At 43.1% G+C, this 144,179-nt stretch overlaps 6 protein-coding genes across 19 annotated transcripts; 3 read left to right on the top strand and 3 right to left on the bottom strand.

Annotated features, from left to right (window-relative positions):
• The first annotated feature begins 32,623 nt into the window (after nt 1-32,623).
• Nucleotides 32,624-35,589, top strand: cyb5d2 (cytochrome b5 domain containing 2). 4 transcript variants are annotated; one of them, XM_031807913.1, is made up of 4 exons: nt 32,624-33,027; nt 33,293-33,347; nt 33,829-34,011; nt 34,591-35,589. In XM_031807913.1, the coding sequence occupies exons 1-4, from the start codon at nt 32,772-32,774 to the stop codon at nt 34,757-34,759; spliced, it is 663 nt and encodes a 220-aa protein (XP_031663773.1). In that variant the 5' UTR covers nt 32,624-32,771; the 3' UTR covers nt 34,760-35,589. The 4 variants fall into 4 exon arrangements, with proteins under 4 accessions (XP_031663773.1, XP_031663772.1, XP_020320212.1 ...); XM_031807912.1 differs by having other exon boundaries at nt 33,207-33,347; XM_020464623.2 differs by having other exon boundaries at nt 33,207-33,347; nt 33,825-34,011.
• Nucleotides 35,177-73,713, bottom strand: LOC109873358 (rabankyrin-5). 2 transcript variants are annotated; one of them, XM_031807904.1, is made up of 25 exons: nt 73,580-73,713; nt 71,590-71,806; nt 71,114-71,232; nt 70,766-70,901; nt 70,364-70,487; nt 63,827-63,976; nt 62,367-62,532; nt 58,919-59,123; nt 58,229-58,297; nt 57,413-57,618; nt 54,381-54,478; nt 53,710-53,911; nt 53,484-53,582; nt 49,269-49,422; nt 47,260-47,428; nt 46,935-47,053; nt 45,827-45,983; nt 45,376-45,576; nt 45,047-45,223; nt 40,375-40,522; nt 38,649-38,739; nt 38,412-38,536; nt 37,987-38,133; nt 37,651-37,741; nt 35,177-37,433 (listed from the first exon to the last, which is right to left on the bottom strand). In XM_031807904.1, the coding sequence occupies exons 1-25, from the start codon at nt 73,587-73,589 to the stop codon at nt 37,301-37,303; spliced, it is 3,513 nt and encodes a 1,170-aa protein (XP_031663764.1). In that variant the 5' UTR covers nt 73,590-73,713; the 3' UTR covers nt 35,177-37,300. The 2 variants fall into 2 exon arrangements, with proteins under 2 accessions (XP_031663764.1, XP_031663763.1); XM_031807903.1 differs by lacking the exon at nt 73,580-73,713 and adding an exon at nt 73,234-73,539.
• A 39-nt stretch (nt 73,714-73,752) lies between these two features.
• LOC109872591 (ubiquitin-conjugating enzyme E2 G1-like) lies at nt 73,753-84,635 on the bottom strand. Its single transcript, XM_031807914.1, has 6 exons — nt 84,423-84,635; nt 78,987-79,089; nt 78,534-78,631; nt 77,353-77,531; nt 77,004-77,126; nt 73,753-76,800 (listed from the first exon to the last, which is right to left on the bottom strand). The coding sequence occupies exons 1-5, from the start codon at nt 84,466-84,468 to the stop codon at nt 77,040-77,042; spliced, it is 513 nt and encodes a 170-aa protein (XP_031663774.1). The 5' UTR covers nt 84,469-84,635; the 3' UTR covers nt 73,753-76,800; nt 77,004-77,039.
• Nucleotides 82,995-130,628, top strand: spns3 (SPNS lysolipid transporter 3, sphingosine-1-phosphate (putative)). Of its 6 annotated transcripts, XM_031807906.1 has the most exons (25): nt 82,995-83,226; nt 88,911-88,997; nt 90,409-90,509; nt 91,405-91,543; nt 99,769-100,006; nt 101,142-101,207; nt 109,535-109,671; nt 110,350-110,501; nt 111,234-111,300; nt 111,871-112,013; nt 114,032-114,184; nt 114,329-114,518; nt 114,734-114,799; nt 114,928-115,026; nt 115,529-115,700; nt 116,755-124,235; nt 124,748-124,879; nt 124,988-125,092; nt 125,546-125,772; nt 126,091-126,259; nt 126,357-126,515; nt 126,628-128,789; nt 129,035-129,235; nt 129,327-129,412; nt 129,964-130,628. In XM_031807906.1, exons 5-16 carry the CDS (start codon nt 99,787-99,789, stop codon nt 116,817-116,819), a joined length of 1,530 nt encoding a protein of 509 aa, XP_031663766.1. In that variant the 5' UTR covers nt 82,995-83,226; nt 88,911-88,997; nt 90,409-90,509; nt 91,405-91,543; nt 99,769-99,786; the 3' UTR covers nt 116,820-124,235; nt 124,748-124,879; nt 124,988-125,092; nt 125,546-125,772; nt 126,091-126,259; nt 126,357-126,515; nt 126,628-128,789; nt 129,035-129,235; nt 129,327-129,412; nt 129,964-130,628. The 6 variants fall into 6 exon arrangements, with proteins under 6 accessions (XP_031663766.1, XP_031663765.1, XP_031663767.1 ...); XM_031807905.1 differs by having other exon boundaries at nt 116,755-124,879; XM_020463875.2 differs by having other exon boundaries at nt 82,997-83,226; nt 109,548-109,671; nt 116,755-124,879.
• LOC109872444 (heterogeneous nuclear ribonucleoprotein A/B-like) lies at nt 124,164-130,628 on the top strand. 4 transcript variants are annotated; one of them, XM_020463656.2, is made up of 10 exons: nt 124,164-124,879; nt 124,988-125,092; nt 125,546-125,772; nt 126,091-126,259; nt 126,357-126,515; nt 126,628-126,783; nt 128,681-128,789; nt 129,035-129,235; nt 129,327-129,412; nt 129,964-130,628. In XM_020463656.2, the coding sequence occupies exons 3-9, from the start codon at nt 125,555-125,557 to the stop codon at nt 129,395-129,397; spliced, it is 1,083 nt and encodes a 360-aa protein (XP_020319245.1). In that variant the 5' UTR covers nt 124,164-124,879; nt 124,988-125,092; nt 125,546-125,554; the 3' UTR covers nt 129,398-129,412; nt 129,964-130,628. The 4 variants fall into 4 exon arrangements, with proteins under 4 accessions (XP_020319245.1, XP_020319246.1, XP_031663770.1 ...); XM_020463657.2 differs by lacking the exon at nt 129,327-129,412 and having other exon boundaries at nt 124,764-124,879; nt 129,964-130,626; XM_031807910.1 differs by lacking the exon at nt 124,988-125,092 and having other exon boundaries at nt 124,768-124,879; nt 129,964-130,384.
• A 1,642-nt stretch (nt 130,629-132,270) lies between these two features.
• On the bottom strand, nt 132,271-134,706 carry LOC109873183 (thymosin beta-11-like). 2 transcript variants are annotated; one of them, XM_031807917.1, is made up of 3 exons: nt 134,574-134,706; nt 133,055-133,159; nt 132,271-132,451 (listed from the first exon to the last, which is right to left on the bottom strand). In XM_031807917.1, exons 2-3 carry the CDS (start codon nt 133,152-133,154, stop codon nt 132,414-132,416), a joined length of 138 nt encoding a protein of 45 aa, XP_031663777.1. In that variant the 5' UTR covers nt 133,155-133,159; nt 134,574-134,706; the 3' UTR covers nt 132,271-132,413. The 2 variants fall into 2 exon arrangements, with proteins under 2 accessions (XP_031663777.1, XP_031663776.1); XM_031807916.1 differs by having other exon boundaries at nt 133,055-133,179; nt 134,574-134,703.
• Between the last annotated feature and the right edge of the window lie 9,473 nt (nt 134,707-144,179).

The raw sequence follows: 144,179 nt of genomic DNA, 5'->3' as shown, positions 1-144,179 counted from the left end.
ATGCAGTAGCACCATGCAGCATCCAGATCACCAGTACTACGCAGTAGCACGATGCAGCATCCAGATCACCAGTACTACGCAGTAGCACCATGCAGCATCCAACCTGACTGACCCTGGTTTGAACTGCCTACATCACATCTTACCCCAAAATACTATTCATCCCAATGTATCAGTCAGTATTCAATGGTTAAGCACATATTATTATGTTTTATTAGTTGTTATTGTTGTTGCATTGGCGAGAAGGAACCTGCAAGTGAGCCTTTCATTGGACGATGTATACCATGTGTGTCCCGTACATACAACTAATACAACTTGAAGCTTGAGTGTTGTGTCGTGCTGGTTAGGGTAGGTAGGGGTCTCCAACCATGTTCCTGCAGAGCGTAGTGTTGGACTGGTTAGGGGTAGAGTGTAGTGTTGGGCTGGTTAGGGGTAGAGTGTAGTGTTGGGCTGGTTAGGGGTAGAGTGTAGTGTTGGGCTGGTTAGGGGTAGAGTGTAGTGTTGGGCTGGTTAGGGGTAGAGTGTAGTGTTGGGCTGGTTAGGGGTAGAGTGTAGTGTTGGGCTGGTTAGGGGTAGAGTGTAGTGTTGGGCTGGTTAGGGGTAGAGTGTAGTGTTGGGCTGGGCTGGTTAGGGGTAGAGTGTAGTGTTGGGCTGGTTAGGGGTAGAGTGTAGTGTTGGGCTGGGCTGGTTAGGGGTAGAGTGTAGTGTTGGGCTGGTTAGGGGTAGAGTGTAGTGTTGGGCTGGGCTGGTTAGGGGTAGAGTGTAGTGTTGGGCTGGTTAGGGGTAGAGTGTAGTGTTGGGCTGGTTAGGGGTAGAGTGTAGTGTTGGGCTGGGCTGGTTAGGGGTAGAGTGTAGTGTTGGGCTGGTTAGGGGTAGAGTGTAGTGTTGGGCTGGGCTGGTTAGGGGTAGAGTGTAGTGTTGGGCTGGTTAGGGGTAGAGTGTAGTGTTGGGCTGGTTAGGGGTAGAGTGTAGTGTTGGGCTGGGCTGGTTAGGGGTAGAGTGTAGTGTTGGGCTGGTTAGGGGTAGAGTGTAGTGTTGGGCTGGTTAGGGGTAGAGTGTAGTGCTGGGCTGGTTAGGGGTAGAGTGTAGTGTTGGGCTGGTTAGGGGTAGAGTGTAGTGTTGGGCTGGTTAGGGGTAGAGTGTAGTGTTGGGCTGGTTAGGGGTAGAGTGTAGTGTTGGGCTGGTTAGGGTATTTCTTATTGTTGTTGCATTGGCGAGAAGGAACCTGCAAGTGAGCATTTCATTGGACGATGTATACCATGTGTGTCCCGTACATACAACTAATACAACTTGAAGCTTGTTAAGCACATTTTGGGTAACTACCTTAATGCTTTACTAAAGCTTTTGTCTTATCTACTTTTTATCTTGAACGTTTCAGATGTAATATTTGTAATAGGCCTATATTCTAGCCTACTATTATATCTTGTTATATGACATATTAGGGCTCCCGAGTAGCGCAGCATTCTAACGCACAGCATCTCATCTACAGACACCCTGGATTGAATCCAGACTATATCTCAACCGGCTGTGATTGGGAGTCCCATAGGGCGGTGCTGTGATTGGGAGTCCCATAGGGCGGTGCTGTGATTGGGAGTCCCATAGGGCGGTGCTGTGATTGGGAGTCCCATAGGGCGGTGCTGTGATTGGGAGTCCCATAGGGCGGTGCTGTGATTGGGAGTCCCATAGGGCGGTGCTGTGATTGGGAGTCCCATAGGGCGGTGCTGTGATTGGGAGTCCCATAGGGCGGTGTTGTGATTGGGAGTCCCATAGGGCGGTGCTGTGATTGGGAGTCCCATAGGGCGGTGCTGTGATTGGGAGTCCCATAGGGCGGTGCTGTGATTGGGAGTCCCATAGGGCGGTGCTGTGATTGGGAGTCCCATAGGGCGGTGCTGTGATTGGGAGTCCCATAGGGCGGTGCTGTGATTGGGAGTCCCATAGGGCGGTGCTGTGATTGGGAGTCCCATAGGGCGGTGCTGTGATTGGGAGTCCCATAGGGCGGTGCTGTGATTGGGAGTCCCATAGGGCGGAGCTGTGATTGGGAGTCCCATAGGGCGGTGCTGTGATTGGGAGTCCCATAGGGCGGTGCTGTGATTGGGAGTCCCATAAGGTTTGGCTGGGAGGCCGTCATTGTAAATAAGAATTTGTTCTTCATAAGGATCCGACCCTTTTAATTTGATTTTTTTGCCTAAAATGACAAAAGGTGCTAGGTTACAAAGGTTACGGCTAGCTGGACCTCCCGGTTACGGCTAGCTCCGACAGAGCCTGGTCTCGAACACAGAGTCTCTGGTGGCACAGCCTTAGACCACTGATGTAATTGTAATGTATGATGTAATTATGGGGTATTGTGATGTCATTATGGGGTATTGTGATGTCATTATAGGGTATTGTGATGTCATTATGGGGTATTGTGATGTCATTATGGGGTATTGTGATGTCATTATGGGGTATTGTGATGTCAATATGGGGTATTGTGTGTAGATTGATGAGAAGGAAAAAAACGATTTAATCAATTTCAGGGAAACGCCTCCCCCGCTTTCATTGGGTCTAGCTTTGAACCATTTTGAGAAAACGCACAGAATAATTGGTGTTTTGAATTTAAAAAAAGTTATTGTCAATTATTATTTTATGCAAGCAGTCCCCAGAGGAAGAAGGCCATGTCCTGGCACAAACGAAGTTTGAGAAACAATGTTAAAGAGGACACACAGTACCATGATTGCAAGTGAAATATAGACAACCACTATTTTAAAGTTTTGTCATTTTGTCCCACAAAAAATGGAATGCATTTTAAGTTCCATTGACACAAAGGCTGCGATAATTTAATGACTGTGGAGCCTGACTTGTCTTTGAAAATATTTCAAAGTTTTGGTTTCACAATGAAGTCCCTAATGAGCAGGCACATCTAAAAGACAGAAGAAAGAAAGACAACACAGAGACAAACGAATCAAAAGTGTGTTTTTAATTCAAAACAATCCAAGCAGTGTCTGGTCTTCAGATAGCAATATATTACAATTCTTCTTTGTAATTGGCTTTCCTCTTTTACATATTTATATCACACAACTTTGTACATTCAAACTTAACCCAGCTAATCATCTCTAACCTGTCCTCAATAACAGTCCTAGATTTTACTAGGCAAGTCAGTTAAGAACAAATTATTTATTTTCAATGACAGCCTAGGAACAGTGGGTTAACTGCCTGTTCAGGGGCAGAATGACAGATTTGTACCTTGTCAGCTCGGGGGTTTGAACTTGCAACCTTCCGGTTACTAGTCCAACACTCTAACCACTAGGCTACCTGCCACCTCTACGCTCTAACCACTAGGCTACCCTGCCACCTCGACGCTCTAACCACTAGGCTACCCTGCCACCTCTACGCTCTAACCACTAGGCTACCCTGCCACCTCTACGCTCTAACCACTAGGCTACCCTGCCACCTCTACGCTCTAACCACTAGGCTACCCTGCCACCCCTATGCTCTAACCACTAGGCTACCCTGCCACCTCTACGCTCTAACCACTAGGCTACCCTGCCACCTCTACAATCTAACCACTAGGCTACCTACCTCCTCTACACTCTAACCATTAGGCTACCTACCTCCCTAAACAGACAATTACATTTGATAGTTTAACTTCCTTTCCCTTATTTCCACAGAGTACAGCTCTTGTTGGAAGAGATACAGTATCATATCAGACACATTTCATGTCTTGACAAAGAGGGAATTCTTTGGCATGCATAATTAGAGCAGTCAAAAATAAATGCTTTGTCATACCCGTGGTATACGGTCTGTTAAACCACGGCTGTTCAGCCAATCAGCATTCAGGGCTCAAACCACTCAAACCAGTCAGTTTATAATAAACTGATATATTGTGTGTGTGTGTGTGGTGTGTGGTGTGTGTGTGTGTGTGTGTGTGTGTGTGTGTGTGTGTGTGTGTGTGTGTGTGTGTGTGTGTGTGTGTGTGTGCGCGCGCGCGCGCGTGTGTGTGTGCTGCTGTACAATAACCTTCATATCACACTGTGTGTCCTTGCAATCTACAGTACAGTATATGACCAAAGTGTGAAGATATAATATAACCCCCATCCATAGATTAACACTGTCATGAAGACAAATTCTACAGTGCTGAGTGGTGGTCGAGCATTTCCCTCGTTTGACTGTGGACAGAAGTGAGTTCACCTGTTAACCATTAGTAACATGTCCATGTACTGTGTCAATTTACAACGTCGACCGGTGGGTCATTCCACGAAAAGAGTGTCTTTTGCCTCCCATTGATATTTGAAGTAGAAACGGTAATATTGGATTTTAAAAGCCTGTTATATTATAATTTCTTGTTAATATCGACCACATGGAGAATTCAATAAATCTGATTTATTGCTTCTACACCTGCATTGCTTGCTGTTTGGGGTTTTAGACTGGGTTTCTGTACAGCACTTTGAGATATCAGCTGATGTATTTATTTATATAAATACCTTTGATTTGATTTGATTTGATTAAAAAAAAATATATATATATTTTATGAATAAAGAGTTATTACAGTATGCTCCTCTGACTTCTAGGAAGATTTTAACCCACTTTACCCCCAACATTTCTCCAAATTGTATCCATCAATGTAAAGCCCTAGTTATTTTGTTACTTTGACAAAATAATTTCTGAATATCATTTATTTATTAAATGCGATTAATGATTCATTTATGTCCCTCCCTCATTTTAAGGTCAACCCCGTTACGTGAACTTAACTCTCATTTTAACATGGTGAACGTATTTATTTTCCTATATTTCTTCCTAAAGAAACATTAAACATCTAATAGGTAAAATCATAGTGTAAAAGCAGGTGAGTTGGTTCTACTCTTTTTGGCCATTTTCTGGTGTTTTGTGGTGGAAAACTGAGTGGGTCGAGCAGAACAAGTCAACTTTAAAAATGTTTTTGTGAAACTTGCATTCCTAATGCCCCTCCCTGTTGCACACAACAAGCTTCCATCCCCTCTGCCACAAGGGGATTTACGGCTGATTTAAGATCCGAGTAGAAGTGTCAACCCTGTTATGGTCAACCATGTCACTTTATTTGGCACTTTAACAGGCACTTACGATAGTAATTTTTTTTCATTTAACCTCTTTATACAGTTGAACATGTGCTCTTTATGACATCATTTTCAAATGAGTTTAAATCCCCCCCCCCCACAATATATTTTTTTACCAAGTTACAATCTGAATATACTGAAATCCAATACCTAGATTACAACTTCTCACATACTGTTGTCGAGTGAATATGAAACTAGGAGTTATGACAACATGAGAGAGTGATCCAGGGTAACGCTCTAAGTAAGGGCTCTACTGTAAAACAGACAGACTACACTGGGGCCAAAAACAGGGTTCCTCCATGTTCCCAAAAAGGAGGACGCTGCGGAGAAATGTTATTAGGTCTCTCTCTTAGGTCTCTCTCTCTCTCGCTCTCCAAATGAGAGGCTCCAAAGAAATGTTATTAGGTCTCTCTCTTAGGTCTCTCTCTCTCTCGCTCTCCAAATGAGAGGCTCCAAAGAAATGTTATTAGGTCTCTCTCTTAGGTCTCTCTCTCTCTCGCTCTCCAAATGAGAGGCTCCAAAGAAATGTTATTAGGTCTCTCTCTTAGGTCTCTCTCTCTCTCGCTCTCCAAATGAGAGGCTCCAAAGAAATGTTATTAGGTCTCTCTCTTAGGTCTCTCTCTCTCTCGCTCTCCAAATGAGAGGCTCCAAAGAAATGTTATTAGGTCTCTCTCTTAGGTCTCTCTCTCTCTCGCTCTCCAAATGAGAGGCTCCAAAGAAATGTTATTAGGTCTCTCTCTTAGGTCTCTCTCTCTCTCTCGCTCTCCAAATGAGAGGCTCCAAAGAAATGTTATTAGGTCTCTCTCTTAGGTCTCTCTCTCTCTCGCTCTCCAAATGAGAGGCTCCAAAGAAATGTTATTAGGTCTCTCTCTTAGGTCTCTCTCTCTCTCGCTCTCCAAATGAGAGGCTCCAAAGAAATGTTATTAGGTCTCTCTCTTAGGTCTCTCTCTCTCTCTCGCTCTCCAAATGAGAGGCTCCAAAGAAATGTTATTAGGTCTCTCTCTTAGGTCTATCTCTCTCTCTCACTCTCCAAATGAGAGGCTCCAAAGAAATGTTATTAGGTCTCTCTCTTAGGTCTATCTCTCTCTCTCACTCTCCAAATGAGAGGCTCCAAAGAAATGTTATTAGGTCTCTCTCTTAGGTCTCTCTCTCTCTCTCTCTTAGGTCTCTCTCTCTCAAAGAAATGTTCTGTCCTGTTCAGGGCTGTATTTTTAGCTCTGCTCTAGATTGTTCAGAGACAAACAGGGATTCGGGGAACTAGGCAAGGTGACCTGCTTTCACCATGATCGATCGATTGTCTAAAACCAAGATGGCTTTTGTTAAAAGTCTCCACAGGAAAGTGGCACAAATTTGGAACACTTGATTCTGCTTTAGTGCAGCGACTGCTACAGCATCTTCAAGTAAAACAGACAAAAGGACTACAGGGGGACAGAGAGAGCACAACAGGGGGATAGAGAGAGGAGAACAGGACAACAGGGGGACAGAGAGAGGACAACAGGGGGATAGAGAGAGGACAAGAGGGGGATAGAGAGAGGACAACAGGGGGATAGAGAGAGGACAACAGGGGAATAGACAGAGGACAACAGGGGGACAGAGAGAGGACAACAGGGGGACAGAGAGAGGACAACAGGGGGACAGAGAGAGGACAACAGGACAACAGGGGGACAGAGAGAGGACAACAGGGGGACAGAGAGAGGACAACAGGGGGACAGAGAGAGGACAACAGGGGGACAGAGAGAGGACAACAGGAGAATAGACAGAGGACAACAGGAGAATATAGAGAGGACAACAGGAGAATATAGAGAGGACAACAGGAGAATATAGAGAGGACAACAGGAGAATATAGAGAGGACAACAGGAGAATATAGAGAGGACAACAGGAGAATATAGAGAGGACAAGAGGACAACAGGAGAATATAGAGAGGACAACAGGAGAATATAGAGAGGACAACAGGAGAATATAGAGAGGACAACAGGAGAATATAGAGAGGACAACAGGAGAATATAGAGAGGACAACAGGAGAATATAGAGAGGACAACAGGAGAATATAGAGAGGACAACAGGAGAATATAGAGAGGACAACAGGAGAATAGACAGAGGATATTTATTTTTATTTTCTTTATTTCACCTTTATTTAACCAGGTAGACTAGTTGAGAACAAGTTCTCAGTTACAATTGCAACCTGGCCAAGATAAAGCAAAACAGGTCGACACATACAACAACACAGAGTTACACATGGAGTAAAACAAACATACAGTCAATAATACAATGGAAACAAGTCTATATACGATGTGAGCAAATGAGGTGAGATAAGGGAGGTAAAGGCAAAAAAGACCATGGTGGCGAAGTAAATAGAATATAGCAAGTAAAACACTGGAATGGTAGATTTGCAGTGGAAGAATGTGCAAAGTAGAAATAAAAATTAATGGGGTGCAAAGGAGCAAAATAAATAAACACAGTAGGGGGAGAGGTTGCTGCAGGGGGTGCTGAGCTGTCGGCTGGGGATGGGGTAGCCAGGTGGAAAGCATGGCCAGCCGTAGAAAAATGCTTCTTGAAATGATCGATTATCATAGATTTATCGGTGGTGACAGTGTTTCCTAGCCTCAGTGCAGTGGGCAGCTGGGAGGAGGTGCTCTTATTCTCCATGGACTTCACAGTGTCCCAAAACCTTTTGGAATTAGTGCAACAGGATGCAAATTTATGTTTGAAAAAGCTAGCCTTAGCTTTCCTAACTGCCTGAGTATATAGGTTCCTGACTTCCCTGAAAAGTTGCACATCGCGGGGGCTATTCGATGCTAATGCAGAACGCCACAGGATGTTTTTGTGCTGATCAAGGGCAGTCAAGTCTGGGATGAACCAAGGGCTATATCTGTTCTTAGTTCTACATTTTTTGAATGGGGCATGCTTATCTAAGATGACAAGAAAAACACTTTTAAAGAGCAACCAGACATCCTCTACTGACAGGATGAGGTCAATATCCTTCCAGTATACCCGGGCCAGGTCGATTAGAAAGGCCAGCTTGCTGAAGTGTTTTAGGGAGCGTTTGACAGTGATGAGGGGTGGTCGTTTGACAAACAAGTCAAACATCATTTATAATCAAACCTCAGGTACCCTAATACGTAAATAAATTATCACATTTAAGACAGAGAGTAGTATGTTCATTACCGGAGATAAATAACAAAGAACGCGCTTTCACCCACTCGCATGGAAACACTACAGCCAAAATGGGAGCCTCTTAGAAAAACTACAACTAGCCTAAAGCTCTTTCTAAAGACTCTTTCTAAAGACATCTAGTGGAAGCCTTAGGAACTGCAATCTGGGAGGACTTCGCCTCATAATAAACATGAAAGCCATTGAAAACAGTGGAAGGCTGAAATTATTCTTTTTTGGATGGTTTGCCTGCCATATCAGTTCTGTTATACTCAAAGACCTCATTTGAACTGTTTTAGAAACTTTAGAGTGTTTTCTATCCAATTCTACCAATATGCATATCATAGCTACTGGGCCTGAGTAACAGGCAGTTTACTTTGGGCACGCTTTTCATCCGAACGTGAAAATACTGCCCCCTACCTAAGAGAGGTTAACCTCTACATCACCAGAGGAACAGAGGAAGAGTAGGATAAAGGTACAGCTAAAGGCTATAAGAACTGGTCGTCTAGTGCGTTCAGAACAGAGAGTAAAAGTAGCAGATTTCTGGGCGCAGAAGAATAGAATAGATTCAAGGCATAATGTACAGACAAGGGTATGCTAGGGTGTGAGTACAGTGGAGGTAAACCTAGGCATTGAGTGACGATGAGAGAGGTTTTGTCTCTAGAGGCACCAGTTAAGCCAGGTGAGGTCACCGCATGTGTGGGGGGTGGAACAAAAGGGCTATCTAAGGCATATTGGGCAGTGCTGGAGGCTCTACAGTTAAATAAGACAATAATCACTAACCAAAACAGCAATAGACAAGGCATATTGTCATTAGGGAGAGGCATGTGTAGCTGACCGATCATAGGATCCACTAGATGAGTCAGGGATCCAATTCCGTAGTCGCTCGCTGCTACGCTAGGCGAGCTGGAGACATGGCTATTCAGACAGCTAGTGGGCCGGAGCTAGCAGATGGGCATCCGGCGGCGGCGCAATGGAAGAGCCTGTTGAAACCACCTCAGACGGTTACCTCGGCAGACCAGTCGTGATGGATCGGCGGGGCTCCGTGTCGGCAGTAAAGGGTCCAGGCCAATTGGCAAAAGAGGTATTGTAGCCCAATAATTGGCTGGTGGACCTCTTTGGCTAGCCAGGAGATGGGCCTAGCTCAAGCCTAGCTCCAGGCTAACTGGTGCTTGCTTCGGGACAGAGATGTTAGCTAGGAGTAGCCACTCAGATACCAGCTGGCTAGCTGCGATGATCCGGCGTAAAGGTTCAGAGCTTGTGGTAGGAATCAGGAGATGTGGTAGAGAAAAAGCAGTCCGATATGCTCTGGGTTGATATCGTGCTGTGCAGACTGGCAGGTATTAACCAAGCTGAGGCTGGCTGATGTCCGAGTTAACGGTGAGGACCGCTAGCAGTGGCTAACTGACTATTAGCTAATAGCTAGTTAGCTGGCTAGCTTCTGATGGGGGTTCCGGTTCTAAAGTATAAAAATAGCAGATCCGTACCACATTGGGTGAGGCGGGTTGCAGGAGAGTTTAGTCTGGCGATGTTCTGTTTTGTTTCTTGTTTCATCTCTGTTGTAAAGTGACTTTGGGTTGTTTAAAAGTGCTCTATAAGTCCCATGTATTATTATTTAAACAGTCACTTAGACCCATACTCTTGACCCTGCCGTTCCCTGTGTGAATATGCCATGGCTTTCAAATCATCAAGTTCTGCCGAAAGTTCCCATATTACCATCAAGTACTACAGTACGCATTCACTAGAGTTTCTGAAACTTTCCAGAGACACATTCTCCAAGTGAGATTTCCTGACCCGTACCACTTACCTCAGAGTACTGACAACAGCTTTTTCTGGTATGTAGAACTTAGCGGAGTAAAATCCTTTAAAATTACAAACAAATCAAATGGAGCTTCCAGCAACACAATCCCGTTCAGAGAAAAAAAAAACTCTGTTCTGCAGACCTGGTTTCAAATAGTACTTGTTTTATGACAGATTGAGCTTGCCTGGCCCAATGGAACCAATGGAACAGTCCCCAGAAGTGCAACTCCAAACCTGGCCCATCTGGCACTCCAGACAGACTTACAAACAATAGGCTGTGTTCGTATATTGCCTCCAGTTTGTCAGAGTGCCCTTGGGTCGTTGGTAAATTCAGAGCGTTGTCAGATTGTCTGTTGGTAAATTCAGAGCGTATCACTCTCGGGGCGTTCAGAACGTACACTGGACACTCAGGTCAAGAAGTAGGGTTGATCCAAACATTCTGACCTCGCAACGGCAGTCAAGCACCCAAGCTAACTGGCTAAAGTTGTGTAGCTCGCAAGCTACTTCCAGATACAAATGGGAGAACAAATGGGAGAACACACTCTGACCATTTGACTCGCCCCAGCAGAGCTGGTTAGGCTGTCGTATAATCCAGAGCATTAGTGACTGTAACTGTGCTGCTGGCAACTGTTTATTTACGTTTTTTGCCGACATTTACTGACACTGGTCATATTCAACGGGTGCGTTTTTAAATTCATCCGTTATTCTGCGCTCTGGCACACTCAGACGAGAGTTCTCTCTGGCACACTCAGACGAGAGTTCTCTCTGGCACACTCAGATGAGAGTGCTCTGAAATCGGATTAGATGACTAGAGTGAATTTACAAATGCACCCTTAATAAAACTCTTGTATTAGATTAAAAAAACTTTAAAAACAAATCCAATTTGAACCCAGGCAGGTCTGGTGTTACTGTTATTTAACCGTGGAGAAGCAGGAGAGTTCTAGAACACAGAGACTTAAGAGTCTAAATGAGCCGTGACTTCACTGACTGGCCAAATGAAGCTTTTATGGTGTAGCTAGCAGGAGAGGGAGACACAATCCAGACCCTCATACCTCCATTGCTCAGTCTCTCAGGCTGCATACCAAACAGCCCCCTATTCCCTATTTAGTGCACTACATTTGACCAGGGCCCTTAAGGGTCCTCTGTGGCTAAGTTGGGAACCCGGACTCAAATCTCCCATGATGTACGCTCGCCAGCTTTGTGGCGAGAGAAAGACTACATGAAACAGCTCTCGTTCACAGGAGAGAAACTTCATGAAACAGCTCTTTCATGGGAGAAAGACTACATGATCATGATACAGCTCTAGTTCACGGGAGAGAGAGACTATATGAAACAGCTCATTCATGGGAGAAAGACTACATGATCATGATACAGCTCTAGTTCACGGGAGAGAGAGACTATATGAAACAGCTCTGTCATGAGAGAGAGAGAGAAAGACTTCATGACACAACTCTGTCACGAGAGATAGAGAGGCTACATGAAACAGCTCTGTCAAGAGATAGAGACAACAGTGAGGCCTTGGCACTGAGAGAGAAAGAGAGAGAGAGAGAGAGAGAGAGAGAGAGAGAGAAAGAGAGAGAGAGCGAGAGAGAGAGAGAGACAGAGAGAGAGAGAGAGAGAGAAACAGAGAGAGAGAGAGAGAGTAAGAGAGAGTACATAAAACAGTGTTTGGGAATCAGCAGAAGTGACTGTAGAGGAACCAGCGAGGCCTTGGCAGCTCCTACAGTATGTGTACTGGTGCTGTGTGATGGAGTCCTGCCTTGGCAGCTCCTATAGTATGTCTACTGTTGCTGTGTGATGGAGTCCTGCCTTGGCAGCTCCTACAGTATGTGTACTGTTGCTGTGTGATGGAGTCCTGCCTTGGCAGCTCCTACAGTATGTGTACTGGTGCTGTGTGATGGAGTCCTGCATTGGCAGCTCCTACAGTATGTCTACTGGTGCTGTGTGATGGAGTCCTGCCTTGGCAGCTCCTACAGTATGTGTACTGTTGCTGTGTGATAGAGTCCTGCCTTGGCAGCTCCTACAGTATGTGTACTGTTGCTGTGTGATGGAGTCCTGCCTTGGCAGCTCCTACAGTATGTGTACTGTTGCTGTGTGATGGAGTCCTGCCTTGGCAGCTCCTATGTGTGCTGTGTGACGGAGTCCTGCCTTGGCAGCTCCTATGTGTGCTGTGTGATGGAGTCCTCTACCAGAAAGAGACAGGCTACAGCTAACAACTAGCCTGCCAGCTTGCTTCATCTGGCACAATAACAGACACTAGCGGGTGGTAAATCATTGGAAATGAATCATTTGACCCAATGCAATTCCCTCCTACAAATCAAAAATGTGTTTATTTGTTCAGCTTTTTGGTCTCTGGATATACCAATATTCTCTACTCCGGAGTATATATATATATATATATATATATTAAATCAGTGGGATCATAGCACTTGCAAGTTCTGATGTTGTGATAGGCCTACCCTGAACCCATTTTATCCATATATAGGCCTATTCAAAACAGTGTAGGTATAGCCGTGGGAAGGCCTGTGGAAGATGTTTAGTTGGGGGTGCTGGGGGGAGTTGACAGTCTTCTCTTTTCACCAGCAGTATGTTTTCCTCACGATTGTATTTTGAAATAGTGAGTTAAATAAAGGTTCAATTAAAAAAATTTAAACGTCCAGGCAACTCAACACTCAGCTATAATGGCACAAAAATAAAGACAAGTCCTCTATCTATCTCTGTGGTTGGGCCACACACTAAGTGCTGTTGTTGGCTGCTTTGTCTGAGGTGCTGGGAGAGGCAACCTGTGCCAGCCATGTTGTCGTTCTGGCAAGGGCAAGACAGCCTGACATCACAGTCCAGCAGAGCGTTCTTTCAGCTCTTTCAAAGCATACCGTAACATAACATTATGTTATTGTAGCCTAATAGGGCTTTGGTCAGAAGTGATACTCCACATAGGGAAAAATATGCCATTTTAGGATGGAGAGCAATATGTGAGACAAGACTCCTCTGGTGAGCCCCCCCTCCCCCCCCTCTGTTCATTCCCAGAACATTTCACTTCACTGCTCAGCATTTCAGAGATGGATGGTGAGTCAGCATTAGATGGGTTGAAAACAAACACGTAGGTGTTTGTAAGAGTGTCTGTAACAACAACAAACAAAAAACGAGTTATTTTCTGTGGGATGATGATACATGGATGGATGGATGGACAGACTCTTATTCACCTCAAAGAAATGTGTGTACGTGTGTGTGGGTGTGTGTCTGTGTCAAATCAAATTTAAGTTTTGGAGATGTTATCGACGATGCAGCGAAATGCTTGTGTTTCTAGCTCCAACAGGGCAGTAATGCTGGTGTTTCTAGCTCCAACAGGGCAATAATGATTGTGTTTCTAGCTCTATTCTAGCTCCAGCAGGGCAGTAATGCTTGTGTTTCTAGCTCCAACAGGGCAATAATGATTGTGTTTCTAGCTCTATTCTAGCTCCAGCAGGGCAGTAATGCTGGTGTTTCTAGCTCCAACGGGGCAGTAATGCTTGTGTTTCTAGCTCCAACAGGGCAGTAATGCTTGTGTTTCTAGCTCTATTCTAGCTCCAACAGGGCAGTAATGGTTGTGTTTCTAGCTCTATTCTAGCTCCAACAGGGCAATAATGATTGTGTTTCTAGCTCTATTCTAGCTCCAACAGGGCAGTAATGCTGGTGTTTCTAGCTCTATTCTAGCTCCAACAGGGCAGTAATGCTGGTGTTTCTAGCTCCAACGGGGCAGTAATGCTTGTGTTTCTAGCTCCAACGGGGCAGTAATGCTTGTGTTTCTAGCTCCAACAGAGCAGTAATGCTGGTGTTTCTAGCTCCAACAGGGCAGTAATGCTTGTGTTGCTAGCTCCAACAGGGCAGTAATGCTGGTGTTTCTAGCTCCAACGGGGCAGTAATGCTTGTGTTTCTGGCTCCAACGGGGCAGTAATGCTGGTGTTTCTAGCTCCAACAGGGCAGTAATGCTTGTGTGTCTAGCTCCAACAGTGCAGTAATGCTTGTGTTTCTAGCTCCAACAGGGCAGTAATGCTTGTGTTTCTAGCTCCAACCGGGCAGTAATGCTTGTGTTTCTAGCTCCAACAGGGCAGTAATGCTGGTGTTTCTAGCTCCAACAGAGCAGTAATGCTGGTGTTTCTAGCTCCAACAGGGCAGTGATGATTGTGTTTCTAGCTCCAACAGGGCAGTAATGCTGGTGTTTCTAGCTCCAACAGGGCAATAATGATTGTGTTTCTAGCTCTATTCTAGCTCCAGCAGGGCAGTAATGCTGGTGTTTCTAGCTCCAACGGGGCAGTAATGCTTGTGTTTCTAGCTCCAACAGGGCAGTAATGCTTGTGTTTCTAGCTCTATTCTAGCTCCAACAGGGCAGTAATGGTTGTGTTTCTAGCTCCAACAGGGCAGTAATGCTTGTGTTTCTAGCTCTATTCTAGCTCCAACAGGGCAGTAATGCTGGTGTTTCTAGCTCCAACGGGGCAGTAATGCTTGTGTTTCTAGCTCCAACAGGGCAGTAATGCTTGTGTTTCTAGCTCTATTCTAGCTCCAACAGGGCAGTAATGGTTGTGTTTCTAGCTCTATTCTAGCTCCAACAGGGCAATAATGATTGTGTTTCTAGCTCTATTCTAGCTCCAACAGGGCAGTAATGCTGGTGTTTCTAGCTCTATTCTAGCTCCAACAGGGCAGTAATGCTGGTGTTTCTAGCTCCAACGGGGCAGTAATGCTTGTGTTTCTAGCTTCAACGGGGCAGTAATGCTTGTGTTTCTAGCTCCAACAGAGCAGTAATGCTGGTGTTTCTAGCTCCAACAGGGCAGTAATGCTTGTGTTTCTAGCTCCAACAGGGCAGTAATGCTGGTGTTTCTAGCTCCAACAGGGCAGTAATGCTTGTGTTTCTGGCTCCAACGGGGCAGTAATGCTGGTGTTTCTAGCTCCAACAGGGCAGTAATGCTTGTGTTTCTAGCTCCAACAGTGCAGTAATGCTTGTGTTTCTAGCTCCAACAGGGCAGTAATGCTTGTGTTTCTAGCTCCAACCGGGCAGTAATGCTTGTGTTTCTAGCTCCAACGGGGCAGTAATGCTGGTGTTTCTAGCTCCAACAGAGCAGTAATGCTGGTGTTTCTAGCTCCAACAGGGCAGTGATGATTGTGTTTCTAGCTCCAACAGGGCAGTAATGCTTGTGTTTCTAGCTCCAACAGGGCAATAATGATTGTGTTTCTAGCTCTATTCTAGCTCCAGCAGGGCAGTAATGCTGGTGTTTCTAGCTCCAACGGGGCAGTAATGCTTGTGTTTCTAGCTCCAACAGGGCAGTAATGCTTGTGTTTCTAGCTCTATTCTAGCTCCAACAGGGCAGTAATGCTGGTGTTTCTAGCTCCAACCGGGCAGTAATGCTTGTGTTTCTAGCTCCAACGGGGCAGTAATGCTTGTGTTTCTAGCTCCAACAGAGCAGTAATGCTGGTGTTTCTAGCTCCAACAGGGCAGTAATGCTGGTGTTTCTAGCTCCAACAGGGCAGTAATGCTGGTGTTTCTAGTTCCAACAGGGCAGTAATGCTGGTGTTTCTAGCTCCAACAGGGCAGTAATGCTGGTGTTTCTAGCTCCAACAGGGCAGTAATGCTGGTGTTTCTAGCTCCAACAGAGCAGTAATGCTGGTGTTTCTAGCTCCAACAGGGCAGTAATGCTGGTGTTTCTAGCTCCAACAGAGCAGTAATACTTGTGTTTCTAGCTCCAACAGGACAGTAATGCTGGTGTTTCTAGCTCCAACAGAGCAGTAATGCTGGTGTTTCTAGCTCCAACAGGGCAGTAATGCTGGTGTTTCTAGCTCCAACAGAGCAGTAATACTTGTGTTTCTAGCTCCAACAGGGCAGTAATGCTGGTGTTTCTGGCTCCAACAGAGCAGTAATGCTGGTGTTTCTAGCTCCAACAGAGCAGTAATGCTGGTGTTTCTAGCTCCAACAGGGCAGTAATGCTGGTGTTTCTAGCTCCAACAGGGCAGTAATGCTGGTGTTTCTAGCTCCAACAGGGCAGTAATGCTGGTGTTTCTAGCTCCAACAGGGCAGTAATGCTGGTGTTTCTAGCTCCAACAGGGCAGTAATGCTGGTGTTTCTAGCTCCAACAGGGCAGTAATGCTGGTGTTTCTAGCTCCAACAGGGCAGTAATGCTGGTGTTTCTAGCTCCAACAGAGCAGTAATGCTGGTGTTTCTAGCTCCAACAGAGCAGTAATGCTGGTGTTTCTAGCTCCAACAGAGCAGTAATGCTTGTGTTTCTAGCTCCAACAGGGTCAGTAATGCTGGTGTTTCTAGCTCCAACAGGGCAGTAATGCTTGTGTTTCTAGCTCCAACAGGGCAGTAATGCTGGTGTTTCTAGCTCCAACAGAGCAGTAATGCTTGTGTTTCTAGCTCCAACAGGGCAGTAATGCTGGTGTTTCTAGCTCCAACAGAGCAGTAATGCTTGTGTTTCTAGCTCCAACAGAGCAGTAATACCTAGCAATACAAATGAACAATACACAAATAAACCAGAAAGTAAAAATAAATTAAGAATGATCAGAACAAGCAAGGAGCCCGGAATAGATACACACAGTACAAGTCAAAAGTTGACACATCTCCTCATCCCAGGGTTTTTTCTTTATTTTTACTCATTTCTACATTCTACATTGTAGAATAACATTGAAGACATCACAACTATGAAATAACACAAATGGAATCATGTAGTAACCAAAAGAGTGTTAAACAAATGAAAATATATTTTATATTTGAGATAGTAGCCACCCTTTGCCTTGATGACAGTTTTTCAAGAACTGCAAACACTTCTGGGTTTTTCACACTCAAATGTTTCCCGTGTGTATCAAGAATGGTCCACCACCCAAAGGACATCAAGCCAACTTGACACAACCATGGGAAGCACTGGAGTCAACATGGGTCAGCATCCCCTGTGGAACACTTTTGACACCTTGTAGAGTCCATGACCCGATGAATTGAGGCTGTTCTCAGGGCAAAGGGGGGTGCAACTCAATATTAGGAAGGTGTTCTTAATGTTTGGTATACTCAATATATATATACATATATATATATACAGTTGAAGTAGGAAAAGTTTACATACACCTTAGCCAAATACAACTAATTAACTCGGCAAATGAGAAATGCTCACCAACAGGGATGTAAACAAATTTGTGCACAGAAAAATACGATTTTTATGGAACATTTCTGGGATCTTTTATTTCAGCTGAAACACGCTTTGTTTATATGTTTGTTTTGTACATAGTCATTGAACACTGGTCATTAAAAAATGTTTACGCACTATTTTACCCACTTCGTATGTATACAGTGCATTCGGAATGTATTCAGACCCCTTTTGGGATGTTGTTTATATGTTTGTTTTGTGTACATAGTCATTGAACACTGGTCATTAAAAAATGTTTACGCACTATTTTACCCACTTCGTATGTATACAGTGCATTCGGAATGTATTCAGACCCCTTTTGGGATGTTGTTTATATGTTTGTTTTGTGTACATAGTCATTGAACACTGGTCATTAAAAAATGTTTACGCACTATTTTACCCACTTCGTATGTATACAGTGCATTCGGAATGTATTCAGACCCCTTTTGGGATGTTGTTTATATGTTTGTTTTGTGTACATAGTCATTGAACACTGGTCATTAAAAAATGTTTACGCACTATTTTACCCACTTCGTATGTATACAGTGCATTCGGAATGTATTCAGACCCCTTTTGGGATGTTGTTTATATGTTTGTTTTGTGTACATAGTCATTGAACACTGGTCATTAAAAAATGTTTACGCACTATTTTACCCACTTCGTATGTATACAGTGCATTCGGAATGTATTCAGACCCCTTTTGGGATGTTGTTTATATGTTTGTTTTGTGTACATAGTCATTGAACACTGGTCATTAAAAAATGTTTACGCACTATTTTACCCACTTCGTATGTATACAGTGCATTCGGAATGTATTCAGACCCCTTTTGGGATGTTTTTCAGTGGCAGGGACTGGGAGACTAGTCAGGATCAAGGGAAAGATGAACGGAGCAAAGTACAGAGAGATCCTTGATGGAAACCTGCTCCAGAGCACTCAGGACCTCAGACTGGGGGGCAAAGGTTCACCTTCCAACAGGACAATGACCCTAAGCACACAGCCAAGACAACGCAGGAGTGGCTTCGGGACAAGTCTCTGAATGTCCTTGAGTGGCCCAGCCAGAGCCAGGACTTGAACCCGATCAAACATCTCTGGAGAGACCTGACAATAGCTGTGCAGCAACTCTCCCCAATCCAACCTGACAGAGCTTGAGAGGATCTGCAGAGAAGGATGGGAGAAATTCCCCAAAAACAGGTGTGCCAAGTTTGTAGCGTCATATCCAAGAAGACTCAAGGCTGTAATCATTGTCAAAGGTGCTTCAACAAAGTACTTTGTAAAGAGTCTGAATGTAAATTCGATATTGAAGTGTTTTATTTTTTATAAATTTGCAAACATTTCTAAAAACCAGTTTTTGCTATGTCATTATGGGTTAGTGTGTGTAGATTGAGGGGGGCGGGGCTGAATCCATTTTAGGATAAGGCTGTAACGTAACAACATGTGGATAAAGTCAAGGAGTCTGAATACTTTCCAAATGCACTGTATATTGCAAAGTTGGCTAGGAGCTAGAAAGAGGGTGGCCGTGTCTGTTGGCACCATCTTCTCTTTGTGTGTGTGCTGATGGCATCTCAGGACACACAGTATGACTGCATGTGTGCAAGTGAAAAGTACTACTGCCCCCTGCTGTTAGAATAATACTACTGCCCCCCTACTGCTAAAATAACACTACTGCCCCCCTGCTGCTAGAATAACACTACTGCCCCCTACTGCTAGAATAACACTACTGCTAGAATAATACTACTGCCCCCCTGCTGCTAGAATAACACTACTGCCCCCTACTGCTAGAATAACACTACTGCTAGAATAATACTACTGCCCCTTGCTGCTAGAATAATACTGCTGCTAGAATAATACTACTGCCCCCTACTGCTAGAATAACACTACTGCTAGAATAATACTACTGCCCCCCTGCTGCTAGAATAACACTACTGCCCCCTACTGCTAGAATAATACTACTGCCCCCTACTGCTAGAATAATACTGCTGCTAGAATAATACTGCTGCTAGAATAATACTACTGCCCCCCTGCTGCTAGAATAATACTACTGCCCCCTACTGCTAGAATAATACTACTGCCCCCTGCTGCTAGAATAACACTACTGCCCCCTGCTGCTATAATAACACTACTGCCCCCCTACTGCTAGAATAATACTACTGCTAGAATAATACTACTGCCCCCTGCTGCTAGAATAATACTACTGCTAGAATAACACTACTGCCCCCCTACTGCTAGAATAATACTACTGCCCCCTGCTGCTAGAATAACACTACTGCCCCCCTGCTGCTAGAATAATACTACTGCCCCCTGCTGCTAGAATAACACTACTGCCCCCTGCTGCTAGAATAATACTACTGCCCCTGCTGCTATAATAATACTACTGCCCCCTACTGCTAGAATAATACTACTGCCCCCCTACTGCTAGAATAACACTACTGCCCCCCTGCTGCTAGAATAACACTACTGCCCCCTGCTGCTATAATAACACTACTGCCCCCCTGCTGCTAGAATAACACTACTGCCCCCCTGCTGCTAGAATAACACTACTGCCCCCTACTGCTAGAATAATACTACTGCCCCCCTACTGCTAGAATAACACTACTGCCCCCCTACTGCTAGAATAACACTACTGCCCCCTACTGCTAGAATAATACTACTGCCCCCCTACTGCTAGAATAACACTACTGCCCACTACTGCTATAATAACACTACTGCCCCCTGCTGCTAGAATAATACTACTGCCCACCTACTGCTAGAATAACACTACTGCCCCCCTACTGCTAGAATAACACTACTGCCCCCCTACTGCTAGAATAACACTACTGCCCCCCTACTGCTAGAATAACACTACTGTCCCCTGCTGCTAGAAAAACACTACTGCCCCCTGCTGCTAGAATAATAATACTGCCCCCTGCTGCTAGAATAATACTACTGTCCCCTGCTGCTAGAATAATAATACTGCCCCCTGCTGCTAGAATAATACTACTGCCCCCTGCTGCTATAATAATACTACTGCCCCCTACTGCTAGAATAATACTACTGCCCCCTGCTGCTAGAATAATAATACTGCCCCCCTACTGCTAGAATAATACTACTGCCCCCTGCTGCTAGAATAATAATACTGCCCCCCTACTGCTAGAATAATACTACTGCCCCCTGCTGCTAGAATAATACTACTGCCCCCCTGCGGCTAGGATAACACTACTGCCCCCTACTGCTAGAATAATACTACTGCCCCCCTGCTGCTAGAATAATACTACTGTCCCCTGCTGCTAGAATAACACTACTGCCCCCTGCTGCTAGAATAACACTACTGCCCCCTACTGCTAGAATAATACTACTGCCCCCCTGCTGCTAGAATAACACTACTGCCCCCTGCTGCTAGAATAATACTACTGCCCCCCTGCTGCTAGAATAATACTACTGTCCCCTGCTGCTAGAATAACACTACTGCCCCCCTGCTGCTAGAATAACACTACTGCCCCCCTGCTGCTAGAATAACACTACTGCCCCCCTGCTGCTAGAATAATACTACTGCCCCCCTGCTTCTAGAATAACACTACTGCCCCCTACTGCTAGAATAATACTACTGCCCCCCTGCTGCTAGAATAATACTACTGTCCCCTGCTGCTAGAATAACACTACTGCCCCCTACTGCTAGAATAATACTACTGCCCCCCTGCTGCTAGAATAATACTACTGTCCCCTGCTGCTAGAATAACACTACTGCCCCCCTGCGGCTAGGATAACACTACTGCCCCCTACTGCTAGAATAACACTACTGTCCCCTGCTGCTAGAATAACACTACTGCCCCCTACTGCTAGAATAATACTACTGTCCCCTGCTGCTAGAATAACACTACTGCCCCCCTGCTGCTAGAATAACACTACTGCCCCCTACTGCTAGAATAATACTACTGTCCCCTACTGCTAGAATAATACTACTGCCCCCTACTGCTAGAATAATACTACTGCCCCCTACTGCTAGAATAATACTACTGCCCCCTACTGCTAGAATAATACTACTGCCCCCTACTGCTAGAATAATACTACTGCCCCCTACTGCTAGAATAATACTACTGCCCCCTACTGCTAGAATAATACTACTGTCCCCTGCTGCTAGAATAACACTACTGCCCCCTGCTGCTAGAATAACACTACTGCCCCCTACTGCTAGAATAATACTACTGCCCCCCTGCTGCTAGAATAACACTACTGCCCCCCTGCTGCTAGAATAATACTACTGTCCCCTGCTGCTAGAATAATACTACTGCCCCCCTGCTGCTAGAATAATACTACTGCCCCCCTGCGGCTAGGATAACACTACTGCCCCCTACTGCTAGAATAATACTACTGTCCCCTGCTGCTAGAATAATACTACTGCCCCCCTGCTGCTAGAATAATACTACTGCCCCCCTGCGGCTAGGATAACACTACTGCCCCCTACTGCTAGAATAATACTACTGCCCCCTGCTGCTAGAATAACACTACTGCCCCCCTGCTGCTAGAATAACACTACTGCCCCCTGCTGCTAGAATAACACTACTGCCCCCTGCTGCTAGAATAACACTACTGCCCCCCTACTGCTAGAATAACACTACTGCCCCCTGCTGCTAGAATAACACTACTGCCCCCCTACTGCTAGAATAACACTACTGTCCCCTGCTGCTAGAATAACACTACTGCCCCCCTGCTGCTACAATAACACTACTGCCCCCTGCTGCTATAATAACACTACTGCCCCCCTGCTGCTATAATAACACTACTGCCCCCCTGCTGCTATAATAACACTACTGCCCCCTACTGCTAGAATAATACTACTGCCCCCTGCTGCTAGAATAACACTACTGCCCCCCTGCTGCTAGAATAACACTACTGCCCCCCTGCTGCTAGAATAATACTACTGCCCCCTGCTGCTAGAATAACACTACTGCCCCCTGCTGCTAGAATAACACTACTGCCCCCTGCTGCTAGAATAATACTACTGCCCCCTGCTGCTAGAATAATACTACTGCCCCCTGCTGCTAGAATAATACTACTGCCCCCTGCTGCTAGAATAACACTACTGCCCCCTGCTGCTAGAATAACACTGCTGCCCCCTGCTGCTAGAATAATACTACTGCCCCCCTACTGCTAGAATAACACTACTGCCCCCCTGCTGCTAGAATAACACTACTGCCCCCTGCTGCTAGAATAACACTGCTGCCCCCTACTGCTAGAATAATAATACTGCTAGAATAACACTGCTGCCCCCTGCTGCTAGAATAATAATACTGCTAGAATAACACTACTGCCCCCTGTTGCTAGACTAATACTACTGCCCCCTACTGCTAGAATAATACTACTGCCCCCTGCTGCTAGAATAACACTACTGCCCCCCTGGTGCTAGAATAATACTACTGCTCCCCTGCTGCTAGAATAACCCTACTGCCCCCCTACTGCTAGAATAATACTACTGCTCCCTGCTGCTAGAATAACACTACTGCCCCCCTACTGCTAGAATAACACTACTGCCCCCTACTGCTAGAATAATACTACTGCCCCCCTACTGCTAGAATAACACTACTGCCCACTACTGCTAGAATAACACTACTGCCCCCCTACTGCTAGAATAACACTACTGCCCCCCTACTGCTAGAATAACACTACTGTCCCCTGCTGCTAGAAAAACACTACTGCCCCTCTGCTGCTAGAATAATACTACTGTCCCCTGCTGCTAGAATAACACTACTGCCCCCCTGCTGCTATAATAACACTACTGCCCCCCTGCTGCTATAATAACACTACTGCCCCCCTGCGGCTAGGATAACACTACTGCCCCCTACTGCTAGAATAATACTACTGCCCCCTGCTGCTAGAATAACACTACTGCCCCCTGCTGCTAGAATAACACTACTGCCCCCTGCTGCTAGAATAACACTACTGCCCCCCTGCTGCTATAATAACACTACTGCCCCCTGCTGCTATAATAACACTACTGCCCCCCTGCTGCTATAATAACACTACTGCCCCCCTGCTGCTATAATAACACTACTGCCCCCTACTGCTAGAATAATACAACTGCCCCCTGCTGCTAGCATAACACTACTGCCCCCTGCTGCTAGAATAACACTACTGCCCCCCTGCTGCTATAATAACACTACTGCCCCCTGCTGCTAGAATAACACTACTGCCCCTTGCTGCTAGAATAACACTACTGCCCCCTGCTGCTAGAATAATACTACTGCCCTCTGCTGTTAAATTCAAACCAAGACTTGAATTGAGAGGATATGACACATGCCTACTGTTTTTTTTATTGAAGAACAGGCCCTTGTTACCTAGATTTTAAATTAAATAAAACCAATACAATTATATAGATGTATGTTTAAAAGCGCTTTGGTCCGCAAAGCTTTATTCTAGAAACAAACTGTAAATTACCCAGGAAAGATGTTGATAGATTCATGCAATGCCTTTTCTATAAAGCAGATGTTTCCATCCCTACTCTTGCCCACGATGGTTTGCGAACCCAAAGCCTTCTGTCCCGCAGCCCTGTGTGGTTTCAAAACTCCCGCGTTGCCATAGAAGCTAATGCTTAAAGAATGAAGAACCGTTTCTAAAACTGTATATCTAAGGTGCTGGTCTGTCCAGGAAGTGAGGGTAAATGGTAGACATGTTCTCTGCTATACACTTTCTATGTTTTAATTATTATTTGGGGTATAGGGGAGGGTTACCATTTATTTTTTTAAGCGTTCAGGGAGGGTTTTGGTCAAATATATTTTGCTGAAGGGAAGGCTATTCCATTTTCATTTCAGAGAGGTTCGATATTCTCTACCTAACCGTTCACTCTCGAAATGAATGTTTCTTTGCAGAACAAGGTCTTTACTGACATTCAAGACAGCCTGAATTGTTTCACTTTGCTTTTCTGGTTGGCTGGGAAATTTCACCGACTAATTATTACAGATCTACAGGAGTATAATTTTCACCGACTAATTATTACAGATCTACAGGAGTATAAGATTCACCGACTAATTATTACAGATCTACAGGAGTATAAGATTCACCGTGGCACTGAACACGGCGATACGTTTGCACATGAGAACTATTACGATATGTCAAATATGTAATCGAGTAAATAGTCACTTATTGCATTCTATCCATGGTGTCTTTCACGGGCTACAGATCAAATCAAATCAAATTTTATTTGTCACATACACATGGTTAGCAGATGTTAATGTGAGTGTAGCGAAATGCTTGTGCTTCTAGTTCCGACAATGCAGTAATAACCAACAAGTAATCTAACTAACAATTCCAAAACTACTGTCTTATACACAGTGTAAGGGGATAAAGAATATGTACATAAGGATATATGAATGAGTGATGGTACAGAGCAGCATAGGCAAGATACAGTAGATGGTATCGAGTACAGTATATACATATGAGATGAGTATGTAAACAAAGTGGCATAGTTAAAGTGGCTAGTGATACATGTATTACATAAGGATGCAGTCGATGATATAGAGTACAGTATATACGTATGCATATGAGATGAATAATGTAGGGTAAGTAACATTATATAAGGTAGCATTGTTTAAAGTGGCTAGTGATATATTTACATCATTTCCCATCAATTCCCATTATTAAAGTGGCTGGAGTTGAGTCAGTGTCAGTGTGTTGGCAGCAGCCACTCAATGTTAGTGGTGGCTGTTCAACAGTCTGATGGCCTTGAGATAGAAGCTGTTTTTCAGTCTCTCGGTCCCAGCTTTGATGCACCTGTACTGACCTCGCCTTCTGGATGATAGCGGGGTGAACAGGCAGTGGCTCGGGTGGTTGATGTCCTTGATGATCTTTATGGCCTTCCTGTAACATCGGGTGGTGTAGGTGTCCTGGAGGGCAGGTAGTTTGCCCCTGGTGATGCGTTGTGCAGACCTCACTACCCTCTGGAGAGCCTTACGGTTGAGGGCGGAGCAGTTGCCGTACCAGGCGGTGATACAGCCCGCCAGGATGCTCTCGATAGTGCATCTGTAGAAGTTTGTGAGTGCTTTTGGTGACAAGCCGAATTTCTTCAGCCTCCTGAGGTTGAAGAGGCGCTGCTGCGCCTTCTTCACGATGCTGTCTGTGTGAGTGGACCAATTCAGTTTGTCTGTGATGTGTATGCCGAGGAACTTAAGACTTGCTACCCTCTCCACTACTGTTCCATCGATGTGGATAGGGGGGTGTTCCCTCTGCTGTTTCCTGAAGTCCACAATCATCTCCTTAGTTTTGTTGACGTTGAGTGTGAGGTTATTTTCCTGACACCACACTCCGAGGGCCCTCACCTCCTCCCTGTAGGCCGTCTCGTCGTTGTTGGTAATCAAGCCTACCACTGTTGTGTCGTCCGCAAACTTGATGTTTGAGTTGGAGGCGTTTGAGTTGGAGGCGTGGGTGAACAGGGAGTACAGGAGAGGGCTCAGAACGCACCCTTGTGGGGCCCCAGTGTTGAGGATCAGCGGGGAGGAGATGTTGTTGCCTACCCTCACCACCTGGGGGCGGCCCGTCAGGAAGTCCAGTACCCAGTTGCACAGGGCGGGGTCGAGACCCAGGGTCTTGAGCTTGATGACGAGCTTGGAGGGTACTATGGTGTTGAATGCCGAGCTGTAGTCGATGAACAGCATTCTCACATAGGTATTCCTCTTGTCCAGATGGGTTAGGGCAGTGTGCAGTGTGGTTGAGATTGCATCGTCTGTGGACCTACAATGTTGATCTTCAGAACATTTATCCTATAGCCTCTCTGCCGTTTCCACTAGGCCTACACGTCACAATGTTGATCTTCAGAACATTTATCCTATAGCCTCTCTGCCGTTTCCACTAGGCCTACACGTCACAATGTTGATCTTCAGAACATTTATCCTATAGCCTCTCTGCCGTTTCCACTAGGCCTACACGTCACAATGTTGATCTTCAGAACATTTATCCTATAGCCTCTCTGCCGTTTCCACTAGGCCTACACGTCACAATGTTGATCTTCAGAACATTTATCCTATAGCCTCTCTGCCGTTTCCACTAGGCCTACACGTCACAATGTTGATCTTCAGAACATTTATCCTATAGCCTCTCTGCCGTTTCCACTAGGCCTACACGTCACAATGTTGATCTTCAGAACATTTATCCTATAGCCTCTCTGCCGTTTCCACTAGGCCTACACGTCACAATGTTGATCTTCAGAACATTTATCCTATAGCCTCTCTGCCGTTTCCACTAGGCCTACACGTCACAATGTTGATCTTCAGAACATTTATCCTATAGCCTCTCTGCCGTTTCCACTAGGCCTACACGTCACAATGTTTTTTTCTTCTTCGTTTACTTTTGTGGAATAAACCTGGGTCAATGGAAACCTGCATATTGAACTCCGTACAAAAACTCTTCACTTGGTGAGCGAAATAAACGATAAAAACGCCTCATGCCGGAGAAGACAGATTTTGGATCCAGTTATCCCTCTCTTCCTCGCCTCTTTCTCCTATGGATTTTGGAGGGTTTTTGGACAAATGCAGAATATAAAGTCTGTGGTAAACACAGGTTTAGGAGATCTTATAGCCTACATTTTGTTCTATGAGAAACTTCATCAACTTTTGTGAATTTTGAAGCATTTATGTAACCAAAACAAGCACATAAAGGCTTCATAATTTAATTATTTTTGGTGTTACAACCCTTACAACCCATTAATTTACCCATAGGCTTTGACCAATGATTGAGATTATATATATATATGTCTAAAACCACCACGCCTCCATCTTTGCACTCCAACACCGTTATTAAAAAAATTGGAAGCTACATAAATGCATTTATTAATGTCGACATTCATTTTGGCATGTTTATTATATTACGAAAACCTTAATGCAAACTTGTAAATTATATTATGTGAGATAAACAGTAGAAATAATCATATATAAAAACATTTCCCTTGAAATATACATTTGTTGAGATTACTAATGTTACTGTACCCACTACAAAAACAACAACAAAAACAGCAATACATGTAATGTTGTCCTTGAAACATTGAATTGAAATACTGTAGAATTCCATTCATTCCTATGGAGGACTGCTCCTACTGGGGAGTACCAATATGGCCGACCGATGGCTTCATAAGCCTCTCATTGGCCAATACATCATCAGCAATCCAGGGTTTAAAAACGTCATTGGCTTTGACCGATCAGCCATGGCTAACTCATTACATTCTATGCCCAATAATAAACGGCGAGAAGGATCAGAGGACCAAAATGCGGCATGGTATGTGTTCATAGTGAATTTTAATAAAGAGAACACTGAACACTGCAACACTATACAAAAGAGTAACAAAAACAATAAACCAATGATGACCGTGAAGCTACAAATGAAACCTGTGCTGACACAAGCCACTAACATAGACAATCACCCACAAACAAACAGTGCAACCCAGGCTACCTAAGTATGATTCTCAATCAGAGACAACTAATGACACCTGCCTCTGATTGAGAACCATACTAGGCCGAAACATAGAAATCCCAAATCATAGAAAATCAAACATAGACTGCCCACCCAACTCACGCCCTGACCATACTAAATAATGACAAAACAAAGGAAATAAAGGTCAGAACGTGACAAATGGGCACTCTTTGTCCATTTGACACCAATCCAAACCAAAAATGGTGGCTAGATGATAGTTCACTCAGACTGTTTACCATTTAAAAACATTTTTAGTTCCAGTCTTCTTAATGGGGCGGGTCTCCCATAGATACCAATGCAATAGGATCTGGGTCTGGTCTACTAAGCTCATTGACTATCACTGAACCAGAAAAAAAGAACGAATGGGGTGTCTCGCTACCTTTTCCATCTACAGTGCATTCGGAAAGTATTCAGACCCCTTAACTTTTTCCACATTTTGTTACGTTACAGACTTATTCTGTAATTATTGATTAAATAAATACAAATCCTCATCAGTCTACACACAATACCCCATAATGACGAAGAAAATGTATTACAATTTTAAAAATGAAATACCTTATTTACATAAGTATTCAGACCCTTTGCTATGAGACTTGAAATTGAGCTCAGGTGCATCCTGTTGGCATGATCATTTTCAATCGCAATGATAATAACAATCAATCAATAGCTTTGACCAATCCCCGAGGTTTGTAAGACCATGGGTTTAATAATAATTAGTCAAAGACTCAGCTTATGCAAAAGGCTAGTACAGTTTATTCAGAGAACGTTCTAAAGTCAAGAGAACAAAAACATCTATTTTATAGCTGCGCACATACTTCCACACAAACAGTAGGTATCCTATGCACATACTTCCACACAAACAGTAGGTATCCTATGCACATACTTCCACACAAACAGTAGGTATCCTATGCACATACTTCCACACAAACAGTAGGTATCCTATGCACATACTTCCACACAAACAGTAGGTATCCTATGCACATACTTCCACACAAACAGTAGTTATCCTATGCACATACTTCCACACAAACAGTAGGTATCCTATGCACATACTTCCACACAAACAGTAGGTATCCTATGCACATACTTCCACACAAACAGTAGGTATCCAATGCACATACTTCCACACAAACAGTAGGTATCCTATGCACATACTTCCACACAAACAGTAGTTATCCTATGCACATACTTCCACACAAACAGTAGGTATCCTATGCACATACTTCCACACAAACAGTAGGTATCCTATGCACATACTTCCACACAAACAGTAGGTATCCTATGCACATACTTCCACACAAACAGTAGGTATCCTATGCACATACTTCCACACAAACAGTAGGTATCCAATGCACATACTTCCACACAAACAGTAGGTATCCTATGCACATACTTCCACACAAACAGTAGTTATCCTATGCACATACTTCCACACAAACAGTAGGTATCCTATGCACATACTTCCACACAAACAGTAGGTATCCTATGCACATACTTCCACACAAACAGTAGGTATCCTATGCACATACTTCCACACAAACAGTAGGTATCCTATGCACATACTTCCACACAAACAGTAGGTATCCTATGCACATACTTCCACACAAACAGTAGTTATCCTATGCACATACTTCCACACAAACAGTAGGTATCCTATGCACATACTTCCACACAAACAGTAGGTATCCTATGCACATACTTCCACACAAACAGTAGGTATCCTATGCACATACTTCCACACAAACAGTAGGTATCCTATGCACATACTTCCACACAAACAGTAGTTATCCTATGCACATACTTCCACACAAACAGTAGGTATCCTATGCACATACTTCCACACAAACAGTAGGTATCCTATGCACATACTTCCACACAAACAGTAGGTATCCTATGCACATACTCCCACACAAACAGTAGGTATCCTATGCACATACTTCCACACAAACAGTAGGTATCCTATGCACATACTTCCACACAAACAGTAGGTATCCTATGCACATACTTCCACACAAACAGTAGGTATCCTATGCACATACTTCCACACAAACAGTAGGTATCCTATGCACATACTTCCACACAAACAGTAGGTATCCTATGCACATACTTCCACACAAACAGTAGGTATCCTATGCACATACTTCCACACAAACAGTAGGTATCCTATGCACATACTTCCACACAAACAGTAGTTATCCTATGCACATACTTCCACACAAACAGTAGGTATCCTATGCACATACTTCCACACAAACAGTAGGTATCCTATGCACATACTTCCACACAAACAGTAGGTATCCTATGCACATACTCCCACACAAACAGTAGGTATCCTATGCACATACTTCCACACAAACAGTAGGTATCCTATGCACATACTTCCACACAAACAGTAGGTATCCTATGCACATACTTCCACACAAACAGTAGGTATCCTATGCACATACTTCCACACAAACAGTAGGTATCCTATGCACATACTTCCACACTAACAGTAGGTATCCTATGCACATACTTCCACACAAACAGTAGGTATCCTATGCACATACTTCCACACAAACAGTAGGTATCCTATGCACATACTTCCACACAAACAGTAGGTATCCTATGCACATACTTCCACACAAACAGTAGGTATCCTATGCACATACTTCCACACAAACAGTAGGTATCCTATGCACTCGGTCCAGACACAGTTTTAATTGTTCTTCGTTATTTTACTAGGCACACACACACACACACACACACACACACACACACACACACACACACACACACACACACACACTCACGCACTCACGCACGCACGCACGCACGCACACACACACACACACACACACACACACACACACACACACACACACACTCGCACGCACGCACGCACACACACACACACACACACACACACACACACACACACACACACACACACACACACACACACACACACACACTCGCACGCACGCACGCACACACACACACACACACACACACACACACACACACACACACACACACACACACACACACACACACACTCGCACGCACACACACACACACACTCGCACGCACGCACGCACGCACACACACACACACACACACACACACACACACACTCACACACACACACACACACACGCCTCGCTCAGACATTCTGTGTTTTTCCTCTATAAATTGTTTAACCTTTAACCTTCCGACTAAAACACATCATCAGATTATAATTTTATGATTCTAATCAATTTCATACAGTTATAAGGTTTCAGAGTGGAATTATTTTATCATTATATTTGAACATATACATTATTTTTATCACCTGTTTCCATTGATTATATAAGGTCCCACAGTTGACAGTGCATGTCAGAGCAAAAAACCAAAGCCATGAGGTCGAAGGAAGCTCCGAGACAGGATTGTGTCGAGGCACAGATCTGGGGAAGGGTCAGAAAAAAACATCTGCAGCATTGAAGTTCCCCAAGAACACAGTGGCCTCCATCATTCTTAAATGGAAGAAGTTTGGAACCACCAAGACTCTTCCGAGAGCTGGCCGCCCGGTCAAATTGAGTAATCTGGGGAGAAGGGCATTGGTCAGGGAGGTGACCAAGAACCCGATGATGACTCTGACAGAGCTCCAGAGTTCCTCTGTAAAGATGAGAGAACCTTCCAGAAGAACAACCCTCTCTACAGCACTCCACCAATCAGGCCGTTATGGTAGAGTGGCCAGACGGAAGCCACTCCTCAGTAGAAGGCACATGACAGCCCCCTTGGAGTGTGCCAAAAAGCACCTCAAGACTCCCAGGCCATGAGAAACAAGTTTCTCTGGTCTGATGAAACCAAGATTGAACTCTTTGGCCTGAATGCCAAGCATCACATCTGGAAGAAACCTGGCACCATCCCTACTGTGAAGCATGGTTGTGGCAGCATCATGCAGTGGGGATGATTTTCAAAGGCAGGGACTGGGAGACTAGTCAGGATCGAGGGAAAGATGAACGGAGCAAAGTACAGAGAGATCCTTGATGGAAACCTGCTCCCGAGTGCTCAGGACCTCAGACTGGGGCGAAGGTTCACCTTCCAACAGGACAACGACCCTAAGCACTCAGCCAAGACAATGGTGGAGTGGCTTCTGGACAAGTCTCTGAATGTCCTTGAGTGGCCCAGCCAGAGCCAGTACTTGAACAAGAACGAACATCTCTGGAGAGACCTGAAAATAGCTGTGCAGTGACAATCCCCATCCAACCTGACAGAGCTTGAGAGGATCTGCAGAGAAGAATGGGAGAAACTTCCCAAATACAGGTGTGCCAAGCTTGTAGCGTCATACCCAAGAAGACTGAAGGCTGTAATTGCTACCAAAGGTGCTTCAACAAAGTACTGAGTAAAGGGTCTGAATACATATGTAAGTGTTATATTTCATTAGATTTATTTTTATACATTTGCAAAAAAATATCTAAAACCTGTTTTTTGTTTTGTCATTATGGGGTATTGAGGGTGAGAAAACAATTTAATCTATTTTAGAAAAAGGCTGTAACGTAAGAAAATGTAGAAAAAGTCAATTGGTCTGAATACTTTCCGAATGCACTGTATGTCCAAACCACTGAGCTACAAAAACACTAGACAGATGGTTTGTAAATCTGTGGTGTAACAGAAGAGTCACTGTCTGTCCTTTTGTGTTTTGATTCTGAACATGATTCTGTGCATGACCATCTGATCATTTATCACTCCAGTGTTAATCTGCAAAATTGTAATTATTCGCCTACATCCTCATGCCTTTTGCACACAATGTATATAGACTCTCTTTTTTTTCTACTGTGTTATTGACTTGTTAATTGTTTACTCCATGTGTAACTCTGTGTTGTTGTCTGCTCACACTGCTATGCTTTATCTTGGCCAGGTCGCAGTTGTAAATGAGAACTTGTTCTCAACTAGCCTACCTGGTTAAATAAAATTGGCAGGTTAATTTGATTTACACTCCAGTCCAGTTGGAGGCGGTAATTCACCTTTTGGTTGCCAACCGCCATTTAAAAAAAAAAACAGAAGAAGACATTCGTATATCTGCACGGATGTGAGCATGTGCCGTGGATGAAATGCATACCCGGAAAAACAAAACAACAGAATCGGAGAAACATTTTGTCAATGACTGAACATTGGTCAAAGAGTAACGGCAAATAACAAGGATAGCCTTAGACATAATGTTAGGGTTTATCATTTCGTTTATTTTTGTATTAGTGGCAATACTATTACTGCGTCAGGACTGGGCCAACATTACTGGCGATGCACCTCAATCGACAGTTCCACCTGCGCGTCTCATAATCAAAGATGAGTTATCACTGTACACCGGAGAGGAGAACAGCAAGGGCCTTTATCTGGCCATTTTAGGACAGGTGTTCGATGTAGAAAAGGGGATGAAGCATTATGGTCCTGGTGGTGGTTATCGTTTCTTTGCAGGTGATTTTTTTTAAATAGTTTTAAATCTACGTGCCAGGGTCCTTTAACAGCGGATCTCTTAATTGTGAACATGCCTGTAGATTATATAACATTCCATACACTTAAGAATAAGAGACGCAGATTTTGTCAGACGTGTGAATACATCTCTATGCTGCTTTCTATTCCCCCTTGTTTTTAAGGTAAAGACGCTTCTCTGTCCTTTGTCACTGGGGACTTCACAGATACTGGTCTGACCGATGACTTGTCTAGTCTGTCCCCTGCTCAGGTGGTGTCCCTGTACGACTGGCTGGCCTTCTATCACAAGGACTACGAGCCTGTCGGTGCGTATCATACAATGAGTTGTGTTCGAGCGGATCACCTCTACTTTAGTCTACATTCGGTTACTTTTGCTTTAGCGCTCAAATGAGCCCGATGACTGTATGCCAGGCCAGGGTATCTTTATGTGAGGATCCGTGGTCCATTTGATCAATGAACATTTGTCACACGGTTGATATTATTGCACCCAGTACCTGTTCAATACATTATACACGTGAAAATACATGAAACACTTTTTTTAAAATTTTTTTTTTTATAAATTCCCTTGCGGACTAAACCTTTGAAAATACATAATTTCTCAGAATGGGGAAACTATCCAAGCCCGTGATATGGTTTAGTCTACAAGGGATTTCATAAAGAAATGTGTCATGTATTTTCACTTAGACATTGTTAGCCTACAGGACAGGCGTATACAGAGAATCCATTGACAGTATAAGGAAGGTAAGACCATTCGTGTGAGATTAAAGTCCCCTATGCTACAGGCAGACTGGTGGGACGGTTCTACAGTGAGAGTGGAGAGCCCACCGAGGCCCTGCTACAGGTGGAGGCAGCCCTGGAGCAGGGGCGGAGACTCAAGGACCAAGCCCAGGCTGAGAAGCAACACCTCCCAGCCTGCAACTCTGAGTGGAACGCTGCCAGGAGAGGACGGGTCTGGTGCTCCACCAAGAGGTACTGACGACATGGTGCACAGAGAAACATTGGACTTGTTCGACATTGCAGCCGCTGGGGCAGGCGACTGCCGACTCTACGAATCACCTTGCATCTTTGCAAAATGAGTAACTGCTCATTTTTAGTATTTGTAGATCAGTCACAATGCACCACGGATATGATGTGTTTGAACACGGCCATTGTATTTACTAGCCTATGTGGTGGTGGAGCAACGTGTGCAGGTCCAAACGGTCCCATACTGAAAGATTTCATTACACCTGGGGGAGCCAACATATAAATATATAATATATGCATATAAATCTGTATTGTTTTCCTGCTATAAAACAAGACTGGGTAGAATATTCACAGCCATTATAAGCAGTGTTTCCCATGTTTAGTTCCCCCCCCTAGCACTACAGCTGATTCAAATAATCAAGCTTTGATCATTTTAATCAGCTGTGTAGTTAGGGCAAAAAACTAAACGTGCACTGAGTTTGGGGGAAGGCTGCATTACAGATATGGTCTCTGGAAGTATTATTAGGGAATGAACAGTTTTTTTTTAAGCATGAACCTCTGATTTGACTGTTATTTTCTCCTTAGTGGTGGAGTGCAGAGAGACTGGGCCGGCGTACCTAGGAAGCTGTTCTCTCCTGGCTCGGGCCGCTCTCGCTGTGTGTGTGTCCAGAATTCCTCCACGCTGGAAAACCCAAACATTCAGGAGTACGAGGACTGCCCCCCTCATGCGGACTCATGTCCTGTCAGAGAGTAGAGGGCTCTGGGAAGGCTGAGCCTCTTGCAAAAAGACTATAGAATGGCGTATATACTGTTATTTAAAACTCAGGGACTTCCCAAGGTGTCCTAATCAGAATTACTGGCTATTTGATTTATGCCCGTTTGAAAATAACCGAAGTTGATTTGTTTCTGTTTAGTTCTTTATGCATGTACATTTTTAAGTTCTGTGTAATTAATGTGCAGTATGCCAACTAATTGACACACTAATAACTAGGAATAGAAGGGAAATGTTTACTATATCTGTACATAGACAAATTAAATTGTTTCATAGGTGTTTTGGTAATTTGTCAGATGGGATGTGAAGACAATAAGGACATGTGTACCAGGAAGTTGTACTGAACATCATCTTAGAAATAAGTTGATGTTTTGTTTTTGTATGAAAAGTAGAGTGAAAAACAAGATTCTGTGTTTTTATTTTTGATTAACTTTATGAAAAGTCGTCCCTTTTCTCTCTAAAAAAAAAAAAAAGGACACGGGCTAGATATCTGCGCATAGAGAGAACACAACGTTCAGAAAAGATTAACAGAGGCAAACATTTCAGTTTTGTCACAAAAAAAAAAAAAAGCACAAACTGCATTAAGTACAAAACAGTTGTAGTGGTCAAAAATATGATACATTTCTGTACAATTTAACAATGCTTATAGTGGACCACTGACGGACCAATGGCCACCACCAACTCCTCTCACATTCTCTCCCCTTATGTCAGAAATGTCATGTGGTCTTTGATAAAGTGCGCCTGTTAGGTTTTGAAATCCAGACGCATTAAAACATACAGGCTGGTTTTCTGGACTAAAGGCCTGAACATGTTCATTGAAAGTGCTTTTTTTTTGTTGTTGTCCTGGACTCATCTTAATCTGGGTCTGGGAAACTAGCCTGACAGGTCAAGACAACACTCGAGGCAATACCAATTGGAGCATGTTACATATAAATCCCCCCCCCCCCCCCCCCAAACAACACCACCTTACTAAAGACCCAGATTTCATGGACTTGGAATGTACACTTTGGTGGTCTGGGAAACAGACACAATTCACAATGATTATAAGACAATACAAAAGTATAGGCTACAAATTAAATGACATGCATAAGCATAATAGGTATTTTATCATAAGTAGAAATTTCAAAGCAATAATTATTTTGCATTTTGGGACTAACAAATCCTCAATGGTAAAGATGTTCTCAGCCTTTCCAGTTCTGATAGAAAACACCTCACGTGATAGTTGAGTGCCTAGTCCCACTTACCGATGCTATAAACCTTTACCATGTGGTCAAGAAACACTTACGGAGGTTGTTTTATTCCATTACATTTCAAATCATGTGAATATAATCTCACAGACTTTTATTAGTATTTTTTTAAAGCAGAGGTCTCACTTTTAAGTATTGAGAGTTAATTAAGCAATATATTTAACCCAATTAGTGTTTCATGAACATTTTAATCATTAAATCCATCATTGAATCATCGATTCAAATCGATGTATTTTTTTGTATATGAAAAATAGTCAACTCCATTCCCTTAAAATCCAACCAACCCGTCTCTTGTTCATATAGAACCAGCCACACAGCCAACAGTTAAGAGAAAATACAACAAATTAACATTTCTTATAGCAGTCCTTTTTCTTCTGAATCCATGAAGGGAAGTGAACAAGTGCACATTTCGGGACAAAGGTCAGCTGATTGTAACGCAGGGCAGGTCTTAAGAGGGCCGCAAGCTCGGCTGCTGTTTCCTGTCTCACCAGCACAGTGCAGTGATGGATTCATTTGATGAGTAGGCCAGCTCGGTTGCTGCACACATGCTGTCTGCTCTCAACCGAGACCAGGGTTAGGGCTCTGACACCATCACATTCATCACTGATTCTCATGATTCAATCTGACACCATTACACGTTCATCACTGACTCAATCTGACACCATTACATGTTCTTCACTGATTCAATCGGACACCATTACACGTTCATCACTGACTCAATCTGACACCATTACATGTTCATCACTGACTCAATCTGACACCATTACATGTTCATCACTGATTCAATCTGACACCATTACATGTTCATCACTGATTCAATCTGACACCATTACACGTTCATCACTAACACAATATGACACCGTCACAAGTTCATCAATGATTCTCATGATTCCTTCAAACACCTGATGAATGATATCAGGAGTCAAATCATGACAATACGATTAACATCTACCTCTCCCCAACCAGTCCAGTCCAGGAGTCATTGAGTCAAGCCAAGCTACTTTCATTTTTATCCAATTTTCACTACGTGATTCATTTGATTTAAAAAAAATGTTTTTATATTCTACTTCTTAAGAATATTGGAACATTAGCTAACATGTTTTGATAGACTGGAATGAATAGTACAGAGGTTGTGGTCTGTCTGTAACTCTGTCCAATAACTAGCCCTGGCTGCCACTGCCGAGTCACTCGATTTCCTGTTGTTGCCCAGCCTATGGTGTCGGGGTGGTGGGAAGATGGAGGGAGAGAAGGATGGAGGAGCAGGCTGTCCACTGCATTAGGACACCCCACCCAGAGTCAGCACGTCGAAGCAGACATCACAGACCCTCACGGGCTTGTTCAGGTCAAACTTAATGATGGGGATCTCTTTTATAGAACACTTGTGGCAGAGCAAGCGGCCGCAGTGACGGCTGGGGTGAGACAAGGGGGGAGGACAAGAGGGGGGCCAGGGAGGAAAAAGAAGGAAAACGAGGGAGAAAGGCGAGAAAGACGAGCAGAGAGAACATTTGGTGAGTAAGGTCTGATATAATAACTTGCCAAAGACAACAGGACTTGGAACTAACAATTTCACTTCTCTCGGAAGGACAAAAGCAGTCTTTATTAAGACACTGTTTTTCCGGTACTTACCAGTGATGTTTCCTTGTGGTGACTCCAAACTTGGCAGCACATTCATAACAGTTTGATCCATCACACCACGGGGGCTCTTTGGTCAACATATCTAAAACAACAACACACAAAACACAGTGAGAATGGCCCCACCATCCTCTTAAAAATACCTATTCAAAATGTATTGACCCGAGCATCAATAAATAAAATCAGGATTATGCCAAGGATCCAATGTAAACTCTTCTCTATACCTACATGTGTCAAAGCAGGTGACCTAATGTGAACTATGTACTGTAGGTCCTCTACACTGAACTACGGTATGCAACACCAACAGCAGATCCATTCCAGGTGTCTAACCTAGGAGGCGGAAGAGCAGTTGCTTGGTGGCTACTTGGTAGTTGAAGATGTTGATTCCCTGGTTGTTGTTGAGGCCCATACGTGCACCAGACCTCACGATGGCACGACACAGGTTAGCGTTGCCCTTCATGTAGGCCAACAACAGAACTGAGGAACCAAAACAAATGTCATTCTCTAGAACATATATACCTCTTGGTTCCTTTAATTTAGTATTATTCGCTATTGTAAGAGAGAATGTGCTCCCAAATAATTTACCTGGTTAGATAAAGAGAATAAATAAATATCATTATAATGGCTTATAACGAGTCAAACATTTGAGACTAACTAAGCAAGTTGTTAGTTCAGGACAGAAACACTAAACCCAAAGGGGCCTTAATCCAATCAGTCAGATAGAGATTGAAGCAGAACCCTGCTCTCCTTCCTACCGGTGTTCCCTTCATTGTCCACTTTGTCCAGAGGGTACTCGGGCATACACTCCAAGAAAAGCTCAAAGATGGCCGCCGCATTCTCTTTCCCATATTGCCCCAGGACGTGCATCGGTGACTGGCCCCTACAAAACAGACAAGTGTTCAGTGAATAAAAACACAATAAACCTTTTGTGTAATGGCCATTAAGAGCAGCACCATGGCTGAAGTTATGAACCGGTGAGAACAGGAGCGTACCGGAGATTGAAGGCCTCTGCGTCGATGTTGGACTCTGTGAGAAGGGCTCGCACATTGTTAAGCCGACCCTGCATTACGGCCAGGTGCAGAGCTGAGGACGGACAGAACAAGAGAAAACAAAACCGTGAGGAAAAACAGGGAAAAGGAGTTTAAAAAGAGTCAGTAAGTAAGCTGGAACAGCCCACTTGGGGCAGAAGCCCATCACATCTCCCGCTTTTGTAGCGCGCGACAACTTGATGTCCACTAGAGTTAAAAAGGCCCTTATTTGTCAGGCAAGTATCATAAACAACAGATTAGGGGTGTTGACCTGATAAATCAGGAATGGGTTTTTTCCAGCATGGGTAATAGTGCAGCAGAGTTGAGGACAGTTAAGTAGTAAAGAATCATTGTAAGGAGGGTAGTTCTGTGGCTTGAAACAGCCCCTTCTAACATTACGGCTCAGGGCCATTACGGCTCAGGGCCATTACGGCTCAGGGCCATTACGGCTCAGGGCCATTGCGGCTCAGGGCCATTACGGCTCAGGGCCATTACGGCTCAGGGCCATTACGGCTCAGGGCCATTACGGCTCTGGTTTCCATATAGCGACGGAACTTATTTTAACAATGCATCTTTCCTACAACGCTCGAAAATGTAACATGCGTTTCCCAAAAAACACCACGCAGACAGAACGTTCGCTAAGAGCACCGTTAAAGGCATGTGTCTGATACTGATAGGATAAAAAGAAAGGAAGCACTGCTCTCGGATCAGCTTTCTCCCTTTCAAATCTTACCGTAATATTATAATTATTCCACAATACTGACGATGGATCAGCTCCTAGAGAGATATTATCACCTTATTCTAATGCCATATAATAATGGACTAACTCAAGGTTTGACACATCGTTGATCAACTAGCAGATGAAAACAGACTCCTGCCACAGACTCCCTCTTCCTCTCTATTCCCACTCTCTGAGCCCTGCGCCCCTCTTCTTATACATCATGAAATATATTGAGACAAAAATTATAGTATACAAATAGCTAAGTAAAACCCAATTGAATGAACATGAAATGTATTTCAATATATAGATCTATGTAGTCTACACTGTGTTTATCTTATAATACTCCTCTTGGTTTTCATTTGTCATCCGCTTGTTTGTAACAGTCTCAAAGACACTGGCAACTTTGTATTTGTAGTCATTCGTTCTGAAGTTATCAGAGGTCACAGAGAGACAGAAACATCTTGATGTTGTGTTTTAGCAGAGATCTCTCGCGTTTAGCAGAGATCTTGCGTTTAGCAGAGATCTTGCGTTTAGCAGAGATCTTGCAGAGATCTTGTGTTTAGCAGAGATCTTGCAGAGATCTTGTGTTTAGCAGAGATCTTGTGTTTAGCAGAGATCTTGTGTTTAGCAGAGATCTTGTGTTTAGCAGAGATCTTGCAGATATCTTGTGTTTAGCAGAGATCTTGTGTTTAGCAGAGATCTTGTGTTTAGCAGAGATCTTGTGTTTAGCAGAGATCTTGTGTGTATAAAAGTGACACTGAAGGGCAAAAAAATTAAATAATAATAAATAAATTCGCCTAACGCACTTCTCTGTTCTACGATTGGTCTGAGTCAGTCGTTAAATAAGCCGGTTCAACGTTAATAACGATGGTTTTGGGAAACGGCTCTGAGATAGAACCTTTTTGAAGGAATATTGTTACAACGATGAACTTAGTCATAAGAAGCTTTTGGGAAACCGGGGGCCTGTACCGTTGTTGCCATTCTCATCCACAGCGGTGAAGTCCACTCCGTTTTCCAGCAGCACAGAGCAGATAGTGGCCAGGTCCTGCTGGGCTGCCAGGTGTAGAGCGGTCTGTCTGTGTTTGGTCAGCTCATTCACTTTGGCACCGGCCAGCAGCTGCAGTGGACATACTAGAGTCAGACACCAGTCTCACACACACACACACACACTCACGTTGCGTTCCAGGTTGTCTCTTTTAGAGTTGCGTATCTCATGAGAGGATGTTAACTTGTTAAACGCTTCACCATCTGACCATCTGCACAACGCGGCTGCAATTAAGATGAAAGAGCCACACGTCTGTCTGGGACTAAGACATTGGAGTTAATGACAACGTAACGACTGTCAAAAACACACAACTTGAGACCACCACACGCCATACTAAGCCATGGAGCACGTTGATTGACCAGCGAGTGGTCAAGCCCTCGTTACACCTACAGCTTTTTTTCTTTTTTTTTATCAAAACAGCCCTTTCTATTTCTATTTCGCCCACGATTCCCGCTGTGAAAAAATATTTCTGTCACTCATGGGAGCTATAGCGCCACGTGAGAGCACCAGAAGTCTACCGTTATGTTTGTTCAAATAGAGCCCACAGACAGTCAGTCTATCCTGACAGAAGAACAGCTTCGTCCTTTAAAAGTTGCAGCGTACTGCGGAACAGCTTGCATGGTGCTGCAGAATTATATGCCAACCACTGGTACCATTAATGCTAGTTAGTGCTAGTTTGACCACCAGAGGGTATCTTTGAGAAGCATTTGATAGCCTTCAATAGTGGTTGTAGTAGAGAATTTAAAATCTTTTTTTGTAAGAGCATAGTGTATGGGACTGATTTTAAGAAATCTTGCTTAATTAATTTGATTAATATTATACTGTTTTTATTCCAAGAAAAATGTAAAACCCTCTGGGTTTCCGTGGCGCTGTACAACGTGACGGTAGGGAGTAGGCTACAGTACTTGGCTATTTAGCTAAAGAATCCCCGTGTTATGCGGGCATGTGGAAGACCGGGGTTCAATTCCCCGATGGGGAGGAAGGAGTAGGCTGTTCTTGTAAATAAGAATTTGTTCTTAACTGACTTGCCTAGTTAAATAAAGGTTACACTAATAGAATAACATTTCTACACCATAATTGTAGTCTAACCAATATCCAAAAGGAGATTCAGTGAAAATAAAAATCTAATTGATTTATCAAGACCAGTCCCTATGCTTGTCTCAAAGCAGCGTGAAACGTTGCTAAAATAGTTGAGGCTATTGCTTCAAATCCAATTGCTTCTAACTTCAATATGCTCTTTAAATAAATAAGACTTACACCACTTTTAACAGCACATTACTCAACACTAGTGAGACTCATGTCGCCTACGGTAGGCCTACAGTATATCGGAAAAATATGACATGACTCTCCATCAATAATTACATATAGAGGATTCTAAATTAAAACCAAATGCCGCCTCACGGGTCTCCCGGTGGCGGACGGCACGGGTATCTGTAGCAACGCATTTTGCATTGCGGTGACTTCGACAGCTGCACCACTGGGGAGGCCCCATCCACAAAGTATCAAAATACAGAGAGGTGTTGGTAAAGGTATGTTGTCCTGCTACCAGCCCATCATGGGCTATGATAATAATGTACATGTTGTCCAGGTCAGGATAACCAAAACATTTCTTTATTAAAAGACTATCAGAAAGAATATTGGTACTTATTTATTTCGATCCAAAGCCATGAATGAGTAACTCACTCAAGCCTTATGTAGGCGGTGGTCTATATAACTGTGCCATCAACTTAATATATAATTATTTATTTATTTATTATATATAACAATATTTTTTATATATAATGATATTTTGGAGGTAATTTCGTAAAAAAAATATATATATATATGAAAGTGAGCGATTGTCATCTGAATAAAGGCCAAAACATTTTTTTATGTTTTTATAGGGAGAGATACACTGGGCCAGTTGTGCGCCGCCCTGTGGGACTCCCAATCACAGCCGGATGTGATACACAATACTTTGTTTTATTATTTGTTTTTCTTCTTCTGGTGGATTAAACTGAAAAAGCAACCAATCACAGCCGGTTGTGATACAGCCAACTTAACAAAAAAATACATTTGACAATAGAATTTTCCCCTACTCTCCTTCTGCCCCTGAACAGGCAGTTAACCCACTGTTCCTAGGCCGTCATTGAAAATAAGAATTTGTTCTTAACTGACTTGCCTAGTTAAATAAAGGTAAAATAAATATATATATATATTTTTTTTTAAATAGGCAAGTCTATTGTCTAGCTACCTGCTAATAGCCATAATGGCGCTGTACAACGTGACCGTGTGTGTTTGAAAGAGTATTTTCCATTAAGCAACAATTTGTTACCTTCATTAGACAGCTTTGTTCCAATATTTCTGTAATTCAGTGGTATTTATTCCCATAGTAATTCGTTATGGATCAATAACTAAACAAACATCGGCATTTTGAAAGAGTATGTTTATCATTATTTTATTAAAGTAAGCATGAAGATGCCATTATTAGTTAAATTGTTTTAATTTGAATGTCCAGACTGGCACTAAGAACAGCGGGAACGTTTCCCTAGTCAGCTCCATTATTAGTGCCCCTTAAAGTGTTGCTCTGTGCTACCCAGTGTGGAGGGGTGGAGGGTCCACTCCCCTCCCCTCCTCCTCCCTTCCCCATGGGCTAGGTCAGTCTTCTGTGTTGCTCTGTGCTACCCAGTGTGGCAGGGTGGGGGTCCACTCCACTCCCTTCCCTTCCCTTCCCTTCCCTTCCCTTCCCTTCCCTTCCCTTCCCTTCCCCATGGGCTAGGTCAGTCTTCTGTGTTGCTCTGTGCTACCCACTGTGGCGGGGTGGTCCACCCCCTCCCCTCCTCCTCCCTTCCCCATGGGCTAGGTCAGTCTTCTGTGTTGCTCTGTGCTACCCAGTGTGGCGGGGTGGTCCACCCCCTCCCCTCCCCTCCTCCTCCCTTCCCCATGGGCTAGGTCAGTCTTCTGTGCGTTGCTCTGCAGCCAATCCCGTGCCCCCTGCACTCGTGCCTTGAACCTTTCAGTGGATACAGCTGGACAACTGCAAGGCAATCCCATTGTGCGCCACTCGGGAGCCATGACCAATATATATTGTCCTACTAATAAATCTGTGAGAATATCCAAGGGGCTTTTATACAATTCTAAATTAATAATAATCGCTTTGTTTAAAAAATAACCATATTTCAGAGATTATTTTGTTTTCAAATAACGTAAAATGAGTGAGAAAAAGGCCATTCTTGAACATGGGGTGAGACATTGTTACTAATTTGTAAATAAAGCCAGTTTGTTATTTAGAATTATTTATTTCTGTTTTTAGAGGGAGAGAAACCAAAAACCTACAGTCATCTCATGGGTCTGCCAGTGTGGCCGGCACGGGTATTGAACCAGCATCTGTAGCAACACAGCTTGTACTGCTGTGCAGTGTCTTAGACCGCTGCGCCACTCAGGCACTGTACAACGTGACCGGTCGGGAGTGGTCTACAGTACTACAGTAAGAGCAAAATAATCCTAACAAAATAAAATAATAAAAACCTTAAGTGTAACAACAGTTTTAGTAAGCAATACTGAAGTCGTGCACAATTATCAGTTTCTATTTAGGTTTATGTCGCCCAGACACAGTAAGATCCGAAAGCATAATCAGTGCTTTTAACTCCCCCTTGTGGTGGTCTGGATCAATGAAGTGGTGACGCAGGGTACCGTACTAAACCGTATGCGTACAGCAGCATAATCACACAACTTTTAGTGGAGTAACCACTGTACAACTAGAAGAGTGTTACTTAGTGATGGGTGAAAAGAAATGGATTGTTACATATTGCAATATTATAAATCGACACTTTTGAATACAGTAATCATTTTTTTGCTATGTAGCGTTAGCTATCGCCAGTCTGCTGTACCTGCACCAAAACTATTTTTCCACCTTATAGCTTGTTCTCCATCTTCTTTTTAAATAGTGAGCCAACATGTTTTCAGTACTTTTAGTTCCATGACTGATCAAAAGTCATTTTCCCATGCTCTCCCTCGCGTCCCTCTGAAGCAGACATATAGTGAGCTATTTGTTTGGAACATCGGATCGCAATACATATTCAAATGGTGAGAATCACAATACCGTATCGCGATACGTAGGGGCCGCTACGATAGTATCGCGATACGTATGGGGCCGCTACGATAGTATCGCGATACGTATGGGGCCGCTACGATAGTATCGCGATACGTAGGGGCCGGCACGATGGTATCGCGATACGTAGGGGCCGCTACGATGGTATCGCGATACGTAGGGGCCGCTACGATAGTATCGTGATACGTAGGAACCGGTACGGTAGTATCGCGATACGTATGGGGCCGCTACGATAGTATCGCGATACGTATGGGGCCGCTACGATAGTATCGCGATACGTATGGGGCCGATACGATAGTATCGCGATACGTATGGGGCCGATACGATAGTATCGCGATACGTATGGGGCCGATACGATAGTATCGCGATACGTATGGGGCCGATACGATAGTATCGCGATACGTATGGGGCCGATACGATAGTATCGCGATACTATCATATCGTGAGGTCCCAGGCACTGGTGAAAAACCCATTCAGCTCCAGACGAGGAAGCAGGGTGTCATTACCAGGTTACGGACGATCATTTCGGAGGCAGCGTGAACAGCTAGATGTAGAGGGGTCTGCTTGGCAGCGTCCTGCACACGGGAGTTCACGTTGGCCTGGACACTGATCAGGAACAGAACACTCTCGATGTCGGAGTTCTGCACCGCCACATGCAGGAAGTTACGCCCTTTGTTGTCCACCTGAGAGGGGAAAAAAGAGAGTGAAGGATTGGGGAGAAGATTTGGTTTATATAAACAGTGTCAGATGGAGTACACTGTAGTAAATGGGCCAAAAGAAGAAGCAGAGTGTGTGTGTGTGTGTGTGTGTGTGTGTGTGTGTGTGTCGCTCTCACCTGTTCGGCAGCCCCAGGCTCTCTCTTGAGGATGGCCTCTGCAGCCTTGTTGTTCTTGTGGGTCATGGCGCAGGCGAAGGGGGTCATGCCCTGGCGGTCACGTACGTTCAGACGGATGTCCGGGTGGGAGATGAGCAGCTGGATGATGACGCTGTGCTGGCTACTAATGGCAACGTGGATTGAAGCTCGGCCCTCTGCGTCCTGGGTTACACAGCTCATATTAGCCACAATGAACGGGCTCGGATAGGAGACACGAAATGCTCCTTACTCAACAATGAATCATTCTTTTAAATCGCAACTCTAAGTGGAGGAATCTATCACAGGGATGACCGTGTGAGATACCTGTGCTTAGAGGAGTGACAGTCAGTGAGACTGGATATGTTGAAAAGCTGTTGGCCCAGGAGGAGTAATGTCCAGGAGTAAAAGTCCTAAGTAAGCGAGCGAGACGTACCTGTGTGTTGACGTTGGCTCCAAACTCCAGAAGGCACTGTACCACCTCCTCCAGCCCCCAGCTGCCTGCCAGGTGGAGGGGTGACTGTCCGTCCCTGGCCTCCTCACCCCCCTCCCCGTTAGGGCCTGGCCGCCGTGGGCTGTTCACATCACAACCACTACAGAGACACACAGGGTTAGACTCACATATCAGCACTATGCCAAGAGGTTACAGCGGAGGAACTATGATATAACATATGACTTGACTAGAACCTAAATCATTACTGAAAACACTGTAGATCACTATTTTATATATACGAGTTTGACACCCCTGGTTTGCAGTCATCAGGCACGGGTCACACTGATTAACCATGAAACTACTTCCATTTATGTTTTAGTCATTTAGCAGACGCTCTTATCCAGAGTGCTTCCATTTACATACCTTCCCCGGTTTGTACAGTGGGAACCGAACTCACATCCCTGGCGTTGCAAGAGCCATGCTTTACTAACTGAGCCACACGGGACCACCTTCCTCTTGCAGACTCTTTCCGAAACAAGATGGATTCCTGAACTAGATTAAACCAAGATGGATTCCTGAACTAAATGAAACCAAAATAGATTCCTGAACTAACTGAAACCAAAATAGATTCCTGAACTAAATGAAACCAAAATAGATTCCTGAACTAAATGAAACCAAAATAGATTCCTGAACTAAATGAAACCAAAATAGATTCCTGAACTAAATGAAACCAAAATAGATTCCTGAAATAAATGAAACCAAAATAGATTCCTGAACTAAATGAAACCAAAATAGATTCCTGAACTAGATTAAACCAAGATGGATTCCTGAACTAGATTAAACTTTAATCTGGAGAATTATCACTCTTACCACAAATAAAGAAGTGGAAAAGTTTGCCAAACTCTATAGAGGACAGTGAAAGTAAAGAAACAGTTTGAATTAGCAGCAAAACCAGCCTGAGCTTGACTATCAACCAGACCCAAGCTCTGCTAAACAGTCAAACAAGAATTTGCAGTGAGTCCATGGTTAAGGCATGAGTGCGTTAGAAAGTGAGGCACATCGGCGACACTGGCGACATTGATAAAGGAGGGTTGAGTGTGATCAGACGGACCTGCGAATGAGGAAACAGGCGGTGACCTCGTTGTTCTCATCCACAGCTCTGTGGAGGAGAGTCTGCTGACAGCCTGAGGGACCAGAGCTCCAACTGGTGGCGTCACAACCGTGTCTGACCTACAGTAGCAGGGACAAGCAGACAACATATTCAACATCAGATCCCAGTCAAACCCGACCCGACTCCTGACTAACTGAGTCGAAGGCTCTCACATACAGCGATCGTAGTATTCCACGGTCACTTATTTACATTAGTCTGTGGGCTCCCATTACCACAACCTCCACCACCCTTCCTCTACCACCCCTTCTTCCCCCTCAGGTCTCACCAGCGTGGAGGCGATGTCCTCTAGGCCATTCTCCAGGGCCAGCCACAGAGGGGGGTGCCCCCTCTTGTCCACCACGGACATGTCCGCCCCCCGCGTGCAGATGGCGTCCACCACCAGGGGAAGCTGATTACTAATGGCCAGCTGCAGCGCCGTCTCTCCCTCCTGGGTCCTGCAGGGAGCGAGACATGGCGGTTTTATACACCTCCTGCTTACTTGTACTCACAGGGTTATTTATCCAATGTGTAACACTACAGGTCATATCGCATATGACTTGTGCTTCCGCAAGGTTTTTTCTGGACCAAAAATAGGCTTAAGTGGTGGACGTGACAATGATCCCGGTTGGCCCGTCAGTGTGTCTACATAAATACTTTTTTTATAAATTAGAAAAAGTTCTCATTTACAACTGCGATCTGGCCAAGATGAAGCAAAGCAGTGCGACACAAACAACAGAGTTACACATGGAGTAAACAAACATACAGTCAATGAGGTAAGATTAGGGAAGGAAGCAATAAATAGGCCAATGTGGCGAAATAATTACAATTTAGCAATTAAACACAGAAGACGAATGTGCAAGTAGAGATACTGGGGTGCAAAGGAGCAAAAATAAATAACAGTATGGGGATGAGGTAGCTGGATGGGTTATTTACAGATGGGCTATGTACAGGTGCAGTGATCTGTGAGCTGCTCTGACAGCTGGTGCTTAATGTTAGTGAGGGAGATATGAGTCTCCAGCTTCAGTGATTTTTGCAATTCGTTTCAGTCATTGGCAGCAGAGAACTGGAAGGAAAGGCGGCCAAAGATAGTGTTGGCTTTGGGGATGACCAGTGAAATATACCTGCTGGAGTGTGTGCTACAGGTGGGTGCTGCTATGGGGACCAGTGAGCTGAGATAAGGCGGAGCTTTACCTAGCAAAGACTTATAGATGATCTGGAGCCAGTGGGTTTAGCGATGAATATGAAGTGAGGGCCAGCCGACTAGAGCATACAGGTCACAATGGTGGGTAGTATATGGGGCTTTGGTGACAAAACGGATGGCACTGTGATAGACTGCATCCAATTTATTGAGTAGGGTATTGGAGGCTATTTTGTAAATGACATCGCCGAAGTCAAGGATCGGTAGGATGGTCAGTTTTACGAGGGTATGTTTGGCAGCATGAGTGAAGGATGCTTTGTTGCGAAATAGGAAGCCGATTCTAGATTTAATTTTGGATTGGAGATGCTTAATGTGAGTCTGGAAGGAGAGTTTACAGTCTAACCAGACACCTAGGTATTAGTAGTTGTACACATATTCATACTAAGTCAGAACCGTCCAGAGTAGTGATGCTGGACGGGCGGGCGGGTGCCGGGCAGCGATCAGTTGAAGAGCATGCATTTAGTTTTACTTGCATTTAAGAGCAGTTCGAGGCCACGGGAGGAGAGTTGTATGGCATTGAAGCTCGTCTGGAGGTTGGTTAACACAAATAAATAAATAAATAAATAAATAATCTACACATTTTTGCAATGCAGCTGAGAGTACATGTTGCAGTTTTAAAGGCATTTTGCCATGGCTAACGCTGTTTTTCTTTGCTCAAACATACTGCTAATTTAATTGTTTTTTTATATTTATATTTTATATTCTCCCGATGGTCTAGCTTTTATTTGGCTGATTGTTAGTTGTCAAAAGATTATATTTTTTATCTTTTCTACATACTTCATATCTCGTTTTAGTCTTTTAAGTTCACACTGAAAGCGTTTTTTTTTTTCAATCAGAAAAATGATGTCAGAAAAAGGTTGACTTAACAACCCGAAAAAAACACTTAGGTGGCCCAAAGGATTACAGTGGCAGAAAAATCCCTGCTACTCTACATCTTCGCATTAGTGTATACTTCAGAGACTCCACTGTTGTTTATGTCATTTGATATGTCACATGACTTAAAAACAGACACCAAATTAAATCCCCCTCTAGGGAAAATAAATAATTGAGAAATGCATCTGCTGGTTTATGAAGCTCCTGATCTGTGACTTATTTACCTGACGTTGATGTCAGCCTGGTGTTCCAGGAGGAACAGGGCACTCTTGCTGTCCTGTCTGTGGATGGCCATGTGGAGCAGGGTCTGACCGTTGGACATGGTGTTGTTGATGGATGCCCCAGAACCCAGGAGCTGGGCTGCTATGGTGTGCATACCTGAGGGACAGACGAGAGACACAAACAGGCAGACTTGTAAATGCTGTGGATTCAGTGAGACCAAACTACACTTTTAAAATCCTATTTAACATCCAGATGCTTGAACTTCTCTACTGTTGTCGTGTATCTGGATATATCCAAGAGGAGCAGGTTTGGGGGCAAAGCTTGGAAGGGGAGAATTCAGTACGGACTACTGTCTATGGACTGTTTTATGGACTGTTTTAGGTTGGACCAGAGCCATATATTTATATTCATACTATTCATACTAAATACATGGCTCTGAGTTGGACTATCATGACTAGAAAACCTTTGGCTGCACATAGCCAGGCAAACAGAGGAGGTAGCTCTCATCAACGGGGCTTCAAGTTCCACACCCCCAACAAACTAACCTGGTCCAAGCACACAAAGACAGTTGTGAAGAGGGCACAACACCTTTCCCCCCTCAGGAGACTGAAAAGATTTGGCATGGGTCCTCAGAATCTCAAAAGGTTCTACAGCTGCACCATCGAGAGCATCCTGACTGCTTACATCATAACCTGGTATAGTAACTGCTCGGCCTCCGACCAAGGCACTACAGAGGGTAATGCGTACGGCCCAGTACATCACTGGGGCCACGCTTCCTGCCATCCAGGACCTCTATACTAGGCGTTGTCAGAGGAAGGCCCTAAAAAAATGTCAAAGACTCCAGCCACCCTAATCATAGACTGTTCTCTCTGCTACCCCACGGCAAGCGGTACCGGAGCTCCAAGTCTAGGTCCAAGAGGCTTCTAAACAGCTTCCACACCCAAGCCATTAGACTCCTGAACATTTAATCAAATGACCACCCAGACTATTTGTATTGACAACCCCCCCCAACCCCCCCCAACCCCTTTTACACTGTTGCTACTCTTTTTATTATATACTATGCATACTCACTTTAATAACTCTACCTACTAGATGACCGATTATGATTTTTCAATACCGATAACGATGCCGTAAAAAAAAAAAAAAAAAAAAATTATATTATAGTGTAGTGTAATTCTACAGTTGAAGTCGGAAGTTTACATACACTTAGGTTGGAGTCATTAAAACTCGTTTTTCAACCACTCCACAAACGTCTAGTTAACAAACTATAGTTTTGGCAAGTCAGTTAGGACATCTACTTTGTGCATGACACCAAGTAATATTTCCAACAATTGTTTACAGACAAGATTATTTCACTTATAATTCCCTGTATCACAATTTCCAGTGGGTCAGAAGTTTACATACACTAAATTGACTGTGCCTTTAAACAGCTTGGAAAATTCCAGAAAATGATGTCATGGCTTTAGAAGCTTCTGATAGGCTAATTGACATCATTTGAGTCAATTGGAGGTGCACCTGTGGATGTATTTCAAGGCCTACCTTCAAACTCCGTGCTTGACATCATGGGAAAATCTAAAGAAATCAGCCAAGACCTCAGAAAGAGAAATTGTAGACCTCCACAAGTCTGGTTCATCTTTGGGAGCAATTTCCAAACGCCTGAATGTACCACGTTCATCTGTACAAACAATAGTACGCAAGTATAAACACAATGGGACCACGCAGACGTCATACCGCTCAGGAAGGAGAAGCAATCTGTCTCCTAGAGATTAAATTACTTTGGTGTGGAAAGTGCAAATCAATCGAGTCCTATATCAACATAACCTGAAAGGCAGCTCAGCAAGGAAAAAGCCACTGCTCCAAAACAGCCATAAATGGTTTGCAACTGCACATGGGGACAAAGATCATACTTTTTGGAGAAATGTCCTCTGGTCTAATGAAACAAAAATATAACTGTTTGGCCATAATGAACATCATTATGTTTGGAGTAAAAAGGGGGAGGCTTGCAAGCTGAAGAACACCATCCCAACCGTGAAGCACGGGGGTGGCAGCATCATGTTGTGGGGATGCTTTGCTGCAGGAGGGACTGGTGCACTTCACAAAATAGATGGCCGACAACAAAGTCAAGGTATTGGAGTGGCCATGACAAAGCCCTGACCTCAAGCCTATTGAAAATGTGTGGGCAGAACCGAAAAAGCGTGTGTGAGCAAGGAGGCCTAAAAACCTGACTCAGTTACACCAGCTCTGTCAGGAGGAATGGGCCATAATTTACCCAACTTATTGTGGGAAGCTTGTGGAAGGCTACCTGAAACGTTTGACCCAAGTTAAACCATTTAAAGGCAATGCTACCAAATACTAATTGAGTGTATGTAAACTTCTGACCCACTGGGAATGTGATGAAAGAAATAAAAGCTGAAATAAATCATTCTCTCTACTATTATTCTGACATTTCACATTCTTAAAATAAAGTGGTGATCCTAACTGACCTAAAACAGGGAATTTTTACTAGGATTAAATGTCAGGAATTGTGAAAAACTGAGTGTAAATGTTTTTGGTTAAGGTGTATGTAAACGTCCGACTTCAACTGTGTGTGTGTGTGTGATATATACTATATATATATATATATATATATATATTTGTAATAACGACAATTACAACAATACTGAATGAACACTTATTTTAGCTTAATATAATTACATAAATAAAATCTATTTAAATAAATAATGAAACATGCTCAATTTGGTTTAAAAAAATAAAGTAAAAGTGCAATATGTGCCATGTAAAAACGCTAACGTTCAAGAATATATGAAAGCTGGTGGTTCAATATTCCCAGTTCTTCAATATTCCCAGTTAAGAAGTTTTAGGTTGTAGTTATTATCGACTATCTCTCTATAGCATTTGTATTTCATGTACCTTTGACTATTGGATGTTCTAATAGGCACTATAGTATTGCCAGCCTAATCTCAGGAGTTGATAGGCTTGAAGTCATAAACAACGCTGTGAATCAAGCATTGCTAAGAGCTGCTGTCAAACTCTGTTAAGTTTGAATGAATGCTTACGAGTCTGCTGCCGCCTACCACTGCTCAGTCAGACTGCTCTATCAAATCATAGACTTAATTATAATAAACACAGAAATACAAGCCTTTGGTCATTAATATGGTCAAATCCGGAAACTATAATTTCGAAAACAAAACGCTTATTCTTTCAGTGAAATACAGAACCGTTCTGTATTTTATCGAACGGGTGGCAATCCTAAGTGTAAACATTACTGTTACATTGCACCACATTCAATGTTATGTCATAATTATGTAAAATTCTGAAAAATTTGTTCGCAACGAGCCAGGCGGCCCAAACTGTTGTATATACCCTGACTCTGCATTCAATGAACGCAAGAGAAGTGGCAATTTCCCTAGTTAATATTGCCTGCTAACCTGGATTTATTTTAACTAAATATGCAGGTTTAAAAAAAATATACTTCTGTGTATTGATTTTAAGAAAGGCATTGATGTTTATGGTTAGGTACAGTCGTGCAACAATTGTGCTTTTTTTGCAAATGCAGTTTTGTTAAATAATCCCCCGTTTGGCGAAGTTGGCTGTGATTCGATGATAAATTAACAGGCACCACAATGATTATTTGCAACGCAGGACAAGCTAGATAAACTAGTAATATCATCAACCATGTGTAGTTAACTAGTGATTATGTTAAAATTGATAATTTTTTTATAAAGAAAAGTTTAATGCTAGCTAGCAACTTACCTTGGCTCCTTGCCGCACTCGCATAACAGGTGGTCAGCCTGCCTCGCAGTTTCCTCATGGAGTGCAATGTAATCGGCGTCCAAAAAAATGCCAATTACCGATTGTTATGAATACTTGAAATCGGCCCTAATTAAAAATCGGTCTACCTCTACACTACCTACATATTACCTCAATTACCTCAACTAACCAGTGCCCCTGGTATATATCCTCGCTATTCTTATTTTACTGCCGCGCTTTCATTATTTGTAACTTTTTTAAATTAATTTTTATTCTTCAAACTGCATTGTTGATATCCATGGCATGCCAGACTAGAGGAAAAGGAAGAGGTGGTGCGTGTGCCCTTCCACTACAAGGTTTGTTTTAAAGCATGTCAGGTGTCAGAGCACCAGCCAGATCTTCCACACTGACGTACCCAGTAGCTACCTATCGGATACGAGTGTCGTGTTGCTGTTAATGAAGCCTACCTGTCCAGAGGGCTAGACCCAACGCTGTCTGGTCCATGGAGTCTAGGAGGCTGAAATCTGGGATGATCTGCAGGTTGTTGGTGGCATGAAGAGCATTGGCTGGAAACACCAGGAAATGACATTGTCAGTATGCAGGTAACAAATCCAACCGGGGATAAATCATGTTTATTCATCCATCATCCTTTGGTCTTATTAACATCGAGATACTGTCCACTAACTAACCCACCTTTCTGCTCCAGGATGACTGACACCACGTCAGGGTGGTTGTGTACAATGGCCATGTGGAGGGGGCTCTGTAGGGACACCCCCTGGGCCTCATCGGGGAGGGCCTTCTGGGTCTGCAGGTTAGGGTTAGCCCCCTGTTGGAGCAGCTCTGCCGTCAGGTCCGCCAGACCACAGCGACACGCCGTGTGGAGAGGGGTTTCACCCTGGGGGGGGGTAGAAAGAGATATACAGAGGAGAGACATCAATACAGAGAGACAAACAGAGGAGGTTAGAGGAGGATAGAGGAGGATAGAGGGGGTTAGAGGGGGATAGAGGAGGATAGAGGGGGATAGAGGTTAGAGGGGGATAGAGGTTAGAGGGGGTTAGAGGAGGATAGGGGAGGTTAGAGGAGGATAGAGGGGGATAGAGGGGGATAGAGGAGGATAGAGGGGGATAGAGGAGGATAGAGGAGGATAGAGGGGGTTAGAGGAGGATAGAGGAGGTTAGAGGAGGATAGAGGGGGTTAGAGGGGGATAGAGGAGTTTCAAGCAGTAGTTTGTGATGCAGCACAGTTTCAAGCAGTAGTTTGTGATGCAGCACAGTTTGAAGCAGTAGACTTTATGAAGTAGTCATTTGTGATCAACTAGCAGAGCTGTGCTGCATCACGTGATATTGCAGGACAACGTAACATACCCATTTGTTGGCATGGTTGACCTTTGCCCCATGTGTGGCCAGGAAGAGGGCGGCAGCCTCATTGCCTGCACCTGCTGCCCTCTGCAGTAGACAGTTCTCTGAGGGATGGATGGAGAAAATGAAGAAGATAGTAAATATTGTAGTGAACTGGTCAAGTCAGTTAAGAACAAATTCCTATTTACAATGACTGCCTACACCAGCCAAACCTGGAAGACGCTGGGCCAATTGTTGCGCCGCCCGATGGGACTCTCAATCACGGCCGGATGTGACACAGCCTGGAATCTAACCAGGGACTGTAGTGACACCTCTTGCACTGAGATGCAGTACCTTAGACCCATGGGCCACTCGAGAGCCCATTCCATTATCATTCATCCAATTTACAAATCATTCATAAACATGTAGACATTGAGTGTGTTCCCTTCCATTAGACATTGAGTGTGTTCCCTTCCATTAGACATTGAGTGTGTTCCCTTCCATTAGACATTGAGTGTGTTCCCTTCCATTAGACATTGAGTGTGTTCCCTTCCATTAGACATTGAGTGTGTTCCCTTCCATTAGACATTGAGTGTGTTCCCTTCCATTAGACATTGAGTGTGTTCCCTTCCATTAGACATTGAGTGTGTTCCCTTCCATTAGACATTGAGTGTGTTCCCTTCCATTAGACATTGAGTGTGTTCCCTTCCATTAGACATTGAGTGTGTTCCCTTCCATTAGACATTGAGTGTGTTCCCTTCCATTAGACATTGAGTGTGTTGCCTTCAATTAGACATTGAGTGTGTTGCCTTCAATTAGACATTGAGTGTGTTGCCTTCAATTAGACATTGAGTGTGTTGCCTTCAATTAGACATTGAGTGTGTTGCCTTCAATTAGACATTGAGTGTGTTGCCTTCAATTAGACATTGAGTGTGTTGCCTTCAATTAGACATTGAGTGTGTTCCCTTCAATTAGACATTGAGTGTGTTCCCTTCAATTAGACATTGAGTGTGTTCCCTTCAATTAGACATTTCTGTATTGTATTCTCAGGGTCGCCATATATAACACACCCCTCAGAGAGAGACACAGCTTAATGTGAACTCACATCTTTCAACATGTTTACAAAAAGATAGATCAAACTTGGATTTTTCAGGATGCTACCCTCCACAGCATGGGCCTTTCTCTCCGGGTTAATTTTGGTCAAAATTAGGTTGTAGGTTTGAAGTTTTGATCTGAGCGATTACTGCTCCGAGATTGTATTTTTCCAAGCTGTACTCTAGCCAACAAACAGCAGAGACCTGAGGACACTTGGGCCTTTGGGCCCAACAAGTGTCAGGAGTCTTTGAAGCGTCCTGAAGCCCCTCATGCTGTTCAAAGACTATTCACTGGCATTTTCTACAAGAAATCTGACTCCAGCTTCTCCCAAGTGGGTGTGACACCTACTCCCACTGCCTGCTGCACTGCAGCTTGGTATCCATCTGGCGATCTGTTCACCGTCTGCCCTGGTCTGTCTCCCCCTGTCTGGTACAGATATCTCCACCACACTCACCCCTCTCTGTTCACCGTCTGCCCTGGTCTGTCTCCCCCTGTCTGGTACATGTACCTCCACCACACTCACCCCTCTCTGTTCACCGTCTGCCCTGGTCTGTCTCCCCCTGTCTGGTACATGTACCTCCACCACACTCACCCCTCTCTGTTCACCGTCTGCCCTGGTCTGTCTCCCCCTGTCTGGTACAGGTACCTCTACCACACTCACCCCTCTCTGTTCACCGTCTGCCCTGGTCTGTCTCCCCCTGTCTGGTACAGGTACCTCTCTCACTCGCACTCTCACACACAAACACACAGTAGGGGATAGTGACCCCCCCCAGTCGTTATATATATTTTTAGTTTTTTTTCTTGCGCAATTTGCCTCATGACTCCTGTATACTTTGTTGACTACAAACTTTCTTTATCCAACAGTTGGGACTGACTAGGTTTGTTCCCACTCTGACTCTATTGGTTACAGACTTTTGACCTCCCATCCCATTCTAACCGCCTCTCGCCAGCTTTGTATTCATATTACCTGATGAAATTGCTGTACAACATGATCTTGTTGCCATCTGATATACATTGATGTCCTAAATCAACACGGCAGAGCTCTCCCTGTCCCCTCCCGTGCCCTGATTGTATTACTGTTGATGATATCTGGAAATGTGCATGTACACCCTGGTCCATCTACTGTTGCTAGCCCCAATTCTGACTTGTGCCCTGATATCTGCTTCACTGATTTCTGCTCTCGTAAAAGCCTGGGTTTTCTACACGAGAGACAACACTGTGCTTCAACACCTGCATTGCTTGCCGTTTGGGGTTTTAGGCTGGGTTTCTGTACAGCACTTTGAGATATCAGCTGATGTACGAAGGGCTATATAAATACATTTGATTTGATTAGAAGCTTATTACCTAAAATGGATCAATTGAAAGCGTGGGTTCACAGCTCCTATCCAGATGTGTTGGTCATTACTGAGACGTGGTTAAGGAAGAGTGTAGTGTTGGTCATTACTGTTTACTGTTGGTCATTACTGAGACGTGGTTAAGGAAGAATGTAGTGTTGGTCATTACTGTTTACTGTTGGTCATTACTGAGACGTGGTTAAGGAAGAGTGTAGTGTTGGTCATTACTGTTTACTGTTGGTCATTACTGAGACGTGGTTAAGGAAGAGTGTAGTGTTGGTCATTACTGTTTACTGTTGGTCATTACTGAGACATGGTTAAGGAAGAGTGTAGTGTTGGTCATTACTGTTTACTGTTGGTCATTACTGAGACGTGGTTAAGGAAGAGTGTTTTGAATACTGATGTTAACCTTTCTGGTTATAACCTTTTTCAGCAAGACAGATCTTCCAAAGGTGGTGGAGTGGCAATCTTTACAGTTTCTCTTTATGTAGTGTTGTCTCTCTTGTTGTGATGTGTGTTTTGTCCTATATTTATATTGTATTGCCTTTTGGTTAGGCCATCACTGTAAATAAGAATTTGATTTTAACTGACTTGCCTAGTTAAAATAAAATGTAAACTCTGGAACAGTACCTGTGGCGGTGTCTGGTGCGTCTGGGTTACTGCCTCTCTGCATGAGCTGGGCTGCAAAGCTGTTTTCATCAAACGATGTTCCGTTCTCCACCACCAGAGCTTCGTCTTCGAAGGGGTTAATGTTGGGGTCAGAGGACACGGTGATGTACTGCAGGGCCAGCCACAGAGCTGTGCTACCCTCATGGTCCTTCAGCTCCAGGTCCATCCTGAGGAGAGGCACAGGAGAAAAGGGGGGACAGATGACAACGTTACACCAGGAAATACAGGCGGCTACTCAGGGTGTTTTTAAAATCAGGTCAACGGCTTAGTGTTTAGTAAAGGGTTTCCTGTTTTTATTTATTGAACCTTTATTTAACTAGGCAAGTCAGTTAAGAACAAATTCTTATTTACAATGAGGGCCTAGGAACAGTGGGTTAACTGCCTGTTCAGGGGCAGAACGACAGATTTGTACCTTGTCAGCTCGGGGATTTGAACTTGCAACCTTTCGGTAACTAGTCCAACGCTCTAACCACTAGGCTACCCTAACCGCCCCAGAATGAATGTCGTCTTTAATGATAAGTCCCTCAATTGAGAGTTGGTACTATTCATTTAGGTCAATGTTTTTTCTATCGCTAAAACAAAGCTGACTGCAAATACCACTGGCTAGACGGACAGGTTTTGTTCTTCCCATTATGAATCGGGTAAAGAGTCTATTTTCTGATCATGAAAGGACTCACAGCCTCCATGACAGTTTTAAATGACATATTTCGTCAGCTGGGGGATTCGAACTTGCAACCTTTCGGTTACAAGTCCAAGGCTCCAACCGTTTTAACTCACTGTTTGCACTGCAGGAGCTGGTTGAACACAGGCTCGTTCCCCGACACCACCGCTTCATGCAAAGGAGTTCTGGGGAAACAAAAACAATCAATATATAGCGATCAATATATAGCAATCAATATATAGCGATCAATATATAGCGATCAATATATAGCGATCAATATATAGCGATCAATATATAGCGATCAATATATAGCGATCAATATATAGCGATCAATATATAGCGATCAATATATAGCGATCAATATATATAGTATTGGGACAATTAGAAGAAGAAAAACCTCAGGTAACACAAACAGATCAAAACATTCAGCAGGGGCCAAAGCAGACTAACTGCCACGACTGAAACTTCAGTCGATCTCAGATCCATTTGTCTGGGGCCAAGTTAACCTCTCCTTTCGTGTCAGAAGTCCTGACCATCATGCTTTTAGGGAAAGGGGATTTATTTTGTACACGGTCAAACTCACAGTTTAATACAATTCCAGTCCTTTTCAATATTGGAAATCAAATCAAATAATTCATATGTCGGAAGAGAGCTTCAACCCCCGTGGGACCAATGGCAGATTCTCGAATATAGATTAGAGGTCGATTTCAAGTTAAAGGACCAATCAAAAACATTTTAATAGACTTTTGTTATATATATATATATCTCACACCAGATGAGGTCATTGAATCAGGATGACCACCCACCTTCCCTTGCTGTTCTGCATGTTAGGGTTGGCCCCGGTCTTGAGCAGAACCTCAGCGATGTGGGCCATGCCACTCATCACGTCCCCAGAGTGCTTCCTGGGACTGAAGGAACACACCAGGTGCAGGGGGGTCTCCACCGCGCCGACCGTGGCCGCGTTCACCTGGGCCGAGTGGCGGATCAGGAAAGTGGAGGCAAACTCGTCACCTGTGGGGGGGCGGCGGGAGAAAAGGGATGAGAGGAGGGGGATGATCTACATCTCCATTTAATGACTGGTTATGTAAAGGTCACAGGAGGCTGGTGAGTGAAGGAAGGCTCATAATTAAGACTGGAATGAAGTGAATGGTATCAAACACAAGGAAACCATGTGTTCAATACTATTCCACTCCAGCCACTACTATGAGCCCGTCCTCCACAATTAAGGTTCCACCAGCCACCCGTGGCGCAGGTGCTGTAGTGCACAGGTGTGGAGAATCAGAACAGACACTGGGGCGTGCCTTAACCTCAGCACACTATCTCTAGCCCAGCGTTGATAGGGAGGGTTGTGTTATTGTCTCTAGCCCAGCGTTGATAGGGAGGGTTGTGTTATTGTCTCTAGCCCAGCGTTGATAGGGAGGGTTGTGTTATTGTCTCTAGCCCAGCGTTGATAGAGAGGGTTGTGTTATTGTCTCTAGCCCAGCGTTGATAGAGAGGGTTGTGTTATTGTCTCTAGCCCAGTGTTGATAGAGAGGGTTGTGTTATTGTCTCTAGCCCAGCGTTGATAGAGAGGGTTGTGTTATTGTCTCTAGCCCAGTGTTGATAGAGAGGGTTGTGTTATTGTCTCTAGCCCAGTGTTGATAGAGAGGGTTGTGTTATTGTCTCTAGCCCAGTGTTGATAGAGAGGGTTGTGTTATTGTCTCTAGCCCAGTGTTGATAGAGAGGGTTGTGTTATTGTCTCTAGCCCAGTGTTGATAGAGAGGGTTGTGTTATTGTCTCTAGCCCAGTGTTGATAGAGAGGGTTGTGTTATTGTCTCTAGCCTAGCGTTGATAGGGAGGGTTGTGTTATTGTCTCTAGCCTAGCGTTGATAGGGAGGGTTGTGTTATTGTCTCTAGCCCAGTGTTGATAGGGAGGGTTGTGTTATTGTCTCTAGCCCAGCGTTGATAGGGAGGGTTGTGTTATTGTCTCTAGCCCAGCGTTGATAGGGAGGGTTGTGTTATTGTCTCTAGCCCAGCGTTGATAGAGAGGGTTGTGTTATTGTCTCTAGCCCAGTGTTGATAGGGAGGGTTGTGTTATTGTCTCTAGCCCAGTGTTGATAGGGAGGGTTGTGTTATTGTCTCTAGCCCAGCGTTGATAGGGAGGGTTGTGTTATTGTCTAGCCCAGCGTTGATAGGGAGGGTTGTGTTATTGTCTCTAGCCCAGCGTTGATAGAGAGGGTTGTGTTATTGTCTCTAGCCCAGCGTTGATAGAGAGGGTTGTGTTATTGTCTCTAGCCCAGCGTTGATAGGGAGGGTTGTGTTATTGTCTCTAGCCCAGTGTTGATAGGGATGGTTGTGTTATTGTCTCTAGCCCAGTGTTGATAGGGAGGGTTGTGTTATTGTCTCTAGCCCAGCGTTGATAGGGAGGGTTGTGTTATTGTCTCTAGCCCAGCATTGAGCGTTGATAGGGAGGGTTGTGTTATTGTCTCTAGCCCAGCGTTGATAGAGAGGGTTGTGTTATTGTCTCTAGCCCAGCGTTGATAGGGAGGGTTGTGTTATTGTCTCTAGCCCAGCGTTGATAGGGAGGGTTGTGTTATTGTCTCTAGCCCAGCGTTGATAGAGAGGGTTGTGTTATTGTCTCTAGCCCAGCGTTGATAGAGAGGGTTGTGTTATTGTCTCTAGCCCAGCGTTGATAGGAAAGGTTGTGTTATTGTCTCTAGCCCAGCGTTGAGCATTGAAGCAATGTACACTGCCCCACTAAAATAACTAGATCTGAATGAATGAAATATTCTTATTAAATACTTTTTTCTTTACATAGTTGAATGTGTTGACAACAAAATCACACACAAATTATGGAAATCAAATTTATCAACCCATGGAGGTCTGGATTTGGAGTCACACTCAAAATTAAAATGGAAAACCACACTACAGGCTGATCCAACTTTGATCTAATGTCCTTAAAACAAGTCAAAATGAGGCTCAGTAGTGTGTGTGTGGCCTCCACGTGCCTGTATGACCTCCCTACAACGCCTGGGCATGCTCCTGATGAGGTGGCGGATGGTCTCCTGAGGGATCTCCTCCCAGACCTGGACTAAATCATCCGCCAACTCCTGGACAGTCTGTGGTGTGCTCAATTGGATTCAGGTCTGGGGAACGGGTGGGCCAGTCCATAGCATTAATGCCTTCCTCTTGCAGGAACTGCTGACACACTCGAGCCACATGAGGTCTAGCATTGTCTTGCATTAGGAGGAACCCAGGGCCAACCGCACCAGCATATGGGGTCTGAGGATCTCATCTCGGTACCTAATGGCAGTCAGGCTACCTCTGGCGAGCACATGGAGGGCTGTGCGGCCCCCCAAAGAAATGCCACCCCACACCATGACTGACCCACCGCCAAACCGGTCATGCTGAAGGATGTTGCAGGCAGCAGAACTTTCTCCACGGCGTCTCCAGACTCTGTCACGTCTGTCACGTGCTCAGTGTGAACCTGCTTTCATCTGTGAAGAGCACAGGGCGCCAGTGGCGAATTTGCCAATCTTGGTGTTCTCTGGCAAATGCCAAACGTCCTGCACAGTGTTGGGCTGTAAGCACAACCCCCACCTGTGGATGTCGGGCCCTCATACCACCCTCATGGAGTCTGTTTCTGACCGTTTGAGCAGACACATGCACATTTGTGGCCTGCTGGAGGTCATTTTGCAGGGCTCTGGCAGTGCTACTCCTTGCACAAAGGCGGAGGTAGCGGTCCTGCTGCTGGGTTGTTGCCCTCCTACGGCCTCCTCCACATCTCCTGATGTACTGGCCTGTCTCCTGGTAGCGCCTCCATGCTCTGGACACTACGCTGACAGACACAGCAAACCTTCTTGCCACAGCTCGCATTGATGTGCCATCCTGGATGAGCTGCACTACCTGAGCCACTTGTGTGGGTTATAGACTCCATCTCATGCTACCACTAGAGTGAAAGCACCGCCAGCATTCAAAAGTGACCAAAACATCAGCCAGGGAGCATCGGAACTAAGAAGTGGTCTGGTCACCACCTGTAGAACCACTCCTTTATTGGGGATTCTTGCTAATTGCCTATAATTTCCACCTGTTGTCTATTCCATTTACACAACAGCATGTGAAATGTATTGTCAATCAGTGTTGCTTCCTAAGTGGACAGTTTGATTTCACAGAAGTGTGATTGACTTGGAGTTACATTGTGTCGTTTAAGTGTTCCCTTTATTTTTTTGAGCAGTGTAGTACATGACATACTGTAGGGAATGTGCAGCCCCCTACCTCTTTGGATGGCTTTGTGCAGAAGGCTCCAACCACTCTGGTCCACCATGTCCACATCTGCCTTGTTGTTGACCAGCGTTGTGGCGATACTCTCCAGTTTACCAGACAGAGCCAGGTCCATGGCCAAGTCCCCATTGTTGTCCAGTTCATTCAGCTTCCCAGGCAACTAGGGATGTGGAGAACAGAAGAACATGTATTGTACTCTACACTGAACAAAAATATCAACGCAACATGTAAAAGTGTTGGTCCCATGTTTCATGAGCTGAAATAAAAGATCCCAGACATGTTCCATAGGCACAAAAAGCTTATTTAGCTCAAATGTTTAGCACAAATTTGTTTACATGCCTGTTAGTGAGCATTTCTCCTTTGCCAATATAATCAATCCACCTGACAGGTGTGGCATATCAATAAGATGATTAAACAGCGTGATCATTACACAGGTGCACCTTGTGCCGAGGACAATAAAAGAACACTCTAAAATGTGCAGTTTTGTCACACAACACAATGCCACAGATGTCTCAAGTTGAGGGTGTGTGCAATTGGCATGCTGACTGTAGCAATGTCAACCAGAACTGTTGCCAGAGAATTTAATGTTCATCTCTCTACAATAAGCCGCCTTCAGCATCGTTTTAGAGAATTTGGCAGTACGTCCAATCGGCATCACTACCGCAGACCACGTGTAACCACGCCAACCCAGGACCTCCACATCCGGCTTCTTCACCTGCGGGATTGTCTGCAACCAGCCACTCGGACAGATGAAGAAACTGTTGGTTCGAACAACCAAAGATATTCTGCACAAACTGTCAGAAACCGTCTCAGGGAAGCTCATATGATTGCTTGTCGACCTCATTAGGGTCTTGACCTGACAATGGCACTTTGAATGCACAGAGAAACCGTGACAAGATCCTGTCGTGCCATTCATTCGCTGCCATCACCTCATGTTTCAGCATGATAATGCACAGCCCCATGTCGCAAGGATCTGTACACAATTCCCGGAAGCTGAACATTTCCCAGTTCTTCCATGTCCTGCATACTCACCGAAGGAGATGTGTCGCGCTGCATGAGGCAAATGGTGGTCACATCCAGATACTGACTGGTTTTCTGATCCACGCCCCTACTTTTTTGTCTTGTTTAAGATATCTTTGACCAACAGATGAATATCTGTATTCCCAGTCATGTGAAATCCACAGATTAGGGACTAATACATTTATTTAAATTAACTGATTTCCTTATATGAACTGTGACTCAGTCAAATCTTTGAAATTGTTTCATGTAATATTTTTTGTTCAGTGTAGATAGAAAGACATCTAGTTAGCTTCTCAACACTGATCTGTCAATCAGTACCCAACAGACTCTGAATTCAGGCCATGAGATAACAGGATATTGGTCTTCAGTGAAACCTGTTACACTGAACATACTTAGGGTTGCCTCCGAGGCAAACGTGTGTAAGTGTCGCTCACCTGCGAGTCCATCTCAATGAGGTAGAGGAAGACCACGTCTTCCCTCTCGACCTTGATGGCTTTGTGAAGTGGGAACTCCGTTTTAGACTTAATCATCTTGTAGAGCAGCGGAGCACTCATAGTGCTGAAGTCCTCTTTCCTCAGGTCATCCTGTCGAGAGAAAGATTGTTTTATTTTTTATGTTTTAATGCTGTCATCTAGGTTATAGAAATATAGTTTCTAGAACAGACATTCCCATTAAAAGGTGGTCTTAAGGAAGGGTCTTGTCCCATCTAGTACGTCTAGATGGTGTTACATTAAGACAGGTAGATGTGGGTTTTGTTAACAATACTTAATTTCTTTATATTTTCCTTTGGGGCTGGACGAAATGGACTAAACTCCATATCTCGATTTTTCAAATTTATAGGCAATTCACAAGATATAGATATATATAGATATATATATATATACACACACACACACACACATAACTCAATTTTTTCTTTATAAAGGTTCTCTAAATACACTTCGTAGAACAATTAATAAGGTCAATACACAGCATTTCAAACAGTCAGGAATAATGTAATTATTTCAGGGCTTGTAAAATTATACCGAGGTTAAATATAAGCCTATAAACACTAAGACCCACTAATAATTTTATAAAAATAGTTTAACGTGCTTTTTTTTGTTGTTGCAATAATCACTGATCATGGCTTTCAAGACAGACGGTGAAAATGCAGTTTTTTGATATAAATGTATTCAGAACCATGAACATTCACTAATAATGACTAACTTCCTGTAGCAGGAATAAGAGAAAATATACACAGGTCTCATAAACAATCTCTTTATGTGTCAAGTTCAGCCAATTCTCTATTTTCTAGCTAACAAACTAGAACCGTTATGAATACACCCTCCTCTGCAACTGTTTGCACAACAACAACAGCTTTAGATGTTGAAATCAAGTGGCCTACCTGGATAAATTGCTTATTTCTCAGAATGAGAACAAAGTTGTCCGTTTCTTATTTAAAAAAAAATTATTGTTATGCTCATTGCACATTTATAAAAACACAGACAACGAGAGAACAACGGTGTTTGTCTAAAATGCTGCTAGCTGTACCGTGGTACCTCGATGCCGCGCGCAACAGAAACGGAGCGGAAATATTCACAATCGGGTTCACTAATACCTCCGTTTAAGTAGGGTCGGCTCTGTTGTACATTTTGGGAATTGAGACAAAAGAGTATCGTTACAAAGTACTACTCAACTTTAGTAAAATAACATCTCAATATGTTTCGGCACACATATGAGTGATTATGATGGACCAAACCTCAAGAGCAAATAGCGAGTTGAAACTGCTTATTGTCAGAGAGGAAGAGATTATATTTGGTCTTTCTTGTTGTGAACGGCAGGGGGAGGGGCTTGGTGTTGTGGGGGAATATGCACAGGGCACACAGCACGGAAGGAGGGGCTTGGTGATGGTGGGGGAATATGCACAGGGCACACAGCACGGAAGGAGGGGCTTGGTGTTGGTGTGGGAATATGCACAGGGCACACAGCACGGAAGGAGGGGCTTGGTGTTGTGGGGGAATATGCACAGGGCACACAGCACGGAAGGAGGGGCTTGGTGTTGTGGGGGAATATGCACAGGGCACACAGCACGGAAGGAGGGGCTTGGTGTTGTGGGGGAATATGCACAGGGCACACAGCACGGAAGGAGGGGCTTGGTGTTGTGGGGGAATATGCACAGGGCACACAGCACGGAAGGAGGGGCTTGGTGTTGTGGGGGAATATGCACAGGGCACACAGCACGGGAGGAGGGGCTTGGTGTTGTGGGGGAATATGCACAGGGCACACAGCACGGAAGGAGGGGCTTGGTGTTGTGGGGGAATATGCACAGGGCACACAGCACGGGATGAGGGGCTTGGTGTTGGAAGGTGCACAGGGCACACAGCACGGAAGGAGGGGCTTGGTGTTGTGGGGGAATATGCACAGGGCACACAGCACGGGAGGGGCTTGGTGTTGGAAGGTGCACAGGGCACACAGCACTGAAGGAGGGGCTGTGTGTTGTGGGGGAATATGCACAGGGCACACAGCACGGAAGGAGGGGCTTGGTGTTGTGGGGGAATATGCACAGGGCACACAGCACGGAAGGAGGGGCTTGGTGTTGTGGGGGAATATGCACAGGGAACACAGCACAAGGAGGGGCTTGGTGTCACAGCACAGAAGGAGCGAAGGAGACGAGACCAAAACACTTATAAAAACATAACAAATGAATAAAAAACTATTTTTTTGCGATTCAGTGTTAAGGTTTAACATAGTCATTTAGAACAGTACACTAATACATTCCAATTAATTTGATATAATCACCCAGCCCTAGTTGTCTGTATTTAACGAAAACACTTCGAAGGTGTCAAATTGTATTCCTATTGAAATGAGATCCATCTCCTCCTCACTCCAAACCTCTAATCAAACAGAGTAGTAAAGGTAGAATGACACAACAGATTGAGCAGCAGCACGAAAAGCAGTCGGTCGGTCGGTCAGTCGGTCGGTCGGTCAGGTGGCTGAGGATGACCAGACATTTCCTGAGTCCTGGTCATAAACGTAACCTTGAGAATCACGGGGCTCCGGAAGACGAGCGACGGGATTTACGAGGTTATAAAACGAAGGGTTTTCTTGACACAGCAGGGCGAGAGAAAAGAGACTCCAGTCTGGGCTCAGGACTAAAAGACAAGGTGTATTACCCCCAGAGACGGGACAAATGGATACAGAACAGAGGACTTGTTTCCATGGGGAATGAAGTGATACCTTCCAGAGATTCAGCTGCTAGGAACAACTGATAGATTATTGAATGCAATCATTTCCATTCAAGGAGTTTTAAAATATATTTATCTTTATACGAGGTAAAGGACAGTTAAGGAGACAGTATAATGCTGTCTACAGTTGGGACAGTCAGTGTAGTGTTTATCCTATAGTCATTTAGCAGCAGAGGCTCAAAATATGATGTCATTTTTTTATATAGATATATAGACAGTGCACTAAACATTATGAACACCTGCTCTTTCCATGACATAGACCAGGTGAAAGTAGGGCTGGGCGATATAGCCAAAATATATCACAGTATTTCTTTTTATTTTTAAATATTAAAAAAAATTGATGGTATTTAACAGGATTTTTTGTTTTTGAATAATAAAAGCTCTACATTTGCTTTATGGGTAGTGAGTGATCCTAGGGTGCTTTATGAGTAGTGAGTGATCCTAGGGTGCTTTATGAGTAGTGAGTGATCCTAGGGTGCTTTATGAGTAGTGAGTGATCCTAGGGTGCTTTATGAGTAGTGAGTGATCCTAGGGTGCTTTATGAGTAGTGAGTGATCCTAGGGTGCTTTATGAGTAGTGAGCGATCCCAGGGTGCTTTATGGGTAGTGAGCGATCCCAGGGTGCTTTATGGGTAGTGAGTGATCCTAGGGTGCTTTCTGAGTAGTGAGTGATCCCAGGGTGCTTTATGGGTAGTGAGTGATCCCAGGGTGCTTTATGGGTAGTGAGTGATCCTAGGGTGCTTTGAGTAGTGAGTGATCCTAGGGTGCTTTATGAGTAGTGAGTGATCCTAGGGTGCTTTATGAGTAGTGAGTGATCCTAGGGTGCTTTATGAGTAGTGAGTGATCCTAGGGTGCTTTATGAGTAGTGAGTGATCCCAGGGTGCTTTATGGGTAGTGATCCTAGGGTGCTTTATGAGTAGTGAGTGATCCTAGGGTGCTTTATGAGTAGTGAGTGATCCCAGGGTGCTTTATGAGTAGTGAGTGATCCCAGGGTGCTTTATGGGTAGTGAGTGATCCTAGGGTGCTTTATGGGTAGTGAGTGATCCTAGGGTGCTTTATGGGTAGTGAGTGATCCTAGGGTGCTTTATGAGTAGTGAGTGATCCTAGGGTGCTTTATGAGTAGTGAGTGATCCCAGGGTGCTTTATGAGTAGTGAGTGATCCCAGGGTGCTTTATGAGTAGTGAGTGATCCCAGGGTGCTTTATGAGTAGTGAGTGATCCCAGGGTGCTTTATGGGTAGTGAGTGATCCTAGGGTGCTTTATGAGTAGTGAGTGATCCCAGGGTGCTTTATGAGTAGTGAGTGATCCCAGGGTGCTTTATGGGTAGTGAGTGATCCTAGGGTGCTTTATGAGTAGTGAGTGATCCTAGGGTGCTTTATGAGTAGTGAGTGATCTTAGGGTGCTTTATGAGTAGTGAGTGATCCCAGGGTGCTTTATGAGTAGTGAGTGATCCCAGGGTGCTTTATGAGTAGTGAGTGATCCCAGGGTGCTTTATGGGTAGTGAGTGATCCTAGGGTGCTTTATGAGTAGTGAGTGATCCCAGGGTGCTTTATGAGTAGTGAGTGATCCCAGGGTGCTTTATGGGTAGTGAGTGATCCCAGGGTGCTTTATGGGTAGTAGGTGATCCCAGGGTGCTTTATGAGTAGTGAGTGATCCTAGGGTGCTTTATGAGTAGTGAGTGATCCTAGGGTGCTTTATGGGTAGTGAGTGATCCCAGGGTGCTTTATGAGTAGTGAGTGATCCCAGGGTGCTTTATGGGTAGTGATCCCAGGGTGCTTTATGGGTAGTGATCCTAGGGTGCTTTATGGGTAGTGAGTGATCCTAGGGTGCTTTATGAGTAGTGAGTGATCCTAGGGTGCTTTATGGGTAGTGAGTGATCCTAGGGTGCTTTATGAGTAGTGAGTGATCCTAGGGTGCTTTATGGGTAGTGAGTGATCCTAGGGTGCTTTATGGGTAGTGAGTGATCCTAGGGTGCTTTATGAGTAGTGAGTGATCCTAGGGTGCTTTATGAGTAGTGAGTGATCCCAGGGTGCTTTATGAGTAGTGAGTGATCCTAGGGTGCTTTATGAGTAGTGAGTGATCCTAGGGTGCTTTATGAGTAGTGAGTGATCCTAGGGTGCTTTATGAGTAGTGAGTGATCCCAGGGTGCTTTATGAGTAGTGAGTGATCCCAGGGTGCTTTATGAGTAGTGAGTGATCCCAGGGTGCTTTATGAGTAGTGAGTGATCCCAGGGTGCTTTATGAGTAGTGAGTGATCCCAGGGTGCTTTATGAGTAGTGAGTGATCCCAGGGTGCTTTATGAGTAGTGAGTGATCCTAGGGTGCTTTATGGGTAGTGATCCTAGGGTGCTTTATGGGTAGTGAGTGATCCCAGGGTGCTTTATGAGTAGTGAGTGATCCCAGGGTGATTTATGGGTAGTGAGTGATCCTAGGGTGCTTTATGGGTAGTGAGTGATCCTAGGGTGGCAACACATACATTCTAAGTGGTTTCAATGAGTCTCTCCGTTCTGATTGAACAATATAAAACAATTCACCTTCAAACAAAACAAATTTCAGCACTTTTATAATTTCTGCATTTCCTGCACCCAATTGCAGTGTTGGAAAAAGTAACCAATTGTCATACTTGAGTAAAAGTAAAGAACCGTTAATAGTAAATTACTCAAGTAAAAGTCACCCAGTAAAATACTACTTGAGTAACAGCCTAAAAGTATTTGGTTTTGAATATACTTACGTATCAAAAGTATAAATAATATCAAATTCCTTATATTAAGCAAACCAGAGAGCACCATGTTCTTTTTATTTACGGATAGCCAGGGGCACACTAAGACATCATTTACAAACAAAGTGTGTGTGTTTAGTGAGTCCGCCAGATCAGAGGCAGACCAGGGATGTTCTCTTCACAAGGGTGTGAATTGGACCATTTCCCTGTCCTGCTAAGCATTCAAAATGTAACGAGTACTTTTAGGTGTCAGGGGAAATGTTTGGAGTAAAAAGTACTGTATTTTCTTTAGGAATGCAGTGAAGTAAAAGTATAAGTTGTAAAAAAAACGAGTAAAGTACAGATACCAACAACAACAAAAACTTCAGTAGTTTGTCGGAACTAGAAGCACAAGCATTTCGCTACACTCGCATTAACATCTGCTAACCATGTGTATGTGACAAATAAAATTTGATTTGATTAGTACTTTAAAGTATTTTTACTTAAGTACTTTACACCACTGCTCAATTGAGATCATTTCCACACTGCCACGTAGGGCTGCACGATATGGGCAAATAATCTAGGACTTATTTTTAACCAAATGTTGCAATTGAGATTTGACTTGCGAATTCGAGCAAAACTGTTGGAATCATGGAAATAGAATGACTATTCTAATTATATAGTTAGAATATAATAGTGGGCACTTTGAATACAGTGTTGTTTAAGATGACAACGAATTAAAATGCCAGGGACGAGTTAATGTGACAGGGTAGGAACTAAAGTGTTGATAAGTGATTCCTAGGGGACTCTATAAGCTTTTGAATGTTCTCTTAGCTACTTCATTCATGTAGCTAACATATTCTTCTTTGATTTGGAAGATACTGGTGCACAAACAACATGCTGATTTAGGTCTACACCATCACTGGTATTATCAGGCTTTCTTAGCTAGCTACGTTTACTCTTACTCAGTACATTTATTAGCTAGCTAGCTAATAACAGTCAGTGGAACAGTGAACAGTCAGTTGGACGGTCAGTTGGACAGCGGAGACTCACCCAGTGGCTGGCGATGATCTCTCCACAGTAGTTCATGAGGGTTGTGGCATCCAGCTCCTCGGCCGTCTGGTAGAACCGGATACAGTTTCTCACGTTCACCGATGACATCACCCCTTTCTCGCACCTTTTCCAAGAGAACAAAAAGCAATAAACGTTGACGTCAATGGGAGGACATTGACGTCAATGGGAGATATTGTACAATGCATTCATAGCCTAGAGGATAGGAAAACACAAAGAGCATAGAGGGACTGTGAGTTTTAGATGACAGTCGGTAACAGTGCAGTCACCAACTAATCTACAAACCGTAACGAGTAGTCATCTACGAGGCAAGGTCATCAGCGACTGAGCAGAACTGATTCTCTCAAACACGGACAGTGTGTGTGTCAGGCAGCCCCTGCCTACCTCTCTCGAAGCAGCTGCAGTTGGAAGCGGTTGGCCAGCTTCATCAGGTCGATGAGGAAGGCATCGTCCTCGCTGAGCTCCAGGTTGTCTGTGTAGGCCCAGCGCAACATTGCCATGGCAACCTCCGGTTTGGCATCTGGAACACCCAGCATGGTCGAAAAGACATTGTTAACGACCCAGAGTGGAATGAAATGTAACTTTACTTAACTGTAGCTACACTATCAATAAACTGCTTTTAATGCATTTGTTGGAAGACAGTTTGTAGAGCATTTTCCAAAAAACAGTGGACTTGTCTATTTTCTTGGGGTAAATTCGGTAGTGTGACAGCAGTGAGGATGCTCAACTCACCAGACAGGTCCAGTTCTGAGGTGGAGGCCAGGTTGGCCAGGCTCCAGGCATCACTGCGAGCAGCCAGGACAAACTTGTGAGCGTTGAGTGTCATCTCTCCAACCGTCACCTTCAGATCACTACAAACATGGCAACAGTCACAATATAAGTGAGAAAGAATATAGCCCATGTCCATAACTACAGTAACTAGGTGTTGCATATATTTTCCCAGGATTTCTGTAGAAAGCTGTGAATCGTAGAATATAAGACCTTGGTATAACCACCGAAAATAATTGATAATTGGGTGTCATTGAACAATGAATATGACATCAATTAATAAAACAATGAATATCACATCAAGTGCAATTTTTCCTATTCTTGGCTTTTCCACATTAAGAAAAAAAAACCCAGCTGGTCCTCTTTCTGACTGTAACCATAGCAACAGCACATGTTGCTGCATACATTATATCACACCTCTCCCTTCCTGTTCCCCTCACCTGTACTGGTCCTGCTGGTAGAGCTGGGCCACGATGTCAAGCAGACGGCTGATGAAGGTGTCTCCTGCCCCGGTTCCGAAGGTGTTGGTGGAGCCCTGGCCAGAGGTTTGAGCAGCCAGCACGGCACATCGCCTCTCTGTGTCAGCCAGCTTCTGCTGCATCTTCACATACTCCTGCCTCAGCAGGGCTAGGTGCTTCTGCAGCTTGGCCACCTCCTCTGTCACACAGAGAGAGGGAAGAGACAGAGTGAGTTGAGAGGTAGAGAGGCAAATAGGAGGTGAAGAGAACAGGGAAGCTAGTAGAGAGCCTTATGCTGGATTAGGGTTGCATTAAGCACATTCTGGCTCACAATGCTTTGTGTTGTTTGTCCAGATTAGGAAATTAACCAAAATAGACGTTGTACAACCAAACAGTAAAACTAACCCGTCTAATTTTCTCTTACTATAGTAACCCAAATGAGAGTTGTATTGTTTCAAGGATGCCTAGTATTTCTCAAGGCAGGTTCCTGCCTAGATATAAGCTAGGGATGTTTCTCTTTAAAGCTTATTACGTGTCAGAGCCCACTCAACCCAGGAGTGCACATAACTTCCCGCTTCCATTTCCTTCCCATTTCTGCTTACATTTGAGTGAAGACTGAATGCTGAGGCAGCACATAACTTTGCCCCCCCACGGGTCAGAGGGTTAACTAGCTGACTGGCTATAGCTTCATATACAGTCATTGGGCCATTGTCATGGGGAAGGGACGGCTGCCAGTACCACCTGATCAACGGCCACAGGAAAGGATCACTGCTGCAACAGCAAGATAGGCTGAGCTGTTTAACGAAAAACTGTTTCAGGGTCACATATATTACCACAGTGCAACTTATTGTCACACTTCATTCATAACGTTCCATTCATTTTGAAAAGGGAGGATATGATTGCCAATGTTGTGCATGTTATAAGCGTCTTACCTCCAACTCAGCACTTTTAGACATCTTTAAAATAAACTTTATAGGACCAATAAAAAAATATAGCTTTCTCTAAGTGTCCACAGCACTTGGGACCACAATGGAAGAGTGACAAGTTTACGCAATCTAGCCAGTGAGAAATGATTGACTGACTTAAAAAAAAAAAAGGAACTACTAAACGAAATCAATGCATGCAACAATTAAAAGGCAGCACACACCAACTGGTATATCATTATAATTTATACCGAGTAATTAGCAAGCTAGTGCTGTAGGCCTACTCTACATTCACTCTTCGATGAGGCTGCAACCACACACAGCTGAATGTAAACATGTTTAAACTGGCTGTAGTCACAACTAAACAACACATGATCGAGGCACTGACAGTGCTGTCAAAGCAAGCAAATTAACCAAGTCATCTTGACTGAAGACAAATTGATATATCACACTCGTCAAATACTCAAACATTTTCGCTAGTTACAAGAAAAATACGTGCTCAATGACACAATAGCAATTTTGCATTTGGTTACAATGCTTAATTTAACTATCTAGCATGGTACTGTAGCCAAAGATAGCTAACTAACGGTACATTGTAACATTGTAATGCTCATCATAAAAATGAACCCGTTCTCGGGTCGATTTGCTAAGTTACAAAAATAATAACGTTGGCTAATATCAAATGGTCGCGTGGAATAATCACCTTCCTTATGCATTCTGCGTTAGTAAATTCTGCTTTCTTTAGTTACCAATCCCGTTCATTGAGTCCAACCAACCGGCGAATTAAGTGGCTAGCCTGCTAAACTAGCCAACGTTTAGTTGCCTTCTCCGCCCAACCCAACAACATACCACCCGACGAGCTAGTGAGTTGCAAGTGAAAATTAGCAACTAACTGTACAAGACGAAGGGAAGACAGTCGTTTATGTTTTTATAACATTGCAAATCCCAATTAAATCAAATACAGTATAGCCATTAAAATAATGTATTTAATTCGAGTCTTAGAAAGAAAGGGCGTAAAAAAAAATGTGTTCAACAAATCAGTCACATACCCTCAGCCATGATGGTTCCGTGGCTTTTTGGTTTGGTATCGCGAGATCACAGAGCTGAAAGTAGGCGGTGACAATAAATTCTCTATTCGACAGGTGTACCAGCATCTTTCCAAAGTTGCCTTGAAAGGTAAGTGGCATCTTTGACTGATATTCATTGTGAAATAACACACGGAGAAGTTTCCAAATCTGTATTGACTGCGTACATCTACCTTGCATATTGTTTCAGATCAATTCCACTTGTTCAGATTTATGAGAACGCATGCATTAGGTACTTGTGTTTAGCTATACCTACATGTTATTATGAATGACCTTCATAATAATTTGTGGTTGAAAAGCGTGAGACATTTGCTGGGCATAAGGTTAAGTGGTACTTGCATTGTCTAGACTGGAGCCTGTTCTCGGCACAGATCCCCGAAACCTGCTTTTCTGAGATCTCTGCCTGGCCAGCAGTTCATCACAACACCTCACATTGTGTGAAAGTGATACTTGGCTTTCTTCTGAATATGAGAAACTACTAACACACAAGCTATTCCCACATTTGTGCCAAGTGACAGTATTCAATTGTTAATGATATCAATGAGTCACGGATACTTGCTAAATCTAGCTTAATGTGTTGTGTGACAACTACATGATACACTATGTATACAAAAGTATGTCAACACCCCTTCAAATTAGTGGATTCGGCTATTTCTGCCACACCTGTTGCTGATAGGTGTATAAAATTGAGCCCACCGCCATGCAATCTCCATAGACAAACATTGGCAGTAGAATGGCTTAACTGAAGAGCTGTTACTTTCAACGTGGTGCCGTCATAGTCAGTTCGTAAATTTTTTGCCCTGCTAGAGCTGCCCTGGTCAACTTAAGTGCTGTTATGGTGAAGTGGAAACGTCTAGGAGCAACAACGGCTCAGTTGCGAAGTGGTAGACCACACAAGCTCACAGAACTGTACCGCCGAATGCTGAAGCTCGTAAAAATCATCTGTCCTCGGTTACAAAACTCACTACATTGGAGGCAATGTCAGCACAAGAACTGTTAATATGCAGCTTTATGAATTGGGTTTCCATGGCCGAGCAGCCACACACAAGCCTAAAATCACCATGTGCAATGCCAAGCGTCGGCTGGAGTGGTGTAAAGCTCGCCACCATTGGACTCTGGAAGAGTAGAAACGCGTTCTCTGGAGTGACGAATCACACTTCACCATCTGGCAGTCCGACAAACAAATCTGGGTTTGGCAGATGCAAGGAGAACACTACCTACACGAATGCATAGTGCCAACTGTAAAGTTTGGTGGAGGAGGAATAATGGTTTGGCTTGGCCCCTTAGTTCAAGTGAAGAAAAATCTTAACATTCTAAACAATTCTGTGCTTTCAACTTTGTGGCAACAGTTTGGGGAAGGTCCTTTTCCTATTTAAGCATAACAATGCCCCCCCATCAACAAAGCGAGGTCCGTACAGAAATGGTTTGTCGAGATTGATGTAGAAGAACTTGACTGGCCTGCACAGAGTCCTGACCTCAACCCCATTGAACACATTTGGGATGAATTGGAGTTTCTGAATGCGAGGCAGGCCTAATCCCCCAACATCAGCACACAACTTCATTAATGCTCTAGTGGCTGAACGGAAGCAAGTCCTCGAAGGACCAAGTTTGGGATACCCTGACCTAGGGGTTCAGACACCACATGATACACATGAGAACATGCTAGGAAGTAAGATCATGTGTGTAACAAAGAAGTAGATGTCTGGTAATATGACAAAACATTGTACACATAATTTTCATTAAAAGAAAATACCCCAACTATTATTGGAGGGGGAATCATATTTTAGAAGAACTCACTACACAAGGTGACAATTTTCATAACATGAAAAATATACATCAGAATTTTGTCTTTGTACATTAGGCAAGTAAACTGCAATAGTCCATCAAAGCCAGAATAAAATCAAACACCAGGAGAAAATCAAGGATCGGGGGGGGGGAATAAAACATGGCACAAACATACATTTTAAATCAAAACCCAGACACTACTACCAGCATGGAAACCTAATGTTAAAGCATGCATAACAAATCCTACCTACGACACCACACAAAGGAAATCAATTCATCTGTTTCATCAAGGTGACTCTAAGAGAAATAGCTCCCCTAAATCTCATCAGAATATTAAAACAAATATAAGACCGTACACCACACATCTGGGGAAGGTTATTGCTACACCAAATGGTTACCAATATGTTTGATTATACATTGTACTGGTGTGAAGGGTTATAAAATAACACTTAAGCGGTTAACAATTTCTCTGATTTCTCTGAAACTAACTCTGGTTCAATACAGGGTGCAATTGCCAAGCAATTTAATAGGAGGCACTTTTTGAAAAATGTATCATTAAAAACCTAACTACGAGCTCAATTTGTGAATGCATGACTTGTAATGGCTATGTCCATCTCCAAAGAAACCTGAACTTGACAAATGAGGTATGTGATCAATTCGGGGTACATGTGCACCACGGTAGGGGAAATGGTGTTAAAAATCCAAAATAAAGACTTGCCTCTAAACTTATTCATATTTTAAAATTGTGAATTTTCCTGAAGTGCTAAGGGTGAAGGAACCTAACATGACAAGCATGCTACAGAATGTGTCTATTCTAGTGCACCCTCTGCCATAAATGCCATTTTGGCCCGATATTCTGGTCATTCTAGAACCCGAACTCCGCTGTTCTCCAATAGTGGGATTCTACAACAGCATCGCATTCTTACCATTCTGCCTTCTTCAAGGCTTCCTGTCCATCAAAGCAACCTGTAGTAACATACCTACACTAATACACACTAGAGTGGATGTTGAATGGGGAAGAGGACTAAAAACTTCCAATAACTCACAGGGCTCAAATTCTACCTACAGAAGCACTACTTATTTGGTACTATGTGTCTTGCTGGATGGGTAGGAACAGTTTATATATTATCCAGTTTTAGGTCTGTGCTATATACAGATCTTTACAATCTCTTCCTGAAAAGTTCATAGACTTCAAAAAAACGTGTTATTCATCTTCTGTTTTGTTGTTTTCGAGTTGGCACTTGTGTGGCAGTTTTCGGTCAGCATGTGGCAACAGCTGTTAAGTTCTATTGTAGCCTATTGTTGCCAGACGGTTTCTGCCAAATGCAATGAAGACGAGCCTGGCAATCGGGTAGTAGAGTGCAGGAAAACAGTGCCATGTTGTTTCTCAAATTGGAGACCTGTGGAAGACAAGAACTTGAAACTTAGAACATATTGATATACTGTAATACACTTCCAGTAGTGTGTCTTCAGAAAATGCAACAGGTATGAACAAAGTGTGAACAGTTGGATAAGTGACTAAGAGATGCAGTATAATCGCATTGGGACCTCTTCAAAACTACAAGACATGACTTGTGAAAGACCAAAAGTCCACTATTCTTACCCTGAAAAAGTGAAGCTAGATGCAGCTTGATAAAATTCACTCAAAGGCAGTCTCTTGGCTCTTTCTTACACAACGGGCCACTTTTCTTTTGAATTCCCCATGTCGGTCTTCCCTCCACTCTTTCTGCAGGGGGAATCAAAGGTGCAAAAACATTTAAGTTCAAAGATGATGACAGTTCTGCTCTCCACAAAAATACAAATTTGATGTTAGAGAACCTGCAACATTCAGAATATATTCAGAATTATGTGCACTGTCCCAAACAACAATCCACTGATTGTCTATGTATAAAGAACTAATCTGTGTGAGTTTAAACCAGTGATTTGGCCCCTCGGGTGAAAATGAGACTTACTGCAGCGTCGACATTGGCAGGCGAGTCTCCGTTCGGGTCCGCCAACATAGAGATAACACTAATCATGATGGTTTCCACTGTGTGGATGGGCAGCCAGCGCTCCTCAGGCTTCTCATAGCCGTACTTATCCTCACCAGGCTCATGTAAAATAGATATACATACGTCACCGTTCTTGTCAACTGCAAACAGGACAAGAGACATGAAATTAGACTTGTGTTCTATTGAAACCTTTCATGTAAACATAGATATAGATATAGATATATATATATATATCTATCTATCTATCTATCTATCTATCTATCTATATATATATATGCACCAAAATCCTTGTTTACACACACACACACACACACACATACATACATACATACATACATATATATATGCACCAAAATCCTTGTTTACATAAACACACAGTCACACACATATGTATATATATATATGCACCAAAATCCTTGTTTACACACACACGTATATATATATATATATATATGTGTGTGTATGTAAACAAGGATTTTGGTGCATATATGTATGTATGTATGTATGTGTGTGTGTGTGTGGGTGGTGTGTGTGTGTGGTGTGTGAGTGTGTGTGTGTGTGTGTGTATGTGTGTGTGTGTGTGTGTATGTAAACAAGGATTTTGGTGAATTCCATAAACATCTTTACTTTAATGAGAAACACAACTGATCCTCCAGAGGGATAGCTGGCATTTCCCAAACAGTAAAACAGACGACCCCCCCCCCCTCCCAAACAGTAAAACAGACGACCCCTCCCAAACAGTAAAACAGACGACCCCCCCCCCTCCCAAACAGTAAAACAGACGACCCCCCCCCCCCTCCCAAACAGTAAAACAGACAACCCCCCCCTCCCCCTCCCAAACAGTAAAACAGACGACCCCCCCCTCCCCCTCCCAAACAGTAAAACAGACGACCCCCCCCTCCCAAACAGTAAAACAGACGACCCCCCCCCTCCCAAACAGTAAAACAGACGACCCCCCCCCCTCCCAAACAGTAAAACAGACGACCCCCCCCCCCCCCTCCCAAACAGTAAAACAGACGACCCCCCCCCCCCCCTCCCAAACAGTAAAACTGACGACCCCCCCCCCCCCCCCCCAAAAAAGGTACTAACACTTTGAGGAGAAAAAAAAAAAATAACACACAGTACAATTGACCCATACTTACCATTAGGGTGCCATATATCTGTGATAAATGTCATTTTAGGTGGCCTGAGAGGGTAGTCTTTGGGAAACGTGAGATGTGCTTTAAACACACCACCTTCACTGTGAACAGGAAGGCAGAGAGAAATGCCTGTCGTTATGGTCAAATAGCAGGAGGTTGGTAAGATCTAGACATTTTGTCAGACAACTGTTGTACATGACGTATACATTAGTGGTGCTCGGGTTGACTCATAACCCGCAGTCCCCATGGTTATGGGGAGTTAGGTCTACTGCATTTTCTCCCTGGTCCCTAAACGTCTTTGCTTCGAGATTGAAGCAGCAGAGAAAACAGATGGGTTGTTAGCGATAGCTGAACCGCGCACCACTAAAATACATACCCACATACAAATACTCCCCAGCTGACTCATCAACCCATCCACACAGCAAACTCAGAGTGGAACTGGGCTGGCAGACTTACTAGCATGTGTCTGGTGGGCCGATGATTAAGACTTCCCATCTGTAGAGGTCGTTATCGTCTATCAAACCTGCTGAGAATCCCTCCACTGGGTTCTTATTGAGCTCTGGGAAATCAAGAGAAAACATTTTAACATCCGAAATACACACAAAAAAATATAGTAGTGTCTCCATGGTGATGTTTGACAGTGCTGTCTCCATGGTGATGTTTGACAGTGCTGTCTCCATGGTGATGTTTGACAGTGCTGTTCTACGGTGATGTTTGACAGTGCTGTTCTACGGTGATGTTTGACAGTGCTGTTCTACGGTGATGTTTGACAGTGCTGTTCTACGGTGATGTTTGACAGTGCTGTCTCCATGGTGATGTTTGACAGTGCTGTCTCCATGGTGATGTTTGACAGTGCTGTCTCCATGGTGATGTTTGACAGTGCTGTTCTACGGTGATGTTTGACAGTGCTGTTCTACGGTGATGTTTGACAGTGCTGTTCTACGGTGATGTTTGACAGTGCTGTTCTACGGTGATGTTTGACAGTGCTGTTCTACGGTGATGTTTGACAGTGCTGTTCTACGGTGATGTTTGACAGTGCTGTTCTACGGTGATGTTTGACAGTGCTGTTCTACGGTGATGTTTGACAGTGCTGTTCTACGGTGATGTTTGACTTTTGAACTCTATCCAGTCAATAAAGTGAGACATCCATCTCACTAATTAGTATGTGGAAAATGCTGAAGTCAGCCTTCTCCGACTGAAAATGTTCCTCCGTGAACATAAATATTTTATTCCACAAATCATCCTTATCCCTAAAAAATATTCAAATAAAAAGTGATATCCCTATAAAGTGCCCATTATACCAAATAAACAGCTTCCTAAGGAGCAGTTTAAACTGAACTCAGAAGTTCACTGTGGTTTAGATGTGCTGTTGCCGTGGCAGCCAGTCTCCTGCTGTGCTGAAACACCAGCACAGTCAAACAACTGTAACCATCTGTCACATCCTGGGCTCTGGTCCTAAAAGAATCAACTTGGTATGTGGATTTCAACCACTTCATTTCCTCACGAAACAACCACCTCAACAGTGAAGTCAACCTATAGAGGGCATATTAAAATGGTTCCAATAACGCACCTCTTATTGTGTAAATAAGTAGTCAAGCATTCTAAATACAGCAATTATTCATAAACACTAACTTGATCAGGGCTCAGCTCCACCTTCAAAGCACAGAGCAGTAAACAGTGACTACTGCTGTTACTGGGGGGTGAGCGGCTATTACTACGACTGCTGTTACTGGGTGGTGAGCGGCTATTACTACGACTGCTGTTACTGGGGGGGTGAGCGACTATTACTACGACTGCTGTTACTGGGGGGTGAGCAGCTATTACTACGACTGCTGTTACTGGGGGGGTGAGCGACTATTACTACGACTGCTGTTACTGGGGGGTGAGCGGCTATTACTACGACTGCTGTTACTGGGGGGGTGAGCGGCTATTACTACGACTGCTGTTACTGGGGGGTGAGCGGCTATTACTACGACTGCTGTTACTGGGGGGTGAGCGACTATTACTACGACTGCTGTTACTGGGGGGGTGAGCGGCTTACTACGACTGCTGTTACTGGGGGGTGAGCGGCTATTACTACGACTGCTGTTACTGGGGGGGTGAGCGGCTATTACTACGACTGCTGTTACTGGGGGGGTGAGCGGCTAATACTACGACTGCTGTTACTGGGGGGTGAGCGACTATTACTGCGAATGCTGTTAATGGTGGTGAGCGACTATTACTACAACTGCTGTTACTGGGGGGGTGAAAGACTTACTACGACTGCTGTTACTGGGGGGGTGAGCGACTTACTACGACTGCTGTTACTGGGGGGTGAGCAGCTATTACTACGACTGCTGTTACTGGGGGGTGAGCGACTATTACTACGACTGCTGTTACTGGTGGTGAGTGGCTACGACTTAATGGGGGTGAGCATGGAGTCAAAGGAAAACTGATGTAGTACCAATGATGTGTATAAACCCTGGACTGATAGGGGGCGCTGTATTGAAGCCATCTTGGCACTCAATTTAAATATATATTTTTGAAGCTCTAGTAATGCATTTATTAACATTTACACTAGTTTTTGCGATGTCTATTCTATCCCAGACACCATACTGCATACATTAAAACTACAATATGTGAGCTAAATATAAAAATATATTAAAACATTTTTCTTTAAGGCATTTTATTTTGAGTAGTAATGCTACTGTCCCCACCACAATAGAAAATATGTAATTGTGTCCGTGAAAAATGTAATTGAAATACTGTAAAACTCCATTTCTAGAGGACTGCTATCCTACTAAGGCGTACCAATATGGCCGACTGGTGGCTTCAAAGCCAATCACTGGCTAATACATAGCATCAGCAATCCAGGGTTTATATACAGTACTAGTCAAAAGTTTGGAAACACCTACTCATTCAAGGGTTTATCTTTATTTTGACTATTTTCTACATTGTAGAATAATAGTGAAGACATCAAAACTATGAAATAACATATGGAATCATGTAGTAACCCAAAAAGTGTTATACAAAATGTATTTTATATTTGAGATTCTTCAAAATAGCCACCCTTTGCCTTGATGACAGCTTTGCACACTCTTGGCATTCTCTCGACCAGCTTCATGAGGTAGTCACCTGGAAAGCATTTCAATTAACAGGTGCCCCTTGTTAATTTGTGGAATATATTTCCTTCTTAATGAGTTTGAGCCAATCAGTTGTGTTGTGACAAGGTAGGGGTGGTATACAGAAGATGGCCCTATTTGGTAACAGACCAAGTCCATATTATGGCAAGAACAGCTCAAATAAGAGAAACAACAGTCCATCATTACTTTAAGACATGAAGGTCAGTCAATGCGAAAACATTAAAGAACTTTTAAAGTTTCTTCAAGTGAAGTCGCAAAAACCATCAAGCGCTATGATGAAACTGGCTCTCATGAGGACCGCCACAGGAAAGGAAGACCCAGAGTTACCTCTGCTGCAGGATAAGTTCATTAGAGTTAAATACACCTCAGATTGCAGCCCAGATAAATGCTTCAGAGTTCAAGTAAGACACATCAACTGTTCAGAGGAGACTGTGTGAATCTGGCCTTCATGGTCAAATTGCTACAACAACAACAAAAAAATTAACTACTAAAAGGACAATAAAACGAGCCAAGAAACACAAGCAATGGACAATAGAACCGTGGAAATCTGTCCTTTGGTTTGATGAGTCCTAATGTGACATTTTTGGTTCCAACCGCCGTGTCTTTGTGAGTCGCAGAGTAGGTGAACGGATGATCTCCACATGTGTGGTTCCCACCATGAGACATGAAGGAGGAGGTGTGATGGTGCTTTGCTGGTGACACTGTCTGTGATTTATTTAGAATTCAAGGCACACTTAACCAGCATGGCTACTACAGCCATACACCATCCCATCTGGTTTGTGCTTAGTGGGACTATCATTTGTTTTTTTAACAGGACAATGACCCAACACACCTGCAGGCTGTGTAAGGGCTATTTGACCAAGAAGGAGAGTGATGGAGTGCTGCATCTGGCCTCCGCAATCACCCGATCTCAACCCAATTGAGACAGTGTGGGATGAGTTGGACCACAGAGTGAAGGAAAAGCAGTCAACAACTGCTCAGCATATGTGGGAACTCCTTCAAAACTGTTAGAAAAGCATTCCTCGTGAAGCTGGTTGAGAGAATGCCAAGAGTGTGCAAAGCTGTCATCAAGGCAAAGGGTGGCTACTTTGAAGAATCTCAAATATACATATAGTTTGATTTAACACTTTTTGGGGGGTTACTCCATGAGTCAATGTGTTAATTCATTGTCTTTATGTCTTCATAATTATTTTTACAATGTAGAAAATAGTCCAAACTAAAACCTTTGAATGAGTAGTTGTGTTCAAACTTTTGACTGGTAGTGTACGTTATGAAGTAGTACATCCCCTTTAAACAGCAACCCTGGCGATCATGTTTAGGGCCAGCGAAGGCCACTGGAACACAGCCACATGGGGCTTCAGATTGAGCTGTTCTCAGCTGAGAAACCTTGGCAAGGTGCAGCAATAGCCAAGTAAAACACAACGATTAAAGTGTAACTCAGACTACATCGAGTCACTGTCAGTCGCTACGAGGAAACAGACGGTGGTTGTATTTTACGAACGTTTTAATGAAAAGTATGGATTACAGCAAACAAATTAAGGCACACCGCTACGGAGTTTCAACAGATGTGCACGGTAAGGGTTTAAATTCCGACCTTCGGCGACTCGATGTAGTCGGAGATACAGTCCACACACACGACTCCGCTCAACTTTATTGAAGTCAAGTTAAATTGTGGAGTTTAATGTACTTGGAGTTTAATTGTACTTGGCTAGAAGCAGCAGTATGTTTATGCATGTCTGTCTAGCTTTTACATGTGTATGAAAAAGGAAATAGCATAGGGAAATCATTGGCTATTGTACACAATTTATTTCTATATCCCCCTTCAACATAAAAATGAACAATATAAACATGGTATCTATCACTCTGAATAGGTAATTGAAGTTTGACAGACACAGCCATATTAGGCTAGCTAGGTACATTTCTGAATGTACACCAGGCACCTCGGTTATTTGCGGTAGCTAGCGAGCTACGCATTGCCGTCAACCCAGTTACTCGGTGGCGTGCAGGGATTATGCCATGCCTAGTTAACCAGACATTATGCTGCCCTTTACTGTCAAGAGACAATTTGTTCTGCATGGAGGGAAAAACAACACATATACATGTATATAACGGGTGGTTCAGTAAAACTCCTGCACGGCCCTTAATTTAAAAATCAAGCTGCCAACTGTCCAATGACCACCGACTGGTAGTTGACGTGTCTGATAACGTTGAGTTAGAAATCGACATCACGTTCAAAACAAAGGGGTGGGATATTACACACGTTACGTTTAGCTTGCTATCTAGTTAGCTTAGCTAAAGTTGAACCATATAAACGTGAACGTTATCCCCAAACATATACGTGGATGGCTAGCCACCGAACGACTAAATATTACCCCAAACTTGGTGGAAAGATAGAAAATAGTGTAGCGATGTTCGTTAAATTACTGTCAACTGTAACGTCAGTTCGCTGCCACTGGTTAGCTAACGTGAGATGATTTAGCTTAACGTTGACACAACAAGGGAGGGGGTTTAAAGACCACATATTTTATTTGACTCGCTATATTCAACTATCAAAATGAAGTAAGCCAAGATGTGACATTTCACACCATATACACGATAGTAGTTAGATAAAAGTAAAAGCCGAAACAAAGATTTTACGTGGGCCAAATGAGATGGATTAAGCTAACGTTAGCTAGCATAGCAACCCGACCAGCGGAAAAAAAATAAACCGTTTATAACTAAGTATAACGTTTTAAATGAGTTGACGTTAGCCACCAGTTTTATAAATTACCTGCCAGCTGTCTCCTGAGTAACAGTGCTGCCTGAGGCTCCGTCATGTTTTTTTTTAACAACTTGGATTACAAAATGACAAATGTTAATATTGCTTGGTGAGAGAATTAGCTAGCTATCTATTTTCAATAAATAACGACAGCGCCGGTGCAGTTCTTCTTCTTCGATATAACAGCAGTCCGTAAACAAACGTTAACGGTGCATGCCACCACCTACTGTGCTGGAGTGTGTGATTAATCCCGGGCTACAATTCTTCTTCTTTGATGAGGTTTAACGGCGGTTGGCATCCAATACATATTACATTAGCGCCACATACTAGACTGGAGTATACACTTTGCTTGAAAATTATAATAATTATAAATCCTCCTACTTAATTTAGTACTTCTATAAAAAATAAAGAGCCCTACTAACTTCTAATAGACCCTCCCTCGTCCCAGAAAAAAAATACAAACCTGTCCAACCTCAATGATCCTACACTTTCCCTCTCTTCAACATACTTTAATGATATAATACTTACAACAATATAGCAACACATGCTCCACCGTTTCCTCGACCATGCACTCCAGACACAAACCATTCACATGCTTGCCAATCAGATGTAATGACGAGTTCAATGAACAATGTCCTAAACACAATCGAGCAAACAACACCTCTTCCTTCCTAATCTGACCTTTCAATCTTTGTCCATCCACCTTTCTTCGTGAGGCATATAAATGCCGGCCCTTGGGCTCAGAGTCCCATCTCTTCTGCCACACATCAATCAAAATGGCTCTGATCTTACATTTGTCCTCACCTCTGCTCAGTGGAACATTAATTATCAATTATATCTTGTTTCAAAACTATTTTAGCTAACTGGTCTACAATGTAATTCCCTTCCACACCCGAATGTGCTGGGACCCAACAGAATCTCACTAATACACATATTCTCTCAATTCCCCATAATAACATGAATACCTCCAATAGTAGGTCACTCCTATTATATTTACCAGATGATCAACCATTTAATCCAGACAGAGAATCTGAGCAAACTATAATTCTCACAGGCTGTATGTCCTCCACCCACTGGAGGGCAACCACTATGGCCAACAGTTTAACTGAGTATACCGACAGTTCATCTATTAGTCTTCTACATATCTGCACATCAAATTCAGGAATGTAAACGCCTGCTCCTGTGCGCCCACTGTCTGGGTCCTTTGGATCCATCTGGGTCCTTTGGATCCATCCGGGGCCTTTGGATCCATCCGGGGCCTTTGGATCCATCCGGGGCCTTGGATCCATCTGGGGCCTTGGATCCATCTGGGGCCTTTGGATCCATCTACTCAGGTTACATCCAGTTTGCTATCACAGTGCCATCCATTTTGTCACCAAAGCCCCACATACTACCCACCACTGCAACCTTTATGCTCTCGTTGGCTGGTCCTCGTGTAACAGTATAGCTTCCATCCCAGAGTGACGTCACCGATTGAAAAGCTATTAGCGCGCACCACCGCTAACTAGCTAGCCATTTCACATCGGTTACACTCACCCCCCTTTTGACCTCCTCCTTTTCCACAGCAAACAGTGATCCGGGTCAACAGCATCAATGTAACAGTATAGCTTCCATCCCTCTCCTCGCCCCTACCTGGGCTCGAACCAGGGACCCTCTGCACACATCGACAACCGCCACCCTCGAAGCATCATTACCCATCGCGCCACAAAAGCCACAGCCCTTACAGGGCAAGGGGAACAACTACTTCAAGGTCTCAGAGCGAGTGACGTCACCAATTTAAACGCTATTAGCGCGCACCACCGCTAACTAGCTAGCCATTTCACATCGGTTACACTCGCTATATATTCGTCGCCAAACCCACTGGCTCCAGGTCATCTATAAATCTTTGCTAGGTAAAGCCCCGCCTTATCTCAGCTCACTGGTCACCATAGCAGCATGCGCTCCAGCAGGTGTATTTCACTGGTCATCCCCAAAGCCAACACTTACTTTGGCCGCCTTTCCTTCCAGTTCGCTGCTGCCAATGACTGGAACAAATTGCAAAAATCACTGAAGCTGTAGACTTATATCTCCCTCTCTAACTTTAAGCATCAGCTGTCAGAGCAGCTTACTGATCACTGTACCTGTACACAGCCAATCTGTAAAGAGCACACCCAACTACCTCTTCCCCAAATTGTTATTTATCTTCTTGCTCTTTTGTACCCCAGTATCTCTACTTGCACATCATGATCTGCACATCTATCATTTCAGTGTTAATGCTAAATTGTAATTATTTGACCTCTGTGGCCTATTTCTTGCCTTAACTCCCTAATCTTCTTCATTTACACACACTGTACATATATTTTTCTATTGTGTTATTGACTGTACTTTTGTTTATGTGTGACTCTGTGTTGTTGTTTTTGCCGCACTGCTTTGCTTTATCTTGGCCAGTTGTAAATGAGTACTTGTTCTCAACTGGCCTACCTGGTTAAATAAAGGTGAAATCAAATTTTAAAAATAAAAAAATATCCAAAGGCATCTCACCTGCCTCCACTAGTAGGCACATACAGACATTGATTTAAATGCATCAACATATATCCTTTAAAGCTATATACTGGATTCTGTCCAGCCTGTGAAGCCATTTCTTCGCCGTTTGTTCCATGAACTAAACACCCGTCATAAATTGTCGTCCTGATCAGAGCTCTTTAAATATCCACCCACGACGGTCGATCATCACCCTGTTTATAACCAGAGACAAAGCACATAAGATTCACCACCTTCTTACACTATGATTGAACATTTAGGTAATATTACAGGTAATGTTACTGCGTGTTTCCAACCACAAGGTTCCCCCTCACTCCTCCTCACTCCTCACCCCTCACCCCCTCACTCCTCCTCACCCCCTCACCCCCTCACCCCTTGCCCCCTCACCCCCTCACTCCTCACCCCCTCACTCCTCACTCCTCACCCCTCACCCCCTCACTCCAAATCTTATTAAATAATCCAAGGGGAACATGTATGACCTCGTCAGGTAGACGCTTAAACATTGCGTAGCCCAACTGATCATGACCTGGGTCTTATATATCCACAGCATATTAAGGCTGAACACATCTCATGTATGGTTAAACCAGCATCCAAAGAAGAGTCAACAGTATCCCCTTTTGTTATACACATAAACATAAGCGTTTAAAATCTCAAACCTGCATTGCTTATTTATATACATCATCCAAAGTCACCCCACCATGTATCCTAGCAAATGTCTCCCCCAACAAGTCAGTTTTTTCTTTATCAGATCCCGGACATTTTTTGACCCATAACCAAAACTGGAAGTCGAGCATCTTCCAGTCCTCTTCTTCAACAAAGAGCAATCATCCCCCAGCTCAGTACCCTGCCTATTGTGGAGCAGAACTGTCTCCATGCATTTCTCCCGACAGACTTAATGACCCTACATAGTAAAGCTCTCTTCCTTTGAAAATCAACTAGATTCTCAGGAGTCATATTTGCACACAACACTCTGTAAACCCTATTTAGTTCTCAGTATAGCAGCAGTGCACTCTTCGGCCCACCAAGGAACCACCTTCCTTTTCTCACCCACTTCACACACTGGCACATGTACATTTGCAGCACTTAAAATCAGAGGTCACAGAAGGCAGCACATACATCAACCCGGCCTCTCTAAAGACAAACTGTCCAACAGACTTTAAGTAATGATCACCAAACTTTTCCCAGTCTGCTTTATGAAATCACCATCTTCTGAATGGTACTCTATCTGGGGGCGGCAGGTAGCCTAGTGGTTAGAGCGTTGGTCCATCGAATCCCCGAGCTGACAAGGTAAAAATCTGTCCTTCTGCCCCTGAACAAGGCAGTTTAACCCACTGTTTCTAGGCCTTCATTTTAAATAAGAATTTGTTCTTAACTTACTTGCCTAGTTAAATAAAAGTTAAATAAAAATCTGGAATAGTAACATCAAAGTTCATGGTACACGAAATCAGGAAATGATCACTTCCAACAGTAGAATCATTCATTACATTCACACATATACATCAACTCTTGTACCACATTCATCGTTAAGACATACAGTGCATTCGGAAAGTATTCAGACCCCTTGGCTTTTTCCACATTTTGCAACGTTACAGCCTTATTCTAAAATTGTTTAAATAGTTTTTCCCCCTTCATCAATATACACGCAATACCCCATAATGACAAAGCAAAAACAGAAGACTGAAATATAACAAAACATTTTTTTTTTTTTTTGGGGGGGGCTGATTAATTATGAAAAATATGAATAACATTCCACCCATGAGGCCACTAGAGGGCGATTTGGTCATTTGACTTCAGGAAAGGGTTCTACTCAATGGTGTACACCCCCTCATTATCATATTAGAGGAATAAACAAAGAAATAATATAAATGAATGAAAATGGGTTTTATTATTGAAATTATTAATGATGTATTTCTGTTTGTATTCACTCATGCATTTATTTATTAATGTATTTATGGGTGCATGTATTTATAAATATGGCAGGTTTGATCCTCCATACCACAGGACCACAACCATGGATTCCATTCCGATGACCACACTGATTTAATCTGCAATAATAACTTTTCAAATGTAAGTATTCGTGTTGTGTTTGTCAAGGATTTGACGGCTTTTAGGACTATTTTTTAAATCAGTCAGCGACTATAAGCTCTGTGGAAACACTGTAGCACTTTAGAAAGTGACAACTGGGATATTTGTGTACAACTTAGTCAATATGTTTTACTGTAGGCCTAAACCTGTTTCAAACTAGTAAACCGGAATCATGTAATTAACTTTGGTGGGTTTTGATTATACTGTTTCTCTAAATAAACATGCAGTAATTGTGTTTTATTTAGATGTTACACATCTTTATTTCACCTTGATTATCAAGCATTTTAGGAATTTTATAAGTGAGAATTCACTGTTTTTTAAAAACTTTTCTAGCCATATCAATCAAATGTATTTTATAGAGCCATTTTTATATCAGCAGTTGTCACAAAGTGCTTTACAGATACCCAACCTAAACCCCTAAAGAGCTTTACAGATACCCAACCTAAACCCACAAAGTGCTTTACGGATACCCAACCTAAACCCACAAAGTGCTTTACGGATACCCAACCTAAACCCACAAAGTGCTTTACGGATACCCAACCTAAACCCACAAAGTGCTTTACGGATACCCAACCTAAACCCACAAAGTGCTTTACGGATACCCAACCTAAACCCACAAAGTGCTTTACGGATACCCAACCTAAACCCACAAAGTGCTTTACGGATACCCAACCTAAACCCACAAAGTGCTTTACGGATACCCAACCTAAACCCACAAAGTGCTTTACGGATACCCAACCTAAACCCACAAAGTGCTTTACGGATACCCAACCTAAACCCACAAAGTGCTTTACAGATACCCAACCTAAACCCACAAAGTGCTTTACAGATACCCAACCTAAACCCACAAAGTGCTTTACAGATACCCAACCTAAACCCACAAAGTGCTTTACAGATACCCAACCTAAACCCACAAAGTGCTTTACAGATACCCAACCTAAACCCACAAAGTGCTTTACAGATACCCAACCTAAACCCACAAAGTGCTTTACAGATACCCAACCTAAACCCACAAAGTGCTTTACAGATACCCAACCTAAACCCACAAAGTGCTTTACAGATACCCAACCTAAACCCACAAAGTGCTTTACAGATACCCAACCTAAACCCACAAAGTGCTTTACAGATACCCAACCTAAACCCACAAAGTGCTTTACAGATACCCAACCTAAACCCACAAAGTGCTTTACAGATACCCAACCTAAACCCACAAAGTGCTTTACAGATACCCAACCTAAACCCACAAAGAACAAACAATGCAGGAGCATTTGGGAAAAACTCCAGAGAAGGAAGAAACCTAGAGAGGAACCATGCTCTGATGGCTGGCCAGTCCTCTTCATAAAGGTGCATTAAAACAAGCTAATTCTTATTCCTCTTGTATGTCTGTCCACAGAGCCCAGGATAGGAGTACCCAGAAATGTAGTGCATCTATTTTCACCAGTAGATGGGAGGAGAAGATACCGGTCAGTGATCATATCTCCAAAACAAGCTTGGGTAAGTTCATGATACATTGTCACACTTGACTGTACTGTAGGTATGATTTAGAAAAAGCCTCTTGAGGGGACATGATATACTGGTGTTAAGCAGACGTTCTCCAGAACAGATCATGTTTCTACTTTTGTTTCTTTACTCCTCTACAGCCAAAAGTGTTAAGAAGACAAACAAATAACAAACAAGATTTTGCAGGTAGCAGAGACATGGGTGTTTCTAATAGTCTTTTTTGTAAGGGTATATTTTTTTATAGTTGAAGGCAATGAAGGATATTGTTTGAGTGCAAGACATTTAACTGACTGCCAAATGGAAATTTAGAGGAGCCATCACATATTATCCATGCTTGTTGTTGTGAACAACATGCAATATAATTTAGACATCTTCACGGTTGTGTCCAAAGGCTACAGACAAACAGCAGCACTGTCTCTCTGTGTTATTTAATTTCAAAGTTGCATAATGGCCTTTTATGTTGTCCTGGTAACTGCTTTGCAGGATACATAAAGTTAAATCTGTTAGGATATCTGGGCTGTGAAGAGGTATCCCAAATTCTGGTGTGTCACTTAGGATTTCAAAGCTCTCAAAATACAGAACACTAACATTTTGAATGCACAAGTAGTCCACTCGACTTATATGTTGAAGTAGCCTAAAGCAGTTGAATGACGACAGGCTTTTTTTGTACTTCAAAGTTACCTTGTATTTGGCTCATTTATTGAGCTGTTGGATCCAAACATTTAGTATTGTATGTAGAGTGCAGTAAGAGATAGCAATGTGTTAGTTTCCAATGTGGCCATTGGCTTGTTTACAACATTGCATCACAGTGAAGAACTGTGTGATTGCATATGCCCAACCCAGAGGGGGGCTGGCCCCTGTGCTAACTGTTAACTTAATATCCCCGCAGCATATTACCGTTTGAGCCTGAGGAGGATTTCCTGCATGCTCTCCGTCTCTTGTCTCAGCTTTGGAGACAACACACTGTGACTTCCCATCATCATCTAGAAACAACATGTTCAAGATTTCAAGACTTCATTAACCAAAATGTAAGATATATTTGATTTTTATTTTTTATTTTATTCAGTCTGGTCGTATGGGTTAAAGTAGCCTACTGTTGACGTTTTCTTGTCATGTCAAGAAAACTCAAGTTATATTCTAACTACAGAACCCATGTCCATGTGTGTAGGCTATATCATGTTTAAAAAACATACCTAGTTGCAGTGGTGTAAAGTACATAAGTAAAACATACTCTAAAGTACTACTTACATAGTTTTTTGGGGGGTATCTCTACTTTACTATTTTATATTTTTTACAATTTTTACTTTTACTTCACTACATTCCTAAAGAAAAATCATGTACTTTTTACTCCATAACATTTTCACTGACAATCAGTAGTAGTCGTTACATTTTGAATGCTTAGCAGAACAGTACAATGGTCCAATTCATGCAGTTATCAAGAGAATATCTCTGGTCATTCCTCCATAACATTTTCACTGACAATCAGTAGTAGTCGTTACATTTTGAATGCTTAGCAGAACAGTACAATGGTCCAATTCGTGCAGTTATCAAGAGAATATCTCTGGTCATCCCTACTGCCTCTGATCTGGTGGGCTCACGAAACAGAGAATATCTCTGGTCATCCCTACTGCCTCTGATCTGGTGGGCTCACGAAACAGAGAATATCTCTGGTCATCCCTACTGCCTCTGATCTGGTGGGCTCACGAAACAGAGAATATCTCTGGTCATCCCTACTGCCTCGGATCTGGTGGGCTCACGAAACAGAGAATATCTCTGGTCATCCCTACTGCCTCTGATCTGGTGGGCTCACGAAACAGAGAATATCTCTGGTCATCCCTACTGCCTCTGATCTGGTGGGCTCACGAAACAGAGAATATCTCTGGTCATCCCTACTGCCTCGGATCTGGTGGACTCACGAAACAGAGAATATCTCTGGTCATCCCTACTGCCTCGGATCTGGTGGACTCACTTAACACAAATGCTACGTGTTGGAGTATGCCACTGGCTATCCGTAACATACAAACACAAGAAAAGTGTGCCGTCTGGTTTGCTTAATATAAGGAATATGAAATGATTTATACTTTAAATTTAACTTTTGATACTTAAGTATATTTAAAACAAAATACTTTTAGACTTTTACTCAAGTAGTATTTTACTGGGTGACTTTCACTTTTACTTGAGTCATTTTCTATTAAGGTATCTTTACTTTTACTCAAGTATGACAATTGGATACTTTTTCTACAACTGCCCAGTTGTTGGTGTGTTTATGTCTGAACAATGGCATTGTATTGTAGTATGTTGCTCTGGGAAGAAGAAGCTGCACACATAATTGTTGTATTGTTGCGATGGACCTGACAGATTCTCTCAGACTTTACTGCTACTGTTGACGTAAACAACCGCCGCAGCTATCGTTTTATAAAGCATAAAAATGTGTGATTACATTTCATATTTATAACACACAGTATGATATTAGTGAACTATGTCAAAATGTCAATGTATTTAATTTGCAAATCACTGAGGTGTTGAAATAGCTGATACGTTGAGGACAACAAGATTCAAATAATTATATCTTGCCCCAGATTCTTTTGAATACCACTTTTGATTGAATCGAGTTCTAACTACATCCTACCATTAGGCCTAACGGAGCCTTCTGTTTACATGCTCTAAATCAATAGCTTGAAACACAGAGGACATCCCATCAATCAGATCTCCTACTGTATTCAGAGGTTATCAGCCCAGAAAAGTCTATAACAAACACAGGAAAGTTAAACATAAACAGTTTTGATAAACATAAACCCTTTTGAACTCTGGCCACCCTTGTTACACCATAAATTGCCTGTTTAACAACACACCTTGTGTTCTGAATTACATAGTGATGTAACTATGGTTACTTCTTTGCCAGAAACCCAAGAGGAGGAGGCTGGTGTATCTGTAGAATGTTGACGCAGACAAATACTAATGTACGTTGAGACACATTGTAGAGGATTGCTAAACTCTTCTTCCTTCCTCTTCATCTAACAACCACATTTATGCGGTTTACAGCGTTTTAAAATGAGTTCCCACTATTCTGATTGGTCTGTATCACAAGGGTGATTTCCTCAAACAAGATTAACATATTTTGGCATTGACTAAAATAGAAATGTCCAATGACATTTTTTGGGGGCGGTGAAACATTTTATTTGTCACATGACCCAAATACAACGGGTCTAAGACCTTCCTAACGATGCTGAGTTTAAAAAAATAATCATCCAAATAAAAATAGTAGCACGAGAAATAAAATATACAAGAATTATTTATTTTACCAGGCAAGTCAGTTAAGAACAAATTATTATTTTCAATGAAGGCCTAGGAACAGTGGGTTAACTGCCTGTTCAGGGGCAGAACGACAGATTTATACCTTGTCAGCTCGGGGGTTTGAACTTGCAACCTTCCGGTTACTAGTCCAACGCTCTAACCACTAGGCTACTCTGCCGCCCTGGTAGATGGGAAAAAGCTGTGGAAAAGGTATCCAGAAAACAGGAAAGCGCTCACCCAGAGGCGGCGCTCCTAGTGGCTGGGGACTCAAATGCAAGAAAACTTAAATCGGTCTTACCAAATTTCTATCAGCATGTTAAATGTGCAACCAGAAGGGAAATAAAACTCTGGACCACCTTAACTCCGCACACAGAGACGCATACAAAGTTCTCAGTCTTCCTCCATTTGGCAAATCTGACCATAATTCTGTCCTCTTGATTCCTGCTTACAAGCTAAAATTAAAACGGGAAGCACCATTGACTCAATCAATAAACAAGTGGTCAGATGAAGCAGATGCTAAGCTACAGGACTGTTTTGCTAGCACAGACTGGAATATGTTCCGGAATATGTTCCTCCGATGGCATTGAGGAGTACACACATCAGTCATTGGCTTCATCAATAAGTGCATCGATGATGTCATCCCCATAGTGACTGTACGTACATACCTCAACCAGAAGCCATGGACTACAGGCAACATCCGCACTGAGCTAAAGGCTATAGCTGCCGCTTTCAAGGAGCGGGACTCTAACCCGGAAGCTTATAAGAAATCCCGCTATGCCCGCCGACGAACCATCAAACAGGCAAAGCATCAATACAGGACTAAGATCGAATCATACTACACCGGCTCTGACGCTCGTCGGATGTGGCAGGGCTTGCAAACCATTACAGACTACAAAGGGAACCCCAACCGAGAGCTTCCCAGTGAAGCAAGCCTACCAGACGAGCTAAACTACTTCTATGCTCGCTTTAAGGCAAATAACACTGAAACATGCATGAGAGCACCAGCTGTCCCGGAAGACTGTGTGATCACGCTCTCTGCAGCCAATGTGGGTAAGACCTTTAAACAAGTCAACATTCGCAAGGCCGCAGGGCCAGACTGTGTACTGTGAGCATGCGCTGACCAACTGTCAAGTGTCTTCACTGACATTTTCAACCTCTCTCGGTTCGAGTCTGTAATACCAACATGTTTTAAGCAGACCACCATAGTCCCTGTGCCCAAGAACACTAAAGTAACCTGCCTAAATGACTACTGACCCGTAGCACTCACGTCTGTAGCCATGAAGTTCTTTGAAAGAAAGGTCATGACTACATCAACACCATTATCCCATTATCCCAGAAACCCTAAACCCCATTCCAATTAGTATTCCTCCCTAACAAATCTACAGATGATACAATTTCTATTGCACTCCACACTGCCCTTTCCCACCTGGACACAAGAAACATGTGAGAATGCTGTTCTTTGACTACAGCTCAGCGTTCAACACCATAGTGCCCTCAAAGCAATCAATAAGCTAAGGACCCTGAGACTAAAAACCTCCCTCTGCAACTGGATCCTGGACTTCCTGACAGGCCGCCCCCAGGTAGTAAGGCTAGGTAACAACACATCCGCCACACGGGCCCCTCAGGGGTGCGTGCTCAGCCCCCTCCTGTACTCCCTGTTCACTGATGGCTGTCCACATCACCAACAAACTAACATGGTCCAAGCACACCAAGACAATCGTGAAGAGGGCATGACAAAACCTTTTCCCCCTCAGGAGACTGAAAAGATTTGGCATGGGTCCTCAGATCCTCAAAAGGTTCTACAGCTGCACCATCGAGAGCATCCTGACTGGTTGCATCACTGCCTGGTATGGCAACTGACCACAAGGGACTACAGAGGGTAGTGTGTATGGCCCAGTACATCACTGGGGCAAAGCTTCCTGCCATTCAGGACCTCTATACCAGGCGATGTCAGTCATAGACTGTTCTCTCTGCTACTGCACAGCAAGCGGTATCGGAGCGCCAATTCAAGGTCCAAGAGGCTTCTAAACAGCTTCTACCCCCAAGCCATAAGACATCTAATCAAATGGCTACCCAGACTTTTTCATTTTCATTGCCCCCCCCCCCTCCCTCTTTTACACCACTGCTACTCTCTGTTGTTATCATCTATGCATAGTCACTTTAATAACTCTACCTACATGTATATATTACCTCAATTAACCGGTGCCCCCGCACATTCACTCTGTACCGGTACCCTACTGTACTGTATATGGTGTCGTGGAAATGTCCTCTATTTACCAAATCATGAGAGCAAACCACAAACAAGTCAGAGTTAGTTATCACAAAGTCCATCTTCAATTATATGAGCTCTATCACAACCATGTGACTCTCAGATCAATTCAGTGTCTATCAATGAATTCTCTGAGAGTCCCTTACACATTGCAACTGAGATCCTTTATAGCAAAGACACACATAGCCAGACAGCATCGGCATAATTTATTGTTCAGCTTTGTCTCCTAAACTATGTCCTTTTCTCAAACTCAGAACCATAAACCAATCCTCCATATCAACAGGCATATATCAAATCCATCCTATCTTGACAAGATCACAGAGACACATTGACTGGCACACAGACATTGTGGAGCCAAGAGATACACGCTTGACCTCTCCCCTCTCTCCGGCCCAAGCAACTTAGTCTTGACAGAGACCAGATACTGCAACCCCGCCACAGTATTATACAAACACATTCTGATGAGAAGTAACTTACAAACATATGATGAATATAAAACATCTTACCTATGTTACCAACTAATTCTGATTATTCCCCAACAATAGTCTCACTATATTGTTATTTTACTGCTGCTCTTTAATTACTTGTTACTTTCATTTCATTTAATTTCTTATTCATTTTATTTCAATTGCATTGTTGGTTAGGGGCTCATAAGTAAGCATTTCACTGTAAGGTCTACAGCTGTTGTATTCGGCACGTGATTAATAATTTTATTTGAGATCAATGTCCAGGAGTATGATGTATTTGAGGATGAAGGCAGGGTAAAGTGACTAGGCATCAGTGTAGATAATAATGAGGTATTTGAGGTAGATATGTACATGAAGGCAGGGTAAAGTGACTAGACATCAGGATAGATAATAATGAGGTATTTGAGGTAGATATGTACATGAAGGCAGGGTAAAGTGACTAGACATCAGGATAGATAATAATAAGGTATTTGAGGTAGATATGTACATGAAGGCAGGGTAAAGTATCTCATAGGAGAAAGCATCATAGCGAGCTAAACAGCGCCCCTCTTTCTCTCTACATATAGGCCATCTATCTGATACTGTCTTGACAACAAAAAAAGTATAACAATGTGCCGATCAGCGTTGAGCTAAACTGAGCAAATCAACTGTAAATGGTCCTGGCGAAAATTTTAAAAAATGTCAAGGGAAGTCCGTTTTTATTTGGCGTCTCTCCTATCAAATCGCTTTCAGGGCATATATCAAGGACAGAAACAACTTGAGTTGTTGCATCTCGTTGTGTTGTTGTCCTCTGGTGGCTGGCTAGCTAAAATTGTCCTTTTCCTCAATTAGCAATGGATGTAGATAGGGATATAGACTTGTGGTTTTACTTCATTCTCCGTACTGGCCAGTGATTACAACATGATTCTGATCCAACCATTAATTCATACATTGTTGTGCCCCTGGCCCAAGAGGATTTGTACAGAAGCTAGATGTAAGAAAGCTTATGTTAACTAGCTAATGTTGCCCATGAATGGAAGTTAGGCTAGCGAGCATTTTAGCCAAGTAGCCTTGGACAACGAAGAATAAAAGCATGTACAGTGTGACAGAGTGATAGAGACCGTTTTGTCAACATGAAAGAGAGGAGGATGGCATTGGCGTTTCTCTACAAGTAGGGTGAGTCAACTGCCTTCGCCAGAGCACATGCCTCTTTGTCCTTCCAGTCTCCAAAGTGCCGTTTTGGGTGGTGTAATCTCCCCCCAAATGTGTTTTTTTTTGTATACATTTTTTTGTAATTGTTGTTTGGGAACCCACTAGCCACAAGTCATTGTGAAGTTCGCCACCCCATCCGTTGGTTGCACTGGGTGATCTGCCCTGTACAAGTCTGCCATGTATGGAGATTGCACCGTTATCCCAAACATGCATGGCTTGAGAGACGCATTCACCGGTCGAGTGTGTGTAGCTAGCAACCTACTTTAAATATCAACAGTACTGCCACAGCAGCATAACACTTGATTTAGCATACATCTTCATCAATATACGACCTGGTTGGCTGATATGCGCAGCAGAGAGATATAGAGCGTCTTTTCATTTTGAGCACCTGTCCCCTGAAAGGTCTGTGCACTGCCCTCTTAAAGGCTGCCCAGAAACTGCAGCCTGGTCTCATAGACTAGACGTAACATAGTACACGTTCATGGAGGGTTACTTTAGGGTGGTTGGTTAGAGTGGATCAGACTGGTCCCATAGACTACACATAACATAGTAAATGTAAATCCCGTATAGTCAAATTAGTATGATATGTTACGTATTATAAACTGGGTGGTTCGAGCCCTGAATGTTGATTGGCTAAAAGCAGTGGTATATCAGGTATATTTTTACCAGTCTAATAACTTTGTTTAACAGTTTATAATAGCAATAAGATATCTCGGGGGTTTGTTTAGATATGGCCAATATACCACGGCTAAGGGCTGTATCCAGGCAACCCTCTTTGCATCATATGCATAAGAACAACCCTTAGCCGTGATATATTTGCCATACACCACACCCACTTGGGCTTTATTGCTTAATTGTATGGTTACATAAGATAGGCGGTTACTTAAGGAAAAAACGAAAAGAAGGGCGGTTGGTCAGACGAATATCTAGCAATCCAAAGCTGGCGAGTTTGAATCTCATCATGGACAATACCTATTTTCCACCATAATTTGCAAATAAATTCATTAAAAATCCTACAATGTGATTTTCTGGATTTATTTTTTCTCATTTTGTCTGTCATAGTTGAAGTGTACCTATGATGAAAATTACAGGCCTCTCTCATCTTTTTAAGTGGGAGAACTTGCACAATTGGTAGCTGACTAAATACTTTTTTGCCCCACTATTTAGCATTTTAGTTCATTAGCAACTTTACAACTACTTACTACTTTTCAGCTACTTTGCAACTACTTAGCATGTTGTCTAACCCTTACCTTAACCCTTTAACCTAACTCCAAACCTTAACCCCTAACCCCTAGAGCTAGCTAACATTAGCGTTAGCAACCTAGCTAACGTAAGTGACAACAAATTGTAATCGTAACATATTGTATGAATTGCAATTCATAACATATTGTATATCATACAAATTGTAAAGTAATCAGGGCATAATGAGAAGCCACACCCCCTGAATCAGTCTCCTAGATGTTGTTGTTTACTTTCTCACTCTATTTCCAGTAACTCAATTATGACTGAGATTTCATCTTAAATGTATGTTTGCGGGCCAGAGTATGGTAGAGTAATTCCTCGTGGACAGATCTAACTAACTGATATATCTAACATAACTGGTACCGTAGAATTAGTCAGGAAGGAACAGGATAGGTGTGTTAACGAGCAGCATTAGTTCCTGTGTTTGGGTTTTTCCGTCACTGGTTATTTGAACAAATCATGATTTCGCAGGTGTTAGCATCTTTCGAATTTTGGAAGGGAAGGGGACATTCGGCCTGGGTTAACTGAGATTAGCTAGACTCAAACCTGTAAACCTTGATTTTTACCAGTGGTATCTATGAATAAATGTGATAAAACAATAGTTTTTCTCATCACCGGAACTCTGAGGAGCATGTCACTCTTAGTCAGAGGCTTTATGTCAACCTTAAGGGTGCAATCTGCAATACATATAGTTATATCTACAGTTCCATATATGAATTTGGGAGTTGATACAGTTTGGCCCACCCCTCAAATTGTGTCACCCTCTTCATATGTTACCTTCCTTGTTCAGATCTCAGGGTTGGGAGCCATGGAGACGAATGGGTCAGTGATGGATGAAGAGAAGACTCGTCTGAGTTCAGTTTCCAATGAAACTTCCACACGCTACGGTTCCATAGCTGACAGCCTTCCTACTGATGAGCCATCCACAGCGGAGACAACAGTCCTCTCTTCACGACGCTCCTATATAACCGTAGCTGTGCTCTGTTATGTCAACTTAATCAATTACATGGACCGATACACAATCGCAGGTGAGAGTCTTTCAGCACTTCTCTTGAAAACAGCTAACACCTGCAGTCGAGCTTGCAACGTCCCCTTTTTGTGGTGGCACGGGCCACTTTTCAGTCAAGCGCTTGCACAACGTCACATCAGGGATTCGAACCAGCAACCTTTCACTTACTGACCAAAACGCTCATAACTGCTATGTTTCCTGCCACTAACCTACATCAAGCTTGTGACTCTATAAACTTGTTGGATGCATTTGCTGTTTTTTTTCTTTTAAGATAATGCATAGGCATTTCCAGTGGTGATTTTAGCATGTAAATCTTGGTGGGGCAAACAAATGTAATAAAGTGGGGACGCATGCTAGCAAAGCCACTACACAACACAACACTAAACATTAATTACACTACAGCGGTGACAAACGTGTTTCCACAAACTGTTAGGGCCTACATAAAGCTGTCCCAATAGCAGTCCCAACATCTTACCACTGCTACACCTGGCTGTCAGCGGAGCCTTGTCTGGCAATGGAACAGTTCATTCTGCCTAATTTACTGCCTTTAAAAAAAAACATAGCTGATATGGCTGAACAAATGTGGTTTCTAATGACAATTCAGATCTACAAACTCTGGCATAAGGGGACGACAAGCGGATAAGAGGCCATCTGTAATTTCGATTAGGACATTAATGAGTGAGCTAGGATGGACGTTGTCAATATAACTATTTGTTTAGTGCTTTTAAAATGTACAGCGGCAGAATTCAGAAAATGGTCCGTTCTTACAGTGTTCTCCCTGTACACCAAGTCAGAACCTTAGGATAAATAAAGGGGGCTTATACGCAGACTGAAAGCTCTTTTACAAAATTCAATGATTACATTTCTCTGAAACAGGTTACAGGCTACATGTGCACCACCAAGTCAGAACAGTAGGATAAATTAAGAGTGGTAAATAGACCAAATTATTAGAGCACATTACCAACACCTAAGCTCCTTATTTTCCTGCCCAACCATCACAAAAAGCACTGAGCTAGGCTGAAACACCTGCGTTTTGGAGTTGCCTCACCTGCCCTGAATGACTGGTCACCACTGGGCATTTCTGATGCTGATAAGTATTGGAGGGTCCCTTTTGTACTAACTAATGCAATACTGTTTCTCTTTTTATCTCACAGGGGTCCTTCTCAGTATCCAGAAGTTCTTTGATATAACTGACAGCACGTCTGGACTACTACAGACAGGTATATGATGATTCAAATTTACATTCATTTCACACCCTTTTCTGTTAATGTGTTTACGACCACATTATGCTGAGGGTGCAGACTACAGATACCCTCACATTACAAGAAGACAGGAAGAAAATAGATCAACGATTACTTCACTTCCTGTGCAATATGCATTGATACCATCTCAGATAATCTGTTTTACAGTGCCTTCAGAAACTATTTATACAACTCTCCACATGTTGTTGTGTTACAACTTGAATTTAAAATGGATTACATTGAGAATGTTTGGTTACTGGCCTACACAAAATACCCCATCATGTCAAAGTGTACATTTTTACAAATGAATAAAAAAATGAAATGTCTTGAGTCAACAAGTATTCCACCCCTTTGTTATGGCAAGCCTAAATAAGTTCTAGAGTAAAAATGTGCGTAACAACTCACATAATAAGTTGCATGGACTCAATAGTCCGAATTGGTGATGTGAAATACTTACTCACATGATATTTCACGTGATCTTAGTATATATACACCTGTTCTGAAAGGCCCCAGAGTCTACAACACCACTAAGCAAGGGGCACCACCAAGCAAGTGTCACCATGAAGACCAAGGAGCTCTCCAAACAGGTCAGGGACAAAGTTGTGGAGAAGTACAGATCTGGGTTGGGTTATAAAAAAAATATCTGAAACTTTGAACATTAAATCCATTATTAAAAAATGGAAAGAATATGGCACCGCAACAAACCTGCAAAGAGAGGGCCGCCCACCAAAACTCACAGACCAGGCAAGGAGGGCATTAATCAGAGAGGTAAAAAAGAGACCAAAGATAACCCTGAAGGAGCTGCAAAGCTCCACAGCGGCGATTGGAGTATCTTTCCATAGGACAACCTTAAGCCGTACACTCCACAGAGCTGGGCTTTATGGAAGAGTGGCCAGAAAAAAATTAACAAACACATTTGGTGTTTGCCAAAAGGCATGTGGGAGACTCCCCAAACATATAGAAGAAGGTACTCTGGTCAGATGAGACTAAAATTGATCTTATTGGCCATCAAGGAAAACTCTATGTCTGGCACAAACCCAACCCCTCACATCACCCCGGGAACACCATCCCCACAGTGAAGCATGGTGGTGGCAGCATCATGCTGTGGGGATGTTTTTCATCAGCAGGGACTGGGAAACTGGTCAGAATTGAAGGAATGATGGATGGCGCTAAAAACGGAAATTATTGAGGGAAACCTGTTTTAGTCTTCCAGAGATTTGAGAATGGAATAGAGGTTCACTTTCCAGCAGGACAATGACCCTAAGAATACTACTAAAGCAACACTCGAGTGGTTTAAGGGGAAACACTTAAATGTCTTGGAATGGCCTAGTCAAAGCCCAGACCTCAATCCAATTGAGAATATGTGGTATGACTTAAAGATTGCTGGCATGTTGTGTAAATCAAATGATACAAACCCCCCAAAAATCCATGTTTTATTCCAGGTTGTAAAGCAACAAAATAGGAACAATTCCAAGGGGGTGAATACTTTCGCAAGCTACTGTAAGTGTGCAATAATAGTGTTTAACATAATTTTTTTAATAACAAAAGTTCTGTACCCCACACACACAATTATCAAGCAATGAATTTCACACCCATATTTATCCACAAAGGCCAGGGAGGTTTTCCAATGCCTCGCAAAGTAGGGCACCTATTGGTAGGTGGGTAAAAAAAAGAAAAGAAGCAGACATTGTATATCCCTTTTAAACATGAAGTTATTAATTACACTTTAGATGGTGTATCAATACACCCAGTCACTACAAAGATACAGGTGTCCTTCCTAACTCAGTTGCCAGAGAGAAAGGAAATCGCTCAGGGATTGAGGCCAATGGTGACTTTAAACCAGTTACAGAGTTTAATGGCTGTGATAGGAGAAAACTGAGGATGGATCTACAACATTGTAGTTACTCCACAATACTAACCTAATTGACAGAGTGAAAAGAAGGAAGCCTGTGCAGAATAAAAATATTCCAAAATCACACATCCTATTTTCAAACAAGGCACTAAAGTAAAACTTAAAAAATATGGCAAAGCAATTCACTTTTTGTCCTGAATACAAAGTGTTATGTTTGGGGCAAATCCAATACACAACACATTACTGAGTACTACTCTCGCTATTTTCAAGCGTAGTTGTGGCTGCATCATGTTATGCTTGTAATCGTTAAGAACTGGGGAGTTTTTCAGGATAAAAAATATACAGAATACTAAAGGAAAACCTGGTTCAGTCTGCTTTCCACCAGACACTAGGAGATGAATTAATCTTTCAGCAGTACAAAAACCTAAAATATAAGGCAAAATCTACACTGGAGTTGCTTACCAAGAAGAACGTGAATGTTCCTGAGTGGCCGAGTTACAGTTTTGACTTAAATCAACTTAAAAATATATGGAAAGACCTTAAAATGGTTCTCTAGCAATGATCATTAACCAATTGGAAAGAGCTTGACGGGAAACAATCCAGAGTTGTGTTCGAATACTCACACTAAACGTATTATTTTTGATGTAAATTGACTATGTACTATGCTTATTGGTCATAGCGTGGATATACAGTTGAAGTCGGAAGTTTACATACACTTAGGTTGGAGTCATTAAAACTAGTTTTTCAACCACTCCTTAAATTTCTTGTTAACAAATTATAGTTTTGGTAAGTCGGTTAGGACATCTACTTTGTGCATTACACAAGTCATTTTTCCAACAATTGTTTACAAATGGATTATTCCACTTAAAATTCACTGTATCACAATTCGAGTGGGTCAGAAGTTTACAAACACTAAGTTCACTATGCCTTTAAACAGCTTGGAAAATTCCAGAAAATGATGTCATGGCTTTAGAAGCTTCTGATAGGCTAATTGACATCATTTGAGTCAATTGGAAGTGTACCTGTGGATGTATTTAAAGGCCTACCTTCAAACTCAGTGCCTTTGCTTGACATCATGGGAAAATCAAAAGATATCAGCCAAGACCTCAGAAAAAAAATTCTAGACCTCCACAAGTCTGGTTCATCATTGGGAGCATTTTCCATATGCCTGAAGGTACCACGTTCATCTACAGTCGTGGCCAAAAGTTTTGAGAATGACACAAATATTCATTTTCACAAAGTCTGCTGCCTCAGTGTCTTTAGATATTGTTGTCAGATGTTACTATGGAATATTGAAGTATAATTACAAGCAAGTGTCAAAGGCTTTTATTGACAATTACATGAAGTGGATGCAAAGAGTCAATATTTGCAGTGTTGACCCTTCTTTTTCAAGACCTCTACAATCTGCCCTGGCATGCTGTCAATTCACTTCTGGGCCACATCCTGATGGCAGCCCATTCTTGCATAATCAATGCTTGGAGTTTGTCAGAATTTGTTTAGTTTTTTTGTCCACCCGCCTCTTGAGGACTGACCACAAGTTCTCAATGGGATTAAGGTCTGGGGAGTTTCCTGGCCATGGACTCAAAATATCGATGTTTTGTTCCCCGAGTCACTTAGTTATCACTTTTGCCTTATGGCAAGGGGCTCCATCATGCTGGAAAAGGCATTGTTCGTCACCAAACTGTTCCTGGATGGTTGGGAGAAGTTGCTCTGGAGGATGTGTTGGTACCATTCTTTATGCATGGCTGTGTTCTTAGGCAAAATTGTGAGTGAGCCCACTCCCTTGGCTGAGAAGCAACCCCACACATGAATGGTCTCAGGATGCTTTACTGTTGGCATGACACAGGACTGATGGTGGCGCTCACCTTGTCTTCTCCGGACAAGCTTTTTTCCGAATGCCCCAAACAATTGGAAAGGGGATTCATCAGAGAAAATGACTTTACCCCAGTCTTCACCAGTCCAATCCCTGTACCTTTTGCAGAATATCAGCTGGTCCTTTTGTGTTAGGGCTGAAATGCAGCGGATTTTTGTTTTTGGGGGGGGGGATTCAGTTCATTTCCATGGCAAAGAGGGACTTTGCAATTCATCTGATCCCTCTTCATAACATTCTGGAGTATATGCAAATTGCCATCATACAAACTGAGGCAGCAGACTTTGTGAAAATTAATATTTGTGTCATCGTCAACTTTTGGCCACAGCTGTATACAATCAATGGTACGCAAGTATAAACACCATGGGACCACACAGCTGGCATACCGCTCAGGAAGGAGATGCGTTCTTTCTCCTAGAGATGAATGTACTTTGGTGCAAAAAATGCTAATCAATCTCAGAACAACAGCAAAGGACCTTATGAAGATGATGGAGAAAACAGGTACAAAAGCATCTATAGCCACAGTAAAACAAGTCCTATATCGACATAACCTGAAAGGCCGCTCAGCAAGGAAGAAGACACTGCTCCAAAACCTCCATATAAAAGCCAGACTACGGTTTGAAACTGCACATGGGGACAAAGATGGTACTTTTTGGAGAAATGTCCTCTGGTCTGATGAAACAAAAATAGATCTGTTTGGCCATAATGACCATCGTTATGTTTGGAGGAAAAAGGGGGAGGCTTGCAAGCCGAAGAACAACATCCCAACCGTGAAGCACAGGGGTGGCAGCATCATGTTGTGGGGGTGCTTTGCTGCAGGAGGGACTGGTGCACTTCACAAAATAGATGGCATCTAATTTAAAGGCAATGTTACCAAACACTAATTGAGTGTATGTAAACTTCTGACCCACTGGGAATGTGATGAAAGAAGTAAAAGCTGACATAAATAATTCTCTCTACTATTATTCTGACATTTCACATTCTTAAAATAAAGTGGTGATCCTAACTGACCCAAGACAGGGAATTTTTACAGGATTAAATGCCAACATTTGAAGTATACAAGTAGTGGACACTATTTCTGTGCTTTTAGGACCCTTAATGCACTTCTCCAAAAGATGGGCGTGGCTTCACACCTTTTTCAAATTTGAAGAAAATGGCGGAAAATATGCGTTCGATGTCCGACGAGATTGGAAACAAATTCAATGCTTTAACTAATTATGACAAATGTTTAGAAAATGTTGCGCAATGTAATATAAAAAGTAATGACTTTCCAATTATGTTACTGTACGTTCCATGTTACGTTGGCTGACAATTTGTTAGCTTTGCTAGCTTTATGAACTGCATAGTATATCATTATAGCTGTTGCTTGTATGTACCCTTATGTTAGCTAGCTACCTATACGCTAACTACCAAACGTTTATTAACTTGATTATCCGTGTCTTTCTTAGCATAGCGAAGTGGTATAGTCGTTGTGCTTTCTCAATGGACATTGTTATTGAAGTCATAAGATGTCTAGCTAGTAGTTTGTTATGTTAACACGCTAGCAAGAAGTTGCATAGCAACCGGTAGACCGGTGAAGTGCTATACTAATAGTATGTAGTATACAGTGTGTTAGGATAGGTATTTGAACACAGCTCAGGTGTTGGACATCTCTTATATACTTACCCAAAAAGACTCACAGCTGTAAAGGTGCTTCTACAAAGTATTAACTCAGGGGTGTGAATACCTATGTAAATGAGATATTTCTGTACTTAATTTTCAATAAATTAGCAATAATGTCTAAAAACATGTTTTCACTTTATGGTGTATTATGTGTAGATGGGTGATAGAAACAAAATCTATTTAATCCATTTGGAATTCAGGCTGTAACACAACCAAATGTGGAATGAGTCAAGGGGTGTGAATATGTTCTGAAGGGTCTGTTCATGTGTGTTTTTTACCACATCTCCTAATCATGTCCATTTAGTTCTGGGTCTGTTGGTCCTGATTGTGTTTTCACATGTAACATATTGTCAAGCGTTCTTCACGGAGATCAAGTATTCTGGCGACATTCATACTTTATCTACTCCGACTGAATCCTAATGACCATCTGCTCCTGTGGACCAGCACGGGTGTCGGAAAACAGAGCACCTCTTACTCTAACACTGACTGGGCCATTTAATGAAGGCATTGTGGAGATGCACCACCGAGGTAGACTTAACCAATACAAGCTGATTTAGGCAACAACATTACACTATCTCAGAGACTCTTTTGTTTTCACCCCTAGGCTTTTCAGTCAGAAGCATAGTGCAGCAGTATTTGTGAAAAGTTTTAACGATGCTTTCCTGACTGGTGTATTGCATTATCAACATAAACATTTCCCTTGCATTGTGGCTGCAGTTATTGGTTTAAAAAAAACAGCAGTGGCATGATGGCAGCCATTTTGTTTTGAATGCCTTCATGAGGAGATAGTAGTGTGCTTTACTACCCACTCAGTTCCTCACTCCGACAAAATGAATCATCCAGTCTCATGATGTTGTATACTGTGAAACATTATTTTAATTTTAAAATTTTTTTTAGGGGGTAGATAAACTGTAATATTGCAGATTGTGGTTTCTATCAATGTAGTAGTTGGGATTATTTCCAATCCCCATATATATTTTTTTCTGTACATACAGTACCAGACAAAAGTTTGGACACATCTACTCATTCAAGGGTTTTTCTTTTGACTATTTTGTACATTGTAAAAATAATGGTGAAGACATAAACAACTATGAATTAACACATTGAATCATGTAGTAACCAAAAAAGTGTTAAATCAAACTATATTTAATGTTTGAGATTCGTCAAAGTAGCCACCCTTTGCCTTGATGACAGCTTTGCACACTCTTTGGCATTCTTTCAACCAGCTTTCACCTGGAATACTTTTCCAACAGTCTTGAAGAAGTTCCCACATATGCTGAGCACTAGTTGGCTGCTTTTCCTTCACTCTGCGGTCCAACTCATCCCAAACCATCTCAATTGGGTTGAGGTCGGGCTATCATTGAGGCCAGGTCATCTGATGCAGCATTCCATCACTCTTCTTCTTGGTCAAATAGCCCTTACACAGCCTGGAGGGGTGTTGGATCATTGTCCTGTTGAAAAACCAATGATAGTCCCACAGCGCAAACCAGAATGGGTGGTATATCACTGCTGAATATTGTGGTAGCCATGCTAGTTAAGTGTGCCTTGAATTCTAAATAAATTACAGACAGTGTCACCAGCAAAGCACCATCACACCTCCATGCTTCACGGTGGAAACCACACATGTGGAGATCATCCATTCACCTACTCTGCATTTCACAGAGACACAGCGGTTGGAACCAAAAATCTCAAATTTGAACTCATCAGACCAAAGGTCAGATTACTACCGGTCTAATGTCCATATTGCTTGTGTTTCTTGGCCCAAGCAAGTCTCTTTTTCTTATTGGTGTCCTTTAGTAGTAGTTTCTTTGCAGCAGTTTGACCATGAAGGCCTGATTCACACAGTCTCCTCTGAACAGATGATGTTGTTATTGTTATGTAACCTTTATTTTAATTAGGCATGTCAGTTTTAAGAACAAATTCTTATTTACAATGACTGCCTTCCCTGGCCAAACCCGAAGGACGCTGGGCCAATTATGCGCCACCCTATGGTACTCCCAATCACGAACGGTTGTGATACAGCCTGGAATCGAACCAGGGTTTGTAGTGATGTCTCTAGGAGTGAGATGTGGTGCCTTAGACCGCTGCGCCACTCGGGAATCCCCATGTTGAGATGTGTCTGTTACTTGAACTCTGTGAAGCATTTATTTGGGCTGCAATTTCTGAGGCTGGTAACTCTAAGGAACTTATCCTCTGCAGCAGTGGTAACTCTGGGTCTTCCTTTCCTGTGGCGGTCCTCATGAGAGACAGTTTCGTCGTAGCGTTTGATGTTTTTTGCGACTGCACTTTCAAAGTTTTTGAGACTGGCCTTCATGTCTTAAAGTAATGATTGACTGTCGTTTCTCTTTGCCTATTTGAGCAGTTCTTGCCATAATATGGACTTGGTATTTTACCAAATAGAGCTATCTTCTGTATACCACCCCTACCTTGTCACAACACAGCTGATTGGCTCAAACACATTAAGAAGGAAATAAATTCCACAAATTAACAAGGCACGCCTGTTAATTGAAATGCATTCCAGGTGATTACCTCATGAAGCTGGTTGACAGAATGCCAAGAGTGCACAAAGGGTGGCTACTTTGAAGAATCTCAAATATAAAACATGTTGTGACTTGTTTACCACTTTTTTGGTTACTACATGGTTCCATATGTGATATTTCATAGTTTTGATGTCTTCACTGTTATTCTACAATGTAGAAAATAGTTTAAAAAAAAGAAAAACCCTTGAATGTGTAGGTGTGTCTAAACTTTTGACTAGTACTGTGTATTATATTTCCCCCTTAACCCTAATTTGAGTAAACTAATGGGCAACAATAAGGCTTCTACCTCCACCAATACTTAGGATTATTCCTGTGAGAAGTAGAAACCTGTCTCATGATATTGCAATCTGTAAACACACTTACATTGTTAATGCGTTTACAGTTTTCATCTGCAGTTTCATTATTTTGGCTCCAATCTTTGGGTACCTTGGCGACCGCTACAACAGGAAGTTCATCATGATTGGCGGGCTGAGTGTGTGGGTGGTGATGACCCTGAGCAGCTCTTTTGTCACAGAATCGGTAAGTAAAACATTGGCCGTGTTCGAGAGCATCAAAATCGTGGTGTATCATGGGTAAATTGTGACTGAATGATATTCAAATAATATTTAGTAGTTATTTATGATGCAAGATGATTTGTAGATCAGTCAGACTCAACACACCTTTACATACACCTTAGCCAAAAACATTTAAATTCAGTTTTTAACAATTCCTGACATTTAATCCTAGTAAAAAAAAATCCCTGTATTAGGTCAGTTAGGATCACCACTTTATTTTAAGAATGTGAAATGTCAGAATAATAGTAGGTTTAAGTTTGAAGGTAGGCCTTGAAATACATCCACCGTTACACCTCCAATTGACTCAAATGATGTGAATTAGCCTATCTAAAGCCATGACATAATTTTCTGGAATTTTCCAAGCTGTTTAAAGGCACAGTCAACTTAGTGTATGTAAACTTCTGACCCAGTGGAATTGTGATACAGTGAATTATAAGTGAAATAATCTGTCTGTAAACAACTGTTGGAAAAATTACTTGTGTCATGCACAAAGTAGATGTCCTAACCGACATGCCAAAACTATAGTTTGTTGACAAGAAATTTGTGGAGTGGTTGGTCTTTTAACTTCATGGCTTCACTGAGATGGGGCAGTCATTCTCCCCTGGAATGGACTGGTAAAGTTTCAGTATTGTTGCATTGTCAGTATTTCTGGCTGCTGGTGCTGTTGAGAGCCCTGGTGGGGACAGGAGAGGCCAGCTACTCCACCATCGCCCCTACCATCATAGGAGACCTGTTCTCTGGAGCCAAGAGGACCGTCATGATCTCTGCCTTCTACATCTTCATCCCTGTTGGAAGGTCAGATTCCACACCGTAGCTTAGTAATCCTCATGGTGCCCTCAACACACTACTAATGGTGTGTGGCTGAAATGGCACCCTATTCCCTATTTAGTGCACTACTATAGCACACTATTCCCTATATAGTGCACTATTATAGCACCCTGTTCCTATTTAGTGCACTACTATAGCACCCTATTCCCTACATAGTGCACTACTATAGCACACTATTCCCTACATAGTGCACTACTATAGCACCCTATTCCCTATATAGTGCACTACTATAGCACCCTATTCCCTATATAGTGCCCTACTATAGCACACTATTCCCTATATAGTGCCCTACTATAGCACACTATTCCCTATATAGTGCACGACTATAGCACACTATTCCCTATATAGTGCACTACTATAGCACCCTATTCCAATTTAGTGCACTACTATTACACCCTATTCCCTATTTAGTGCACTACTATAGCACCCTATTCCCTATTTAGTGCACTACAACATTTGACCAGATCCACGTGGAATAGGGGAGCATTCAGACTCGTATCTTGCTTTAGTGGTTTTGCAAAATAGCAGAAATCTCGTAATCAAGTCACAGGCAAGGGGAATCACACTGGAGAAAGCAAACAAACAAAGTCTAAAATCAGTCTCTCTGCAACCAAACAGAACGTTGGGCACTAGCATTCCTTTTGGGCATTAGGCTAGTTCACATTCCAATGTCAATGTCCTCCTGTTTGTGTTTTTCAGTGGTCTGGGATACATAATAGGATCCTCTGTTGCCAATGCCACTGGAGACTGGCGTTGGGCCTTACGGGTAAGTCCCAGAAACACAACCTATTGTATTGAAATAAAGCAGCACACCTCCAGTTCTCATGTTGTGACACGCACATCTTTATAACACACCTCTAATCCACACACCGTGGCACATTATCTTCTCAGTATTTCACCAGGTGTGTATTCATTCCGAAAACCATTTACCGTGTAAGAACCAAACAGAATGAAACGGGGCGGGACCAACAAATACCTTCATTTGTCCAATATGAACTTTTGTTTGTGTTTTCCATTTGGAGAGAACGGTTTCTGTTGCGAAACGTTTTGTAACAGACAAAACTTTTTGCCACAGAATCAGCATAATGTTTAGACTCCTGGTGTGTTCTTGCAGCTTCCTGTTCACAAGCAGGGTCTGTCATGAAATAATGTCATTTGAGATCGGACAGTAGTTGTTCTATCTGAAGAAGCAGATGAAATCATGTCATCCCTCCTTGAGTCCTGTTGCCTGGCGACAGAGCGCAAGAGCAGTAGACATTCTCTCCTGGTTTGATGACTCATATTTGTCTGCCGTTCTCACTGTCTGTCTGTTGGTCTGTCCATCTGTCTGTCTCAGCTCAATCCCATCCTGGGTTCCCTGGGTCTGTTCCTGCTGGCTGTGTTTTGCCCCAACCCCCCACGAGGGGCCTCTGACGGCCATGGAGGAAGTACCATAGAGCACACCTCTTACCTGGAGGACGTCAAGTATCTTCTGAAGAAGTGTGACTAAATGAGAACACATAATGCATCTTGTCTCCTTGATTGAATACTGTGTCTCCGACTCAGGTCCGGCAGTAGCCTTTTCGGGGCCTACCCACCTTGTGGGCAAAACATTTAGTGACCCCTCTCTTGGCGTTGGAGAGAGAAGATAGCAATTTTACAGCTACACTATATATACAAAAGTATGTGGACACCCCTTCACATTAGTGGATTCAGCTATTTCAGCCACACCCGTTGCTGACAGGTGTATAAAATTGATCACACAGTCATGCAATCTTCATAGACAAATATTGGCAGCAGAATGGCCTTACCGAGGAGCTCAGTGACCGTCATAGGATGCCACCTTTCCAACAAGCCAGTTCGGAAAATTTCGGCCCTACTACAGCTGCCCTGGTCAACTGTAAGTGCTGTCATTGTGAAATGGAAATGTCTAGGAGAAACAACGGCTTAGCCGTGAAGTGGTAGACCAAACAAGCTCACAGAACGGGACCGCTGAAGCGCGTAGCGTGTAAAAATAGTCCGTCCTCGGTTGTAACACTCACTACCGAGTTCCAAACGGCCTCTGGATGCACCATCAACACAAGAACTGTTTGTTGGGAGCTTCATTTAAATGGTTTGTATTTTTTATTTAACCATTATTTAACGAGGCAAGTCCGTTATAATATTCTTATTTACAATGACAGCCTACCCCGGCCAAACCCTAACCCTGATGACAATGGGCCAATTGTGGGTTTCCGTGGCCGAGCAGACACACACAAGCCTAAGATCACCATGCGCAATGCCAAGCGATGGTTGGAGTGATGGAAAGCTCGTAACGATTGGACTCTGGAGCAGTGGATGCTTCACCATCTGGTAGTCTGAAGGATGGATCTATGTTTGGCGGATGCCAAGAGAATGCTATTTGCCCGACTGCATAGTGACAACTGTAAAGTTCGGTGGAGGAGGAATAATGGTCTGGGGCTGATTGTCATCGTTCGGGTTAAGCCCCTTAGTTCCAGTGAAGGGAAATCTTAATGCTGCAGCATACAATGACATTCTAAACAATTCTGTGCTTCCAACTTTGTGGCAACAATTTGGGCAAGGCCCTTTCCTGTTTCAGCATGACAGTTCACCTGTGCATAAAACGAGGTCCATACAGAAATGGTTTGTTGAGATTGGTGTGGAAGAACTTGACTGGCCGGCACAGAGCCCTGACCCCAACCCCATCTAACACATTTGGGATGAATTGGAATGCCGACTGCAAGTCGGGCATAAACGCCTAACATCAGTGCCCGACCTCACTAATGCTTTTGTGGCTGTATGGAATCAATTCTCTGCAAAAAGCCTTCCCAGAAGAGTGGAGGCTGTTATAGCAGCAAAGGGGGAACCAATTCCATATTAATGCCCATGATTTTGGAATGAGATGTTTGACTAGCAGGTGTCCATATACTTTTGGTCGTGTAGTATATTTTCACATTTTGCAGTTTTAAGATTATTTCTGCAATTATACACATTTTGTCATGATTTATGCCATGTTAATATGATGAGAGGGACTAACAAAATCAATGGGGGCCCTCAGGAGGTCCGGAGCCTGCCTGCCCGGTCGGTAATTCAGCCAGGATTACTACCAGGTTTAGATAGCTGGCTAGACTAACTTACCTCGCAATCTAAAACATTTTAGCTGACATGGGCTAATTGAGTGACTGTCAGTGACTGACACAACAAGAGGAAAACTGCTGATGCAACAACCACATTTCAAAATTGCACCTTTGTCAAACCAAGTTAAGACTGAAAAAACAAAAACGAAAACAAAAAAGTGGGTGGGAGGCCCCTAGCCCCATGCCGTAGGGTTACAAGGGAAGGGTATATTACCGGTAACTTACCGGTAACAACTCAAAGTTGACCAGTAAACTACCGGAATTTTGGAAACTTTCAGGATTTTATGAAATGTTTATAACATGTCAAATATATAAAATCATTAAAAAAAAATTTTTTGTGAATGCTGTTTGTTTAATATGTCTGTTTGTTTCTCCATGCAGTAAGAGTTTTGTGTGGTCATCACTGGGAGTTACTGCCATGGCTTTTCTGACTGGAGCTCTGGCCTTCTGGACACCCATCTTCCTGAGCCGAGCTCAGGTCGCTCAAGGCATCCAGCCACCCTGCAACACTGAACCCTGCGACACCTCCGACAGGTATGAACGAATAAATTAATGAACAAATTAACGATAGCCTTTTTTTTTTGCCTTGAACTCTGACCTTTTTAGTCTCTTTGCTTGAAACAATAACACTTCAGTTACATGTTTCAACTGTCTAAAAAAATATATCTTTCTGTCCAGTTACATCTTTGGGGTCGTGACGGTGATGACGGGTATTTTGGGTGTTTCGTTGGGCAGCACCATCTCCAGGAAACTGAGGGACAGGGTGCCCAACGCAGACCCCCTCATCTGTGCTGTGGGCATGCTCGGCTCCGCCCCCTGCTTCTTCGCCGCTATCGTACTGGCGTCTACAAGCATCCCTGCCACTTATGTATGACATCAGCTCTTTAGCTTTTCCTGCTTGCTCTTTGGGGTTGCCAGGTTACTGTAAAAATCACTCTGTGACAAGTGCTGATGGACAAAATACTTCAGAAATTAATTTGATTGAGGTCCTGCTCTCACTAGGAGCTGCTAAAATGCTTTTGAACAAATGTTACGTTGACCAGATGTTGTTTTGGATACCTGTGAATGTCTCATTCTGCTCAGGTGTTCATCGGCATTGGGGAGACTCTATTGTCACTGAACTGGGCCGTTCTAGCTGATATCCTACTGGTGAGTCTGATTCACTGATATCTTTTGACTCTTCAGATTAACCAAGCAGTTTCAGTGAGTTAGGCATATGTTTCTGTATACCTTTCCAACCCTGCATATATATATATATATATTCCTTCTCTTCTCAGTATGTGGTGGTGCCAACCAGGAGAGCTACAGCTGAAGCTCTGCAAATCATGGTCTGTCATCTCCTAGGAGATGCCGGAAGCCCTTACCTGCTAGGATCTGTAAGACTGTCATTCATGGTTGAATCAAAACTCTTAGGCCTACAGTATGGTGTGTATGTCGCAGATTGACATTTATTGGGATGAGTCTTATCCTTGAGGCAGAACTGAGCGATTTTTGCTAGATGGGCCAGCTGCAAAGTCAAAATTTACTATATTGTAAGAAGTCATGAAAACAAAAATGAGCTTTTTGGTCTTAATTTAAGGTAAGGGTAAGTCAGTAGGGTTAGCAGTGTGGTTAGGGTTAGGTCTAAAATCAGATTTGATGACTTTGTGGTTATGCCAGCTAGTGACCACTCAGGAGGTTTGCCTCCAGAACAACATTCATGCCAAAAATGCTAACCTGCGTGCATGTACGTCAGTAACCAGTGACCATCAAGGTTGAGGTCAATTTCAATTTAATAAATGTTCTCATTAAATTATCATTGATTTGACAAAATTTGATATGGAATTGAGTCAGACCCCTGTGACTACTGCCTCTTTTCTTGCCCCTATCGGTCTGTAGATCTCAGACGCTCTGCGTACATACCAGCCTGACTCTCATACGTGGAGTTTCCGTAGTCTGGAGTACAGTTTCCTGCTGTGCCCTTTCGTAGGGGTCCTGGGTGGGCTCTTCTTCCTCATGACAGCCCTCTACATCACAAAGGACAGGAAGAACGCAGAGCTACTCACTGCAGGTACTATAGGGACATATGGTTTCATATGGGTATATGGTTGATGTATGGTTTCATATGGGTATATGGTTGATGTATGGCTACATATGGGTATATGGTTGATGTGTGTTCTGCTTGTATGTTTTTTAACTAAACATGCCAGAACTGTGAGGGTTTGAGTTAGTCTCTTGTGATACGGTTAAATAAATGTTTTGTTAATGGCACGTGAGATTTGATTCTTGGCACCAAGGTTAGATTTGATACTATTTGGGCTTTTATATGCCATACATCCTACCTTTTGAATGTTCTGGAAGTATGATGCAAAGCCAAATGTGTGTGTGTGTGTGCGTGCGTGCGTGTGTGTGTGTGTGTGTGTGTGTGTGTGTGTGTGTGTGTGTGTGTGTGTGTGTGTGTGTGTGTACGTGTGCATTCTTGTGCACATGCGGGTTTGAGGCTGGCAGTGGACTAAGAGCTCTTGGAGTGTGTTTGTTCGTTGTGTTCGCTTGCTTTGGTGCCGAACAGAGTCATGGCACATGATCGTGATGCTTACTCAAGGCCATGCCTGGACAGAGGCTCTCTTTGTCCCCTTCATAACTCTTCTGAACCATCCCAACACGCTTCCTCTCAGAAACTGCTCTTCCTCACAACCCAGATAGACAACACACACACAATCAGTACAGGTCCTTGATTAGGTTAAAAAGGAAACAGACGGTGAGAGGGCAAGGCTCCCTCCACAGACAAAGACAACATTGTGTTTTAAGTTTAGTATCTTGTAAGTGTAGTTTCTCAGATACCTCACAATCCTCTTCAGTCTGTGGGCCTGTGTTTATGAGTCGTGATAGAAGACCCACCACCTAAGGAGATAAGAGTTGGTTCCTTCCTTCCTGATAAGCTTTTCTGTAATCTCTCTCTCTGATTTCCGACCTGTATTACTCAAAACAGTCATCTGCAAAGCAATTGTTTCACATGCATGATACCGTCTAGTAGTTGCCTTTGTGTTCCAGACAGAAAACTTTTTCATGTCTAATACTGTTTCCCTGGGTCTCTATCTTACTGCACCTCTCTCTGTGTGTTTCAGGGGTGTGTGATCCAGTAGATCCTCCTACTCGGTTTAGTGCCATGGCAGGCTCCACAGATTGCTGAGGTGAAACTGGGATCCTTGGAGGACACTCGGGCTAGAGGAAGATATGTTAGGTTAGATGTTGTTTGGTATGTGACCAAACTGAGAGTTGGGGTGATTGTCTGTAGTACCCCAGACCACTCTATATGAGAAAATAATGCAACTGGTAAAACGGATTCCAAAGCTGCACACTGATCCAAAGAAAATGAGTTGTGGTCCATCGTACACAGAACTGTTGTTAAATGATGTGCCTTTTATTGCAAAAAATGTACACCCATTTTATAATTAAGGTCTTTTTGTCTGACCACATCAATGTTTTTATCTCACACAACCTTAATTGGGGTGGCAGGTAGCCTAGTGCTTTGAGCGTTGGGACAGTAATTGAAATGTTGCTAGATCGAATCCCCGAGCTGACAAGGTAAAAATTGGTTGTTCTGCCCCATGAACAAGGCAGTTAACCCACTGTTCACCGGTAGACCGTCATTTTAAGTAAGAATTTGTTCTTACCGGACTTGCCTAGTTAAAAAAATAAAAAATTGTCCTTGTAGTGTCCTAAACCATACCTGCCCCTGAACAACTGAATTTTCGGGGGAACAAACCAGCAACAATTGAAAAAAAAATGAATCTGTCAACCCATCCATTTAGTTAGGACGTTCCAGATTGACCTCTCCCTCCCCAGGCCCAAGCGTTCCTCTTCCACCCAGCAGCCAGCTGCTTCTTGCTAATGAGGACGGTAGGTGCTGTAGCAGGAGGTCCTGGGTTTAAGATGGAGGCTTCTCCACTCCACCTCACAGTGTGCAAGGGAATCCCCTGCCAATTCTCACTTTTTTTTCTAGCTTGGTCAATCCACCTATTAAAATCACTGCAAAATGATTAGAATAATGACCATGTGGCAAGAAATGTGGAGTTTAGTTGCTGTTGAGTATATGTACATTGAACTAAAATATAAAAGCAACATGCAAAGATTGAAAATATTTTACTGAGTTACTTATAAGGAAATCGGTAAATTGAAATAAATGAATTAAGCAGTAATCTATGTATTTCACATGACTGGGAAGGGGTGCAGCCATGGGTGGGCCTTGGAGGGCATAGGCCCACCCACTTGGCAGCCAGGCCCACCTACTTGGCAGCCAGACCCACCCACTTGGTAGCCAGACCCACCCACTTGGCAGTCAGGCCCACCCACTTGGCAGTCAGGCCCACCCACTTGGCAGTCAGGCCCACCCACTTGGCAGTCAGACCCACCCACTTGGAAGCCAGGCCCACCCACTTGGCAGTCAGGCCCACCCACTTGGCAGCCAGGCCCACCCACTTGGCAGCCAGGCCCACCCACTTGGCAGCCAGGCCCACCCACTGGGAAGCTAGGTCCAGCCAATCAGAATGAGTTTTTCCCAACAAAAGGGATTTATTATCACAGACAGAAATACGCCATGTTTTCCCCAGCACAAGGTGCACCTGTGTAATGCTCATTCTGTTTAATCAGCTTCTTGGTATGCCACACCTGTCAGGTGGATGGGTTATCTTGGCAAAGGAGAAATGCTCATTAACAGGGATGGAGAAAAAAATGTGTGCACACAATTTGAGAGAAATAAGCTTTTTGTGCATATGGAAAATGTCTGGGATTTTTTATTTTTTTTTCAGCTCATGAAACATGGGACCAACACTTTGCATGTTGCAATTATATTTTTGTTAAGTGTAAATGTGTGTTTCTATCAAAGTAAAACATTTGGTGTGTATTTAAAGTCTTGTCAAGCCTAGTGCTCTTTGAGCCTACGTTGCACACTTTTTTTCAGTCTAATCATATTCACTTGAAATGGCGATGTTTCATCAGAAAAACAACAAATGCAGTGATTCAGACATGGCTGCAGAACAGTTCAGTGGAAATTGAGCAGGAATGAAGTACATTACAAACATTTTTCTGAGAGTTTAACAGAGAAACGTTTAAATATGCCAATGAATCTTGCAGGATGTGAATGTAGTCTACCATTAGGAAGGCTGCTTGTGTTCGAAGCAGAAATTAGGTACATGTATTGTCTGTCCTGACAGTACGCTGGCATTACTGGCTGTGTGGAGACTGAATGGGGTTTTAATATCCCTGTGTTCTGGGCTCTAGCTATTAATGAGCTTGGTACCCTCCCATCACCTGACTAATAAGCAGAGCTGGTAAGAGGTCATCTATCTCTACCAACATTCAAGATGCTGCTAACCCACCTGTTCCTAAACAACCATAACCATGTTCCACTCCTAACCAGCCATAATGATAAAACATTTTACTACCAGTACTTGAAGTTTAGGGTGGATTAAAAAAAGATAAAGTATTAAATGACGTCACCTGGTGCCCGAATAGCAACTTACAGTAGATCTCACAAGGGAAGAGCTGTCCACATACAGTTGAAGTCGGAAGTTTACATACACCTTAGCCAAATACATTTAAACTCCGTTTTTCACAATTCCAGACATTTAATTCCAGTACAAATTCCCTGTCTTAGGTCAGTTAGAATCACCACTATTCTAATGTCAAAATAATGGTAGAGAATGATTTATTTCAGCTTTTATTTCTTTCATCACATTCCCAGTAGGTCAGAAGTTTACATACACTCAATTAGTATTTGGTAGCATTGCCTTTAAATTGTTTAACTTGGGTCAAATGTTTTGGGTAGCCTTCCACAAACTTCACACAATAAGTTGGGTGAATTATGGTCCATTCCTCCTGACAGAGCTGGTGTAACGGAGTCAGGTTTGTAGGCCTCCTTGCTTACACACGCTTTCTCAGTTCTGCCCACAATTTTTTTATAGGCTTGAGGTCAGGGCTTTGATGGCCACTCCAATACCTTGACTTTGTTGTCGGTAAGCTATTTTGCCACAACTTTGGAAGTATGCTTGGGGTCATTGTCCATTTGGAAGAGCCATTTGCGACCAAGCTTCAACTTCCTGACTGATGTCTTGATGTTGCTTCAATATATCCACATAATTTTCATCCCTCATGATGCCATCTATTTTGTGAAGTGCACCAGTCCCTCCTGCAGCAAAGCACCCCCACAACATGATGCTGCCACCCCCGTGCTTCACAGTTGGGATGGTGTTCTTCAGTTTGCTAGCTTCCCCTTTTTACTCCAAACATAACGATGGTCATTACAGCCAAACAGTTCTATTTTTGTTTCATCAGACCAGAGGACATTTCTCCAAAAAGTACAATCATTGTCCCCATCTGCAGTTGCAAACCGTAGTCTGACTTTTTTATGGCAGTTTTGGAGCAGTGGCTTCTTCCTTGCTGAGCAGCCTTTCAGGTTATGTCGATATAGGGCTAGTTTAACTGTGGATATAGATACTTTTGCACCTGTTTCCTCCAGCATCTTCACAGGTTTAATTGCTGTTGTTCTGGCATTGAGTTGCAATTTTTGCACCAAAGTACGTTCATCTCTAGGAGACAGAACCCGTCTCCTTCCTGAGCAGTATGATGGCTGCGTGGTCCCATGTTGTTTATACTTGCGTACTATTGTTTGTACAGATGAATGTGGTACCTTCAGGTGTTTGGAAATTGCTCCCAAGGATGAAACAGACTTGTTGAGGTCTACAATGATGTTTCTTAGATCTTGGCTGGTTGCTTTTGATTTTTCCATGACGTCACGCAAAGAGGCACTGAGTTTGAAGGTAGGCCTTGAAATACATCCACAGGTACACCTCCAATTGACTCAAATGATGTCAATTAGCCTATCAGAAGGTTCTAAAGCAATGACATTTTCTGGAATTTTCCAATCTGTTTAAAGGCACAGTCAATTTAGTGTATGTAAACTTCTGACCCACTGAAATTGTGATACAGTGAATTATAATCTGTCTGTGAACAAGAAATTTGTTAAGTGGTCGTAAAAATGAGTTTTAATAATTCCAACCTAAGTGTATGTAAACTTCCGACTTCAGCTGTATGACACATCACACCTTACTCAGTGGCAGATGGTTACATTGACATTATAAATTCAAACATTTATTTAACAAATAAACAAATTCAAACGTGTATTGTACGTCAACAGGGATAGGCTAAATCATGAATGTAAAACTAGCTACTGAATAGAGGGGGAAATGATCTAGTAGTTCATACAAGTAAATTAACTTTAAAAAATGTATTTGATAATGTTACTTTGCTGTCTACAATTTTAAATTTGCTGTTGTGGCAAAATCAATTTGATTCCATCCCCGCAGGAACGCATCGAACCAAAATATTCCTTCGGGGAAGCTCCCAAGCCATCAAGACCCACGCCTCACGCCATTGGCCGTTCGATAGCCACGCTTTCACCGCCGCGTTCGAGGAGTAGCAGTCTGCCTGCCACAGTGCCACATCCAACCAGCTAATAGTAGGATTATTTACTGACAGATAGCAAGCTAAATGCCACCACGCTCCATGTAAATTTAGCAAGCTAGCTAGCGGATTAGATATGTTAATTAGTAAAATTGTTTGTTTTCAGTTACAAAAATTTAGCTAAAGTTGCATCATTGGCATGGTGGTTTTGACCTGGGTCCACCCTATGTTCCCCCTCGGCCCTATGTTCCCCCTCGGCCCTATGTTCCCCCTCAGCCCAATGTTCCCCCTCAGCCCAATGTTCCCCCTCAGCCCGATGTGTCCCCTCAGCCCTATGTTCCCTCAGTACCCACTGAACCAATTTCAATCAAAATTGGCTCAAATGCTTACTGCCCAAATAATTTGTTTTGTAATCAATTTTGGCCTTGTTTGGGGACGGAGATCAGCAGAATAATACCCAGGGTGCTTTGCAAGTGTTAATTTTCACGTAAAAGTGTCTGCTAAATGAATAATGTTACCACACTATAGTGTCATGGCACTTCTGATACCAATGCAGTACATTTGGGGTCATAGGGGGCATGGTTAGGGAGTAACAGATTTCATGTAATATTTTACATGTAACGGATTACAAAAAACAAACTGTAATCCATTAAATTACCAGCAAAAATATTGTAATCTGATTACAGATACTTTTGAAAAAGTAGATCATTATTAAAAAGGACTACTTGTAATTTCAGAAAGGATGTTTGTGTAAAAAAAAAAATTGGCCCACATTTCTGTTTTCACGACATTGAAAAGGTACATTGAAAAGGCACAAGTTTAAGTTTTCCGCCTGAGCAAGTCTGACCACAAATCAGAGACCACTCTGATGACACGCTATGATGCGTTTGATGGATCGCTGAAAAGGAGCAGGAATAGGCTTTTATAGGCTACAGTCTAAACTAGGTCTTCCAATAGTGCGACTGCTGTCGACATCCAGAGATTATCCAATTTGAATAAAATCTTGGGGTAAGAATGACAGCAGTGGTGGAGCCGATGGGCGATACGGATTTCACTTATTATTGACATCTACATAGCGCGTTGATGTGAATCACACTGCTGCTCTCTCATTTAGCTGTTTACGCTTTATGGATTGTTGTGGTTGGCTGTTCACAAATGTATGTTTATTTGAACTCAATAATGGTTTAATTAAATAAGTTTAAACTGCCTATCAATCATTGTTTTTGCGACTAGTGCGCAATAGGGTGTAAAATTCACTCTTGCAACAGCTGCATTGTGTGGATCCCTGCCTATAGAATATAAGGTTGAGGAGTTTCTCCCTTCTAAACTCGTGCGTGGTATTGTGCTCCACATACTGTCAAAAACAAGTTTAATTTAAGAAGACAACGAGTTTGGCTTTTGTTGCTCAATCTAATTTGTGCTGATAAAAAATATATCCATAGGCCTAATGGACATGTGCAAACTGGCACACTTTTGATAGACTTAAACGGCTGCAAATTACCAAGATATTGAAAGTGTCACCGACAAAAATGTAAACTATAGGCCTGTAGCAAATTCAGCATTAGGCATTTAGCACTCTCGGTAGTGCTCAAAGCATGCCGTTCTATGAGAGCAGCATTTATTTTTCAACTCGAAGCAATCAGTCCTCCATGACAACAAAATCATAAACAACAGAGAAGGCTAACTAGGAGGGGGAGTTGGAGACAGACAAGCTTGGCTAGAGAAAGAGGGAATTAAGTATTTATCAATACTACAATGTAATTGTATTTATTTTTGTGACTTGCAAACCTGCTGTAAAATGAATAAGAGTTCTGGCCAAATTAGGAGATGAGGCCAAGTCATTATTATTCCTTGTGTGCCCATTTATAGTTTAGGAGCCAATGGTGGTCATTGGAGAGAGTGGAGATGGCTCTATCAGAGGGATTGGGACCGGAGAACTGGGAGGGCATCAGACACTTCTCTGAAGTATGTGTGGTGCCTCCACTCATCTCACTTCGGTCTCTCTGTGGACCCACTCTCCCCAAGTAGAGCCCCACCAGCCACTATACTTTCATTTAATTCACAAGTTATTACAAACTGACCACAGTATTTAAGTGGCAGTCTTTCTCCAGTGTATTTACAATGACATAATCCACAGATTTGTGGTACATTAGTGCAGAAGTAGGAACTTAAAAGCCCTAAAAAGGCACATTGCCTCAAAGTACATAGAAGTACTTTATGTTTTGTTTGTGTTCTCTGTTAATAAATGTTTGCCCAGCCTACATGTTCCTACCTGTTCACATGTTTTATATATGTAATGTATACAATAACTATTCATTAACTGAAAACTATGTTGTTGGCAAAGAGATATGGAACTCTTTCTTATTGGTCTATTAACTAATTTACCCAAAACTCCACCCCGCCAAAACAGGCTGAAATTTCAGGCCATCTTTTCAAACAGCTCTTATACTACAAGGGCATTTTCATAATTTTTATTAATCGTAGACAACTCAAGCCATATGAATTTATAATCAACAATTCAGATTTATTCAAAATAGATAAACATCATTGTTATCAACCCCTTGTACAGCCGGCCCGCTCATTAGGCAGGATTAGCTGGGCCCGCTCATTAGGCAGGATTAGGCAGGCTCTCATTAGGCAGGATTAGGCGGTCTCTCATTAGGCAGTTTTTCATTAGGCCGGATTAGGTGGTCTCATTAGAATCGGCCTTGATTATCACATTCACGGACATTGATTTTTGGTCCGACCAAATCCGAACCTATCACAGACGTCTATGTTTTGTTCAGATTTGGTGCGGTCTGGACCAGACAAACACAGACGTTTATAAATTACATTACATTTAATTACATTTTCAACTTTCATTCAGAACTGAAAATGTACCTGATATCATAGTCTGGAAAATACGTATTTTCCAATGTCTTTAACGCCTTTTCAACAACCGGAATAATACGATTTTTCACCCTTTCATTCTGAACCTAAATTTGACCTAATTTCAACATCTGGAAAATACGTATTTTAGACGTCTTTTCAACGTGATTTTGCTTAATGGGACTATTCTACTTTTGCAGGGGCGGCATATTTTTGGTCTCGCCTAGGGGGGCAGAAAGGCAAGGACCGGCCCTGACCCCTTGCCTTGGGGGACATGGTAACTTTAGCAGGACAAAATGCAACTATACAAAGTAGAAAGGGAGAGAGGAAGAGACAGTCCATCACCAGCATACTTGTAGTTTTTGTATCTAAAACCTGCAATTATATTTATAATCCAATCTAATTCGTTGGCTAGTTTGTCAGTTTACGTATAGCATTCATTGTATTTAGCTCGCTATCTGCGACGCAGCCGGTAGCTAGCGAGCTACTTTGCCGCTTTGGATGCAGCAGGCAGACTACCGGCCGAGATCAGCCATGCTTCTTTTCTTCTCCCTCATATGCAGGCTAAATAGCGATATAAATCAACAGTCAATCCAGTAGGGTCTGGAAACTATAGTCAACTTCGATTGGTCAATCTCAACGGGATGTCGCGGAGTAAATTCAATAAAATAAATCAGTTCATTCAAATGTTGGTCCTTCATTGAAAATGAATATTTGTTTTGAATATTGTGTTTTATCGCCCCCCAAAGTGTTATATGAATCTATTGTGAGTTTCTCCTTCGGATGCAGCGGTGGAAGCGTTGCTGAGAGCCCATTGGCTATCGGAAAGGTCAATGTTGTGGGTATTGAAGGTTTGGGAGCTTTTCCCGGAAGAAACATTTCGGTTCAACTTGCCAGGAGGAACATCTCGTGTGACTTGCGGTAAGTAGGTGGCACTTTATTTTTTATTTTTTTTGCAAAGAAGCCAATAGGAAAACACTTATCATGATGACAACGTTTAGATACCCAATCTTAAATTACTTCTTACAGGAGCGCTCTCTTCCGGTAGTATAAAGATTGCCACGAGTTAGCTCGCCGAGTCGGAGAGTATCCATCTTGAAAAGCAGCCTCCGGCACCTTGCTCAATTTTAAACGGTAAACGCCATTTGTATTTGTTTACCGCTCACGTATTGAGTTATGTGATTCAACGATTTATGTCACCTGCCATTAAGCTAGCTAAATAATGTATTAGTTACCTTAACGTTAGCTATTGCTAACTAGATTTGTCAAGTCAGGCACCACTGGCAGGCCGCGAACACTAACAGAATAACCAACTAAATTTAGCTAGATTAATTGCTAGCTAGACCTGTTTTTTAAGCTGTTTTTTTTTTTTGCTGGCGTTTGAATTGTTTCTGTACAATTTGCATGAATGCGTATGAAGTAAAACGTTGGCTCAAAGTGATTTGTGTTAGCAACATTACATGCTAACTAGCCAGAGAAGCCGGTTAGCTTTATGGCCTGCGTCAGAATGTGCACGAATGTCTACAACAAATGTCATGCATTTTTAGCTAACAGCCAGCTAACGTTTCCTTTTATCTCCATGGGTAGGTGATCACTATGTCTGACGACGCTGAACAGCAATTAATGGAGACGTCCGAAAATGGAAACGAAGCAGAAGAGTTGAATGGAGCAGAAGAATCCACATTACAGGCCGAAACGGAGGAACAAGACAAACAGAGTTGTGAGGAAGAGGCTGCTGTGGAGGAAGTGGACGCCCAGAACGGAGCGGCAGAAGGGGGACAGATAAATGCAAGCAAAGGCGAGGATGACGCTGGGTAAGTATGTATGGTTGTTTTTACATAGTCGTATTATAATAACGTTGGTTGCAAACGTTTTATCTTTTGTTTAGTCTTGGCGCCATGCCCAGCCCATTTGGGGGATGGGCTTCAACTGGCTAGCATTGTTACACTTATGCAATCGGTGTTTTGAGTTGCGGTGATACAACCGAAGTGTAAACTCCCAGTTTTATTGGCCTGTACAAGTTTGTAAGCCACAATGTGTGCCCCCCGAACTTGAATGAAATTTAAGTGCCTGCTCAGTTGTCAGTTCATGAGCTTTGTCCTCGGTCCTTACTGATCTGTGTTTCTCTGCAGCAAAATGTTTGTTGGTGGACTTAGCTGGGACACTAGCAAAAAAGACCTGAAAGACTACTTCTCCAAATTTGGAGAGGTGACAGATTGTACCATCAAGATGGACTCAAACACAGGAAGGTCACGCGGGTTTGGGTTCATCTTGTTCCAAACGGCAGCAAGTGTAGACAAGGTGTGTTCCATAGGAAAGGTGACATGATTTTGATATCTTACATTTGTGGAAGTTGGGCTTTGTAGACATTTTTTTTTTTTTTTGGGCAACCTTGAAGGTTCTTGAGCAGAAAGAACACAGGCTAGATGGACGACAGATAGACCCAAAGAAGGCTATGGCAATGAAGAAGGAACCAGCCAAGAAGATCTTTGTTGGTGGTCTAAATCCAGAAGCGACAGAGGAGACCATCAGAGAATACTTTGGAACCTTTGGGGAGGTTTGTCACTGTCCTATCATTCTACGATGACCTCTGCATGACCCTCCTGTGTTTCAGTAGCTACGGATGTTATTGATGTGTTATTAATTTGTTTCTTTCTCAAACCTTTTAGATTGAATCCATCGAACTCCCAGTGGACCCCAAATTCAAAAAAAGGAGGGGTTTTATCTTCATCACGTTCAAAGAAGAGTCCACTGTTAAAAAATGCCTTGAGAAAAAGTTCCACAATGTGTGTGGAACTAAAGTTACAGATGGAAAGGAAGGTCTTGTATGTATATTTCTTTATTTTTCTACTTACTGTTGGTGGAGATGTGCATGCTGGGTGTATCCTATGTCAATTTGGATAAGCATCCTATCTGTGTGTGAAATGCTAACTTGTGTCTAATTGCAACTTTATTTGTGTATAGTCTTCATTCCCTGCTGAAATGCTTTGGGGCATGGTCACTCACCCTGGCTTGAAATAATGTATCCTCACTAGGGCTGGGTGGTATACCATATTTTACGATATACCGGTATTGATGTACGGACCGGTTTGGGTTTTTACTTTACCTTCTATACTGGTATTTGAATGTTTGGTTTGTTAAATGTGATAAACCGTGGGTAACATCCATTTGCATAGTTTACTTGGCTACTTGAGTCATCTCTCTCTCATGCTGCTTTCTACAGACCTAGCCCCGCCCCCTGTCACTCAAAGAGCGCCTTGTTGTTCCTCAACCACGAGACACTTGCGTTCAGTCTCTCTGCATGATCAATGCAGCACATACAACAATGATGCTGTTTTCACTTTGCTTCTTCATATAAATCCACTAGTGTTCTATAATGACACTATTAGTTTGTTTCTTACATCAGCAAACCGCTCGTTTGTCTTAGCAAGTTGCCCTAAATCTTGAGCCGCTAATAGCTATATGTTAGCTACATGAAGTAGCTAAGAGAACATGCAATGTATCTGACGCTTATAGGGTCCCCTAGGAAACAGAATTAGAATAGTCGTTCTATTTCCACGATTGCAACAGTTATGCTCAACTTTTACTTCACTGCATTCCTAAATAAAATACAGTACTTTTTACTCCAAACATTTCCCCTGACACCTAAAAGTACTCGTTACATTTTGAATGCTTAGCAGGACAGGAAAATGGTCCAATTCACACCCTTGTGAAGAGAACATCCCTACTGCCTCTGATCTGGCCGACTCACTAAACACACATGCTTTGTTTTTAAATTATGTTTGAGTGTGCCCCTGGCTAGCCATACATTTTTATTTTTAAATATATAATAAACCTAGAAAATGGTGCTCTCTGGTTTGCTTACTATAAGGAATTTGAAGTTATTTGTACTTTGATACTTAAGTACATTTTATCAAATACTTTTGATACTAAGTGTATTTAAAACCAAATTCTTTTACTCAAGTAGTATTTAACTGGGTGACCTGCTCGAGTAACTTTCACATCTTTACTTTTACTCAAGTATGACTATTGGTTACTTTTTCCACCACTGCAATTGAGTGCAGGAAATGATAAACGTGCTGAAATTTGTTTTGGTTGAAGGTGAATTGTTTTATACTGTTCAATCAGAATGGAGAGACTCATTGAAACCACTTAGAATATGTGTTGCCACCCTGGGATCGCTCGCTACTCCTAGAGCACCCTGGGATCGCTCGCTACTCCTAGAGCACCCTGGGATCGCTCGCTACACCTAGAGCACCCTGGGATCGCTCGCTACACCTAGAGCACCCTGGGATCGCTCGCTACTCCTAGAATAATAAAAGCTCAACATTTGCACTAACTAAAAAAAACTTACTTTTTTTAATACCGTGATATATTTTGGCCATATCTCCCAGCCCTAATCTCACTGACATTTTCATGTTGCATGCAAGAGTTGTTTTCATGGTGTTAAATTATTTGACCGCTTCGTTTCATCAATTTGAACACATTTTTCTTATTTGCATTTTAGAGTTCAGATTTGTATTTTTTTGTATTTAAAAAATATATATATTTGTATTGACATTCAGTGTGACTGAGATGGGGGTCCAGTGTGAGCTCTAAGCTAAAATCAATGCTTCAACTTAAGATGTGACTTGTCTGAATTAGCCCTAGCATGTTTGTACTCCATGCTGCGATCTCTTTACAGCATCCTGTATAATTAAACATCCTCGTTTGTCATCCCAGTGTGAGATAAAAATCGCCCAGCCCAAAGAGGTGTACCAGCAGCAGCAATTTGGAGGCCGTGGTGGCGCCAGCTATGGAGGAGGCCGGGGAGGCAGAGGCCGTGGTGGTGGTGAGTATTAACAAAATGTCACTGAGTTAGTGACCAGGGCATAGAGAAGGTCTGTGTACAATGGGTTCTACCTGCAGGAAGACACTCTGGTCTAAGGCTGCGAGATGGGTGTGGTACTCTAGGCAGGGACGGCTCAGAGAAACTGGATTGCTAATTGGCATCTCTGGACTGAGGTTTTTTTTTCCTCTTTTTTTTGTGAAACCAATTTTTAGTCTGACTTGGAACCACCTTTTTGTTTCCCTCAGGCCAAAACCAGTATGGCAACCAGGGTTATAATAACTACTGGAACCAGGGCTATGGCAGCCAGGGCTATGGCAGCCAGGGCTATGGCAACCAGGGCTATGGTTATGGTGGGCAGCAGGCCTATGGAAACTATGGCGCTTACGGCAACTATGACTACTCTGCTGGATACTACGGAGGTGGCTATGGAGGGGGCTACGACTACAGTGAGTATACAGACCTCTGGCAAGCGCCTACCTGATTTATATGACTTGTCTTTGCACAGAAGCACTCAGTCCTCTCTCTCTATTCCTGCAGACCAGGGCAATACAAGCTATGGGAAAACTCCAAGACGTGGAGGTCACCAGGGTAGCTACAAGCCATACTGATCTCATGTAGTGCAGGTATGCATTTTAGTGTCTTGTAACATTGTGGTCCTATATATATATATATATATAGCTGTTAGATTTGTGGCATTGATGCTAACAATTCCTTGCCACGATTTAGTCTGGCCCAGGGGGAAGGCTATTGTGGATTAGAATGAAATTATCCACTGTTCATCAATTGGATTTAGAAAGTACCGTTCTGTTGGGGGACAGGAAACTTTGTTTTAAAAGGACACAACCTCAAACCCTCAAATTTGCCCACATAATCTGCATCAAAGATGCACCCCTACAACTACACTACTGGATCAATAAGGGTTGATGTTGCGGTGGACCATGTTCTAGAGCGGGAGATGGGAGACTATCTGCTTAAAGCTGCACAGCAAATGTAACAAAATGTATGCCGTTTCCCTTAATGCTATGCTATGACCGATCTAACCAGCAGCATTGGCTTCCTAATCATCCCCTTCTTGCATGCTTGTTGCTCTAGCTGTTTGCTCTTTTAATGCAGGGTGGTGGGGGTCGTGTCATAAGTGGTGTGGCAACAATTCCCTTTTTCTCCTCTCTTAAAGGACTCAAGTAATCCAGATTTGAGACTGGGGTGCGGCAGTGTGCAGGACTTCATTCTTTCCTTTGGGATGACAGACTTGAACTCCACTTGTACAGACCATCTGAGGAACTGGGGGAAGCAAATGTCACGTTTCCACAGTTTTTTTTATTTCATCATTTTTTTTTTTTTTTGGTCCACATTTCCAGAGATGGAAGTAATTTTTACTGTACTTTTTGGTACCTTTTGAATCTAATGTATTGTATGGTATTTTACATGGCGACTGGATTTACATGAGCATCGAAAGCTGTCGGAGCTTTTCAAATAAAGCAATTTTGAGTAATTTTTTTCTGGTTTCTAGATTACTTTCTTTTCTGACTCTGCAAGTTGGCAACAGAACTTTCAACAAGGAATTCGGTGTAGGATTGGCGATCATGTTAAAAAAACAAAAAAAAGGGATTTATCTGATTATTTTTTTTCTTCCCCCTTTTAAGATTTGTCTCTAGAGAATGTCTGCTTGTAAATGGAAGCAACCAATATATTTTGGATTCATTTTTAATTTTGACCTGTGTTAAGTGGCATTTACACCTAGTTTTATGCTTAAAATATTGCAGGGGGGGTTGCAGCCCCCTGGAATTACATTCCACCAGTGTCTTTGGCAAATTGTTATAAATAAACATTTTTGTTTAATTTGTGTCCATCTCTATTTTAGTGCGTAACTTATGGATACTGTCCTTGGTGTTAAGGTCATCAAATGGCACATTTACAATCCTCTTGTAAACTATTTGTGCTTTTCCAACTAAGGTTGCTGACACGTTTTGGCATATTTAAGTTTAATTCAGTATTTTTTTTTTAACATTATGCTTTCATTTTATGGCTGGGCTGCCGGTGTAAGTAAACCAAGTTATTTTTGCCCAATTGGTAGAAAGGTCTGCTCTTATCAGTCAACCAATGAAATATTTAAAATCATATTTGGGCTGCCTATGTAAATGAAGCTGTACGCATTGCAAAAAGAACACAACTTACATGTAGGTGATGTGGACAGTGCTTTTGCAATGGCAGACGGAAGTGTGTTAAAATTCGTTGAGTGTCATGTCAGCTCTACAAAGGGACTTACCTCTAATCCTAAATTCCCACCTGTTAAGTGTTCTGTTCTACGTGATTTAATTGCACAACTGGTGTACCAGGTCTAAATCTGTCCCTGATTAGAAGGGAACAAAGGAAAAAAATGAAGTGGAACTAGGTGTTGGTCTATAGTTGAGTATTGAGGGTGTTCTACACAATCCAGTGACAAATTGCCTGTGAAGCGTCTCACTTATTATACACACTAGATCAATTGTAATTGAACATGGTGGCATTCTGTACATGTGTACGTTCTGGAATGTTCAATTGAACTTCAACAGTAGGGTACTGAATGACCAGTTGAGCAAGGTGGTGGGGAACATGGTTAGCATGGCCACTGCCCTTTTTAAATGTTGTCTAATCTGTATTATGTTTTGCGTGAACCCCAGGAAGCGTAGCTGCAGCTAATGGGGATCCTAATAAAAATACCAAAAAGGTCTCTCATTGCTTCAAGCCACACCCAGCAAACGTACCCTGAAGTCTCTTCCAAAATAGTTTTGGGGGCAACTTGTCATTCAGTACTAACCGGTCTGCAACAGTTAGAGCGAACCAATGCACCTCATGTTCTTTCAGCCTGGTCCCAGATCTGTCTCCAATAGCCTGGTCCCAGATCTGTCTCCAATAGCCTGGTCCCAGATCTGTCTCCAATAGCCTGGTCCCAGATCTGTTTGTGCTTTTGCCTACTCTATTATCAAGCCTAACAAGTTGGCAGAAACTGACTGGCACCCAGGCTAGCCACTAATCAATGTTTCTTGAGCTACAGCTGCTATTCTGAGAAATGTGGAAGACTGCCTCTGAAGAGATGAATATACTGGTTTTGATCTTTAGGCCTGTAGAAGAGATGAATATACTGGTTTTGATCTTTAGCCCCGTAGAAGAGATTAATATACTGGTTTTGATCTTTAGGCCTGTAGAAGAGATGAATATACTGGTTTTGATCTTTAGCCCCGTAGAAGAGATAGTGTACTTTAATTTGAGGACGCATCCTGTTACCATGACAACGTAAGAAAAACAAACATTTTTTTTTTCAATGTCATCTTTATTACTCTAAGGTGGTGTTTACACTGGCAGCAACGCAGATATTTTTTTCAGAGCTGATCTGATTGGTGAAAATAAGATTTTAATTTGGGCTACCTGTGTAAACGTAGCCAGAAAGACGTACAAAACAAATTGAGCCATAAAGTGTTTGGAAAAACTCCTCTGACTGTAACAGCCAATCCTAATACCCCTGCTAGAATTTAACAGGTTGAGCACCAGTGTGATAGTCTAGGTCTTGTCATAGTGGAGGTTCCCGGCAGACGGGCTTGATAATCAAATGAAAGTAGCTTGTCTGAAACTCTTCTCTTCCTCTGGTCAATGAGATTGCTCTCGCTTCCTCTCTTCATCGATTGCTACAACAGAGAAACAAAGCAAAATGTTGAACCTTTTGCAATGAAGACAGCCATCTCTGATATTCATGAATAATAAACATTCCATTTCCATTATTGAATGATACGGATGATCCATTATTGAATGATACGGATGATACAATGACCTCTCATCCTCGTTTAAGGCAAAATGGTTGAGTGAGATGGCTGAGACACCCTGACTCAGAAGGTCACTTTCACAGATTGCAGCTCTTGAGTTGAAGCACAAATGTTGACTCATCACCACTGTCACCATGTAAAATGTATGTAAATTAGGAGAACATCTCCCCCTGTTTGGGACAGGGTACAGTACAAGGTGTCTTTTACAAGGAACGATTTTGCTTAATCTGTAACATATTTGGATTTCTGTTGTCGTACCAACCTATTATATAGAATACCCCCTGAACACACACAGTTGCCCTTACACGGATGGGAGATAATGTCCCCTTTTCTTTTGCCTGGTTATTTTGCTAGGGAGAGATGCCAGTATGAAGAGTGATCCATCTAGCAGCCAATGGCACGCCTCACAGGGCTGAGCCCTGGCTCAAGTACATTCATCACACAGCTAGATTAACAAGATTCACTCACTTTCTTTGGTTGGCAATGGGTTCTTCACTCTGGTCTCCGTCTTCTTCAGCTTAGTCTTATCAAAGCTGGAGATTTCCCTCATGTTGGGTTTGTCAGACATGATGGCTGTAAGTGGAGAAGGAGAGCTGTAAATGAGACAGTAGTTACTATCAGAATGGCTATGAGTATGGACACGCCTTAGAATGGAACATGACTCATGTCCTCAGAGTTTTAAGATTGCTACCGCTGTCTGTCTGTATGTGTATGTAGGTGGGGTGTGAAGGCCAGCTGCTTCTAAGAGGTTCATGGATGGGTGTTGGTCTCTGTCTGGCTGAGTGATCCCTCATGTCTGCTCCTCAGATCCTCTATGTACTATTGGGCTTGGTCTTTGTTCTCCCCTTTACCATCGTTCTCTCTCTATCCCCCCTTCTACCATCCTCCATTCTGTCTATCCCCCCTTCTACCATCCTCCATTCTGTCTATCCCCTCCTTCTACCATCCTCCATTCTGTCTATCCCCTCCTTCTACCATCCTCCATTCTGTCTATCCCCTCCTTCTACCATCCTCCATTCTGTCTATCCCCCCTTCTACCATCCTCCATTCTGTCTATCCCCCCTTCTACCATCCTCCATTCTGTCTATCCACCCTTCTACCATCCTCCACTCTGTCTATCCACCCTTCTACCATCCTCCACTCTGTCTATCCCCCCTTCTACCATCCTCCACTCTGTTTATCGCCCCTTCTACCATCCTCCACTCTCTCTATCCCCCCTTCTACCATCCTTCTCTCTCTATCCCCCTTCTACCATCCTCCATTCTGTCTATCCCCCCTTCTACCATCCTCCATTCTGTCTATCCCCCCTTCTACCATCCTTCTCTCTCTATCCCCCCTTCTACCATCCTTCTCTCTCTATCCCCCCTTCTACCATCCTCCATTCTGTCTATCCCCCCTTCTACCATCCTCCATTCTGTCTATCCCCCCTTCTACCATCCTCCATTCTGTCTATCCCCCCTTCTACCATCCTCCATTCTGTCTATCCCCTCCGTCTACGCCTCCTTCATTCTCTCTATTTTCCCCTTCTACCCCTCGCTGTGAATCCAGCCCTTCCTTTCTCCTCCTAGAGGTATCATGTTAGAGGTAATCAATCACCACCCAGGGAGAGAAAGTGTCTCGTTATAGTCCAGTCTATTAGTAATATCCCCTCCTAAAATGTCCTCAGTCTTTTAGGGTAAGGCTGTCTAATTGCCAGCCTGCTGTGATACTACAAGTAACTGACTTTATCGTCCAAGTAAATGGGTGGCATATGGACCGTGATAGATAATATGGCATCCTGACACAGATTGTGCGCTCAACCAATCTGTTAACGACGTCGGTTTCCCTGAAGACCACCCCACTGGGGGGGTGAATGACGGCATTCACTCATATCATATCACTGATATTAGGCTCATGGGCTAACTTTCCACATAGGCTAATAGATGTAGCATATGTAATATGCTATACATTTAATATATGTACAGATGTAATGGAGAGTGTGTCTTACCTTAGAGCAGGGTGTGCTGGTTCCAGAAGCTGCACGTGCCAGTGTCTATGTCCCTCTATCAGCGAGTCCAGAGCTGCGTCTGACACTGCATGTGTGTTTCAGAAGGGTGTGGGCAGGAGGAAAGGGAGGTGACTATTGATCCGCCCATCTCATCCTCCTCCATACATCCTGACACAACATTAAATATTCATGTCACGTAGTAGGAGGTGCAGCAGCACCAGTTCCCAGAGTAACACTGCTGATTCCACACTGATAGGAAAAACAGTGGGGTCTGAAATTATTGACACCCTTGACAAAGAAAATGACGATAAAATAAATGTTTCAAATACTGGGAAAATTATATTATTTTATAGTAATAATTGCTCAGAGAAATGGATTTTGTTTAAACAAGTAATCATTGTTTTTCTCAAAAAGGTAAGGGTCAACATTATTGACAACTCGAAAGATTCTTATGAATAAAGTAGTCAAAAGTTTAGTATTTAGTCCCATATTCCGAGCACGCAATGATTACATCAAGCTTGTGACTCTACAAACTTGTTGGATGCATTTGTAGTTATTTTTTTGTTTGATATTATTTTGTGGCCAGTAAAAACAAGTGGTTATTAAATCATTTCTGGTGTCATTTCAGATGATCCTGAATGAACCGTGAATAATGATGAGTGGGAAAGTTACAGAGGGATAAAGGTTATTCTTCCAAGACATGCTTAACGTCCCCTGTTATTGGTAATGGTGAGATGTTAGCATGTCTCGAGGGTGGAATCTTTAGCCCCTCATCATTATTAACCATTCATTCAGGATTATCTGTAACCATGGTAACATCCACATTCATGTAAAAGTGTTTAGAAATATATTCTATTCTTATTTATAATAAAAGTGACTCCAAAATGTCACAATACATTATTTACCATTCATTTTATTGGTTCATAAATCATCTCAAACACAACCAAAACGAACTGCAAATGCATCCAACAAGTATGTAGAGTCACAAGCTTAATGTAATCATTGCGTGCGAGGAATATGGGACCAAGTACTAAACTTTTAACCACTTTATTTCTAAGAATCTTTAAAGGGTGTCAATTTTGACCCCTACCTTAATTTTTTAAATATATTTTTTTAAATACTTGTTAAACAAAATCATATTCTCTAAGCAAATGTATTAATTATAAAATAATATCATTTCCCAATTTTTTTAACATACAATATAGCTCAGTATTTGAATGTATTTATTTCAAACAGTCATTATTGCTCATCTTTATAAAGGGTGTCAATAACTTCAGACCCCACTGTATATTAAGCTGCATCATGACGAGGTTAAGAGAGGCAATTATGTCATGGATGAAAATCAGGATTTTGAATAGCCGTAGGGAGATTATGCAGATGAGTCAATGCCGATGTGAAGTAGCAACAGGGTTTCTTCAAAAGGGGCGGGGGAAGGGAGGGGAAGGGAGGGGAGGGGAGGGCGGGTGTAGCCTGCCCAGAATGATAAAGATGAATTAGTTATGCCTGTTGAATTGCAGAGGCACTCTGACACTCCCCACCTGTTTATGCCTCTCCAGGACATCTCCACCATTGTCATTATGTATCCGTTCATCTAATCTCTCCATTGCCTGAACACAACACTGGGGGTAGTTTTCACAGACATTTAGTTATAAGAGCCATAGAAATATACTGTGATAAATTCAGAAGACATATATGCACAAATTGAGACCATGTAGACTCAGCGAGAGCTGAGATAGACAAATATCAGTGTTCAAGGATACATTCTCGCCGTTCCACGCCGACTGGATATGTCTGCTCAAGACAATAGAGGGGCCTACACTCTGCAGCCTCCGTGCTCCACACATGGTGAGGGGCTCTGCCCATTGGACGTGTAACGGATGTGAAATAGCTAGCTAGTTAGCGGTGGTGCAGCGCGAAATAGCGTTTCAATCGGTGACGTCACTTGCTCTGAGACCTTGAAGTAGTGGTTTGTGGAGCGATGGGTAGCGATGCTTCGTGGGTGACTGTTGTTGATGTGTGCAGAGGGTCCATGGTTCGCGCCCGAGTATGGGCGAGGGGATGGTCTAAAGTTATACTGTTACAGACGCATGGTGATGATTCTTTGACTGCCAGCTACATCCTTAGCCTGGGTGCCAGTCTGATTCTGCTCACTGGATAACTCCCTATGAAACTGTCATATGTGATAATAATGGCGGAGTTGGCAAAAACACAATCAGATCTGGGACCAGGTTATAGGAGGAGACAACAGATCTGGGACCAGGCTATAGAAGGAGACAACAGATCTGAGACAAGGCTATAGAAGGAGACAACAGATCTGAGACCAGGCTATAGTAGGAGACAACAGATCTGGGACCAGGCTATAGAAGGAGACAACAGATCTGGGACAAGGCTATAGAAGGAGACAACAGATCTGGGACCAGGCTATAGGAGGAGACAACAGATCTGGGACCAGGCTATAGAAGGAGACAACAGATCTGGGACCAGGCTATAGGAGGAGACAACAGATCTGGGACCAGGCTATAGAAGGAGACAACAGATCCGAGACCAGGCTATAGTAGGAGACAACAGATCTGGGACAAGTCTATAGAAGGAGACAACAGATCTGAGACCAGGCTATAGTAGGAGACAACAGATCTGGGACCAGGCTATAGAAGGAGACAACAGATCTGGGACAAGGCTATAGAAGGAGACAACAGATCTGGGACCAGGCTATAGAAGGAGACAACAGATCTGGGACAAGGCTATAGAAGGAGACAACAGATCTGGGACAAGGCTATAGAAGGAGACAACAGATCTGGGACCAGGCTATAGAAGGAGACAACAGATCTGGGACCAGGCTATAGAAGAAGACAACAGATCTGGGACCAGGCTATAGAAGGAGACAACAGATCTGGGACCAGGCTATAGGAGGAGACAACAGATCTGGGACCAGGCTATAGAAGGAGACAACAGATCTGGGACCAGGCTATAGGAGGAGACAACAGATCTGGGACCAGGCTATAGAAGGAGACAACAGATCTGGGACAAGGCTATAGAAGGAGACAACAGATCTGGGACCAGTCTATAGAAGGAGACAACAGATCTGGGACAAGGCTATAGGAGGAGACAACAGATCTGGGACAAGGCTATAGAAGGAGACAACAGATCTTTTTACTTGCTATATTGTATTTACTTTGCCATCATGGCCTTTTTTGCCTTTACCTCCCTTCTCACCTCATTTGCTCACATTGTATATAGACTTGTTTATACTGCATTATTGACTGTATGTTTGTTTTTACTCCATGTGTAACTCTGTGTCGTTTTATCTGTCGAACTGCTTTGCTTTATCTTGGCCAGGTCGCAATTGTAAATGAGAACTTGTTCTCAACTTGCCTACCTGGTTAAATAAAGGTAAAATAAATAAAAATAAAAATAAAATCTTGGACCAGGCTATAGGAGGAGACAACAGATCTGGGACCAGGCTATAGGAGGAGACAACAGATCTGGGACCAGTCTACTGCATCCTGGATGTTCCATATAAACAAGAGGAATGTCAGTCATTCAGACACACACAGCTGTTGATAGGGTCCAGGGTGCCTCTGTTAATCTGGGGTGGGGCAGGCAGGGTTGGGACACATCCAATCCCTGCTTTGAGGTGGCAGATGGCCATATGACAGAGACCTCTCAGTATCAATACAGTATTTAACAATAGTATACATACATTAGATGCTGGAAAACTCTTGAATGGTCCACAAAATGCGTGGATAAAAGTTCCCACCATTGAAGGTAATGTTACTAACATGACTTTTTTGAATTGCACAGTTAGACCTCTAGTCAATATGAATATCCAAATATAACCTGAAGAAAGATACCTTTGTTGACCTTTGTTGTACCACAATTATAGAATATTCTATTTGTTTCTACAAAATGCATAATAGGCCTATAAAAAGCACTTATGATAGCTTGGTTCTCGTAACTAACTGAATTGTCCGTACTCACCAAGATTATCACCGATAGCGTTTATGAAAGTTTCAAGTTTCATCTTCACCACTTGATGGAGACAGAGCACATGTCATATTACAAAGAGTAAAACCCTGCCTTGTGCACATAGCTTGTGTATCAGACTCACTCAACCCAGGTTGTATGTCTGTTGTCTGTTCAGGCTAGCTGGGGGGTTTGTATCTGTCTGGTTATGTTCACACTTTGACTGTGTGTTTGGTTATATAATAGTATGTGAAGAATAACTCCACTGAAAATATTAATATAGTGCCTCAATACAAGCACTGGACAGCACAGCCTACATTCAATGCTGAAGGAATATGTCAATTAGTCAGGCTACTGGTTGTTTCTTCAACTCCAGTACCCCCCAACAGCCCAACTCCAGTCCTCCAGTACCCCCAACAGCCCAACTCCAGTCCTCCAGTACTCCCCAACAGCCCTCCTCCAGTACCCCCAACAGCCCATCTCCAGACCTCCAGTACCCCCAACAGCCCATCTCCAGACCTCCAGTACCCCCCAACAGCCCAACTCCAGTCCTCCAGTACCCCCAACAGCCCATCTCCAGACCTCCAGTACCCCCAACAGCCCATCTCCAGACCTCCAGTACCCCCAACAGCCCATCTCCAGACCTCCAGTACCCCCAACAGTCCATCTCCAGTCCTCCAGTACCCCCAACAGCCCATCTCCAGACCTCCAGTACCCCCAACAGCCCATCTCCAGACCTCCAGTACCCCCAACAGCCCATCTCCAGTCCTCCAGTACCCCCAACAGCCCATCTCCAGTCCTCCAGTACCCCCAACAACCCAACTCCAGTTCTCCAGTACCCCCAACAGCCCATCTCCAGACCTCCAGTACCCCCCAACAGTTCACATTGTTGTTGTAAGCCCTGGACAAACACACCTCATTCAGATCATTGAGGGCTTGATGATTAGTTGACAAGTTGAATGAGGTATGCTTGTCCAGGGTTACAATAAAAATGTGTCCTGGAGGACCAGGGATGGGTTGTTGGGGGTACTGAAGGACCAGAGTTGGGGGTACTGAAGGATCAGGGTTGGGTTGTTGGGGGTACTGGAGGACCAGGGATGGGTTGTTGGGGGTACTGGAGGACCAGGGATGGGTTGTTGGGGGTACTGGAGGACCAGAGTTGGGGTTACTGGAGGACCAGGGTTGGGTGTACTGGAGGACCAGGGTTGGGTTGTTGGGGGTACTGAAGGACCAGAGTTGGGGGTACTGGAGGACCAGGGTTGGGGGTACTGGAGGACCAGGGTTGGGGGTACTGGAGGACCAGGGTTGGGGGTACTGGAGGACCAGGGTTGGGTGTACTGGAGGACCAGGGTTGGGTTGTTGGGGGTACTGGAGGACCAGGGTTGGGGGTACTGGAGGACCAGGGTTTGGGGTACTGGAGGACCAGGGTTGGGTTGTTGGGGGTACTGAAGGACCAGGGTTGGGTTGAGTTGTTGGGGGTACTGGAGGACCAGGGTTGGGTTGTTGGGGGTACTGAAGGACCAGGGTTGGGTTGGGTTGTTGGGGGTACTGGAGGACCAGGGTTGGGTTGTTGGGGGTACTGAAGGACCAGAGTTGGGTTGTTGGGGGTACTGAAGGACCAGGGTTGGGTGTACTGGAGGACCAGGGTTGGGGGTACTGGAGGATCAGGGTTGGGTTGTTGGGGGTACTGGAGGACCAGGGTTGGGTTGTTGGGGGTACTGAAGGACCAGGGTTGGGTTGTTGGGGGTACTGAAGGACCAGGGTTGGGTTGGGTTGTTGGGGGTACTGGAGGACCAGGGTTGGGTTGTTGGGGGTACTGGAGGACCAGGGATGGGTTGTTGGGGGTACTGAAGGACCAGGGTTGGGTTGGGTTGTTGGGGGTACTGGAGGACCAGGGTTGGGTTGTTGGGGGTACTGAAAGACCAGGGTTGGGTTGTTGGGGGTACTGAAGGACCAGGGTTGTGTTGTTGGGGGTACTGGAGGTCCAGGGTTGGGAACCACTGTTAGGTGAGTACAGGGTATAGTCTGGGCACACTGTCATACCCTAGGGCCCAGGTTTTCTAAAGTTATCTGATCAGATAGGATTAAATGTTAGAATTAGTATTTTCAAAACTGAAAAATTTGATTCTGATCCTCCCAATAGGGATTTGGTTTGGTAATCCAATCTGACCTTGAGGATTACATTTCATTTGTTCATTTTTGATGGTGAAAAACGGCATTATTTTGATGTCACTGGACTGTTGGATTCAGGGTGGATTTAGAAGCTTACAACCAATACATTTGAATGTAACTAAGGTAATGAGGTGTTACATTTTCTGAAAACTAAAGGTTCATTATGTTACATTTATAGGTAGCTGGTCAGTTGTTATATTGAGAAATGTCAACTGAATGCACATACTTACTGATATGTAGGCTAAATAGTATTTTTAAATGATTATTTAGGTAGCTTTATTAATGTATTTCACTCATCTCTGTTTCCCTTTGACAGTGTAGACGTAGTAGTGTAACGGATGTGAAACGGCTAGCTAGTTAGCGGTGTTCGCCCTAAATAGCGTTTCAATCGGTGACGTCACTTGCTCTGAGACCTTAAAGTAGTGGTTCCCCCTTTGCTCTGCAAGGGCCGTGGCTTTTGTGGAGCGATGGGTAACGATGCTTCATGGGTGACTGTTGTTGATGTGTGCACAGGGTCCCTGGTTCGCGCCCGCGTATGGGCGAGGGGACGGGCTAAAGTTATACTGTTACAGTAGCACAAGATGTCCATTAGATGGAAATGTTTCGACCTCTTCAAAGCACTGAAAACCAGTGTTTTGTGATCTTGATATTGTTGTATCTTTATCAAAATAATCCTATCCCATTATTTTCAGAGAAATCGCCACAAAAACAGCCAGATTCATCAGATCCTGGATTGCAAAAAAAAAAAATATGGGATTAAAGAATTAAACGTTTAAACAAAACAAAAAAATCTGGGGCCCTGAATAAGCGTTTTATCTCAAGATTTGTCATTTTTGTCAAGCAGTTTTCATCTTCGTCCACTGGGTGGCAGTGTAAGTCCTTTTTGGTCATGTTCTGCAATAACACACAGTGCCATCACAAAGTATTCATACACTTGGCCGTTTCCACATTCTGTTGCATTACAGCCTGAATTCAAAATCGATTAATTATACTTTTCTTTTCTCTCTCTCAATTTAATACATTTTTTCTCACCCATTTACACACAATCCCCCATAATGAAAAAGTGAAAACATGTTATTGAAAATTAAATACACAAGTATTCACACACCTGAATCAATACTTGGTAGATGCACCTTTGGCAGCAATTACAGCATTGAGCCGTTTTGGGGATTCTCTCCCACTCTTTCTGCAAGATTTTTTCAAGCTCTTGTTAAATTAGATGGGAAGTTACAGTGAACAGCAATCTCCAAATCCTTCCGCAGATTTGTTATGGGATTCAAGTCTGGACTTTGGCTGGGCCACTCAAGGACTGTCACATTCTTGTTCTGAAGTCATTCCAGCGTTGCTTTGGGGTCATTGTCCTGTTTCAATGTAAACATTCGACCCCAGTCCAAGGTCGTTTGCTCTCTGAAGTAGGTTCTCATCAAGGGTTTGCTTGTATTTGGCTCCATTCATTGTTCCTTATATCCTTACCAGTCTCCCAGTCCCTGCCGCTGAAAAGCATCCCCATAGCATGATGCTGCCACCAACATGCTTCAGGGTAGGGATGGTGTTAGACAGGTGATGAGCTGTGCCTGGTTTTCTCCAGACAAAGAGCTGTGCATTCAGGCCAAAGAGTTACATTTTGTCTCATCAGACCACAGAATCTGTTGCATTATGCTCTGTCTTTCACAAGCATTTTTGTAAACTCCAGGCGTGCTGTCAAGTGCCTCTTTTTCTCAGGAGTGGCGTCCGTCTGGCCACTCTCCCATAAAGACCAGATTGGTGAAGAGCTGTAGAGACATCTGGCAGGTTCTCCCATCTCAGCCAAGGAACTCTGTAGTTCTGTCAGAGTGGTCAATGGGTTCTTGGTCCCCTCCCTGACCAAGGTCCTTCCTGCCCGTTTGCTCAGTTTGGTCGGACGACCAGCTCTAGGCAGAGTCTGGGTCGTTCCGTATTTTTTTTCTCAATTTTCCCGATGATGGAGACTGTGCTATTGGAAACTGTCAACACTCTAGAATTGTTTTTATTTCCCAGATATATAGTAGCTTCAAAATGTGTGTCCAAAGTTGAATCTCTACCTCTTGCTGTCTGCATCCCCTACTGTTTATATTAGTCAGACTACCTGGTCGGCCCTGTTACCAGTGGAGGCTGCTGAGGGGAGGACGGCTCATAATATGGCTGGAAAGGCGCAAATGGAATGGCATCAAACACATGGAAACCAAGTGTTTGATATATTTGGGTCTGTCCTCCCCAATTAAGGTGCCACCAACCTCCTGTGCGTGTTACCCCCTCTTCAAATCCTTCAGCACTGTCCAAATAGCAGAGAGAGAGAGAGAGAGAGAGAGAGAGAGAGAGAGAGAGGGAGAGAGAGAAGAGAGAGAGAGAGAGAGAGAGAGAGAGAGAGAGAGAGAGAGAGAGAGAGAGAGAAGAGAGAGAGAGAGAGAGAGAGAGAGAGAGAGAGAGAGAGAGAGAGAGGAGAGAGAGAGAGAGAGAGAGAGAAGAGAGAGAGAGAGAAGAAGAGAGAGAGAGAGAGAGGCGAGAGAGAGAGAGAGAGGAGAGAGAGAGAGAGAGAGGAGAGAGGAGAGGAAGAGAGAAGACGACGAGAGAGAGGAGAGAGAGAGACAGAGAGAGAGAGAGACAGAGAGAGACACGAGAGAGAGACAGAGAACTGTCACTGCAGACCACTTTCCAGTCCCACTTCATCCTGAGTATCCTGTTAATGGGGGTGTTGAGAGGACAGGAAACATTTTGCAGTCAGAATAGCATTACAAATACCATCCTCTGCTCAGTCAGTCAGCATGAGAAACGTTGGTGTAGAGGTACACTTAGAGGGGATGATAACAGGGTGAAGACGAGTCATCCGGGAAAAATAGTGCTTTTTCTTTTGTGTAGTTATTACAGACCTTCTCATGACCACGACTGTCTGTTGACGGTTGTCTGTTGTCTGTTGACGGTTGTCTGTTGTCTGTTGACGGTTGTCTGTTGTCTGTTGTCTGTTGTCTGTTGATGGTTGTATGCTGTCTGTTGACTGTTGTCCGTTGACTGTTGTCTGTTGACTGTTGTCTGTCTGTTGACTGTTGTCTGTTGACTGTTGTCTGTCTGTTGTCTGTTGTCTGTCTGTTGTTTGCTGTCTGTCTGTTGTCTGTTGTCTGTATGTTGTCTGTTGTCTGTTGTCTGTCTGTTGTCTGTTGTTTGCTGTCTGTTGTCTGTCTGTTATTACAGACCTTCTCGTGACCACGACTGTCTGTTGACGGTTGTCTGTTGTCTGTTGTCTGTTGACGGTTGTCTGTTGTCTGTTGACGGTTGTCTGTTGACGGTTGTCTGTTGACTGTTGTCTGTTGTCTGTTGTCTGTTGTCTGTTGACGGTTGTCTGTTGTCTGTTGACAGTTGACGGTTGTCTGTTGACTGTTGTCTGTTGACTGTTGTCTTTTGTCTGTTGTCTGTTGTCTGTTGACTGTTGTCTGTTGTCTGTTGACCTTTTGTCTGTTG

Source organism: Oncorhynchus kisutch, linkage group LG28 (genome assembly GCF_002021735.2).
Source record: "Oncorhynchus kisutch isolate 150728-3 linkage group LG28, Okis_V2, whole genome shotgun sequence".
NCBI classification, from domain to species: domain Eukaryota; kingdom Metazoa; phylum Chordata; class Actinopteri; order Salmoniformes; family Salmonidae; genus Oncorhynchus; species Oncorhynchus kisutch.
This window is presented reverse-complemented; position numbering and strand designations above follow the sequence as displayed.

Excerpts from the sequence above, each read along its gene's own strand:
- cyb5d2 (XM_031807912.1), top strand. The coding sequence starts at position 32,772 with ATGTTAGGGTTTATCATTTCGTTTATTTTTGTATTAGTGGCAATACTA. Across the intron at positions 33,028-33,206 it reads TGGTTATCGTTTCTTTGCAG|GTAAAGACGCTTCTCTGTCC; the intron begins GTGATTTTTTTT and ends CTTGTTTTTAAG. Across the intron at positions 33,348-33,828 it reads CAAGGACTACGAGCCTGTCG|ACTGGTGGGACGGTTCTACA; the intron begins GTGCGTATCATA and ends TGCTACAGGCAG.
- LOC109873358 (XM_031807903.1), bottom strand. Across the intron at positions 70,488-70,765 it reads CTGCAGCTGCTTCGAGAGAG|GTGCGAGAAAGGGGTGATGT; the intron begins GTAGGCAGGGGC and ends CTCTTGGAAAAG. Across the intron at positions 45,224-45,375 it reads AGCCTGGGGCTGCCGAACAG|GTGGACAACAAAGGGCGTAA; the intron begins GTGAGAGCGACA and ends TTCCCCTCTCAG.
- LOC109872591 (XM_031807914.1), bottom strand. The coding sequence starts at position 84,468 with ATGACGGAGCCTCAGGCAGCACTGTTACTCAGGAGACAGCTGGCAG. Across the intron at positions 79,090-84,422 it reads ACTCAGGAGACAGCTGGCAG|AGCTCAATAAGAACCCAGTG; the intron begins GTAATTTATAAA and ends TTGATTTCCCAG. Across the intron at positions 77,532-78,533 it reads AGATATATGGCACCCTAATG|TTGACAAGAACGGTGACGTA; the intron begins GTAAGTATGGGT and ends TCCTGTTTGCAG.
- spns3 (XM_031807907.1), top strand. The coding sequence starts at position 99,787 with ATGGAGACGAATGGGTCAGTGATGGATGAAGAGAAGACTCGTCTGAGT. Across the intron at positions 101,208-109,534 it reads GTCTGGACTACTACAGACAG|TTTTCATCTGCAGTTTCATT; the intron begins GTATATGATGAT and ends ATGCGTTTACAG. Across the intron at positions 114,800-114,927 it reads TTCTAGCTGATATCCTACTG|TATGTGGTGGTGCCAACCAG; the intron begins GTGAGTCTGATT and ends TTCTCTTCTCAG.
- LOC109872444 (XM_020463656.2), top strand. The coding sequence starts at position 125,555 with ATGTCTGACGACGCTGAACAGCAATTAATGGAGACGTCCGAAAATGGA. Across the intron at positions 126,516-126,627 it reads ACTTTGGAACCTTTGGGGAG|ATTGAATCCATCGAACTCCC; the intron begins GTTTGTCACTGT and ends CAAACCTTTTAG. Across the intron at positions 126,784-128,680 it reads CAGATGGAAAGGAAGGTCTT|TGTGAGATAAAAATCGCCCA; the intron begins GTATGTATATTT and ends TTGTCATCCCAG.
- LOC109873183 (XM_031807917.1), bottom strand. The coding sequence starts at position 133,154 with ATGTCTGACAAACCCAACATGAGGGAAATCTCCAGCTTTGATAAGACT. Across the intron at positions 132,452-133,054 it reads CCCATTGCCAACCAAAGAAA|CAATCGATGAAGAGAGGAAG; the intron begins GTGAGTGAATCT and ends TCTCTGTTGTAG.